The sequence below is a fragment of the Oncorhynchus mykiss genome, chromosome 10, assembly GCF_057628025.1.
Source record: "Oncorhynchus mykiss isolate SJ-2025 chromosome 10, ASM5762802v1, whole genome shotgun sequence".
In the NCBI taxonomy this organism is placed as follows: domain Eukaryota; kingdom Metazoa; phylum Chordata; class Actinopteri; order Salmoniformes; family Salmonidae; genus Oncorhynchus; species Oncorhynchus mykiss.
The window spans coordinates 38,234,572-38,375,181 of record NC_143031.1 but is presented as its reverse complement, the minus strand read 5'-3'; the positions used below and the strand labels follow the sequence as shown (position 1 = coordinate 38,375,181).

General features: G+C 42.4%; 3 protein-coding genes and 1 long non-coding RNA gene across 8 annotated transcripts; 2 read left to right on the top strand and 2 right to left on the bottom strand.

Moving 5' to 3' along the window:
- Positions 1–37,699: 37,699 nt before the first annotated feature.
- LOC110533836 (tumor necrosis factor receptor superfamily member 27) lies at positions 37,700–46,021 on the top strand. 2 transcript variants are annotated; one of them, XM_021618377.3, is made up of 10 exons: positions 37,700–37,861; positions 38,421–38,517; positions 41,260–41,438; positions 41,616–41,704; positions 42,063–42,227; positions 42,432–42,533; positions 43,547–43,692; positions 43,855–44,142; positions 44,516–44,564; positions 45,287–46,021. In XM_021618377.3, exons 2-10 carry the CDS (start codon positions 38,434–38,436, stop codon positions 45,595–45,597), a joined length of 1,413 nt encoding a protein of 470 aa, XP_021474052.3. In that variant the 5' UTR covers positions 37,700–37,861; positions 38,421–38,433; the 3' UTR covers positions 45,598–46,021. The 2 variants fall into 2 exon arrangements, with proteins under 2 accessions (XP_021474052.3, XP_021474051.3); XM_021618376.3 differs by having other exon boundaries at positions 43,547–44,142.
- Positions 46,022–53,727: 7,706 nt separating this feature from the next.
- Positions 53,728–56,768, bottom strand: LOC110533835 (uncharacterized). 2 transcript variants are annotated; one of them, XR_016483698.1, is made up of 2 exons: positions 56,624–56,768; positions 53,728–56,436 (listed from the first exon to the last, which is right to left on the bottom strand). It is a non-coding gene; the product is annotated as an uncharacterized LOC110533835 (long non-coding RNA). The 2 variants fall into 2 exon arrangements; XR_016483697.1 differs by having other exon boundaries at positions 53,728–56,279; positions 56,624–56,764.
- A 4,209-nt stretch (positions 56,769–60,977) lies between these two features.
- Positions 60,978–108,847, top strand: arhgap20b (Rho GTPase activating protein 20b). 3 transcript variants are annotated; one of them, XM_021618373.3, is made up of 15 exons: positions 61,041–61,492; positions 67,309–67,391; positions 84,528–84,692; positions 84,935–85,084; positions 85,182–85,223; positions 85,363–85,447; positions 85,642–85,716; positions 86,134–86,200; positions 87,538–87,723; positions 99,030–99,202; positions 99,387–99,548; positions 99,738–99,847; positions 103,445–103,634; positions 105,733–105,847; positions 105,953–108,847. In XM_021618373.3, exons 1-15 carry the CDS (start codon positions 61,418–61,420, stop codon positions 107,569–107,571), a joined length of 3,297 nt encoding a protein of 1,098 aa, XP_021474048.3. In that variant the 5' UTR covers positions 61,041–61,417; the 3' UTR covers positions 107,572–108,847. The 3 variants fall into 3 exon arrangements, with proteins under 3 accessions (XP_021474049.3, XP_021474048.3, XP_090042677.1); XM_021618374.3 differs by lacking the exon at positions 67,309–67,391 and having other exon boundaries at positions 60,978–61,492; XM_090186551.1 differs by lacking the exons at positions 61,041–61,492; positions 67,309–67,391; positions 84,528–84,692; ... (4 more) ...; positions 86,134–86,200; positions 87,538–87,723 and adding an exon at positions 98,427–98,544.
- A 2,375-nt stretch (positions 108,848–111,222) lies between these two features.
- Positions 111,223–114,509, bottom strand: fdx1b (ferredoxin 1b). Its single transcript, XM_036990217.2, has 4 exons — positions 114,259–114,509; positions 113,769–113,896; positions 113,482–113,611; positions 111,223–113,241 (listed from the first exon to the last, which is right to left on the bottom strand). Exons 1-4 carry the CDS (start codon positions 114,423–114,425, stop codon positions 113,136–113,138), a joined length of 531 nt encoding a protein of 176 aa, XP_036846112.1. The 5' UTR covers positions 114,426–114,509; the 3' UTR covers positions 111,223–113,135.
- Between the last annotated feature and the right edge of the window lie 26,101 nt (positions 114,510–140,610).

Sequence of the window (140,610 nt, the reverse complement as noted above, 5' to 3'; positions counted from 1 at the left end):
AGTGTAGGCCTAATAGATACAAAATTCAGCACCTCCAGGCAAGAGAGGATGGTTTGGGAGTAAATACTTATATTACGCCCATAGAACACAAATAATGATATACCACATTAGTCCATGGGCCAGCAGAAATATTTGGCCAAAATCAATTGAATGAAGTTGTAGAAAAATCTCAAGGATGATCAATGGAAACACGAGTCTCATAGAAAAGGGTCTGAATACCTTCATTTATACATTTGCAAACATTTCTAAAAACCTGTTTTCGTCATTATGGGGTAATGTCATACTTTGTGAATTTTTTCCAACAATTGTTAACAGACAGATTATTTCACTTAATCACAATTCCAGTGGGTCAGAAGTTTACATACACTAAGTTGACTGTGCCTTTAAACAGCTTAGAAAATACCAGAAATTATGTTATGGTTTAAGAAGACATGACTAATTAACATCATTTGAGTCAGTTGGAGGTGTACCTGTGGATGTATTTCAATGCCTACCTTCAAACTCAGTGCCTCTTTGCTTGACATAATGGAAAAATCAAATTAAATCAGCCAAAACCTCAGCAAAAAATTGGAGACCTCCACATGTCTGGTTCATCCTTGGGAGCAATTTCCAAACGCCTGAATATACCACATTCATCTGTACAAACAATAGTACAGAAGTATAAATACCATTGACCCAAGCAGCTGTCATACCACTCAGGAAGGGGATGCATTCTGTCTCCTAGAGATGAACGTACTTTGGTGCGAAAAGTGCTAATCAATCCCAGAACAACAACAAAGGACCTTGTGAAGATGCTGGAGGAAACAGGTACAAAAGTATCTATATCCACATTAAAACTAGTCACATATTGACATAACTGACATAACCGCTCAGCAAGGAAGAAGCCACTGCTCCAAAACAGCCATAAATTAGACAGATTACGGTTTGCAACTGCACATGAGGACAAAGATGGTACTTTTTGGAGAAATGTTCCCTGGTCTGATGAAACAAAAACAGAACTGTTTGATCATAATGACCATTGTTATGTATGGAGGAAAAAGGGGGATGCTTGCAAGCCGAAGAACACCTTCCCAACCGTGAAGCACGGGGGTGGCAGCATCATGTTGTGGGGTGCTTTGCCGCAGGAGGGACTGGTGCACTTCACAAAATAGATGGCATCATGAGGTAGGACAATGATGTGGATATATTGAAGCAACATCTCAAGACATCAGTCAGGAAGTTAAAGCTTGGTCGCAAATGGGTCTTCCATATGGACAATGACACCAAGCATACTTCCAAAGTTGTGGCAAAATGGCTTAAGGACAACAAAGTCAAGGTATTGGAGTGGCCATCACAAAGACCTCAATCATATAGAACATTTTTGGGCAGAACTGAAAAGGCGTGTGCGAGCAAGGAGGCCTACAAACCTGACTCAGTTACACTAGCTCTGTCAGGAGGAATGGGACAAAATTCCCCCAACTTATTGTTGGACGTTTGACCCAAGTTAAAGAATTTAAAGGCAATGCTACCAAATACTAATTGAGTGTATGCAAACTTCTTACCTACTGGGAATGTGATGAAAGAAATAAAAGCTGAAATAAATCATTCTCTCTACTATTAGTCTGACATTTCACATTCTTAAAATAAAGTGGTGATCCTAACTGACCTAAGACATTGTCACGGTTTTCTGTATGTGAAGGAGAGTCGGACCAAAATGCGGCGTGTAGATTGCGATCCATGTTTAATAAACAAACGTAAAACACGAATCGATACAAACACTACAAAACAAAGAACGTAATTAACGTAACAAAAACCTAAACAGCCCTATCTGGTGAAATCACAGAGACAGGAACAATCACCCACAAACACACAGTGAAACCCAGGCTACCTAAATATGGTTCCCAATCAGAGACAATGACTAACACATGCCTCTGATTGAGAACCATATCAGGCCAGACATAGAAATAGACAAACAAGACATCCAACATAGAATGCCCACCCAGCTCACGTCCTGACCAACACTAAAACAAGGAAAACACACACGAACGATGGTCAGAACGTGACAGACATGGAATTTTTACAGGGTTAGATGTCATTAATTGTGAAAAACTGAGTTTAAATGCATTTGGCTAAGGTGTATGTTAACCTCCAACTTTAATTGTATAACTGACATGCTTAGGCCATCATTTTGGGTTGGGTTTCCTTGTTGCAACACACATTTTAAGCCATTATCGGTCTTATTACACCCTTATTACACACTTATTATTTATTCAGTTATGGACATGCAAAATCAATGCAGTTCCTTCCCATTGAAATGAATGGTGGCTTGAAAATAGGCTGTTGGGACTGATTATTGACTAAATCTATGACGACTCTATATAGCTAAAAGTTCTAGGGTCTCCCAAATGGGTCTCCTTGTTCTGTAAAATTTGGTGTATTTAACAGGGTACCATGTGATAATAGAGCACATCCCAATACTGCCCACAATGGCGCAATATATCCCAAAATGCATGCACCTTTGACACCCCAAGGTGGGCCCATAGATGTCATTACCATTCCAGTTGTTTCATACCTTAATGTCTTGCATTATGAAGTTCTTAACTTATCAAATAGCCTTAGCTTGAGAAAAGCGGACAAGTATGTGAAATTTAGCCCTCTGGTTAGTGCACTACATTTACCAGCAAACGGAGCAAACTGAGTTCATTGTCTAAATTCTGAATATTTATACAAGTACTAAAATATGTAACATCATATTTATCAACTCCATTAACTTTCTATACAACATCACAACCCCACCCATCCATAGAAGCGGGAAGCAATTTTGGGGTAGGGGGAGGGGAGGGGTGGACAAATCTTTTTTCCCATGCTTCGCTGCAGATGGCTATATCGGTTCACTAATACAGGACTATTAAAGGCCCAGTATTATCTTTTTTGTTTTTTTTATTAATATTTGTTATTTATTTTCTGATTTTTCAGAGGGTGTTGCAGAACCCTCAGCACCCCTACTTCCTGCAGCTATGCACCCATCTATTCTAGGCTAGGTCAAAATCTCTAATGATCTTTCTGATTATTTGTCCTATGTATGTACTGTATAAGGTTAATGAAACCTTAAACTAACATATTTCTCAACATACTCACAACCTGCCATTGGATTCAAATTATATTTTAAAAAAATGGCATGTCAAGTTATAGACAAATACTCTATGGACAATTATATTTATTATCTACAATTCTTTCTTTTCAGCAATTCAAAAATAACCATTTTGAAATGTGTATCTTGTAGTTTTTGCTATTGGATTAAATGGAAGTTTAAATGCCTAAATGATGAGCCTATCATGAATATTGGGAGCTAAACTAAATGTTCTTATGGTGTTTCAAGGAAAATGTGGATTTTGCCTGAATGACTCTGGGGTGAAAGATGTTTGAATGCACAATCAAAAGATTCTGAACATGGACATTGCATGTGTTATCAGTTTAGAGTTTTGGACTTAGATTTTAGAAAATATATCATTTACATCTGAACATTTTGCAAACGTGATTGAAAGAATAACTGTCATTAGATAATATTGCTCCAGTTTATACCTAAACTGACTGTTCAAATATGTATGGTCCTCCACCATTTCTTGCCTGAGAGGTAAGAACAGGGAGTTCTATTATGTGCAAAATATAAAACATTCAGGCAATAACCCAACAGGGAGTACTGATTAAATCAGTGAATAAAGAAGAGCTTTCATCTATGAATTACAATTATATGATTGAAAAACTATTAAAATAATCATGTTTTGTTTCTCCAGCTGAGTCCATGGACAATCCAGACCACCCTGAAACATACACAACATAATCAGCTACAATGAATGCACTATAATTTGTAATTAATAATGTGATTGACTTCAAATAACTATATTTCATCATTTCTGCTGTATGATGTCCACAGCTTTGTCCCGACACCATATGTAGAATTTGTTTAATGAGATGTTCTGAATTTTGTGCCGGTACATGCACAATATTTTCTATTTAAAAGTCCTCTTTTCACAAAATACTGTGAATAATTCAAATCAACTGTGGTATTCTCACACAAGTCATTGATAAATACCATCCCACGCATAGTATACTAGCTCCTGTATCATTCCATGTATTATGTTCTAAAAGGCTATATACATGGTTGATGTTCTTTGTCAATTTAACCCAGTAAGTACACATGGATTATGGTATTGATTCTGGTAAGTATTGGTAAATATGGATAATAAAAAAAAAAAAAAATGGTATTTGATAGTGGAAGGCATCTCAAAATATAGCGCATCATGGTAATTGGTGAATAGAGTATAGCTAGCTATAATTCAAACGGTTCGGCTGATAATATGAAAAGAAGAGCAAAGGCTAAAGGAGAAATATTACCATATTTATTGTCTATAGGAAAGTCATTCATTTTGTTAGGACGAAGTGTCCAGGGAAAAAGAGTGAGATGGAAATACATTTAAAATGTTAAGAAATTAAAATGGTGTCATCATCCTAATCAAAATCAATTTAGATATTGAGGTGCAATCAATTAAAATATATCCTTAAGGAAGATTGTGGTATCCAAGATGGCGTAGCAGTCAGACGTCTTTGTCTTTGTCTTGTCTCGTCCTATGTGTATATATGTTCTTCTTCGCATTCTTTTTAATATTTTCCCTAAACCTCAACTTCAAAATACTCTCCTGCAACCCGCCTCACCCAATGTGGTATGGATCAGTTTTTTTCCCCGTAAATTATTTATATTTACCTCCGAACTGGAATACCTCAACTGAAGCTAGCTAGCTAACTAGCTACCAGTTATCAATCAGCTAACCACTGCTAGCGGTCATCGGCTAACCTTTAGCTCGGAAAGCTTTCGTCAGTTCAGTCAACGCACTTCAAAACATAGCATACCGGAGCTATTTTTCTCTCCATATCCCTGAATTCCTACCACAAAATCTGAACCTTTTCATCTGGATCATCACAGCTAGCTAACCGCAACCCGGTTTGACTACTCCTGGCTAACATTTCCATCCCGGAGCTAGCACCAACTAGCCTGGGGCTAGCCCATGCTAGACCCATCTCCCGGTTCACTCCTGGGCTACAATATCCGGACCCCTTCTACTGCCGGTACGGGCACGGAACCCCACCGATCCTCTATGACTGGAATACCGACATAATCTGCCCGAGGATTCCAATCGTCCCCTCAGGCGCGACGCCCGCTGAAGGTCCATTCTACTAACCTGCTAGGCCTGCTATCATTACTCAATTTCTAGGTTTACCTCCAATGTACTCACATCCTACCTGTACACTATGCCTTGAATCTATGCTATCGTGCCCAGAAACCTGCTCCTTTTACTCTCTGTTCTGAACATGCTAGACGGCCAGTTCTTATAGCATTTAGCCGTACCTTTATCCTACTTCTCCTCTGTTCCTCTGGTGAAGTAGAGGTTAATCCAGGTCCTGCAGTGCCTAGCTCCACTCCCACTCTCCAGGTGCTCTCATTTGTTGACTTCTGTAACCGTAAAAGCCTTGGTTTCATGAATGTTAACATTAGAAGCCTACTCCCTAAGTTTGTTTTACTCACTGCTTTAGCACACTCTGCTAACCCGGATGTCTTAGCCGTGTCTGAATCCTGGCTTAGGAAAACCACCAAAAACCCTGAAATCTCCATCGCTAACTATAACATTTTCCGCCAATATAGAACTGCCAAAGGGGGCATGTGTTGCAATCTACTGCAAAGATAGTAATACAGAACTCTGCAGGCTATCTAAGTCTGTACCCAAACAATTTGAGCTTCTACTTTCCAGAAACAAGTCTCTCACTGTTGCCGCTTGCTATAGACCGCCCTCTGCCCCCAGCTGTGCCCTCGATACCATATGTGAATTGATTGCCCCCCATCTATCTTCTGAGCTCGTGCTACTAGGTAACCTAAACTGGGACATGCTTAACACCCCGGCCATCCTACAATCCAAGCTTGATGCCCTCAATCTCACACAAATTATCAATGAACCTACCAAGTACAACTCCAAATCCATAAACACGGGCACCCTCACAGATGTCATCCTAACTAACTCGCCCTCCAAATAGACCTCTGCTGTTTTCAATCAAGATCTCAGCGATCACTGCCTCATTTCCTGCATCCGTAATGGGTCTGCGACCAAACGACCACCCCTCATCACTGTCAAACGCTCCCTAAAACATTTCTGCGAGCAGGCCTTTCTAATCGACCTGGCTGGGGTATCCTGGAATGACATTGACCTCATCCCATCAGTAGATGATGCCTGGCTATTCTTTAAAAGTGCCTTCCTCACCATCTTAAATAAGCATGCCCCATTCAAAAAATGTAGAACTAGGAATATATATAGTCCTTGGTTCACTCCAGACCTGTCTGCCCTTGACCAGCACAAAAACATCCTGTGGCGTTCTGCATTAGATGTACCAAGGCATCCACATTGCTAAGCATTTTGACATCAGTATAGCACCTTCCCAGTCAAAAGCAATAGCTGTTTTGTTGGAGAAGGGAATCCTGTCAGAGTGAGGCTGATGAAAAGGTTGCTACGGGCAGTGGGGTGAGTCCTGTAGACCTGCAAATGTGGGAGGGAAAACTAAATGCAAAATGATGACAGAAATTACAACTCAAACATAAGGAAAGAGTGTGGGGACAGATTGGAGCAACGGAAATTAGAGCTTGATCTGGCCATTAGTTTAATTTAAAACAGAAAAAATCAGAGGCACCAAAGCAGCACTAGAACTGGAAGCACTCCGGCCATGATGCACCCTCTACAAAGTTTGACCTTTTTCGAAAAGCCGGCTTGTACTGCCTTTCAATGAAAAGGAGGTGGACATGTATTTTGCTCTGTTTGAGCGGATAGCCACGACCCTAAAATTGCCGCAAAACTTTTCCTCCAAAGTGTTCTTGTGGGAAAAGCTCAGAAAGTGTATTCTGCTTTGTCTCATGATCAGAATTCAGATTATGACACTGTTAAAGCTGCTATCCTTTGGGTTTGGGCCCAGAGGGATACAGACAACAGTTCCACAAATTGTGAAAGAATCATAAAGCCATCTTGAATTCGCATGGGAGCAGCATGCCTATCGGGCAAACTCTGCGAGTTCATGCTTGAGGATGGCATTACACAACAAGGCAACAGTCCGTGGAGTTTGCCCCGTATATTAGTAACTATGCCAGATGGGTATTTGCATTTTGTTCTGATTTTCGCACACTTGATGCCGTTACTAAGTCAAACTTGTACCCTTTGCCCAGGGTCGACGATTGTGTGAGCCATGTTGGTGCTGATATGTTGGTGCTGCTAAATACATTAGCGAGTTCGATCTGCTGAAGGGATATTGGCAGGTCCCTCTGAGCACGCCAAAGAGCTGTCTGCTTTTGTCAGTCCTGACAGTTTGTATTCCTACCTTCGTCTTCTGTTCGGTTTACGAAATGCCAGATCCACATTTCAAAAGCTCATGCACATCATACTACATGGTCTACACGCGTATTTGGATGATGTGGTGGTATTTAGCTCCACTTGGCAAGGACATCTTCAGAACATTAGGAATCTGTTTGAACTATTTGCATCTTCCAACATGACAGTTAACCTGTCAATTAGTGAAATCGGCCAAGCAACATTGAAGCATCTCCGGAAAGTGCGGGGGCAAGGAAAAGTCAGACCGGTCCGGGCAAAAGTGGAGGCCATCAATAACCTTCTTGTGCCAACTTCTTGCCAGGAGCTGCACCGATTCTTTTGGATGGCCTCCAAAGGCAATTCACCCTACTAGGCATTTTGCAAAAACTTTGCCCAGGTTGTTGCCCTGCTTACATATTTGACCAGTCCCAAAATTATTTCCTTTGTAGCCCTGACTTTCAAGAGGCAGAAGACAAAGACTCTTAGTCTCCTCACCGGTGCATCAATTTCCATTGTCCGTTCTCTTTGTACAGTACACAGATGACATTGGACAGATGCCCAGGACAGTTGTTGCTCAATATGTGATAATGTGACTAGAATGACGTTGTAAACAGCCAATTTTCCGGGACATAGACATGTCTTATATGGGCAGAAAGCTTAACTTATTGTTGATCTAACTGCAGTGTCTAATTTACAGTAGCTATTACAGCGAAAAAATACCATGCTATTGTTTGAGGATAGTGCACAAAAACAAAACATCACGGCAACTGGTTTGATATATTCACATCTGAAGGTAAATAATGTACTTACTAATGATCTATCATGTATGACATTCCTGGGAGAGTGTAAACTTTAATGTTTTATTACCATAGCATTTTTGTATGTTCTTTATAGTTATGTACTTGAAAATGTATAAATTGACCAATTCGGCACATTTGACCAAACTCCGGGCAGATTTGATACAAAATATTGTGTAGTGATGTAATTCTTCACTGGATCAGTCTGAAACTTTGCACACACTGCCGCCATCTTGTGGACAACCTCTAAATTACACCTAGAATCCTACATCAATGTCTGGCCTTGCTCTTGCATATCAAAAATGATGCAAACATCCGTTTTGAGAAAACACTTTTTTGTTTGTGTCATCTTTTACCAGATCTAATGTGTTCTATTCGCCTACATTAATTTCACATTGGTGGTGGACTGTCTTTCAAGAGTGGGCAGTCAATAAGATATCTGTGTTCTGTGTTTCACCAGTGTGTAGACCTGGCGCACATTTTGTTTTGACTGCACGTTTTGCCATATTGGGATGTAAGAGATTTTCCCTCTGTTTTCAAAAATGCAGATTTTTAGGTGGCTACTTTATTTTCTAAATTATAAAATATATATATATTTTTTAAATTCTATGACAAAGAAAAATAGAAAAGAAGTGGCTGTTTGGACTTGTATGGTAGACAGCCAATAAACACCATGTTTTTATTGGGGTAGAGACGCATTTATGTTGATCATGTTGTAATGGGGGATTTGTTTACTTGTTATCCAACAAGGACATGGAATTTGTCACAATTTCACCTTACAGTGAAATGCTTACTTACAAGCCCTTAACCAACAATGCCGTTTTTAGAAAAATAAGTGTTAAGTACTTACTAAAATAAACTGAAAAAAATTAAAATGACAAATGTAAACAGAAAAATAACAAATCATTAAAGAGCAACAATAAAATAACAGTAGTGAGGCTATATACAGATATACAGAGGTTAGTGGAGGTAATATGTTTTATGTAGGTTGAGGTAAAGTGACAATGCATAGATAATAACAGAGTAGCAGCAGCGTAAAAGTGGGGGGTGCAAATAGTCCGGGTAGCCATTTGATTAGCTCTTCAGGAGTCTAATGGCTTGGGAGTAGAAGCTGTTAAGAACCCTTTTGGACCTAGACTTGGCGCTCTGGTACCGCTTGCAGTCTATGTCTAGGGTGGCTCCCTCTCTCTCTCGCTCGCTCTCTCGCACTCTCTCGCACTCGCTCTTTCTCTCGCAATCTCTCTCTCTTTCGCTCTCTCTCTCTCTTTCTCTTTCGCTCTCTCTCTGACTCTGTGTGTGTGTCTGCCTAACTGCGGTCTAGTTGGCAATAGCTCTTCTAAATCCTGTCCAGTTGGAACAGGTTAGCGTGAATACTGGTCTTTTGGTTTTGGGAGTAGAAGCTGTTAAGAACCCTTTTGGACCTAGACTTGGAGCTCCGGTACCGCTTGCAGTCTATGACTAGGGTGGCTGGAATCTATGAAAACAAAACCTTCTCTATTTCCGGTTACTGGCCTTTTTGGAGTGTTTTTGGAAGATTACCTAGTTTGATGGGAGACACTAGCCAGTTAGTTTATTGGCTCAGTATCTCTCTCGCACTCTCTCTCTCTCTTTCTCGCACCCTCTCTCTCACGCTCTCTCTCTCGCTCTCTCTCTCTCTCACACACACTCTCTCTCTCTCTCTCTCACGCTCTCTCTTTCGCTCTCTCTCTGACTCTGTGTGTCTGCCTAACTGCGGTCTAGTTGGCACCCGCTCTTCTAAATCCTGTCCAGTTGGAACAGGTTAGCGTGAATACTGGTATTTTGGTTTTGGGATTAGAAGGTTAAGAACCCTTATGGACCTAGACTTGGAGCTCCGGTACCGCTTGCAGTCTATGACTAGGGTGGCTGGAGACTTTGGCAATTTTTAGGGCCTTCCTTTGACACCGCCTGGTATTGAGTTCCTGAATGGCAAGAAGCTTGGCCCAGTGATGTACAGGGCCGAACATACTACCCTCTGTAGTGTCATGCGGTCAAAAGGATGGTAGTGCGTCAGGATGCTCTCGATGGTGTAGCTGTAGAACTGTAGAACTTGAGGATTTTAGGACCTATGCCAAATATTTTCAGTCTCCTGAGGGGGAATAGGCATTGTCATGCCCTCTTCACAACTGTCTTGGTGTATTTGGACTATGATAGTTTGTTGGTGATGTGGACATCAAGGAACTTGAAGCTCTCAACCTGCTTCACTACCGCCCATCGATCAGAATGGGGTCGTGCTCGGTCCTCCTTTTCCTGGAGTCCACAATCATCTCCTTTGTCTTCATCATCATGTTGAGGGAGAGGTTGCTATTCTGGCACCACACGGCCAGGTCTCTGACCTCGTCCCTATAGGCTGTCTCATCGTTGTCGGTGTTGTGTCGTCGATAAACTTAAGGATGGTGTTGGAGTCATGCTTGGCCACGCAGTCATGGGTGAACAGGGAGTACAGGAGGAGACTAAGCATGCACCCCTGAGGGGCCCCAGTGTTGAGGATCAGCGTGGCAAATGTGTTGTTGCCTACCCTTACCACCTGGGGGCGGCCCGTCAGGAAGTCCAGGATCCAGTTGCAGTAGGAGGTGTTTAGTCCCAGGGTCCTTAGCTTAGTGATGAGCTTTGTGGGCACTATGGTGTTGAACGCTGAGCTGTAGTCAATGAATAGCATTCTCACATAGGTGTTCCTTTTGTCCATGTGGGAAAGGGCAGTGTTGAGTGCAATAGAGATTGCATCATCTGTGGATCTGTTGGGGCAGTATGCAAATTGGAGTGGGTCTAGGGTTTCTGGGATAATGGTGTTGATTTGAGCCATGACTAGCCTTTCATTGCACTTCATGGCAACAGACGTGAGTGCTTCGGGTCGGTAGTCATTTAGGCAGGTTACCTTAGTGTTCTTGGGCACAGGGACTATGGTGGTCTGCTTGAAACATGTTGGCATCATGGGTCAGGGACAGGTTGAAAATGTCATTAAAGACACTTGCCAGTTGGTCATCGCATGCTCGGAGTACATGTCCATCCGTCTGGCACTGCGACCTTGTGAATGTTGACCTGTTTAAAGGTCTTGCTCACATCGGCTACGGAGAGCGGGACCTCACAGTCGTCCAGGAACAGATGATGTTCTCATGCATGCTTTAGTGTTGTTTGCCTCGAAGGGAGCATAGAAGTAATTTAGCTAGTCTGGTAGGCTTGAGTCACTGGGCAGCTCGTGGCTGTCCTTCATCTGTAGCCCCCATACTGCAGAACGAGCAATGTCGAAGTGTATCACGAGTGGGGTAAATGTCTCAAAACCAAGTGAAATTGCAAAAAAAAGTGTCTCTAGCATGACATTTAGATTTTTTAAATATAAATTGGTTAGAATCCCGCTCCTTGAAAGCGGTAGCTCTACTCTTTAGCTCAGTGTGGATGTTGCCTGTAATCCATGGCTTCTGATTGGGGTATGTACATACAGTCACTGTGGGGACGACGTCATCGATGCACTTATTGTTGAAGCCTGTGACTGTGGTGTACTCATCAATGCCATCGGGAGAATTTCAGTCTGTGTATTTCAGTCTGTGCTAGCAAAACAGTTCTGTAGCTTAGCATCTGCGTCATCTGACCACTTCCGTATTGAGCGAGTCACTGGTACTTCCTGCTTTAGTTTTTGTTTGTAAGCAGGAATCAGGAGGATAGAGTTGTGGTCAGATTTGCCAAATGGAGGGTGAGGGAAAGCTTTGTACTCATCTCGGTTTGTGGAGTAAAGGTGGTCTAGAGTTTTTCTTCTTCTGGTTGCACATATAACATGCTGGTAGAAATGAGGTAAAACGGATTTAAGTTTCCCTGCATTAAAGTCCCCGGCCACTAGGGGACTTTTCTTGTTTGCTTCTGGCAGTATACAACTCATTGAGTGTGTGCGGTCTTAGTGCCAGCAATGGTTTCTGGTGGAATGTAGACAGCTACAAAAATTATAGATAAACTCTTTTGGTAAATCGTGTGGTCTACAGCTTATCATGAGATACTCTACCTCAGGCGAGCAAAACCTTGAGACGTCCTTAATATTAGATTTCATGCACCAGTTGTTATTTACAAATAGACCCAGACTGCCACCCCTTGTTTTAGCGGAGGCAGCTGTATGTTATCCATGTTGTCGTTCAGCCAAGACTCCGTGAAACTTAAGATATTACCGTTTTTAACGTCCCGTTGGTAGGATAGTCTTGATCAGAGCTCCTCCATTTTATTATCCAATGATTGCACGTTTGCTCATTTGAATGATGGTAGAGGCGGATTATGCACTCGCTGAAGATGTACAAGCTCACCACAATCCATAGACATCCTTCTCTTTATAGCGTCTTTTGTGAGTACACATTGATTATCATGATATGAACATTTACATGTTGTCATTTAGTCAACATTTTTACTTTTACTAGAATTAGAAGATCATTATTTATGATTGGATTAGCCATCCATTCAAATTAATGGTGTTTAGCCAGGAAGTTGAGTTTCCAAATAAAATGAATGCAGTTGTGCTAGCTTGTATGATTATGAGTGTGCATTAATACAAATATGTGTTTACTTACCTCTGGTTGATTTTCATTCAATTCACTTCTCTCTGCCTTAATTGTGAAATGTTTCCACTTTAAGAAAAGTAGATTACTTTATTATATTGCACTGCAATAAACTTGAAAGTATTTGGTATTTACCTAGTAAAAGAAACAGCTTCATTTTACAGCCTTCATACCCATACCTACCCTATAAGTGTAATGGTGGCATCATGTACTCTGAACAAAAATATAAACACAACATGCAATAATTTCTAAGATTTTTCTGAGTTACAGTTCATTTAAGGAAATCAGTCTATTAAAATAAATTAATTTCTATCAATTTCACATGACTTGGTCACCGATACCTTTTTAAAAAGGTAGGGGTGTGGATCAGAAAACCAGTCCACCATTTGACCACCATTTGCCTCATGCAGAGAGACATCTCCTTCGCATAAAGTTAATCAGGCTGTTGATTGTTGCCTGTGGAAATGTGTCCCACTCCTCTTCAATGGCTGTGGGAAGTTGCTGGATATTGGCAGGAACTGGAACACTTTTGTACACGTCGATTCAGAGCTTCCCAAACTTGCTCAATGGGTGACATGTCTGGTGAGTATCCAGGCCATGGAAGAACTGGGTCATTTTCAGGAATTGTGTACAGATACTTGCGACATGGGGCTGTGCATTATCATGCTGAAACACGAGGTGATGGTGGCGGATGAATGACATGACAACGGTCCTCAAGATCTCGTCACAGTATCTCTGTCATTCAAATTGCCATCGATAAAATGCAATTGTAATTGTTGACCTTACCTTCTGCCTACCAATACCATAACCCACAACCACCATGGGGCACTCTGTTCACAATGTTGACATCAGCAAACTGCCATCTGCCCAGTACAGTTGAAACCACGATTAATCTGTGAAAATCACATTTCTCCAGCTTGCCAGTAGCCATCAAAGGTGAACATTTGCCCACTGAAGTCGGTTACGATGCCGATCTGCCGTCAGGTCAAAACCCTGGTGAGAATGACAAGCACACAGATGCGCTTCCCTGAGACGGTTTCTGACAGTTTGTGCAGAAATTCTTCAGTTGAGCAAACCCACTGTTTTATCAGATGTTTGAGTGGCTGGTCTCAGACCAGATGAAGAAGACAGATGTGGAGGTCCTGGGCTTGCGTGGTTACACGTGATCGTTGGTTGTGAGGCTGGTTGGACGTACTGCCAAATTCTCTAAGACGATATTGGTAGAGAAATTAACATTCAACTCTCTGCCAGCTCTGGTGGACATTCCTGCAGTCAGCATGCCAATTGCATGCTCCCTCAAAACTTGAGACATATCTGGCATTATGTTGTGTGACTTATCTGCACTTTTTAGAGTGGCCTTTTATTGTCCCCAGCACAAGGTGCACCTGTGTAATGATAATGCTTCATCAGCTTCTTGATATGCTACACCTGTCAGGTGGATGGATTATCTTTGGCAAAGGAGGGGATGTAAACACATTTGTGCACAAAATTTGAGCAAAATAAGCTTGCATTTCTGGGATCTTTTATTTTAGCTCATGAAACATGGGACCCACACTTTACAAGTTGCATTTATATTTGTGTTGCAAGCAACAAATGATGCAAGCAATGCTATCTGATATAATTACAATTCTACATATCTGCACATTCATTTCAAAGCTGCTCTATCCCCTACATTTCTTTTTTAAAGGACTGAAGATGTACTTTTTCAGGTGCTTTTCCCCTAGATGGATAACCCCAACTGTTCGAATGCCAAATGTTTGATGCACTTAAAGTCATAAATATATCAGATTGTCTGTGATCTCACATCGCAAGTCATTATATATTTTCTGCTCAACTTCAGATCAGTTCTGCACATAGAGTGAGCATCATTGGGAAACTCTTCTTACATCACTCTGACCATCATAGTTAAAGCATTGTTTCCTTTCTGTTACATTCAAAATGTAAGTCAAATTGACCCAGAACTTCAAATGTGTCACTTTAACTGTTTTCGTACAGGTTATATATACAGTGCATTCGGAAAGTATTCAGACCACTTGACTTTTCCCACATGTTGTTACATTACAGCCTTATTCAAAAATGTATTAAAATGTTTTTTCCCCCTTATCAATCTACACACAATACCCCAAAATGACAAAACAAAAACAGGTTTTAAGAAATTGCAAATGTATATAAATAACCCTGGAAATAGTACAGACCATTTACTCAGTACTTTGTTGACGCACCTTTGGCAAGGATTACAGCCACGAGTCTTCTTGGTTATGACGCTACAAACTTAGAGATTTTGGTGGTTCCAAACTTATTCCATTTAAGAATAATGGAGGTCACTGTGTTTTTTTGGGGACCTTCAATGCTGTAAAAAATTTTTGGTACCCTTCCTCAGATCTGTGCCTCGACAAAATTCTGTCTCAGAGCTCTACGGACAGTTCCTTTGACCTCATGGCTTGGTTTTTGCTTTGAAATGCACTGACAATCAATTTAATTTACCTCAGGTGGATTCCAATCAAGTTGTAGAAACACCTCAAGTATGGTCAATGAAAATGGGATACACCTGAGCTCAATTTCGAGTCTCATAGCAAAGGGTCTGAATATAAATAAGGTATTTCTGTTTTTTATTTTGAATACATTTGCAAAAATTTCCAAAAATATGTTTTTGCTTTGTCGTTATGTTTTGACTTGTTTAATACTTTTTGGATACTACATGTGTGTGTTACATACAGTGCCTTGCGAAAGTATTCTTTAAACAACACTTTTTATGGATATCTTTAAGAAATGGCTTTCTTCTTGCCACTCTTCCATAAAGGCCAGATTTGTGCAATATACGACTGATTGTTGTCCTATGGACAGAGTCTCCCACCTCAGCTGTAGATCTCTGCAGTTCATCCAGAGTGATCATGGGCCTCTTGGCTGCATCTCTGATCAGTCTTCTCCTTGTATGAGCTGAAAGTTTAGAGGGACGGCCAGGTCTTGGTAGATTTGCAGTGGTCTGATACTCCTTCCATTTCAATATTATCGCTTGCGCAGTGCTCCTTGGGATGTTTAAAGCTTGGGAAATCTTTTTTTATCCAAATCCGGCTTTAAACTTCTTCACAACAGTATCTCGGACCTGCCTGGTGTGTTCCTTGTTCTTCATGATGCTCTCTGCGCTTTTAACGGACCTCTGAGACTATCACAGTGCAGGTGCATTTATACGGAGACTTGATTACACACAGGTGGATTGTATTTATCATCATTAGTCATTTAGGTCAACATTGGATCATTCAGAGATCCTCACTGAACTTCTGGAGAGAGTTTGCTGCACTGAAAGTAAAGGGGCTGAATAATTTTGCACGCCCAATTATTCAGTTTTTGATTTGTTAAAAAAGTTTGAAATATCCAATAAATGTCGTTCCACTTCATGATTGTGTCCCACTTGTTGTTGATTCTTCACAAAAAAATACAGTTTTATATCTTTATGTTTGAAGCCTGAAATGTGGCAAAAGGTCGCAAAGTTCAAGGTGGCCGAATACTTTCGCAAGGCACTGTATGTGTTATTTCGTAGTTTTGACGTCTTCACTATTATTCTACAAAGTATAAAATAGTAAAAATAAAGAAAAACCCTTGAATGAGTAGGTATTTCCAAACTTTTGACTGGTATTGTGTATATACATTTGCAGTCCGAAGTTTACATACGCCTTAGCCAAATACATTTAAACTCAGTTTTTCACAATTCCTGACATTTAATCCTAGTAAAAATTCATTGTCTTAGGTTAGTTAGGATCACCACTTTATTTTAAGAATGTAAAATGTCGGAATAATAGTAGAGATAATGATGTATTTCAGCTATTTTTTTTTTCATCACATTCCCAGTGGGTCAGAAGTTTACATACACTCAATTAGTATTTGGTAGCATTGCCTTTAAATTGTTGAACTTGGATCAAACGTTTAGGGTAGCCTTCCACAAGCTTCCCTCAATAAGGTGGGTGCATTTTGGCCCATTCCTCCTGACAGAGTTGGTGTAACAGCCAGGTTTGTAGGCCTCCTTGCTCGCACACAAATTTTCAGTTCTGCCCACACATTTTCCATAGGATTGAGGTCAGGGCTTTGTGATGGCCAATCCAATACCTTGACTTTGTTGTCCTTAAGCCATTTTGCCACAACTTTGGAAGTATGCTTGGGGTCATTGTCCATTTTGAAGACCCATTTGCGACCAAGCTTTAACTTCCTGACTGATGTCTTGAGATGTTGCTTCAATATATCCACATAATTTCGCTACCTTATAATGGCATCTATTTTGTGATGTGCACCAGTCCCTCCTGCAGCAAAGCACCCCCACAACATGATGCTGCCACCTCCGTGCTTCACGGTTGGGATGGTGTTCTTCGGCTTGCAAGCCTCCCCCTTTTTTCCTCAAAACATAATGCTCATTATGGTCAAACATTTCTATTTTTGTTTCATCAGACCAGAGGACATTTCTCCAAAAAGTACAATATTTGTCCCCATGTGCAGTTGCAAACTGTAGTCTGTCTTTTTTATGGCGGTTTTTGAGCAGTGGCTTCTTCTTTGCCGAGTGGCCTTTCAGGTTTTGTCGATATAGGACTAGTTATACTTGCGTACTATTGTTTGTACAGATGAACGCATTACATTCAGGCGTTTGGAAATTGTTCCCAATGATAAACCGGACATGTGGAGGTCTACAAATGTTGGCTTATTTATTTTGATTTTCCTTCCTGAGTTTGAAGGTAGGCCTTGAAATACATCCACAGGTGCACCTCCAACTGACTCAAATTATGTTAATTAGCCTATCAGAAGCTTCTAGAGCCAAGACAATTTCTGGTATTTTTTAAGCTTTTTTAAGGCAGTCAACTTAGTGTATGTAAACTTCTGACCCACTGGATACAGTGTGAAACAGTATCAAATATCAAACTAAAATGGCAGGAATTTCACATGGTTGCAAAAGATGACACAAACCTACAAGGGATATTGAGGAAACACGTGGATGTGTTCAAAGGAGAACTTGGCAGTATGAAGGACATAACAGTTAAACAGAACAGTTAAACTGACCATGAAACCGCAAGCCAAAATGCTTCAAAGCTAGACCATAAAACGCCATAAAACCAAAAGTTGAAATGTAGCTAAACAGACTAGTCGAGAATGGAGTATTGGATCCAGTGAATGTTAGAGAATGGGCTACACCCATTGTTCCAGTCATAAAAAAAGATGTATCTGATGTACTCAGACTCTGTGGTGATTTCAAAGTCACCATTACCCAGTCTTGACTGCTGAAAAATATCCACTACCCCTCATTGCCAACCTTTTTTCTGGTTTAGCTGGAGTACAAACATTCAGTAAGATAGACTGATGTCAGGCCTATCTACAGATGCATGTGGACCAAGAGTCACAAGAACTGTTAACCATAGTGACTCACAAAGGACTGTACAGGTACTGGATGCTTCCTTTTGGAATCACCTCAGCTCCGGCCTTGTTTCAGAGAGCTATGGACCAGATACTGAGCCGGCTCACTGGGGTCCAATGTTACCTTGATGATCTACTCATCACCGGCAAAGACGTGCAGGAGCACCTGAGAAACCTGAACGCTACACTACAGAGATTGGAGGAGTACGGTCTGAGGGTCCGGAAGGACAAATGCAAGTTTTTCCGGCCCTCTGTTGAGTACCTGGGCCACGTCATCGACAGTTCGGGGCTCCACAAGGCGCCATCGAAGGTGAAGGCTGTTGCGGAAGCTCCATCCCCACAGAACGTGAGTCAGCTGAGATCATTCTTAGGACTACTGACATACTACGTAAAGTTTGTGCCAAATCTAGCTAACATGTTAAAGGCACTGCATGAACTTTTTAACAAAACCAAACAGTGGAAGTGGACAGACAGATGTAAGGAGGCCTTCAAGAAAGTGGAAACATCCTTAGCTCAGTCAGAAGCCCTAACCCACTTCAACCCCAACTTGCCATTACAGTTGGCATGTGATGCATTGCCTTATGGCGTTGGTGCAGTTGTCTCACACATCATGCCATCAGGTGAAGAAAGGCCAATGGCTTTCGCATCACAGACCTTAAGTAAAGCCAAGAGCAATTATGCACAGATAGAGCGTGAGGCACTCGCCATTGTGTTTGGAGTTAAGAAATGTAATCAGTTTCAGCCTACAACCTTAACTAGTGAGGAGAAATGAGCTCACAGTTCAGTTTGGATGCTTGCTATGGGGTTTTTGAGTCCATACCGCCGCCACTGAGAAGGCAGGTGCTTGAAGAACTCCATTCAGGGCACTGTGGCATGGTGCGAATGAAGGAGATTGCACGCAGCTACTTTTGGTGGCCAGGTCTGGAAGCAGCTATCGAAGACAAGGTCAAGTCATGTTCTGCATGTCAAAAGACGAGGAACATGCCTCAGCTAGCGCCACTACACCCATGGGACTTACCAGAGGAGCCTCGGCAGCGAGTCCACATAGACTATGCAGGCCCACTGGAGGATCGTATGTTCTCAGTCGTAATTGACGCACACAGCAAATGGCCTGAGGTCACAGTGATGAAGAGCACCTCAGCGGAGAGAACCATCGAAGAGCTACGGTCAATCTTCAGTTGCTTCGGCTTGCCAACGCAACTCATTAGTGATAATGGCCCCCAACTGGTGTCTGAAGAGTTCCGGTCATTCATGGAAGCAAATGGAATTCAGCACATCAAGTCAGCACCGTATCACCCTGCAACGAACGGACTCGTTGAAAGGTATGTCCAAACGATGAAGCAAGCTTTAAAATCATCACAAGGGAACGGCTCCCTCAATAGGCGTCTAACTAAACACCTTCCTGTTAACCAACAGAAACACTCCCCACGCTACAACCAAAGTGGCACCCGCGTCAGCCATGATGAAAAGACAGCTTTGCACGCGACTCAACCTCCTGAGACCTCCAAAGACGAAACAGATTGTACAGACACAACAGCGAGCACAGGTGGAGAGACGGAGCAAAGCAAAAGACAGAAGCTTCATGGCTGGAGAGAGAGTTCTTGCTCGGAACTACTGCAAATGTCCAAAGTGGATACCAGCCACAGTGGTTGCACAAACAGGGCCTGTGTCCTACACAGTTCACACACCGGAAAACATAATCTGGAAGAGACACGTGGATCAACTGTTGCCAGGAACCAACCTCAGAGATGACTTATGTCAAGTGACAAACCAAGATCAGCTACTGGAGACCTACCATGACTATGAGCCATCACCTGAACATCCACTGCAGCAACCTACAAATGTGGAAAGTGCTCCAGACTGATGCACCCCAGTCTGGGCATACACCATCACCACTCAGACTCAGAGATAATGTGAATGTAGACTCTGCAAGAGAAAGACGACCCCCTGACAGGTTGGCTATTTAGTTCAGACTAACCTCCGACATTGGGGCAGAACACACCCCAGGGTTAAGTCTGGGAACTGAGGCAGTCTACCCTCTTTCCCTAGTTTAGAAAAGGTTATTCTGAAAAGTTCATTTATTTACATTAAGAGAACTTATGTTAAAAAGAAAACAGTAGGCAAAACAGTGAATATTTACTTGTCCCTTATGAGTCATCAAAGGTAAAGGGGGAGGAATATGTTGTGTATTGATATTCTAGTTTTGTCCTGTAACCCCCCCTCCCCCCCTTGCTAACCTACGTTGAAATGCTTGGAATGTTCTTCCTGTGAAACGCATGAAACAATGCCCACGTTAATTTCTACTCCCTCCTCATGTCCTGTCCTTATATTAGTTGTATAGGTAATACAGTGTGCTATACAACACTGTCTTTCAAAGAGAATTTGTGAAAATCAAAATAACTTCACAAGTCTTCATTTTAAAGGGTTTAAACACTGTTTCCTGTGCTTGTTCAATGAACCATAAACAATTAATTAACATGCACCTATGGAACGGTCATTACAACACTAACAGCTTACAGACGGCAGGCAATTAAGGTCACAGTTATGAAAACTTAGGACACTAAAGAGGCTTTTCTACTGACTCTGAAAAACACCAAAAGAAGATGCCCAGGGTCCCTGCTCATCTGCGTGAATGTGCCTTAGGCATGCTGCAAGGAGGCATGAAGACTGCAGATTTGGCCAGGGCAATAAATTGCAATGTCCATACTGTGAGATGCCTAAGACTGCGCTACAGGGAGACAGGACGGACAGCTGATCGTCCTCGCAGTGGCAGACCACGTAGCAACACCGGCACAGGATCGGTACATCTGAACATCACACCTGCGGGACAGGTAGAGAATGGTAACAACAACTGCCCGAATTACACCAGGAACACACAATCCTTCCATCAGTGTTCAGACTATCTGCAATAGGCTGAGAGAGGCTAGACTGAGGGCTTGTAGACCTGCTGTATGGCAGATCTACACCAGACACTACCGGCAACAACGTCGCCTATGGGCACAAACCCACCATCGCTGGTCCAGACAGGACTGGCAAAAAGTGCTCTTCACTGACGAGTCACGGTTTTGTCTCACCAGGGGGGATGGTTGAAATCGTGTTCATCATTGAAGGAATGAGCGTTACACCGAGGCCTGTACTCTGGAGCGGGATCGATTTGGAGGTGGAGGGTACGTCATGGTCTGGGGCAGTGTGTCACAGCATCATCGGACTGAGCTTGTTGTCATTGCAGGCAATCTCAACGCTGTGCGTTACAGGGAAGACATCCTCCTCTCTCATGTGGTACCCTTCCTGCAGGCTCATCCTGACATGACCCTCCAGCATGACAATGCCACCAGCCATACTGCTCGTTCTGTGCGTGATTTCCTGCAAGACAGGAATGTCAGTGTTCTGCCATGGCCAGCGAAGAGACCTGATCTCAATCCCATTGAGCACGTCTGGGACCTGTTGGATCGGAGGGTCAGGGCTAGGGCCATTCCCCCCAGAAATGTCCGGGATCTTGCAGATGCCTTTGTGGAAGAGTGAAGTAACATCTCACAGCAAGTACTGGCAAATCTGGTGCAGTCCATGAGGAGGAGATGCACTGCAGTACTTAATGCATCTGGTGGCCACTTTATAGTCTTTTTATTTTATTGGTTTTTAGGCTACTTTCCTAAAACAATAATTGTCTACCTTACGCTGTCTGAGATTTGAGCTCTAAATGCATCAGGGAAAATCATGCATAGGCCTATAAGCTTACGTGTCTACTGTATGATTTTAATATTTAAAAAAATATATAGCCTATACAAAAGAAGAGAAGCTTAGGCCTAGCCCCAGAGAGGTAGAGAGAGAGTGAGATATGCTGGCAGCATGCTATGACACAACATGCATTTCTTTGTCAGATGGCTATTGCGTCTGCTACATTAATATAGATGTACTGGAGGCCAACTCGTACATTTTGTGTCAGAATATTTTGTGTCAAGATTAGCTTTATATTGTTAGATTATAGGAGTAACAATAGCCACGCCAAACCTTCTAAACGTTATTAGGGTAATACCAAAAGTATGTCAAACCATTGTTTATAGGGAAAATATGAGGCAAACACAGTATTACAGTTGGAACTGTCACGCCTGCTCCCGCTCCCCCTCTCTGGCGCTCGATGGTGCCAGGCTGCCCATCATTACGCACACTTGTCACCGTCGTTACACGCATCAGCGCTTCATTGGACTCACCTGGACTCCATCACTTAATTAATTGCCTCTATCTGTCCATTCCTCAGTTTGATCCCGGTGTTAGCATTTAATGTCATTTTGTTCCCCCTGTCCAGACGCTGTCCTTGTTTTGTTTCATGTCGTTTATTTATTAAATATTCACTCCCTGTACTTGTTTCTCCTCTCCTAGCGTCTGTCCTCACAGGAACTTAATTTGGCCAAAGAAAATGGCTCAACAGAATGAAACAAAGCAGTTATGAACTGGTTTAAACTTTCACAAAAGTTTTGTACAGGCTATATTGCAGCAATTACCACAAAGGCCTACCATACCCAACAAATGACAGAAATAGGCTAATGTTGTTTATTTTTTGACAGACCTACTTGTAACCTACAGTATCTTAAACTAAATAAGGTAGCCTGCATTCTTCTCATTTTAGTCCACTACAATATTAAAATGTATATTAAATTCCCCTTGCAGGCTTTTCACTATAGGCATACTCTTTTTCTCTAACTTTTGTTTTTCTTTAATGAAAAATGCCTCCATCATCGCAATCAACGGTAACCTTGGCCAAGGCTCCTCTGTTGCTCTTCTAAGCAGGCACACTTGCATGCAAGGCACACCTGCATGCAAGACTTGAGAGAATGGTTCTGAAGTGCAAATGTGGGGTGTGGGCTATGATAGACAGCCTTTCCTGGACAATTTGGCCCTCTACAATTTAATTTCACTGCTTTAAAAAAGATATCTGCCAAATACCCGGCAATTACCAGCTAGGGGCAACCATGGCACGTTTTCCCATCAGAGTCGTTTACATCAAATTGACTTGTAGCAGATAAAAGTCTGTGCATAAATACATTGTACACATAAAACTAACTTGAGGTCATTCCCATGTAATGAATAAAATAAACAAATTAAATGCGTTTCCATCACATTTTCAACTCTAGGCCTACTAATGGTTTTGTCACATTATTTTTTATTTGCATAGGTATAGCGAATATGCCCACTCTGGTATTGCCACGTGCTCTCTAGCCAACATCTTGCAGATACTACATGACAAGATTATTTTGGACAAAACTGCAAGAGTATTTTTATTTGTCAAATGGCAGCCTAGCATCGATCATCGTGTCACCAGAATTAGACCCTCGATATTGTTTGAAAGGAGCATCAACCTCATCACTGTGCACAACTTATTTCATCTGTAGCTGAATAAACTGCATGCTTTCCCATGATGTGGTGACATTTTTTATCAGACATGTAGGCTACTTTACTCTACTTTACAAAGGTTGGAGGGGAAACCTGGTTAATGTCAAGCCAATTTGAGGATGCTGGAATTATATTTTTGGAAGAATATTGCGCATTACTACAGGAGACTTTTGAAGTAGCCCAGTGCTTGACTTAGGCAGGAGATCACTGGAGCTGAGTACCTGCACCTCAAATCTTCTACTGCTTGAGCTCTTGTTCCTCTTATAGAATATTAGCTCAAAGGTATTGCGGAGCTCCTGTCCCTAAATATAAACTGTACTGGCACCCAAAATGAGTACCAAAACCTATATCAGTCCAGGTAAAGCACTGAAGTGGCCTAATCAGATTAAAATATTGTGACTGTGTTTATGCCACATATAAATAGTAATTAATTAGATAAATGATACATATTTAGGCTATATTGAAGCGTTCGATTCTAGGTGCCCGAGGAATCGCCGTTAGGATTGGAGAGGAGGCAGAGCATGTGTTAATCTTTCCTGAATAACTGGGCCTGTCAGGAGCATGTGGCTACATTATTATACCATGACTTGGGAGAATGATGATCTGCAACAGACAGCGTATTCAGTATCAGAGGCTACTGTGCCTTCCTAGGTCTTATAAACTGTCGAGAGTAGACCCACAACTGATCCAAATCGAATGAAACATTCAAATCACTGGGCTTTTGCCGCTGTTTTCACAGCAGCCTAGAGTAGAATGTTGTACTCATTTGAAAACAATAATGCAATTATTCATTGCATTGTGGTGTTGTAGGCTAGTCTATGTAGGATAATTGTATTGTCTCTAAACAACTGTTCTTATTTACGAGCAATTATGCTCCTGTCCCCTCTAATGCCTATCAGCAATTCCTATTTGTTCTTGTCAATTCATATAAAAAATGTACGCAGCTTTGAATGTTTTTGTGAGGTAGTTTGACAACCCTCCCCTATTTTACACAACCCTCCCCTATTTTGGACCACCTCTCTGACTACATCTCTATGGGGACAGTCCAGTTTCCTAGCAAATATGTGTGACTGAGGTCTGTGCTCATTCGGCTGCCAGTAGCTTGCTGGATAATAATTAGGTTTACTTTTAATTCTGTTTTTAAAAGGGATCCCTCTGGAGGCAACAACCTTCTTCCTCTTGTACCACACAGCTGAAGAGTGAATGGCTAAGATGTACAATCAAGAAGCAGGTGGCAAGACATTGGTTTGATATATCTGTAATTCTATCATTGCAGCACCAGAGCCACAAGTTCTGTTGCTAATCAAGCTATTTCTATTTATACTTAGTACACACTTAGAGCATTAGTACATTCGTGTTTACCAATTTAGAATAGGGAACAAAATGCCCAGATTTACACCAGGGCTGTTCCACGAATAGAGTGTCTTTTGTGTCCCTTTAAAATGTTAAGTTGAAATTGTGCACTAAATATCTCATTTTAAAAGCCTATTATATTAAAGGAAGTACCCTTTAATATAGACCACATGGAAAAGTCAATACAGCTGATGTTTAATATGAATTAAGACTCGATAAAGTGTTAGGGAGTGTTTTCCGACTTGTAGGAAGATTTTAAACATTAACCCAACAACTTCCTCAAGTTTTCACCATCATTGTAAAGCCCTAGTTACTTTGTTGCTTTGCAAAGTCATTTCTGAGGATTAGTGATTCATTTACATTTGTCTACCCTGTTACATGAACTGAAGTCTCGTTTTAATATGGTGAAACTATTCCTTTTTACATATTTTTTTCAAAAGGAACATTCAACATCTAATAGTCAAATTATAGGGTAAAAGCAGGTGAGCTACTTCTAATATATTTGGCCATTGTCTGGTGTTTTGTGGTGGAAAACTAAACGGGTCAAGCATAACACGTTAATCTTGTTACCAATAGATAGATAGGTCAGAAACGTTTTAACAATTAAAACATTTTGTGAAGCTTGCATTCAATCGCCCCTCACTGTTATACTCAACAAGCTTCCATTTAACCTTTTGAAATAGGAAAAGGTGTTATTTATGAAGTTGAATGTGCTCTTTATGACAAAATGTAAAAATTAAGTGAAATAAATATGAATTTATTTTTAACGAAATTACACTACCCAAAAGGCACTATCTTGATGGAATGGCCCACTAGCTACCTACTTGAAACTATTTTGACACCCACATTCACTTAAATTTTACTTTTCATTTTGACTTACTAATGAACACCTTTTATTTTCCTAAATATTCAGTCACTCTAACACCTATGGATGCCTTTTTCTGGAGGGAACTGTTATTTATTGCTCTTAACGGGAGACAAAGGTGTTCATGCATTTCTTGATTCACTTATAATAGGCTACTTTGCCACACATACTCACCCTTAAGTACCCAGATGAAACAGACCATTGAAGTTAAGTTAATATCAAATAAAATGTTATTTGTCACATGCTTCATAAATAACAGGTGTAGACTAACAATGAAATGCTTACTTTATGGTCATTTTCCAACAATGCAGAGTTAAAGATAAAGATGAAAAAAAACTAGAAATAGTTACACGAGGAATAAATACACAGTGAATAACGGACAACAAGTAAAAATAACATGGTTATATACAGGCGCACCGAGTCGGTATGCATGGGGTACGAGGTAATTGAGGAAGCTACAGTGACTGGACTTTTTCTACATTTTGTTATGTTACAGCCTGGATTACATTTAGACTGTTTTGTCACTGGCCTACACACAATACCCCATGATGTCAAAGTGGAATAATGTTTTTCAAAATGTTTACAAATGAATTCAAAATGAAAAGCTGAAATGTCTTGTGTCAATAAGTATTCAACCCGTTATTTTATGGCAAGCCTAAAAAAGTTCAGGAGTCAAAATTAGCTTAACAAGTCACATAATAAGTTGCATGGACTCACTCTGTGAACAATAATAGTGTTTAACATGATTTTATGACTTCCGCATCTATGCATCCCACACATAAAAATATCTGTAAGGTCCCTCAGTCGAGCAGTGAATTTGAAACAGATTCAACCACAAAGATAGGAGGTTTTCCAATGAGGTTTTCCAATGCCTTGCAAAGAAGGGCACATATTGGTAGACATTGAATATCCCTTTGAGCATTGTTGAAGTTATCAATTACACTTTGGATGGTGTATCAATACACCCAGTCAATACAGGGATTTCCCCATAAAGCCAATGGTGACTTTAAAACAGTTATAGAGTATAATGGCTGTGATAGGAGAAAGCTGAAGATGGCTCAACAATATTGTAGGTACTCCACAATACTAACTTAACTGACAGCGTGAAAAGAAGGAAGCTTGGACAGAATACAAATATTCCAAAGCATGCATCCTGTTTGCAACAAGGCACTAAAGTAATACTGCAAAAGATTTGGCAAAGCAGTTATGTTTTGTCCTGAATACAAAGTGTTGTGTTTGGGGCAAATCCAATACAACACATTACTAAGTACCACTCTCCATATTTTCAAGAATAGTGGTGTCTGCATCATGTTATGGTTATTTTGTCATCGTTAAGGGCTGTAGAGTTTTTCAAGATAAAAAATAAACGGAATAGAGCTAAGCACAGGAAAAATCCTAGAGGAAACCCTTGTTCAGTCTGCTTTCCACCAGACACTGGGGAGATTAATTCACCTTTCAGCAGGACAATAAACTAAAACACAAGGCCAAATCTACACTGGCTTTGTTTACCAGGAAGACAGTTAATGTTCCTGAGTGTCCGACTTACAGTTCTGACTTAAAACCTACTTGAAAATCTATGACAAAAACTGAAAATGGTTGTCTAGCAATAATCAACAACCAATTTGACAGAGTTTTTGGAAAATGTTGCACAATCCTGGTATGGAAGTCTCTTAGACAATTACCCAGAAAGACACTGTCAAAGGTGCTTGTACAAATAATTGACTCAGGGGTGTGAATACTTACACGACCGTTCAAAAGTTTGCGGTCACTTAGAAATGTCCTAGTTTTTGAAAGAAAAGTACATTTTGTCCATTAAAATAACATCAAATTGATCAGAAATACAGTGTAGACATCATTAATGTTGTAAATTACTATTGTAGCTGGAAACGGCTAATGTTTTATGGAATATCTACATAAGCGTATAGAGGCCCATTATCAGCAACCATCACTCCTGTGTTCCAATAGCACGTTGTGTTAGCTAATCCAAGTTTATCATTTTAAAAGGCTAATTGATCCTTAGAAAACCCTTTTGCAATTATGCTAGCACAGTTGAAAACTGTTGTCCTGATTAAAGAAGCAATATAACTGGCCTTCTTTAGACTAGTTGAGTATCTGGAGCATCAGCATTTGTGTGTTCAATTACAGGCTCAAAATGTCCAGAAACAAATAACTTTCTTCTGAAACTTGTCAGTCTATTCTTGTTGAAGGCTAAGGAAGGCTATTCCATGTGAGAAATTGCCAAGAAACTGAAGATTTCGTGCAACGCTGTGTACTACTTCCTTCACAGAACAGTGCAAACTGGCTCTAACCAGAATAGAAAGAGTGGGAGGCCCCAGTGCATAACTGAGCAAGAGGACAAGTACATTAGAGTGTCTAGTTTGAGAAACAGAGTTTATTTTGAACGGTAGTGTACGTAAATTACATATTTGAATTCAGGCTGTGACACAACAAAATGTGGAATAAGTCAAAGGGTAAGAATACTTTCTAAAGGCACTGTACAGTATGTACAGTACATACTGTATAGGTAGTGGTAAAGTGACTAGTTAACAGGATAGATAATAGTTAGTAGCACCGTATGTGGTGAGTTTGAAAGTGTTTGTGTGTGTGTGAGGGGGGGGGGGGACCTGAATGTGGTAATTCTGGCATCATAGTATTTAGGGACCTAAATGTGGTAATTCTGACATCATAGTATTTAGGGACATGAATGTGGTAATTCTGACATCATAGTATTTAGGGACCTGAATGTGGTAATTGCCATAAAGAAATCGCTGGTGCTTTTTACCTCATGAGACCATTTTCTCATTGGCAAAATAAATTTCTAGAAACACCGCTTCAGTGGTTGTTTTATATTTGAAACTATCCAAGTGGAACATGGGAACTATGGAGCACAATTCACACGTTGAAGATAAGGTGACAGCACTCTGGTTTCCTCCTTTCTAAAAATGCTCATTGAGACTGACCGCTTTTCTATTCCCCAATCCAAAATATGTTACTGTCTGTAGTAAAAAAGTGAATTTAAATTGCACTTTGTCTTGCTCCGCTGGCATTCTTATACACTGGTTAGAATGTCAGCTCCAGGGAAGTATCTAGATTTCTGTGGATCCCTACGGTAATAGGCTATAAAGACATTGTTATTCACACATTTAATCAAAAACAGTGTGTCAACGGAAATGCCTTCTCTCTGTACCCTTTAAATGTATTTATGGATTCATCTCACTTCTTTCAACTTAGCTCAGTATGATGTATCTGACAGGAAAAAGAGTAATGTATTTGCTCATGTAAGTCAGTGATTTTTGTTCTCCACTGTAAGGCTGGCCAGCTGAAACGGGGTGAAGGGAAAGGAGTGAATGTGTGGGAGCGGGAGAGAGGAAAAAGGCAAGGTTTCCAAGAGGAGAAATGCCAAGGCTAAAGCATTACGCTCTTTTTTTTATTTTCAAAATTCAAGGTTACAAACAGAGAACAGAGTAATACATTGTTTTTCCATACAGTCGTACCACTGAAATAGGTTTACTGGAAAATATCAGGGCTTCACTTATTATGAAATATCAAAGATAAAACAAACAGGCTTCAGTAAGTGACAGCTAGATATTCAGAGTTAACTGGAGTTATACTGTAATACATGTACAGCATTCCACATTACCCAACTTGATCCACAGAGGATGTTGGCCTAATGCCTGTAAGCTATTTAGACATAACCATTGAAAAAGTGGACAGAAGAAAGCTCACGTTAAATGTATTTTCTTCCCCTGTTTCTATTCTAATGTTCGTGAAAATTAAGACTATGAGGCTTCCATACTCTACTCCTTTTTAATAAGCTCCACCCAGTTTGGGATTTTCCAACTATGTGGTAGAATTTCCAAGCCAACATCTGTCTGTGATGCTGCTTTGTACATATTTGCAAAACGTCAACAAGCCACTGGTATGTTTGAATATGGATAAACATTTTAATCAATCTATTTTTAGTTAGAGATTACCAAGTATTTACACTTTATTAGCTGATGATATTGAGATACCTTACTCTTTTTTTCCCCCATAACTATTCACTTTACTTTCCATTACTCATTTCCTACTCAATTTCTGTTGTTTCTTTTCATAAACAAGTGCACATTTCTGGTGACTGCTATCATAAAGGTTTGTGATTGTATGTTGCATAACACCTGGCAGGTAGATTTTGGCAAAGGGACGTCTTGTTTTAGGACTCTTGAACCATAAGGGATTTGTTGTCTGATATCATTAAAAGCTTTGCTTCATAAACTTCTTACAAGATAAGCAGGATTCTGCTGAACGTCGACGATTTTGCTCAGTTCAGCCTGTTATAAGCAGGTACAGTGTAATTCCATTGTTTTAGACAAAATATACTCCACCAACCCATGATGGAGGCTACTGAGAACTCTTCAGTTTGGTTCTGGTATTGCAGGTCACCAGCGCAAGCAACAGAGGTAACTTGTGTTTGTGAAATGTTAAAGGGCAGTGCATTGAGCTATTAGTAACCAGTGGCTTACTGCCACCCTTCCTGTAAGCAGTGGTTTCCAAACATGGGGTCGCTTGAAATTGAAATGGGGACACCTGAGAAAATCTGTAATTTCATCAAACAAATCAATAACTTTTTTAAATCTTCAAATGGGTATAGAATACAACCTTTTAGTGTCAACTAAGGACCTCTTACACTATTAGAATGTGCTTTCATGACATTATTATGTGTCAAGACAGCCTGCAGGACCTAAACTTGACTGAATATGAACACACAACATTAACTAGGGAATATAATTTTTCCAAGTGGGGCACCCTGCATTTTCTGGTGTCAATCTGTGGATGTGTTGTGCCATACTCTGAGGCTACCCCCAGATTAAATATTAACATCATCAGTACAGTAGCCATCCACTCCTTTCAAAAGAGAAGAAGTCTGATATTCTACTGAACTTTTGACTATTCCTGCCAAGTCACATCAAACATGTCTGGTTTGTAAGAACTGTGGACCTTTTGTGTAAATACACTTGTGCCAATCATTGTCTGCAATAGGCCTATGAAAATAAAGGAGATGCAGTCAGATGGAACACTAGAATTGATCAACAGCTTCTGGTCAGTGTTCACTGTGCCAGTGGATGATCTACAGTCAGTCACATACAGTATCTCAGAGATTTGATGTGGTAGACATGAAGTAGACAATATTTTTAATGGATTTGTACAACATTAACCACTAACTCTGTAGTGACAGTTATGCTGCAACAAAGGAGTATAAATCCACCCAGGGGTAACGTTAAATTCCTGTATGTCTTGTTATAGTACATTTCAAAGACATTGGTGCCCTGTCTGCTGACAGTCCAGACACTAAAAGGACCTTCATTTGACCATAACAAAGACAACATAGGCATATTTTCTTTGTTAATTAAAGTAATAAGGATGGACAAGTACAGTACTGGTCAAAAGTTTGGACATACCTACTCATTCAAGGGATTTTGTTTACATTGTAGAATAATAGTGAAGTCACCAAACTATGAAATAAAACATATGGAATCATGTAGTAACCAAGAAAGTGTTAAACAAATCAAAATACACTGCTCAAAAAAACAAAGGGAACACTTAAACAACACAATGTAACTCCAAGTCAATCACACTTCTGTGAAATCAAACTGTCCACTTAGGAAGCAACACTGATTGACAATACATTTCACATGCTGTTGTGCAAATGGAATAGACAACAGGTGGAAATTATAGGCAATTAGCAAGGAGTGGTTCTGCAGGTGGGGACCACAGACCACTTCTCAGTTCCTATTCTTCCTGGCTGATGTTTTGGTAACTTTTGAATGCTGGCGGTGCTTTCACTCTAGTGGTAGCATGAGACGGAGTCTACAACCCACACAAGTGGCTCAGGTAGTGCAGCTCATCCAGGATGGCACATCAATGCGAGCTGTGGCAAGAAGGTTTGCTGTGTCTGTCAGCGTAGTGTCCAGAGCATGGAGGCACTACCAGAAGACAGGCCAGTACATCAGGAGACGTGGAGGAGGCCGTAGGAGGGCAACAACCCAGCAGCAGGACCGCTACCTCCGCCTTTGTGCAAGGAGGAGCAGGAGGAGCACTGCCAGAGCCCTGCAAAATGACCTCCAGCAGGCCACAAATGTGCATGTGTCTGTTCAAACGGTCAGAAACAGACTCCATGAGGGTGGTATGAGGGCCCGACGTCCACAGGTGGGGATTGTGCTTACAGTCCAACACCGTGCAGGACGTTTGGCATTTGCCAGAGAACACCAAGATTGGCAAATTCGCCACTGGCGCCCTGTGCTCTTCACAGATGAAAGCAGGTTCACACTGAGCACGTGACAGACGTGACAGAGAGTCTGAAGACGCCGTGGAGAACGTTCTGCTGCCTGCAACATCCTCCAGCATGACCGGTTTGGCGGTGGGTCAGTCATGGTGTGGGGTGGCATTTCTTTGGGCATTTCATGTGCTCGCCAGAGGTAGCCTGACTGCCATTAGGTACCGAGATGAGATCCTCAGACCCCTTGTGAGACCATATGCTGGTGCGGTTGGCCCTGGGTTCCTCCTAATGCAAGACAATGCTAGACCTCATGTGGCTGGAGTGTGTCAGCAGTTCCTGCAAGAGGAAGGCATTGATGCTATGGACTGGCCCGCCCGTTCCCCAGACCTGAATCCAATTGAGCACATCTGGGTCATCATGTCTCGCTCCATCCACCAAAGCCACGTTGCACCACAGACTGTCCAGGAGTTGGCGGATGCTTTTGTCCAGGTCTGGGAGGAGATCCCTCAGGAGACCATCCGCCACCTCATCAGGAGCATGCCCAGGCATTGTAGGGAGGTCATGCAGGCACGTGGAGGCCACACACACTACTGAGCCTCATTTTGACTTGTTTTAAGGACATTACATCAAAGTTGGATCAGCCTGTAGTGTGGTTTTCAACTTTAATTTTGAGTGTGACTTCAATCCAGACCTAAATTTGATTTCCATTGATAATTTTTGTGTGATTTTGTTGTCAGCACATTCAACTATGTAAAGAAAAAAGTATTTAATAAGAATATTTCATTCATTCAGATCTAGGATGTGTTATTTTAGTGTTCCCTTTATTTTTTTGAGTAGTGTATATTTTAGATTCTTCAAAGTAGCCACTATTTGCCTTGATGACAGCTTTGCACACTTGGCATTCTCTCAACCAGCTTCATCTGGAATGCATTTGCAACAGTCTTGAAGGAGTTCGCACATATGCTGAGCACTTGTTGGCTGCTTTTCCTTCACTCCGCGGTCGACCTCATCCCAAACCATCTCAATTAGGTTGAGGTCGGGTGATTGTGGAGGCAAGGTCATCTGATGCAGCACTCCATCACTTTCCTTCTTGATCAAATAGCCCTTACACAGCCTGGAGGTGTATTGGGTCATTGTCCTGTTGAAAAACAAATGATAGACCCACTAAGCGCAAACCAGATGGGATGGCGTATCGCTGCAGAATGCTGTGGTAGTCATACTGGTTAACTGTGCCTTGAATTCTAAATACATCAACAGTTTCACCAGCAAAACACCCCAAAACCATCACACCTCCTCCTCCATGCTTCATGGTGGGAACCACACATGCGGAGATCATCTGTTCACCTACTCTCACATAGACACGGCGTTTGGAAGCAAAAATCTCACATTTTGACTCGTCAGACCAAAGGACAGATTTCCACTGGTCTAGTGTCCATTGCTTGTGTTTCTTGGCCCAAGCAAGTCTCTTCTTATTATTGGTGTCCTTTAGTTGTGGTTTCTTTGCAGCAATTCGACCATGAAGGCCTGATTCACGCAGTGAACAGTTGATGTTGAGATGTGTTACTTGAACTCTGTGAAGCATTTATTTGGGCTGCAATTTCTGAGGCTGAGAACTCTAATGAACTTATCCTCTGCAGCAGAGGTAACTCTGGGTCTTCCTTTCTTGTGGCGGTCCTTACGAGAGGCAGTTTCATCATTGCGCTTGATGGATTTTGCGACTGCACCTGAAGAAACTTTCAAAGTTCTTGACATTTTCTGCATTGACTGACCTCCATGTCATAAAGTAATGATGGACTGTCTTTTCTCTTTGCTTATTTGAGCTGTTCTTGTTATAATATGGACTTGGTCTTTTATCAAATAGGGCTATCTTCTGTATACCACTCTTATCTTGTCACAACACAATTGATTGTCTCAGACTTATTAAGCAGGAAAGAAATTCCACAAATTAACTTTTAACAAGGCACAGCTGTTAATTGAAATGCATTCCAGGTGACTACTTCATGAAGCTCCCGAGTGCCACAGCGGTCTAAGGCACTGCATCTCAGTGCTTGAGGTGTCACTACAGACAACCTGGTTCGATTCCAGGCTGCATCACAACCGGCCGTGATTGGGAGTCCCATAGGGCGGCGCATAATTGGCCCAGCGTCGCCCGGGTTTGGCCTGTGTACGCCGTCATTGTAAATAAAAATTTGTTCTTAACTGACTGTGTCACGCCCTGACCTTTGTTTTCTTTATTATTTTGGTTAGGTCAGGGTGTGACAAGGGTGGTTGGTTTAGTTTTTGTATCGTCTAGGTGTTTTTGTCCTGTCTAGGGTTTTAGTATTTCTAGGTATATGTAGGTCTATGGTGGCCTGAATTGGTTCTCAATCAGAAGCAGCTGTTTAACGTTGTCTCTGATTGGGGATCCTATTTAGGTTGCCATTTTCCAATTTGGTTTTGTGGGTTATTATTCTATGTTTAGTTGCCTGTTTGTACTAGTCATATTGCGTCACAGTTCGTTTTGTTATTTTGTATAGTTTTGTTCAGTGTTGCATTCGTTTAATAAAATAGAATGTACGCTTATCACGCTGCGCCTTGATCTCCTCATTATGACGACTGTGACAGACTGGCTACTTTGAAGAATATCAAATATATTTTGATTTGTTTCACACTTTTTTGGTTACTACATGATTCCATATGTGTTATTTCGTAGTTTTGAAGTCTTCACCATTATTCTACTATGTAGAAAATAGTAAAATAAAGAAAAACCCTTGAATGAGTAGGTGTGTCCAAACTTTTGACTGATACTGTATATCAGACTATAGCACATCCTATCTTACTTGTATAAACTGCAATCATTTTGTGGGTAATTTTCTGAAAGATGTTTAGGCTTCGGAATATATGGGATGATTACTGTAATGATCTGTTTACACCCTTGAAACCACTTAAGACAAAACATGTTAGCAGGTTAAAATACTATCAGGACACTGGAAAATTCCCATTTCATGTCCCATATACCATCTGATTGGCTGATGTTCCTGTGGTGATGAGGAGCTGAGAATAAACCGGTGATAGTCTGTCACCTGGGGAGCCGGTGAGGTTACTTGGGCAAGCAACAAAATGTACTTAAAAAAAACATAGCTTTTTCCCCTTTGGCTGCAGATGTTAAATGTTTCAGTCAGGGTTCTTATCTTACACATTTCTGTGTCTGCCTGTCTGTGTTTGGCAGTCATTCATGGCCTTCGGAGGGCCAGCTCCCACTGGAACAAAAAACAGTTCTTAAAGTACACAGCACTAGGTGAAAGACCACTGGCTGCTTTCTGTCAGCACTCGAGATTCCTTCCCAAGTGGCTAAGACAACTTCATGATGCATCGTTAAAATGGCCACAATTGATTGATTGCTTATGTTTATGGTTGGATAGAGAAGCCTTGACTTGGAAAAATATGGCTACATGTTTGAATGATCCTTTGAAATCGACTTACTTATATATTCAAACATAATGCCTGTCCTTTGGCGGGAAACAAAGTAAAATAATCCATTCTTAACACATAAACTTGTTGGTGAGCACTGGGTGACAGTCTGGGTTGTAGAAATAATGTCTTAAATTATTTCCTGACACCAAAATAAAATTGTGTGTTTAAAAATGTTTTCCCCACTAAACTCTTGAGTCAAATTATTTAAAACATTGTCGAAGTTGGGAAGACAACTGCTTATTATTATTAACAACAGCAATATTTGAAAACCAAAATAAACTAATTAGCTACAAAATAACATTCCACACTATACAAAGTCTGCCACTCCATTTATTAGCTGGTCTGAATGCTTCTTCAGAGTAAGAGTAGCACAGTGAATGAGCCAGTCTCCCGGCTGGGTTAAAGGGAGACATTGCAGACACTCTGTATCCATAGTAGGATACAGTGGTAGAAAGTAACATCACTTACATAATCAAACTAGTTGCATACATTCACACACTAAATTGCAATCAGCATATGAGGAAAATGTATCATAATTTGTGTTTTGCATTCTTAAAGACTAAATGTTATGGTAGGAAAATGATGTTGCAATGCGCACGAAAGTGTAATATCAACATCACAACATTCACTGCAAATCGTTGAGATTATGAATGTGAGTGAATTCACTATCTTGCTGTCTATTAGAATAGAGAAGGCTGATCCAACTGTAACAATGACATCTAAGTCTGAGGTGGACTGTCTGTGCATGACTTCTGTTTCCTCGTCCAATGGAATTCTCTAGTTCTCACAAAACATAACAGCACCTGTCCAACAGCTAAAACATACATATTGGCAACAAACAAAACTTTGCTTCCCATAACTTTCTTGAACAGATATGTCTAACAACTAAAGATTATGCAAGGCATATTCAACAATCAGACATGTCTATGTCATCCATGTCAAACAATGGAATTTGGAGGCATTTCAGACAAACATTTTGTCATGTCTATTGAACCCAAACCCTATAGCAGCTGTGGTGTAACTGACCCGATATTTAAAAAAGGTTATCTACTTGACTTACATAATGTTGTGTTAGCTGACTGCTCTGTCTAGTTGCTGCTCTAAGGAGATTACGGGATTCTTCAGGTCTAAGGTAAAGATTACTCATTATACCAACACAGTTCACCTCCATTACCACTCTGACCTGCTCTGCTCCTCTCCACATTGCCCTACACAATTGATAAACATCAACTGGGCTACAGTATGTGATGTGAGTCACTTCAACATTTTCTGTCACCTTTAAAATAAAGGATTTAGTCTACAGGTAAAATGAGAGGGTTGAGCATTTTGATTTTCTCTTACAATAGGAGGATATTGATATATTCTCTGTAGCCCAAAGGTTAGTTTGAGGGATTTATGAAAACTGTGTGAAAGCTGATGTAATATGAATCAACCCACACTCTAATGTTTGATTACTCCCTGTCCTTTGTGATGATAAGTATGTAGACTGAACAGTGCTTTGCTTGGAAAAAGATAATATGTTACAAGCAGTAATCAGGTCAGCCTGGCACAGCATGGAAGAATGTAGTAGTAAACAATGGAGATGGCACAAATTGAAAGTACACTACTGAGAGAAGTATCAAACATTGACAGAGGTTTAGGCTACTCTGGATGAAGGTAAAACACTTTGTCCCAAATTGGCCTACATGCTGGTGTGTTTTGTTGTAAATGTATGAGGAAAGGGTATTATGTCACAACAGTTTTGATCCTACTGAAAGTACATCTTAAAAATTGTAGGTTTAGATTTCATACTGTGTCATCAAGATCTAAATCAAATGCTTAAAATGGCCATAATTCTCGAATAGAGATAAAATGGAAATTTATTAATTGTTGTCACAAAAAAACAATTTGATTTAATTATTTTTGATTATTTAAAATCACCGTAAACTAAAGTAGCAGGCGTAAAATAAGTGATTACACAGAGACAGCCTATTAAACTACTAGCCTACACAATCCATATCTATTACACATATTAGTATAGGCCTACTAGATTGCACTTTATTACATTGCTATTACACAGACAGGCATAACAGGCAGGCATAGACATGCAGGCTACACAGAAAGATAGGCTACTGTAGGCAGACAAACAATCAGTCTACTGCCATGTGTTTATTCTCTGTAATTAGCCAATATCCAGGACCACTATAACAAAAGTACAGGGCCATATTCCCTATCCGATAATTGCAAGCACAATTTCAGAAGTTACCTAATTAGTGCGCACTGATGCTGGTTTTGGCCACCAGACGCGCAGCCCGTGAGGCATGTCAGGGCATGTCCAGATCGGATGAAGTGGCACTGCATAGACTATCGATAGCGTGCACTAGTATAGACTCGTGAAAACGATAGAAAAAGGTGCCCTTAAGTATCTTCGCCAACCTTAATGGATCGAGGTAAAACATTTTTTTACTTTGAATCATTTGATGTGATACTCAGGGTGGGAAATGATTATTGGCTCGTAATGCGGTGCGCACAGCTGGTCATGAATCATCTTTCCAGTTGCTGATGTATGAGTTGTCCAACCGTAGTGTTTTTTTCCGCTTTGTGGTATTTCATAAAACAGTTGAGTAATTCTTCGTCAATATTAGTAGCAGTATTGTAAGTTTAAGTAGAGGACAAGTTATGCTACAACCTCTGCATGTATTTTTCCTCAATATTATTATTTCGGTTTTTACCCCTCAACACAACACATAGGCTCCATCCATCATCTCTATCTGATTTAAGATTTAGAAATCCTCTGCCTGTCACAGTATATCATCTTGTTGTGTTTTGTTGTCTACATGTTTTGTGTTCTTTAGTGACATCAAGCAATATATTTGATTCAATATTCAATGCAGTGGCTAAGAAACAGCACTCTATGCATTTTGTTTCCATTTTAATCACTTCATTATAAAGATTTAAAAATGGGCTAATTACTGAGCTATAAACTATTATACATATTTTTTATTTTAGTTACATTGCTGTCATGGATTGTTCTCAAACCCAGTACTACTTGAGTGGGGACTGCCACCCTTGTCTGCAATGTGGACCAGGACAAGAGCTGTCAGAGGTGGGTATTATAAAACTATACAGGAATATTGAAAGAGAAATTACTGGATTTTTACAAAGGTCAGAATGTAGATAGGCCTGGTGCTGGCTACACAGACACTGATTCATCTCCTCCTTTCCACTGCAGCCATCTGAGCACCCACATAAATTACTGCAGAACTGGGATTTGTAATTAACGTTACTATGAAACCACAAAGAGTTTGGTTTGTCTGTGGCAATCTCTCACTCTAAAAGAATCCCACTGGCAGAGAGAACTTTGTTCCAAGTTTACAAGTCCACTTGGCAGGCCTGCTAACCCAGCTACAAGATAACGTTCTGAGAACCATATGTTTCTTAGAGCTTGGTGAGAGAGTGGTTCTCCTATGTTTTTTTTTTGTATACAACCTTCCCACAACTTTCTGGAAATGGTGTAGGATAGTTGCTTGGCTTTGGAACATTCTCAGCACATTAAGAAATTTGACAACAAAACTATATTTACTTGGTATTTCATTACTTTAACAGAACGTTTCCTAAAAGTTCAAACATGGTTACATTTCATTTAAATTTTGCTAATTTTCTAGGAACGTTCTCCAATAGGTTTGACATTGGGAATGTTCTCATAGTTCAGAGAAAGTTACGAAACAATGTTCTTCTGTGGGAATTGCAGTACTTTAGCTAACATTTCTTACAGATTTCTGCACGGTTCCATTTAAAGTCATGTTCTCAAATTGTTTCAAGAACGTTAAGAAAACGTTCTATAAAAACCACAAGAAAAAGTTTAGCAATGTTCAAATTGTATTTTATTTGTCACATGCACCGAATACAACAGGTGTAGACTTTACCGCGAAATGCTTACTTACGAGCCCTTTCTCAATAATGCAGAGTTAAAAAGAAATAAAAGATTAGCAAAAATAATACAAAAAACAGTAATGCAAAAAACAGTAACACAATAAAACAACAAAAATGAGGCTATATACAAGGAGTAATCTTTTCAGCCTCCTGAGGGGGAAGAGGTGTTGTCGTGCCCTCTTCGCGGCTATGTTGTTGTGTTTGGACCATGATAGATCCTTAGTGATGTAGACACCGAGGAACTTGAAGCGCTCGACCTGCTACACTTCAGCTCTGTTGATGTGAATTAGGGCGTGCACAGCCCTCCGTTTTTGGTAGTCCACGATTAGCTCCTTTGTCTTGGTGACGTTGAGGGAGAAGTTTTTGTCCTGGCAGTGTGTGTCTGACCTCCTTCCTATAGGCTGTCTGATCATCGTAGGTGATAAGGCCTACCACCGTTGTGTCGTCGGCAAGCTTAATGATGGTGTTGGAGTCATGCGCGGTCACACAGTCGTGGGTGAACAGAGAGTACACGAGGGGACTAAGCACACAACACTGAGGGGCCCCTGTGTTGAGGGTCAGCGTGGCAGATGTATTGTTGCCTACCCTCCCCACCTGGGGGTGGCCCACCTGGAAGACCAGGATCTAGTTGCAGAGGGAGGTGTTTAGTCCCAGGGTCCTTAGTTTATTGATGAGCTTTGAGGGCGCTATGGCGTTGAACGCTGAGCTCTAGTCAAAGAAGAGCATTCTCACATAGGTGTTATTTTTGTCCAGGTGGGAAAGGGTAGTGTGGAGTGAAATAGAGGTTACGTCATTTGTGGATCTGTTGGGGCGTTATGCGAATTTGAGTGGGTCTAGTGTGTCTGGGATAATAGTGTTAATGTTAGCCATGACCAGCCTTTCAAAGCATTTCATGGCTACAGATGTGAGTGCTACAGGGCAATAGTAATTTAGACAGTTTACCTTGGTGTTCTTGGGCACAGGGACTATGGTGGTCTGCTTGAAACATATAGGTATTACAGACTGTTCAGAGAACATTCTAAGAATGTTATTTAAAAAAAATTACATTCCGTTCTCAGCATCAACAAAACTCTCTCTATCCTCTATTTTAAGATTGTAAAGGTGTGTTGGCCGCGCCCACAAATTGGCCACACCTGATCTTAATGAGTTCTTGTTTCCTCAGAAATGGGGTCTGTTTGAATAGACTCAAATTAACAGCTTTGTAAGGGTAAAAAAACATGGCTTGCTATCTCCATCCTGGTGTTGCTTAAGACTAATTCCATGGATAGAGAACAGAAGATTATAGGTTTGAATCACACTGATGCCTTGTCATAATAAAAAATAAATGTATTTGCATGATTAATGCCTAAAGAAATACATTTGCATGTGTCCCATCTGTGCTTACAATTTTAAAAAAGTGTACCCAAAATAAGATAGCAGTGTTATTAAAAGTTTTATTGAAACATTCAGTGAAAGTTAAGGATCATTTTTTTTAAAACTCAAAATAACCTAGAATTTCTGTTCTCAGAGCATTAATAAAATGTTCAAGGAACCAGAGTAAAACACTCTCAAAACGTCAAAATAAACATTCCCAGAACAGGCTACATGTTCACTTCTGTTCTCAGGGCGTTTAAAAACATTTAATTTTACCTCAACCAATGTGAAACTGAAAACATACGTTCCCACAACTTCCAAGGAACCAAATTTGCTAGCTGGGAATATCTTGCCAATGGAGGTTTACCCATGACCTAAAATAACCCCATGTGGTCATTGGAAGGGGAAACTGTCATGTACTTTGTAATCTAGACCTCTAATCATCATATTAATTTATATTTCTGTTTTGCAACTGTCTTCTTAACAAATTTACTTCAGTGAAATCCTTAGCTGTAAACAGGTCTAATGTGCACTGTATATTTTGATTCTTATTTCCCGCCAGGACTGTGGTTATGGAAGTGGATGGTCGGCTTCTTGCATCCCCTGTAGTGTCAAGACTCATAAAGAGGGCTGGGGTTACCACAACTGCAAATTCTGTCAGTCGTGTAAACGCATAAACAGGCACCAGAAGTCACTGTGCACCTCTAAGAGCAATGCTATCTGTGGGGAGTGCTTGCCAGGGTTTGTACCTGTACATGATCTAATTGCATTCTCACGTATAGTATCTACAGATCTTTACTTAAGACGTAGCTGTGCTTTTAAGTCATAAAAGCTCTCCATCCAGAACATGTGGACTTGTTTACTTGAAATACAACTATTTCCAACTTTTTTCCCTGCTTTAATTTGATCTAATTGCAGATTCTACAGTAAGACACGGATGGATGGCTTGCAGGAATTGGAGTGCATGCCGTGTGGTCCCTCCTCCACCACTGAGCAGCAGTGCAGCCGTAAGTCTCAGAAAAGCTTGGCCCAGGACTGAGAAAGAAAAAAACACTTCAGAACCGCTCATTATTGTATGAGTCAGTTGTCTAGCCTACTGTTATATTTGAACATTTCCTCCATGTACTGGAAACATATTTACCCATGTTTTTATTTTGAGATTTGTTGCCTTAGAGAATGCATTGTTTGGGTTATGAGATATTCAAGAATTACAACACTGTTGTAATATTCTATTAATAGAATAGTGTTACTGTCATTATTTGCCAATGGATCAAAGTCAGAATTGTAAAACATAAAATAAATGCTGTGTGTGTAAGCATGTGCTCAGCGTTAGGCAGCACCGACCTCAAACCTTCTATTTTGCAGGAAGCAGAAGAGTTGATGTGGGAAAAGTCTGGAGCCCAGAAGGCCCAGCCCAAAATGCTGCTGTCATCACCACCATTTCTTTCGCCCTGGTTACCATGACAATCTTCCTCTCCGCTGCCTTGTTTATATACTTCAGACATACCTTACTAAAGAAAATATTTAAAGGTATCTCATGATCTGCACACAAATATCTCCTTTAATGAAGTGTTTGTTGCATGAGATGTTCACACAACTACTGATGAAACTGCAATAATGTGGGTTCTGTCAATGTGTTTGTTAGAATCGCTTTTATAGTAACATGCAGGGTACAGGTAATCCTCCTCAAACTGTGCCTCGTCTAGCTCATGAATGATATTCTCTCTCTGAAAGGATGCCTGGCTCCTCAAAGCACAAGTCAGAGTGACATGGAGTGTGCAGCATCCCCAGTGAACGTGGTCACGCTGAATCTGGAGCAGCAAAGCCAGGACTCGGGTAACTATAAGAGTAGAACAGCACCCACCATGATGTATTGAACAGCACATTATTTACACTGAGTATACCAAACATTAGGAATACCTTCAGTTGTGTCAAGTTGGCTGGATGTCCTTTGGGTAGTGGACCATTCGTGATACACATGGGAAACTGTTGAGCAGACAAAACCCAGCAGCATAGCAGTTCTTGACCAAAACCGGTGCGCCTGGCACCTACTACCATACCCCGTTCGATCGCACTTCAATATTTTGTCTTGCCCAGGAGCCCTTTGAATGGCACACATAAACAATCCATGTTCCAATTGTCTCAAGGCTTAAAAATCCTTCTTCAACTTGTCTCCTCCCCTTCAGCTACATTGGTTAAAGTAGATTTAACAAGTGACATCAATAAGGGATCATAGCTTTCACCTGGTCAGTCTATTGTATGTCATGTAAAGAGCAGATGTTCTTAATATTTTGTGTATATCGTGTATATATTACTACAACAGACATAACACATGATGAATAAGGGCTTTAACCCTTTCCACTCACAGCCCCTGTCATCCCGTATATGTGTTGAATATGGCAGATTTTGTCATTGATAAGCGCCTAAATTGGAATGCAGTGGCTGTACAGTAACATGCTATACATGACGTCAGAGCTCAGGTTCTCCGCTTCACAGCGCTGTGTGGGTTCTTCTGTTCAAATCATTTCAATTTGCCTCTATGGGTCCCTTGTAGCTCAGTTGGTAGAGCATGGTGCTTGTAATGCCAAGGTAGTGGGTTTGATTCCGGGCAGTGGTGGAAAAAGTACCCAATTAGTAAAGTAAAACACAAATACCTAAAAAAAACGTTTTATTTTTACTTAAGTACTTTACACCACTGATTCTGGGGACCACCCATATGTAAAATGTATGCACGCATGACCTTAAACATTCCCTAATTGACTCATATTATAGTAAATTTGCAAATGCATGGTTCATTAGGGGTTTGTTAGGATACTAATGTAACCATCTGATGACGTGTCTTCTTACAGGTGCATGTGATAACTCTACCACCACTGCAGACATGTTGGCCAGACTGCAGTCCAATGTGGACATGACTGTCCCTCTGGGGTTCATTCTACTAAACCCTGACCTTAAAACTCAGGACCAAATCAACCTGCTGGAAACCCAGCCACTGGTGCGTAACTCCACCTGCAGTAACTGCTCCTCTGGGTTTGTCTCTCAGATATCCTCTGAGCCCTCCTCAATCAGCAGTGATGTCTCACTTACAATGGAGACCCCTGTGGGTCCAGTAAACAGTGGGGAGTCTGAGGCAGGGTCCTTTTTCCTGCCCCTGCAGAGCAGTGACGGTTACGATGCTTCTGAGCTGCAGGATAGCCCTCCCTATCAGCATGTACCAGTGGAATGCACTGAGCTAGACTTCCACAGCACTGCAGCCCTCCACAGTGCCACAGACCCAGATTGTAGCTCTGTGAGCCTGGGGATTACTGCGATATCCAAGATTAAGGATGGCCCTTCTGGAGACGGGTCAGGAGGAAGACAACTGAGGAGTCCGTCTGCCTGCCCAGAGGAGCAAACTGACAGCTGTTGGAGCAGCCATCATCAACCCTGCTACAGCAGTAATGCGGTAATTACCCGTAGGAAAGACAGGGCTGTGTCTCACCTGTTCCTCTCACACAGAGGACCTTTTATTCAGCAGTAGAGAGTCACTAGACCTAGCTGTCTTTTATGCTCATACAGAAAATGTTAAAAGCAAATGTCACCTTTGATTTGACTCTTTAAGGTGTGGCACGCACACGCACACAGATCTCATAAAATATGAGTTGTGATATCCTCTTAGTATAGGCAAGATACTGGATGCCTTTAAAGATATTTTTCACACTTGTCATTTCACACATAATTAGCTAGATGTGCCAAATTAAGTTTACAGCTTCACTCATTTAGTAGAGAATGTTTCCCTGAACAAAGCAACAATGTATTCATAATATTTCTATTTGTAGATGGAAGAAACACTGAGCCTGCTGAAGAAGTGTATCCGAATCATGCAAGGTGGGATATTCTTCAGTTGACTATCTAAAGCCTATTTTAATGCTGGAGCACATCCAACAGAAACAAAATGAAACATTGGGGATTGTCAAAAGACCACAATACACATATTTGTATTAGGTGAAGTTCTGTTGTTGTTGTTGTGGCTAAGGATTCAGTAGAGATACATATTCACAGAACCACAATTTTGTTCTGGATGGTTCCGGATTTTAAAGTTAATGTAGCCATTTCTAACAGGAGTAGTTTTTAAAAGTTGTTTTTCATTAAGTCTTGCTAGTTTAAAAAAAAAACATTTATTTGTCTTGGTCAAGAGGTATAGTCCAATATACATTGTCTTACTGTTCTACAGGCCACATGGAAAAATAGACAATCATTGTACAAAGACACTTAGCTGCATACTTGGCACCACTGGTAAAGTTTTCAAGAAGATAACATTTTTCCCTTTACAGCAGGGATTGACCCCTTTTGAAGGCTCTCAGATACCTTTGAATTAATTATTTTGGAACTCAGTCGGAGTCTCAACTACTGTTGCAAGTTAGAATAGTAGAATACATTTGCACACTGTCACTGTCCACGAGACATTCTCAAATCTTGAATGTAGAAACGGCATAATAGAATAGTTCACCTCTGGTGGGAGGTTAAACAGTTGTAGGTAGTGGGATCTGTACTGTGTCATAGCTCTGCTTTTTTAATGCCATAATTTCCCCATTGTATCTTCTGGCCAGGTGTCCATCTAGGCAGGCTGCCACAGGCCTTGGTGGATACTCTGGCTTTGAAGCTGGACCCAACATTCCCAGGAGTACAGAACTACCAGCAGGTGGCGCTGAAGATGGGCGTACCTCACGAGTTGCTCAAAGGCCTGTGCGGGTTTGATCACGTCTTTCGGTACCTTTCCTCCTGCACTCTACTAACAGTACCTGACCTGCTCCACACGTTCTACCTGCTGCAGCGGCTCGACACTCTGCTCCTGCTGTGTGAATACGCCATGCAGAGCCAGACTCAGAGCCAGGTCACAGGATGCACATTTTACTGTTAATACTGACAACGCTTCTGCCAATACAGCCCAGAGGGCTGACATAATCAGCATGCGTACTACTGAACTAGAACCTACCTGGGACAACGAAATTGCTCAAACTCTCGGGTGGGGATGTGTAAATATTTGTTTTTAATTCCGAATGGATTATATTTTATTTTTTACCTGGTTTCACATGTAGTGTGTGTGAATGTTAATGTGATATAAGCCACTCTATGTTACAATTATTTTGTCATGCAGCAAATGCTATGCAGGAGAATGATGCATTCATATTTGAAAAGTTTGTCAGAAGATACATTTTAAATGCATAAGTACTGTACAAATAGTGTTTGTACAGTACTGTATTTGTCTACTGAATGAATCAAGTTATATTAGTGTTACTTTTTATACATGTCTTGGACTTTTATAAACAAAATACAAATTACATTCAGATTCATGGTTATTTTGTTATGGTGTAGTTTGTCAGGAGCAGATGATTTCAGTAAGTAATCACATTTACTGTACATAATAAAGAATATGGTCATAGACACATTTCAACAAAAAACAGGGCCAGTTACTGTATTTCTGCAAGGCAAAATTGAAAAGCAGGACTAATGCCGCACTACTGACATTTCTACTAAGCTTCATTTTAGCAAGGTATCTACATTGTGTAACTATCAAATATTTTTGTTATGAAATGAAACATTGTTTTTTCCCAGCAATGTTAATTTACTTTCAAAACAAGTATAGCATACAAATTACAAGAAATTGATCGGAAGACATCACAATCCACAGTCAAAAATAAGAAAAAGTACAATAATTGTACATCTGAAGGAGACGGGATATTGATTTATTTTAAATTGAAATTATGTTTATGACAGTTACTATGCATTTCCTGTCTGGTCAAATATTATGGTCATAAACAAGCTGATGCAGCTCTCTGATGTTCTCCATTTGCATTACATTAAATATCATGTTTTCAGACACGTCAATGAAACAACCAATTTGTATTTGCAACCAAAATTATTATTTGTTTACCATGCTAATATTAATGGCTTATATTCAGTATCTTGTGTTTTTTGTTACAGTACAAATTGTAAACTACTACAATGCTGACTTCCAAGTAAGACCATCTCATTTGAGATTGAGAAACATGCTATATGATAAAAAATAAGGCTGTCTTAATTTGTGATATGACATTTCTAGTTGGTGCTCCAATGAAAATATTAAAATGAATTCTGTCTCTTTAACTCATAATATTGTAGCAAATTTTGGGGCTAACCCGACTGTCAAGACAACACCTTAACCATTACACCAAGAGGTCAGAACCTCTTGAGGAGGTTCTTGAGGAGGTTGCTTTAAGGTCACTACTCTTCGTTTGGGAGAATGTGCCCCAAGCTTTTTTGGGGGGGTTCCACTGACTGTCAAGCTAACACCTTAACCGTTACGCCAAGAGGTCCGAAAAACACACTCCAGCTATTTTTGAAGTTGAAACTTTTTGCTGTTGAAAACCAATATCTCAAGTATAAATACAGTAATGTACACACATTTAAGGGTAAAAAATGGAAGCAAAATGTTTAAAAGAGTTGGTCAAATGCTATTGGCTCTCCAGTGGCGCAGTGGTCTAAGGCACTGCATCTCAGTGATAGAGGTGTCACTGCAGACCCTGATTTGATTCCAGGCTGTATCACAACCGACTGTGATTGGGAGTCCCATAGGGCGGTGCACAATTGGCCCATTATTGTCTGGGTTAGGGTTTGGCTGGGGTAGGCTGTCATTGTAAATAAGAATTTGTTCTTAACTGGCTTGCCTAGTTAAATCAAAATAAATGGGCCTTGGCCCTTACTTGCGGGAACAAAAGAGGAAAAAAGAGCAAAGGTCCACCCCCCACACTTGTGTCATGTCATACCTACACCATCTATTGAGATGTGCCTTTTGTTAAGTAAATAAATGAGGTGAAAGGAGACTGGAGTAGGACTTAAGGTCCCAACCATGGTGAAAATATGATCAATTCAAATGTGAGGTAGTTCACAATATTATGCACCAGGTGGCATGAGTAAGATAAGTTTATCTCAGCTGCTTGAAAACATTTATTTGAACAATGTATATGTTTTAAACAGTGTAATGCAAACAGTAAATCCATTTTCTAAATGTAGTTGCCTTTTCAAAACAGCAAATACTATCAGCAAAACTATATGATACCCTCAAAACTGCAAATACATTCACATTCTGCCCTCTAAAAAATCCATAAAATCAGATTCTTTGCATTCACTTGATAACTATCCAAATAGTAATTACTATCCACATCAAAGAAAATATTTTTCTTGATCAAGTAACATGGGAAATAAGCACTTTTTTGTCAGGATTCATTCCTTTTACCATCATTACAAACCACTTCATAAAATGTACACTATTACTGTATTGTAGCCTACATAGGCTGGTCAGGTAGGTTTGTGCATATAGGCCTAGACCTTTCATCACCAATCAGAAAAACAACGTACGCCTACAATGTAGTAATTGTGTACGTTAAGACATGATGTGGTTTGTGATGATGTTAAAAAGAATGAACCACAGACCATAGAGAATCGCAAATGCACAGCAAGTATTTATCAATTATCGACAATTGACATGTGAGGTGAAAAGATATTACAGTTTTTTTTCTCAGTCAATTTGGTGCCATTTGGTGCCAAGTATGTGGTACATTTTCACAAATCTAAGCACAAAAGTCATCAATGTGTCTCATGTTTCAAAACTCTAAGCACATTTTCAATTGAGTACAACACTCTTAGCACTTTTTTCTATCTAGGGTTATTCGGAGGTAAAATGGTTATTCGGATGTCCCTTTGAAGAACCCTTTCTGGTTCCATGTCAAACCCTTTTAGTTCCAGGTAGAACCTTTTTGGGTTCCAAAAAGGGTGTTCCTATGGGGACAGTCGAAGAACCCTTTTTTCTAAGCGTGAACAAACAAATTCATAAAGTCACTTGTTCACTGCACCAAATCACACTTTCAATTTGGATACATATTCAAGCTAAGTAGCTTCTTTTCAAAATGCAATAGTCATTGCACTTTTGATATGATTGTCATTTTTTAACAATACAGTTAACTATCACTTGATCAAACTTCTCAAAATTGATCAATCAAATCAAACTTTCTTTGTCACATGCGCCGAATACAAGTGTCGACTTTAATGTGAAATGCTTACTTACAAGCCCTTAACCAACAGTGCAGTTCAAGAAGAAGAAAATATTTACCAAGTTGGCTAAAATAAAAAGTAATAATAAAAAGTAACACAATGAGAATAACAATAACAAGGCTATATACAGGACACACCGGTACTGAGTCAGTGTGCAGGGGTACAGGCCAGTTGAGGTAATCTGTACATGTAGGTGGGGGCGAAGTAACTATGCATAGGTAACAAACAAACAGCGAGTAGCACCAGTGTACAGGGGTGTGGGGGGTGTCAATGTAAATTGTCCGGTGGTGATATTTATGATTTGTTCAGCAGTCTAATGGCTTGGGGGTAGAAGCTGTTGAGGAGCCTTTTGGTACATGCGTCTTCCGATACACAACCCAACCAAGCCGCACTGCTTCTTAACACAGCACGCATCCAACCCGGAACCTGGCAACCTTGGTTAGCGCGCACTGCGCCCGGCCCAGGGAGTCGCTGGTGCGCGATGAGACAAGGATATCCCTACCGGCCAAACCCACCCGGACGACGCTAGGCCAATTGTGCGTCACCCCACGGACCTCCCGGTCGCAGCCGGTTACGACATAGCCTGGGCGCGAACCCAGAGTCTCTGGTGGCACAGCTGGCGCTGCAGGACAGCACCCTTAACCACTGTGCCACCCGGGAGGCCCAACTTGAAACTCTTGACCCTCTCCACTACAGCCCCGTTGATGAGAATGGGGGTGTGTTCGGCCTGCCTTTTCCTGTAGTCCACGATCAGCTCCTTTGTCTTGCTCACATTGAGGGAGAGGTTATTGTCCTGGCACCACACTGCCAGTTCTCTGACCTCCTCCCTAAAGGCCGTCTCATCGACACTGTGTGTGTCGTCAGCAAACTTAATGATGGTGTTTGAGTCTTGTTAGGCCATGCAGTTGTGGGTGAACAGGGAGTACAGGAGGGGACTAAGTACACACTCCTGAGGGGCCCCAGTCTTAAGGATCAGTGTGGCGACGTGTTGTTGCCTACTCTTACCACCTGTGGGCAGCTTATCAGGAAGTCCAGTATCCAGTTGCAGAGGGAGGTGTTCCCTCCCTCATGTGGTACCCTTCCTGCAGGCTCATCCTGACATGACCCTCCAGCATGACATTGCCACCAACCATACTGCTCATTTTCCTGCAAGACAGGAATGTCAGTGTTCTGCCATGGCCAGCCAAGATCCGGGAACTCAATTGCTTTTGAGCACATCTGGGACCTGTTGGATCGGAGGGTGAGGGCTAGGGCCATTCCCCCCAGAAATGAACTAGTAGGTGCCTTGGTGGAAGAGTGGGGTAACATCTCACAGCAAGAACTGGAAAATCTGGTGCAGTCCATGAGGAGGTGATGCACTGCAGTACTTAACGCAGCTGGTGGCCACACCAGATACTGACTATTATTTTGATTTTTTTATTTATTTCAGTTATAATGATTATTCTATCATGGATATCATTTAGTTATTTCAGAAATGTTAGAGTTTTCGGTATAGTTGCCTAATGTTGATTGGGCCTATTATTTTGGTTTAACGGTACTTCTGAATCAGTATGATATAATAGTTTGTTTTGAGTGTGTTTTTAACAAAGCTGAAATCTACTTTGAAGTCCATAGTGTATTAATACACGTGAAATCAGTCATCGAAAAATACATGATGGCGAAGCAGGAAGATAGGAATGCCGTTGTGAGTTCAAATCCCAGGAGGAAGGGAAGCCCTGCTAAAGTACACAATAGTTGATTTTGGTAGGTGAGGACATGCTGAATAATAATTACTGTATAAATAAACATACACAATGTGTATCCAATATGCAAGTTGAAAAAACAGTGTGTATCCTAATGTCAAATTTTTGTTTACAGGGCATCACCTGTGAAATCTCGAGAAAAATATTCACGTGAAAATTTGAATTTACATGGGAAAGTTTGTGATCACAAAATCCACATGTGAAATATTATCACGCGAAGTGTTCCAAAAACACATTGTAATCCCTACAGTACATGGAGCTATCACCCATCATTATCATTTGTCATCAACACTGAATATCATTGTAATCTACCGACATGGTAGTGATTTTCCATGTGAAAATCATGTGGCTCTTTTCTAAAGAAGAAAGTAAGTATGTACAGTAAGTTAGTTACTTGATGTCTGTCTAGGGCAAATGACACTAGGGACAGCACTGACAAATGAACAGAGCAGTTCTGCATGAATCGGCTGACATGACATATGGTCTTCCCAAAGTCCCATGTGCTTTTCACAAATCTGGCCTGAAAAACAGAACATATGTTACAGTAATATAAAACAATCTGAGTTTTCATAAAGTAAAGACTTCCTTATAAATATATAAAACAAGTGGTAGCCAACACTTACAATTATGCCAATTTGGATGATCATCCGATGAAAGAATTGTTCAAACTTGCATAATCAACAGTGCACAGACATACAGTGGGGAGAACAAGTATTTGATACACTGCCGATTTTGCAGGTTTTCCTACTTACAAAGCATGTAGAGGTCTGTAATTTTTATCATAGGTACACTTCAACTGTCAGAGACGGAATCTAAAACAAAAATCCAGAAAATCACATTGTATGATTTTTAAGTAATTCATTTGCATTTTATTGCATGACATAAGTATTTGATCACCTACCAACCAGTAAGAATTCCGGGTCTCACAGACCTGTTAGTTTTTCTTTAAGAAGCCCTCCGGTTCTCCACTCATTACCTGTATTATGATGATGTAAATATATCACTAGCCACTTTAAACAATGCTACCTTATATAATGTTACTTACCCTACCCTACATTATTCATCTCATATGCATACGTATATACTGTACTCTATATCATCGACTGTATCCTTATGTAATACATGTATCACTAGCCACTTTAAACTATGCCACTTTGTTTACATACTCATCTCATTTGTACATACTGTACTCGATACCATCTACTGTATCTTGCCTATGCTGCTCTGTACCATCACTCATTCATATATCCTTATGTACATATTCTTTATCCCCTTACACTGTGTACAAGACAGTAGTTTTGGAATTGTTAGTTAGATTACTTGTTGGTTATTACTGCATTGTCGGAACTAGAAGCACAAGCATTTCGCTACACTCGCATTAACATCTGCTAACCATGTGTATGTGACAAATAAAATTTGATTTGATTTGATTTGATTTGATTTGTATTAACTGCACCTGTTTGAACTCGTTACCTGTACAAAAGACACCTGTCCACACACTCAATCAAACAGACTCCAACCTCTCCACAATGGCCAAGACCAGAGAGCTGTGTAAGGACATCAGGGATAAAATTGTAGACCTGCACAAGGCTGGGATGGGCTACAGGACAATAGGCAAGCAGCTTGGTGAGAAGGCAACATCTGTTGGCACAATTATTAGAAAATGGGAGAAGTTCAAAATTACGTTCAATCACCCTCGGTCTGGGGCTCCATGCAAGATCTCACCTCATGGGGCATCAATGATCATGAGGAAGGTGAGGGATCAGCCCAGAACTACACGGCAGGACCTGGTCAATGACCTGAGGAGAGCTGGGACCAGTCTCAAAGAAAACCATTAGTAACACACTACGCCGTCATGGATTAAAATCCTGCAGCGCACGCAAGGTCCCCCTGCTCAAGCCAGCGCATGTCCAGGCCCGTCTGAAGTTTGCCAATGACCATCTGGATGATCCAGAGGAGGAATGGGAGAAGGTCATGTGGTCTGATGAGACCATGTTTGGAGGAAGAAGAAGGATGAGTACAACCCCTAGAACACCATCACAACTGTGAAGCATGGAGGTGGAAACATCATTCTTTGGGGATGCTTTTCTGCAAAGGGGACAGGACGACTGCACCGTATTGAGGGGAGGATGGATGGGGCCATGTATCGCGAGATCTTGGCCAACAACCTCCTTCCCTCAGTAAGAGCATTGAAGATGGGTCGTGGCTGGGTCTTCCAGCATGACAACGACCCGAAACACACAGCCAGGGCAACTAAGGAGTGGCTCCGTAAGAAGCATCTCAAGGTCCTGGAGTGGCCTAGCCAGTCTCCAGACCAGAACCCAATATAAAATCTTTGGAAGGAGCTGAAAGTCCGTGTTGCCCAGCGACAGCCCCGAAACCTGAAGGATCTGGAGAAGGTCTATATGGAGGAGTGGGCCAAAATCCCTGCTGCAGTGTGTGCAAACCTGGTCAAGAACTACAGGAAACGTATGATCTCTGTAATTGCAAACAAAGGTTTCTGTACCAAATATTAAATTTTGCTTTTCTGATGTATCAAATACTTATGTCATGCAATAAAATGCTAATTAATTACTTACAAATCATACAATGTGATTTTCTGGATTTTTTTTAAATTTTTTTTTTTTTTTTTACCTATGATAAAAATTACAGACCTCTACATGCTTTGTAAGTAGGAAACCTGCAAAATCGGCAGTGTCTCAAATACTTGTTCTCCCCACTGTATTTTAATAATAAGTCAATTAGATAATCTGGCCACAGTAGCCGTACACCCCCAGGGCACAGATGTCATGCTGATCATTATGCAGTTGATTTGCATTTAATCAAAGACTAATTCATCACCTCTATGAGAAAGATACAAGAGGTGATAGAGTTTAACAGGAGAGAGTGAAAGCTGTAAGGGGGACTGAACTGTATCCCCTACGGTGCAGTGATGAGTGCCTAACAGTCCACAAAAACCTGGAACTCTGGGAGGCAGTACAACATTCAAATACTGTACACCTGTTACAGTATTCCCCCTCTCTCAAGCACAAAAGTCCTCAAGCACAAAACCCTGCCTTTGAACCGGAGAACACTTCCCTGATGCCTGAGAAAGACAGGACAAATCCCAACTCTGTCACCAGTGTAACAGTAGAGAGTAAGAGCTGTAACAGGGACTCAAATTGAGAGCTGTAACAGGGACTTCTTGATGCTATATGTGTGAAGGAATTCTCCAGTGACAACGAAAATATTTTTATTTTAACTAGGCAAGTCAGTTAAGAACAAATTCTTATTTTCAATGACAGCCTAGGAACAGTGCGTTAACTGCCTGTTCAGGGGCAGAATGACAGATTTGTACCTTGTCAGCTCAGGGGGTTTGAACTTGCAACCTTCCGGTTACTACTCCAACGCTCTAACCAGGCGGCAGGCTACCCTGCCGCCCAGATAGGAACATATGAACAAGTTGAGATTCTAGGTCCTTGGTATTTTGGTAGGGTAAGACAGTTGTAGGTTACTAATCTTAATAAGGTCTTTATAAGTCAAAGCCTACTCTACAAAATCTAAATATATTTCATTATTTATAATTACAGAAAAATACAGACTGTGGCTTTAAAGACTGCACAGAAATGATGCACTTAAAAACAACTAACAGTCATAAACAGGTATAGCCCATATGTGACATTTTCTATTTAGCTGAGGTAATTTACCAGAATAAAAGGAGTGTTGAGTAGAGTAATCATTAAATCAGCAACTGACAAATTAATAATAAACAAACATGTGACAGAATGCATCTGCTTCTTTATCACAATGTGGCAAGCAACACTATTCCCATTAAAGTGAAATGATGACAATGACTGAATAAGCTATAATGAGTAAAGTCTTGGTTGTTGAATTTTGTGACTCAGTCCCATATTTGTTTTTGTTACATGTTTTGTCCTCTCATACAGCAGTAGTAAAGCCCTAGTTCACATAGGAGTCCTCAGAACAGCCTCAATTAGTCGGGGAATGGACTTTACAAGGTGTTGAAAGCGTTCCACAAGTTGGCATGATGTCCTTTGGGTGGTGGACCATTCTTGATACACATGGGAAACTGTTGGGTGTGAAAAACCCAGCAACATTACAGTTCTTGACATAATCCGGTGAGCCTGGAATCTACTACCATACCCTGCTCAAAGACACTTACATTTGTCTTGCCCATTCACCCTATGAATGGCACACATACACAATCCAAGTCTCAATTGTCTCAAGGCTTAAAAATCCTTTGTCAACCTGTTTCCTCCCCTTCATCTACACTGATTGAAGTGGATGTAAAAATTCACATCAATAGGGGATCATAGCATTCACCTGGATTCACTTGCATAATGTTTTGTACACCCAGTGTACAGTGTAGTGATACTGGGTTGTTTTGGTACCATGTCGGTAGATTACAATGATATTCAGTGTTGATGACAAATGATAATGATGGATGATAGATAGCTCCATGTACTGTAGGGATTACTATTTTTTATGTGTTATCTGCATTTTGTATATTCCATCTGGGACCACGTTGGAAACAAGTTAATTTTGCTTTAATGTGTTATCCCCTGGGTTGCATCTTTTTTCAAAATAAATCAGTCAATCGATCCATATTTATTGACTGCCGTTGCTATGCAGTATGTGAGTCAAACACTGCTATCTAATCACAAGATAGTACAGACATCCGCTCTTACTCAAGCGCATGTGGCTTTGTGAGCACAGGAAGGCATGTGGGTCTGACAGATAAAGGGTGGTATTTTACAGAAATATCCAAAGGCAGGTTATTGAACATAATAATAGGCCTTGTAAAAGCATAGATTGCAAGATAAATAATAATTTGGTGCGTGCTTATATTTGTCCTATTTCACACGTTAATAAGCATGTGTGAATTGTAAATGTGCATATACCATCTCTCCCTGAAACACCCTCAGAGTGTTGTCACAGCCAAGGTCTGCCATTATCAAAAGCAACCCTGGAGCATTTAGGGTTAAGTGCCTTGCTCAAGGGCACGTCGACAGATTTTTCACCTCGTTGGCTCAGGTCTAAGGCTCAAATCGCTAGGAAACCTGCCGCCCTATAAATAAGTTATATATCTCCAACTGCTCTATATCTCCCTTAATTTAAAGCAACATTTTGTTCAATATTAGAAGAAACTCTCCTTTAATTTCTTCCATGATAACCAATTTGTGCTGAGCATTGTAGAACAATGTGTCATCGCTCACCATACCAGTCTGTCACCCAGTGATTACTTGACATCGGTAGTGGGTCAGTCACCCTTATGTACTTAATTTAGGCCTACCAAAAGTGCTTAGAAACCTGATGAAAAGTTACCTATAGAAATGCAATCTCTATTCCATTTCTATGTATTTGTCTATACACATCGTCTTTACATATGCTAGGGACCTAAAGTTTACCCAGTACAGTATTTAATACAGGGACACACACATTTGTTACACAGTGTACCAAGTGTCATCATACAAACTTACACAAATACATGAGACATTAGTGACAGTGCAGGATCATGTACACTATCACAGTACATTTTCACACAATCAAATGTTTTGCCTGAGAAAGTCTAACGGGGTAACAGTGAAAGTCACTTGAAGGTTTATGAAGTGATCTTCTTTGAAGTCAGTCTGGTGGGAGATGCTCAGCAGACAAGTGACCCCTCACTTGGGGTATTTGACAAACTGACACCCTGTCATACTGAGTGTCCAACTCAGCTTGTCAAATACACTAAGTGGGGGGCCTTCTCTCACAGTTGCAGACGACGAGCCTGTAGTAAGGAAATAATGGACATTTGTGTAATGTTTAAACATTCAAATACTCCCTGACCAAACATTTACCTCCAGGCTCCAGGCTCCAGGTGATGTTTTGTCCTTTTTAGTTTTGGTGTACTTGACTGTAACCAGTGGAGTATCCAGGACCTCCCACTATCAAATGTTTGTTTAGGGTAGATAACATTTTTTGTGAAACCACAAATCCAATAGAAACAATAACCAAAGAGCCATTACATTTGGAAATATCAATACATTATACTATATAATGTATTCCAAAGTTGTACATATTTGTTATGTCAATTGAATGAAACAAAAACCATGAAACAATATCATGTCATACCTTTGTGACCGGACCTCTAGTTGAAAAGGTGGATGTTTAGTGCATGCCCCAATGATTTCTTCGTCGAGTTCTCTCCTTTGACCAAACAGGGACAGAGACGCTGATGATACTGTGCATCTGACAGCAAGTCTGATCGTTAATAACTAAGCCTTGACACAAAGAGGAAGCTAAAATGAGGAAGATAGCGGCAAGGCTAGCTAGCAGGAAATATCTGAAACCAAAGTGACAACATGTCATGGTTGTGAAATGCTTCAGTTGGCAGTTTGAAATTTAGTTAAGGCCAATTGCATAGTTTGACAAAGTATTCCATTATTTCAGTCACTTTGTCAATTCAGTTTCAGAGATCCATGCATATAGTGTGGAAAGCAAATTATCTCTTGATGAAAGTAAAAGCACACGGTTTATGTTTTTCATTCTCCTGTGTTCACAGTTCAGTCCACAGCTATTGTGACAAACAATAGATTGCTTATTTGTTTGCAGTCATTGAAGTACTATTTGTCAGTGCAATGCAATAACATTACAGGGACTCAATACCCTGGTGATAGTGTGGGTCGTGTTTGTGTCAATCAATATGTCAGATTCAACACAACACAAGTAATTTTCTTGGTACTTAATTATACTAAACACAAATATGAACACAACACGTAAGGTGTTGGTCCCATGTTTCATGAGCTGAAATTAAAGATCCCAGAAATGCTCCATACATTCAAGAAGCTTATTTCTCTCAAATTGTGTACAAAAATGTGTTTACATCCCCGTTAGTGAGCATTTCTCCTTTGCCAAGATAATCCCTCCACCTGACCTGGCATATCAAGAAGTTGATTGAACAGTGTGATCATTACACAGGTGCACCTTGTGCTGGGGAAAATAAAAGGCCACTCTAAAATGAGTTTTGCCACACAACACAATGCCACAGATGTCTTGAGGGAGCGTGCAATTGGCATGCTAACTGCAGGAATGTTAATTTCTCTACCATAAGCTGCCCCCAACGTGTTTTTAGAGAATTTGGCAGTACGCCCAACCGGCCTCACATCCGCAGGCCACATGTAACCACGGCAGCCCAGGACCTCCACGTGTGGCTTATTCACCTGTGGGATCATCTGAGGCAAGCCACCCAGACAGCTGATGAAACTGAGGAGTATTTCTCTGTAATAAGGCCTTTTGCACGGAAAAACAGATTCTGATCGGCTGGGCCTGGCTCCAAAGTGGGTGAGCCTGCCCTCCAAAGCTCAACCATGTCTGCGCCCCTGCCCAGTCATGGGAAAAAATCATCACAGTTGTTGCATGTTTCGTTTTATATTATTTGTGTTCAGTATACCGTATAGCAAGCCATGGCCACATGACTCGCTGTCTGTAGGAGTGAATGGGGTGGTGTACATAAGGAACTGGCCGCACCATGACATTCATGCAAGTAATATAATATACACTGAACAAAAATATAAGCACAACATGCAACATTTTAAAAGATTTGATTGAGTTACAGTTCATATAAGGAAGTCAGTCAATTGAAATACATTCAATAGGCTCTAATCTATGGATTTCACATGACTGGGAATACAGATATGCATCTGTTGTTCACAGATACCTTTAGGGGCGTGGTTCAGAAAACCAGTCCGTAACTGGTGTGACCACCATTGACTAAAGGGTCTGAATTTTATATTTAACCTTTATTTAACTAGGCAAGTCAATTAAGGACACATTTTTATTGACAATGACGGCCAACACCTGCCAAATCCGGACGATGCTGGGCCAATTGTGCGCCGTCCTATGGGACTCCCAATCACAGCCGGTTGTGATACAGCCTGGATTCAAACCAAGGTGTCTGCAGTCGCACCTCTAGCACTGCGATGCAGTGCCTTAGACTGCTGCGCCACTCGGGAGCCCCCTGAATACTTATGTACATGTAATATTTCAGATTTTATTTTTAATACATTTGCAAAAAAAGTCTAAAAACCTGTTTGTGCTTTGTAATTATGGGTTATTGTGTGTATTTTCTAAATCCATTTTAGAATAAAGGTGTAATGTAACAAAATGTGAAAATTACTTTCCGAATGCACTGTATATTGAACCATAGAAGGTCAAAATAGCTATAGAATTACCCTGCTTATTATCCTGGTGATTTTTTAAATCAATGATACCACAATCATACAACTGTCAAAATGAATGTGTAGTCAGGTACAGGTTAGCAGCTTCCACTGTGTTCATCTTTCAGTTGCCTGATTTTTAACTTATATAATTCCCTTATTTGAGGCGATACTACGAAATGGCAAAAATGAATGGCCAATGTTTTAAGCAGCTTCATCCATGACAACTGAACATTTGTAGGTTTTAATGTGTCAGAGACACATAAATAAACTCACAGCTTCATTTCACAGGGTGTGTGAGTGCGAACAGTCAGTTAACATCTAAAAGAAAAAACACTTCCTCAGAACATTCACTTCCCTCTCTTAAAACACTGTTTGGTTGAAGTAAATACTTAAAGGACAACGCCTCCACTTTTAACATTTGGGTTGTTATAAAGTATTTAGCGATGTCCTACACCATTTTAGTGTAATTTTTGGATTTCATGTCTATTGACTGCTTAGTGATGAGCAAAACCAGAAATTACTTCTCTGTGACATTTTCAAATAGAATCCCTGAGATGACTAGCAAGAAATTTGGACAGTCATTTACAGCTAACTATATAACCCGTCTGTAGTTTTCTGATCAACTCCCTGCTATATGTTTCTCTGGTTGTCTTTGTCTAATAACATCTGTAAATATTTTTAAACCCATGATATTTATAGTCAGCTTGCTCCAATATTTTTCTGTTGTTCAAGGCTCAAACTACCATGACTCCATTCGGCAAAACCACTCCCACCAGGGTTGCAGCTCCGGCAGCAATTGTGTCCTTTCCCAAATAGCCTATATTGTCATATTGAATTACTTGCAAATATCATGCTTTTTATTAGTTCCAATAGGCCTTCAATGTTGTTGGATGGTTGCTTGGACAGTCGCTAAGGCTGTATTTGTCTGGTATCATGAAAACACTTTATTTCAGATGCAGCAGGTTTAGCTAGCTAGCAATGCTAACGTGAGCACCAAAGCCAATTAAATAGGCTACTACAGGACTATTTTGCTAGCACAGACTGGAATATCTTACTGGATTCTTCCGATGGCATTTTCGGAGTACACCACATCAGTCACTGGCTTTATCAATAAGTGCATCGAGGACGTCCCCCCCACTGTGACTGTACATAAATACCCCAACCAGAAGCCATGGATTACAGACAACATTCGCACTGAGCTAAAGGGTAGAGCTACCGCTTTCAAGGAGCGGGACTCTAACCCGGAAGCTTATAAGAAATTTCATTATGCCCTTTGACAAATCATCAAACAGGCAATGCATCAATACAGGACTAAGATCGAATCGTACTACACCGGCTCCGACACTCGTCGGATATGGCAGGGCTTGCAAACTATTATAGACTACAAAGGGAAGCACAGCCGAGAGCTGCCCAGTGACGAGCCTACCAGATGAGCTAAATGACTTCTGTGCTCGCTTCAAGGCAAATAACACTGAAACAAGAATGAGAGCATCAGCTGTTCCGGACGACTGTGTGATCACGCTCTCCACAGCCGATGTGAGTAAGACCTTTAAAAAGGTCAACAGTCACAAGGCCGCTGGGCCAGACAGATTACCAGGACGTGTACTTTTTTTATTTATTTTATTTATTTATTTCACCTTTATTTAACCAGGTAGGCTAGTTGAGAACAAGTTCTCATTTGCAACTGCGACCTGGCCAAGATAAAGCGTAGCAATTCGACACATACAATAACAAAGAGTTACACATGGAATAAACAAAACATACAGTCAATAATACATAATAAAGATGTGTTTTGAAAATGAATCTCTTATTGGTTAGAGATGATAAAGTCACGGATTACTTTGTTTTGTACAACCACCCTCATTTTGACGTCACCACCACAAGCAACTTCAACAATGGCAGTCTGAGACTGAAATATATAAAGAACATAGAGCAGTGGAAGAATTCAGTTTGAGTCATCAGGCAATATCAATATACCCTCTCTCATTAGTACACAGAACACAGAATTGTATTCCAGCAAATTCACTAACTGATTCTCATCAGCTGTAACACGTGAAATTTCATGTGAAATTTGGTTTTTCTGTCAGGGATACCAAGCTACAATACATTTTCTATATTTCAATTGATGCATTGATGAAGGTCAAATGTAGGCCTAACGTTAGTACAATCACACGTCGTTTATGTGCCAACCAACCTTAATGGACTGTACTAGTGTAACACCATAAGCTGTACCTGTTGCATTAGGAACTTGAATCCTTTCCAACCTCAGTCAGACCACAGGAAGAGGTTGAGAGCACTGTGCAGCCTCAACTCACCACAACTCCCTCCTTAGTGCCCCCTGGGTGAAGGCTGGATAATAAAGTGTAACCCGAGAAGGTCCTCCTGACCGACTGTCTGCCCCATCCTCAGTGTGCTGCACACTGGCTACTGTGTGAGGAGACTGGGATGGGATATCCTTATTTAGTCAGTGAGGTGGAAAGAGGGAGGCCCAGCTCAGAAAGAAGTGAGATTTGGGAAAGGGCAGGAAAAGGGTGCCTCTTACGGTACCACTCTAAAGGGCTCTCAGTACAAGCAAATTATTTTGTCAAACAAAGTGTGACTATGATTTTTTGCTACCTTTAAAAACGTTCCTCTGTAGTGAACGGCAGCATCGAAGTGCACCGGGACATTACACTGACTGCGTTTGTGACCTGCTGGGCTTAAAAAGATGACCCCTCAACAAAGCATTGGCTCCCACTCCAAAGTAAACTGCAATGAGTCAAGGATTCCAGAGAAGGAGAAGGTAAGTTCTTCTTACTTAATTTTCTTTCACGTTCTACATTAGGTACTGTGCAATCTCAAATCATTGTTTGTGTGTGTGTATGTGTGTTAGGATGCACGTACATCGTCAAAGTTATTTGTCAAAGAGTTGATTCATGTTTAGAATGTAGAAGAATGTTTTGTATTAATTTCTGTAAACCAAGCTGAAAGCTGTATCAGGCTTTTATATAACATGTCCTACAATGTAGATGTACAGTGCCTTCACACCCCTTGACTTTTTACACATTTTGTGTTATTACAGCCTGAATTTAAAATGTATTCAATTGAGATTTTGTGTCACTGGCCTACACACAATACCCCAAAATGTGAAAGTGGAATTATATTTTTAGAAATGTTTACAAATGAATTAAAAATGTAAAGCTGAAATGTCTTGAGTCAATGAGTATTCAAGCCCTTTGTTATGGCAAGTCTAAGTTCAGGTGTAAAAATCAGCTTAACAAGTCACATAATAAGTAGCATGGACTCACTCCGTGTGCAATGACAGTGTTTAACTAATTTCTGTACTCCACACATACAATTATTTGTAAGGTCCCTCAGTTGAGCAGTGAATTTCAAACACAGATTCAACCACAAAGACCAGGGAGGTTTTCCAATGCTACGCAAAGAAAGTCAGCTATTGGTAGATGGGTAAAAAAAATAAAAGCTGACATTGACTATTCCACTTTGGATGGTGTACCTCTACACCTAGTCACTACAAAGATAGAGGTGTCCTTCCTAACTCAGTTGCCGGAGAAGAAGGAAACCTCTCAGGGTCTTCACCATGAAAGAGTTTAATGGCTGTGATAGGAGAAAAACGGAAGATGGATCAACAACATTGTAGTTACTCCGCAATACTAAACTATTTTTTTTTTTTTATATTCCAGAACACGCATCCTGTTTGCAATAAGGCATTAAAGTAAAACTGCAAAAAATGTGGCAAAGAAATTAATTTATGTCCTGAATACAAAGCGTTATGTTTGGGGAAAATCCAACACAACATCACTAAGTACCACTCTTCATATTTTCAAGCATGGTGGTGTCTGCATCATGTTATGGGTATGCATGTCATCGGCAAGAACTAGGGAGTGTTTTTTTAGGATAAAAATCAACTGAAAAGAACTAAGAACAGGCAAACTCCTAGAAGAAAACCTGGTTCAGTCTGCTTTCCACCAGACACTGGGAGACAAAGTTACCTTTCAGCAGGACAATAACCTAAAACACAAGGCCAGATATACACTGGAGTTGGTTACCAAGATGACATTGAATGTTCCTGAGTGGCCTAGTTACAGACTTAAATCAGCTTGAAAATCTATGGCAAGACTTGAAAATGGCTGTCTAGCAATGATCAACAACCAACTTGACAGAGCTTGAAGAATTTTTCAAAGAATAATGGGCAAATATTTTACAATCCAGGTGTGCAAAGCTCAGAGACTTACCCATAAATACTCACAGCTGCAATCACTGCCAAAGGTGATGCAAACATGTATTGACTCACGGGTGTGAATACTTATGTAAATCAGATATTCTGTATTTACATTTCCATAAATTTGCTAAAATTTCATCAACAACAAAAAAATCACGTTCTCATTATGGGGTATTGTGTGTAGATGGGTGAGAAATATCAATTTAATCCATTTTGAATTCAGGCTGTAACACAACAAAATGTGGAATAAGTCAAGGGGTATGAACACTTCCTGAAAGAACCATATCAACAATGGCAGTCTCAATGTATTATCCTCACTTATTTAACATGTTAATGGATTTGTATGTGGTAAGATTTTTAATTGTGAAACAAACAATAAATATTTTTTTTTTAAAACAGAACTTGAGCGTGCATAACTCTTCACCACCCCCAAAGTCAATACTTTGTAGAGACACCTTTTGCAGCAATTACAACTGCAAGTCTCTTGGGGTATGTCTCTATAAGCTTGGCACATCTAGCCACTGGGATTTTTGCCCATTCTTCAAGGCGAAACTGCTCCAGCTCCTTCAAGTTGGATGGGTTCTGCTGGTGTACAGCAATCTTTAAGTCATACCACAGATTCTCAGTTGGATTGAGGTATGGGGTTTGACTAGGCCATTCCAAGACATTTCAATGTTTCCCCTTAAACCACTCAAGTGTTGCTTTAACAGTATGCTTAGGGTCATTGTCCTGCTGGAACATGAACCTCCGTCCCATTCTAAAATTTCTGGAAGATTGAAACAGGTTTCCCTCATCATACCTTCAATTCTGACCAGTTTCCCAGTCTCTGCCGTTGAAAAACATCCCCATAGCATGATACTGCCACCACCATGCTTCACTATGGGGATGGTGTGCTCGGGATGATGAGAGGTGTTGGGTTTGGGCCAGACATAGCGTTTTCCTTGATGGCCAAAAAGCTACATTTTAGTCTCATCTGACCAGAGTACCTGCTTCCATATGTTTGGGGAGTCTCCCATATGCCTTTTGGCGAACACCAAACGTGTTTGCTTATTTTATCTTTAAGCAATGGCTTTTTTCTGTCCACTCTTCCGTAAAGCCCAGCTCTGTGGAGTTTATGGCTTAAAGTGGTCCTATGGACGGATACTCCAATCTCCGCTGTGGAGCTTCGCAGCTCCTTCAGAGTTATCTTTGGTCTCTTTGTTGCCTCTCTGATTAATGCCCTCCTTGCCTGGACCGTGGGTTTTGGTGGTCGGCCCTCTCTTGGCAGGTTTGTTGTGGTGCCATTTTCTTTCCATTTTTTAATAACGGATTTAATGGTGTTCTGTGGGATGTTCAAAGTTTCTGATATTTTTTTTATAACCCAACCCTGATCTGTACTTCTCCACAACTTTGTCCCTGGCCTGTTCGGAAAGCTCCTTGGTCTTCATGGTGCCGTTTGCTTGGTGGTGCCCCTTACTGGTGTTGCAGACTCTGGGGCCTTTCAGAACAAGTGTACATATACTGGAGATCATGTGATACTTAGATTGCACACAGGTGGACTTTATTGAACTCATTTTGTGACTTCTGAAGGTTATTGGTTGCACCAGATCTTATTCATGTTCAAAGGGGGCGAATACATACGCACGCACCACTTTTCCGTTTTTTATTATGTATAATCTTTTTGAAACAAGCTATTTTTTGCAATTCACTTCACCAATTTGGACTTTTGTGCATGTCCATTACATTGAAATCCAAGAACAAATCCATTTAAATTACAGGTTGTAATGCAACAAAATAGGAAAACACCATTCAGAAAATATTAATATATATTTTTCTCACATTTACACAGGTATTCAGACGCTTTATTATGCGACTCGAAATTGAGCTTAGGTGCATACTGTTTCCATTGATCATCCTTGAGATGTATCTACAACTTGATTGGAGTCCACCTGTGGTATATTCAATTGATTGGTCATGACTTGGAAAGGCACCAACCTGTCTATATAAAGGTCCCACAGTTGACAATGCATGTCAGAGCTAAACCAAGACATGAGGTCAAAGTAATTGTCCGTAGAGCACCGAGACGACAGTATTGTGTCACAGATCTGGGGAAGGGTACCAAAACATTTCTGCAGCATTGAAGGTTCCTTCATCATTCTTAAATGTAAGAAGTTTGGAGTCTTACTAGAGCTGGCCGCTCGACCAAACTGAGCAATCAGGGGAGAAGGGCCTTGGTCAGGGAGGTGACCAAGAATCCGATGGTCACTCTGACAGCTCCAGAGTTCCTCTGTGGAGATGGGAGAACCTTTCAGAATGATAACCATCTCTGCAGCACTCCACCAATCATTCCTTTATGGTAGAGTGGCCAGACGGAAGCCACTCCTCAGTAAAAGGCCCGCTTGAGGTTTGCCAAAAGGCACCTAAAGGACTCTCAGACCATGAGAAACAATATTCTCTGGTCTGATGAAACCAAGATTCAACTCTTTGCCCTGAATGCCAAGCATCACGTCTGGAGGAAACCTGGCACCATACCTACTGTAAAGCATGGTGGTGGAAGCATCATGCTTTGGGGATGCTTTTCATCGTCAGGGACTGGGAGACTAATCAGAATTGAGGGAAAGATGAACGGAGCAAACTACAGAGAGATCATTGATGAAAACCTGCCCTAGAGTGCTCGGGACCTCAGACAGGGGCAATGACCCTAAGCACACAGCCAAGACAACGCAGGAGTGGCTTCGGGACAAGTTTCTGAATGTTCTTGAGTGGCCCAGCCAGAGCCCGGACTTGAACCCGTTCTAACATCTCTGGAGAGACCTGAAAACAGCTGTGCACTCTCCATCCAAACTGACAGAAGTTGAGAGGATCTGCAGAGAAGAATGGGAGAAACTCCCCAAATACACAGGTGCCAAGCTTGTAGCGTCATACCCAAGAAGACTCAAGACTGTAATCGCTGCCAAAGGTGTGTTAACAAAGTACACAGTAAAGGGTCTGAATACCTATGTAAATTAAATATTTAAATGTTTTTTTTATTTTTTATACATTTGCAATAAATTATAAAAACCTTTTTTTGCTTTGTCATTATGAGGTATTGTGTGTAGACTGATGAGAAAACAAATGTATTTGATCAATTTTAGAATTAGGCTGTAATGTAACAAAATGTGGAAAAAGTAAAGTGGTCTGAATACTTTCCCGAATGCACTGTATATATAAAAGGTTGGAGAAGAAACTATGAAAACCCTACACAAACTTACCCAATGAATTCTTCTATGTAACAATCCATGTGCACTTATACTGCATAATAGCTGGATTGTAAAGTAGGAAAGGTTTAAATTGCACATGGTAATCATGCAGATGGATGAACCAACAGAGGAAACTTTCATTTAAGAATAGAACCACTTTCATTTAAGAATAGAAAAAGAAAATGAAGGTGAATAAATCAAATGTAAATAGATTTGCAATACCATAGAAAATACTTGCACAGCACTTAACACAATATCTCAACCACACAGATTCAATATTGAGGAGTTTAGAACCTCCCTGCAGCATTGTGTAGCTCTACCCCAAAGGCTAATAATACTGATATGGTGGAGAGGGCTTCCTTCACCCCACAGCTGCTTAGCAGAGGCAGGAAACAGATGCAACTATACCACATTCTGCTTTCCATCACTTATGTAAAAAACATGTTAATTTTTTTATTTATGCAGTGCTGCAATTATATTGTATTGTATTTTATGAGATGCAGTAGCCTACATGGATGATGAGAAAAATATATGACTAACCATGTACCGAGTAGGCCTACAGATATCAATTCCTGGTACTAACTATTTTACAAGAGCTCAACCCAGTGGGCAAAATTGGTTGAAAAGACATCAGGCTTACCATGACTGCTGGACTTCACTACAAATTCCATCAGTACGATGTCTCATGCATAGATTTTCTCAATTATGGCCAGGAGAGAATGTAGTCTGCAGATCATATTTCTTTACTTCTCCGCCACTGACTGCAAACTTATTTTCCTGCTGCGTTGTTATAAATTACAGTACATGGTCAAATCAAGGCTCTCCTTGGTAAAATTAGATAGATGAAGGTCATTGCAAACCAAGTCATTATGAAACACAATCCAATGCTTTGAAGGTTGGTCATGTGTAATGAAATAATAACAAAATGCACTAACTGTAAATCGCTCTGGATAAGAGCATCTGCTAAATGACTAAATTGTAAATGTAAACAGTCTCTCCTAAATGTAAACAGTCTCTCCATAGACTACGTTCACGGTAGGGAATCATCTGTTGTTGTTAATTTGGAGGAACTACCCCTTTACCAAGCCACTTTTGGCTCCATGAATGAATGATCTGTTTATTTCATCCCTGATTGGAAAATCTATGTTTTTCTCACAGAAAATGAGGACATCACTTCAGCGAAGACATTCTGGCCAATCAGCCATCACAAAGGCATTCAGCAAACCAAAGGGCCACAGGAGGTCAGCCATATGAATAATGCCAAACCATATGTCTGTCTGTCTGCACACTTGTTTTCCCTTTTTACTCATGCTACACTACATGACCAAACGTATGTGGACACCTGCTTGTTGAACATCTCATTCCAAAATCATGGGCATTAATCTGGAGTTGGTCCCCCCTTTGCTGCCATAACAGCCTCCTCTCTTCTGGGAAGGCTTACTACTAGATGTTGGAACATTGCTGCAGGGACTTGCTTCCATTCAGCCACAAGAGCATTAGGGAGGTAAGGCACTGATGTTGGGCGATTAGGCCTGGCTCGCAGTCGGCGTTACAATTCATCCCAAAGTTGTTCGATGGGGTAGAGGTGAGGGCTTTGTGCAGGCCAGTCAAGTTCTTCCACACCGATCTCGACAAACCATTTCTGTATGGACCTCGCTTTGTGCACGGGGGCGTTGTCATACTGAAACAGGAAAGGGCCTTCCCCAAACAGTTACCACAAAATTGGAAGCATAGAATCGTCGTTGTATGCTGTAGCGTTAAAATGTCCCTTCACTGGAACTAACGGGCCTAGCCTGAACCATGAAAACACCCCCAGACCATTTGGGGCAGGTAGCATTCTCCTGGCATCCGCCAAACACAGATTCATCCATCAGACTGCCAGATGGTGAATCGTTGGTTCATCACTCCAGAGTCCAGTGGCGGTGAGCTTTACACCACTCCAGCTGACACTTGGCATTGTGCATGGGGATCTTAGGTTTTTGTGAGGCTGCTCGGCCATGGAAACCCATTTCATGAACCTCCCGATGAACAGTTATTTTGCTGACATTTCTCCAGAGGCAGTTTGGAACTCGGTAGTGAGTCTTGCAACCGAGGACAGATGATTTTTACACGCTGCGCACTTCAGCACTCGGCGGTCCCATACTGTGAGCTGTTGTTTCTCCTAGATGTTTCCACTTCACAATAACAGCACTTACAGTTGACCGTGGCAGCTCTAGCAAGGCAGACATTTTACCAACTGACTTGTTGGAAATGTGGCCTCCTATGACTGTGCCACGTTAAAAGTCACTGAGCTCTTCAGTAAGGACATTTTACTGCCAATATTTGTCTATTGAGATTGCATTTCTGTGTGCTCGATTTTATACACCTGTCAGCGGGTGTGGCTGAAATAGCCGAATCCACTAATTTGAAGGGGTGTCCACATACTTTTGTATATATTATGTATTTGTTTTGATAGCTCCATTTTTTCTCATGTCAGTGACTGATTGTGTTTACTCATGGTTCAGCCATAATAACTGTCTCATCTGACAGGAAAATGTAAATTTTTCCAGCCATTGTAATTGTTCAGTGATACAATATTTGTATTACTGGCAGCTTTGCACAGGCCCTGTCGCTGCATTTACCAAGAAAGCAAACTAGAAGCAGACTGGTGACAGGCTTATGTTGTCATGAGTTATTGAACGACATTATGCCATACTGGATATGATATGGTACAGTATATTTTGTTAGTGTACAGCATAAGAATACATATGCTCCATATGACCATAGCCACGGGAAGTAGGGGTGCTGAGAGTGCTGCAGTACCCCCTAAAACATGCAATTTGGAGTGCACTGGGCCTTTACTAGTCCTGTATGAGTGGACTGATATAAATGTCTGTAGCACCGGCAAACATTTTTTTAATCCCCCCCCCCCCCCCCCCCCCCCACCACACAACTCTTTCCTGCAGCTATACGACCTATGGATAGCCTATGGATGTGGTTTACTATTCTCTCATTTTAATCTATTTAGTTTTTCCAATGACGTTTGTACTGCTCTTGAGCTGTGGAAGGGATAGCATTTTGTTTCCATGTTTGAACCTCTCTTCTCCAAGCCCTGCTCTAGCTCACTGTCTCAGTGACGCATAACTCACACAGCACTCCACAGTCCCAAGGTCTTTAGCGCTGCCATCTGCAAAGAATTCCTGCCTTTATTTGGTCTCAGAGCTTCTCTATCATGGTAACAGCAGCTAAATAGAGAGGAGTAACAAAAACAACCCCTGTGAAATACGGCCTGTGGGGCTCTTGCCATCTCGGATTAGCTCCTACAAAAGAAATGAAGATAATTTAGTCTCCATCTACCTTTTGGTTGGCTTTGTTTACAAAAGATCACTATTAATCGACACTTAATTCTGTAGAATTCTGTACATTTAGATTCCCTCCCTCACTGTGCCCTTTTTTGTCTCATAGTCATGAACACCGTAGTACATGCTTCTGTATTTGCAGCAACGATCATAGAGATTTCAACATTGATACTAACTCAATCATTGTCATTTGACACCTTTGTGAGTGCTGGTAGTCCCAGGTGGTACTGGTAGCTCCGTTGTAGTCACTGGCATAGGACACACCCGGCACAAGCTTTAGGGGGCCCAGATAGCATATGAACACGTCATAAACCATGAAAGAATGTTTAGAATGACAGGAAATTAGCTTAGGGATTCTTTAAAGTCTGGACAATCCTTGTCCAGCAGGATAACTTTATTTGTAGAATTGAAAAAATATTTTGTTGCATTATTTGAGCTTAATATTTTATAGGGAAAAGATTTGTTTTGGGAATTTTCAAAATTCTTTCAAGATTATTCATTTCCTTGTCAGCTTTATGCTTGGAATTACCCTTGTCCGGAGCAAAGGATCCACATTTCAAACTCTTCAAAAAAGTGTTAAAGTGTTTTTTCTTTCAATAGCCCTCTGTGACTTTAAAGACAATTTATCAACCCATGGAGGTCTGGATTTGGAGTCACACTCAAAATTAAAGTGGAAAACCACACTACAGGCTGATCCAACTTTGATGTAATGTCCTTAAAACAAGTCAAAATGAGGCTCAGTAGTGTGTGTGGCCTCCACGTGCCTGTATGACCTCCCTACAATGCCTGGGCATGCTCCTGATGAAGTGGCGGATGGTCTCCTGAGGGATCTCCTCCCAGACCTGGACTAAAGCATCCGCCAACTCCTGGACAGTCTGTGGTGCAACGTGGAGTTGGTGGATGGAGCGAGACATGATGTCCCAGATGTGCTCAATTGGATTCAGGTCTGGGGAACGGGCGGGCCAGTCCATAGCATCAATGCCTTCCTCTTGCAGGAACTGCTGACACACTCCAGCCACATGAGGTCTAGCATTGTCTTGCATTAGGAGGAACCCAGGGCCAACCGCACCAGCATATGGTCTCACAAGGGGTCTGAGGATCTCATCTTGGTACCTAATGGCAGTCAGGCTACCTCTGGCGAGCACATGGAGGGTTGTGCGGCCCCCCAAAGAAATGCCACCCCACACCATGACTGACCCACTGCCAAACCGGTCATGCTGGAGGATGTTGCAGGCAGCAGAACGTTCTCCACGGCGTCTCCAGACTGTCACGTCTGTCACATGTGCTCAGTGTGAACCTGCTTTCATCTGTGAAGAGCACAGGGCGCCAGTGGGGAATTTGCCAATCTTGGTGTTCTCTGGCAAATGCCAAACGTCCTGCACGGTGTTGGGCTGTAAGCACAACCCCCACCTATGGACGTTGGGCCCTCATACCACCCTCATGGAGTCTGTTTCTGACCGTTTGAGCAGACACATGCACATTTGTGGCCTGCTGGAGGTCATTTTGCAGGGCTCTGGCAGTGCTCCTCCTGCTCCTCCTTGCACAAAGGCGGAGGTAGCGGTCCTGCTGCTGGGTTGTTGCCCTCCTACGGCCTCCTCCACGTCTCCTGATGTACTGGCCTGTCTTCTGGTAGTGCCTCCATGCTCTGGACACTACGCTGACAGACACAGCAAACCTTCTTGCCACAGCTCGCATTGATGTGCCATCCTGGATGAGCTGCACTACCTGAGCCACTTGTGTGGGTTGTAGACTCCGTCTCATGCTACCACTAGAGTGAAAGCACCGCCAGCATTCAAAAGTTACCAAAACATCAGCCAGGAAGCATAGGAGCTGAGAAGTGGTCTGTGGTCCCCACCTGCAGAACCACTCCTTTATTGGGGGTGTCTTGCTAATTGCCTATAATTTCCACCTGTTGTCTATTCCATTTGCACAACAGCATGTGAAATGTATTGTCAATCAGTGTTGCTTCCTAAGTGGACAGTTTGATTTCACAGAAGTGTGATTGACTTGGAGTTACATTGTGTTGTGTAAGTGTTCCCTTTATTTTTTTGAGCAGTGTATTAATAATTTACCAGTATATGCATTGATTTTTATCTGACTCAATTGATATCAAAACCCACATCGCTAAATGTGAAAAATCCTGTTAACTCTTCATTGATTGATTGAATTCTTACTAATAACCCCCATAAATATGTGTCTCGTGGACTATTTGCATATGATCTCAGTGATCATTGTCCCATTGTATGTATTAGAGATACAAAACAGCCAAATACTAATCATCATTTAATTAAGAAGATACAGTGCCTTGCGAAAGTATTCGGCCCCCTTGAACTTTGCGACCTTTTGCCACATTTCAGGCTTCAAACATGAAGATATAAAACTGTATTTTTTTGTGAAGAATCGACAACAAGTGGGACACAATCATGAAGTGGAACGACATTTATTGGATATTTCAAACTTTTTTAACAAATCAAAAACTGAATAATTGGGCGTGCAAAATTATTCAGCCCCTTTACTTTCAGTGCAGCAAACTCTCTCCAGAAGTTCAGTGAGGATCTCTGAATGATCCAATGTTGACCTAAATGACTAATGATGATAAATACAATCCACCTGTGTGTAATCAAGTCTCCGTATAAATGCACCTGCACTGTGATAGTCTCAGAGGTCCGTTAAAAGCGCAGAGAGCATCATGAAGAACAAGGAACACACCTGACAGGTCCGAGATACTGTTGTGAAGAAGTTTAAAGCCGGATTTGGATACAAAAAGATTTCCCAAGCTTTAAACATCACAAGGAGCACTGTGCAAGCGATAATATTGAAATGGAAGGAGTATCAGACCACTGCAAATCTACCAAGACCTGGCCGTCCCTCTAAACTTTCAGCTCATACAAGGAGAAGACTGATCAGAGATGCAGCCAAGAGGCCCATGATCACTCTGGATGAACTGCAGAGATCTACAGCTGAGGTGGGAGACTCTGTCCATAGGACAACAATCAGTCGTATATTGCACAAATCTGGCCTTTATGGAAGAGTGGCAAGAAGAAAGCCATTTCTTAAAGATATCCATAAAAAGTGTCATTTAAAGTTTGCCACAAGCCACCTGGGAGACACACCAAACATGTGGAAGAAGGTGCTCTGGTCAGATGAAACCAAAATGGAACTTTTTGGCAACAATGCAAAACGTTATGTTTGGCGTAAAAGCAACACAGCTGAACACACCATCCCCACTGTCAAACATGGTGGTGGCAGCATCATGGTTTGGACCTGCTTTTCTTCAGCACGGACAGGGAAGATGGTTAAAATTGATGGGAAGATAGATGGAGCCAAATACAGGACCATTCTGGAAGAAAACCTGATGGAGTCTGCAAAAGACCTGAGACTGGGACGGAGATTTGTCTTCCAACAAGACAATAATCCAAAACATAAAGCAAAATCTACAATGGAATGGTTCAAAAATAAACATATCCAGGTGTTAGAATGGCCAAGTCAAAGTCCAGACCTGAATCCAATCGAGAATCTGTGGAAAGAACTGAAAACTGCTGTTCACAAATGCTCTCCATCCAACCTCACTAAGCTCAAGCTGTTTTGCAAGGAGGAATGGGAAAAAATGTCAGTCTCTCGATGTGCAAAACTGATAGAGACATACCCCAAGCGACTTACAGCTGTAATCGCAGCAAAAGGTGGCGCTACAAAGTATTAACTTAAGGGGGCTGAATAATTTTGCACGCCCAATTTTTCAGTTTTTGATTTGTTAAAAAAGTTTGAAATATCCAATAAATGTCGTTCCACTTCATGATTGTGTCCCACTTGTTGTTGATTCTTCACAAAAAAATACAGTTTTATATCTTTATGTTTGAAGCCTGAAATGTGGCAAAAGGTCGTAAAGTTCAAGGGGGCCGAATACTTTCGCAAGGCATTGTATAAATTAAAAAGTTTGTTGAACTGATTTAGCCACTATTTCCTGTATTCCTGACCCTGAGTTGGCTTTATAAAATGTATATTTATTTTATTTATTCATCTGGCAGATAAACACGCCCCTTTGAACAATTCAGAGTCAAAGATAATTCAGAAGAAAACCAAGGGTTCGATCTATCTGAGCTCATTCAAAGGAGAACCTGGGCCATAGCAAGAGAAACTGACTGTAGTGGACTGGCAATCTTTCAGACAATTGAGAAAGGGAAAGGGGAATACCTAGTCAGTTGTACAACTGAATGCCTTCAACTGAAATGCGTCTTCCGCCTGAATCGACATCCACGTCTTCGGCGCCCGTGGAACAGTAGTTTAACTGCCTTGCTCAGGGGCAGAACGGCTGATTTTTACCTTGTCAGCTCTGGGATTCGATCCAGCAACCTTTCGGTTACAGGCCCAACACTCTAAACAGATGTTAAAAATTTGGGAAAACAGTAAATGTACTTTAATGTCCAAATTCTTCTTCTTCCCTGCCTAAGCAAGTTCTGTCTGACTCTGGCATCATAACTGAGAAGAATGGGATAAGTGTTGCTTTTAATCATTGTTTTATCTCGGCAGGCTTTTTATTTTGTCAATCAATCGACTGCTCTTCCCTCTGCCAGCCTCTAGCTGACTCGATGGTTAACCTGTCAACTTATAGCGAATCTCTGTTTTTATTTCAACAATTTACTATCTGTGATATGCTAGATGTGGGAGCTGATATGCTTGACCCATTTGTTCTGTAGCTCTCTGCCTCCCTTATTGCTGAATCATTAACCCATATTTTTAACCTGACGATTATATCTGGTACTATCGCCAAGGTTTGGAAGGTGGCCCTGTACTCCCCATTCACAAAGAAAAGGTGGTGATCTGTCATGGCTGTCGAAAGAAGCGGACGAAGGTGCAGCGTGGTGAGCGTACATTTTCCTTTTATTATAAAAAGGACGCCAACAAAACAACAAACGAAAACAACCGCGAAGCTTACAGGGCACAATGCCTCAAACAAAGTTAACTACCCACAAACACAGGTGGGAAAAAGGGCTGCCTAAGTATGGTTCCCAATCAGAGACAACGATTAACAGCTGTCCCTGATTGAGAACCAGGGGCCTGGCTCTGGGAGCAGTCACAGGACGCACCAGGCTGGGGAGACACAAAACCTGAACCTATAGGGGAGGGTCTGGGTGGGCATCTATCGGCGGTGGCGGCTCAGGTGCGGGACGCAGACCCCGCTCCACCGCTGTCTCACCCCACTTTGGTGGCACCTCTGGTGCGGGGACCCTCGTCGCCGACCCCAGACTGGGCGCCCTCGCTGCAGGCCCCGGACTGGCGCCCTCGCTGCGGGCCCCGGACAGGGCGCCCTCGCTGCGGGCCCGGACTGGGCGCCCTCGCTGCGGGCCCCGGGCTGGGCGCCCTCGCTGCGGGCCCCGGACTGGGCGCCCTCGCTGCGGGCCCCGGACTGGGCGCCCTCACTGCGGGCCCCGGACTGGAGGCCGTCGCTGGGGGCCCCGGACTGGGGGCCGTCGCTGCGGGCCCCGGACTGGGCGCCCTCACTGCGGGCCCCGGACTGGAGGCCGTCTCTGGGGGCCCCGGACTGGAGGCCGTCGCTGGGGGCTCCGGACTGGAGGCCGTCGCTGGGGGCTCCGGACTGGAGACCGTCGCTGGAGGCTTCGTGCCATGGATCCTCACTGGAGGCTTCTTGCCATGGAAAAAAAAAAAACTCCCTAGAAAGGCCAAAACCTAGGAAGAAACCTAGAGAGGAACCAGGCTATGTGGGGTGGCCAGTCCTCTTCTGGCTGTGCCGGGTGGAGATTATAACAGAACATGGCCAAGATGTTCAAATGTTCATAAATGACCAGTATGGTCGAATAATAATAAGGCAGAACAGTTGAAACTGGAGCAACAGCACGGTCAGGTGGACTGGGGACAGCAAGGAGTCATCATGTCAGGTAGTCCTGGGGCATGGTCCTAGGGCTCAGGTCAGTTGAAACTGGAGCAGTAGCACGGCCAGGTGGACTGGGGACAGCAAGGAGTCATCATGTCAGGTAGTCCTGGGGCATGGTCCTAGGGCTCAGGTCCTCCGAGGGAGAGAAAGAAAGAGAGAAGGAGAGAATTAGAGAATGCACACTTAGATTCACACAGAACACCGAATAGGACAGGAGAAGTACTCCAGATATAACAAACTGACCCCAGCCCCCCGACACAAACTACTGCAGCATAAATACTGGAGGCTGAGACAGGAGGGGTCAGGAGACACTGTGGCCCCATCCGAGGACACCCCAGGACAGGGCCAAACAGGAAGGATATAACCCCATCCACTTTGCCAAAGCACAGCCCCCACACCACTAGAGGGATATCTTCAACCACCAACTTACCATCCTGAGACAAGGCTGAGTATAGCCCACAAAGACCTCCGCCACGGCACAACCCAAGGGGGGGGGGGGGCGCCAACCCAGACAGGATGACCACATCAGTGAATCAACCCACTCAGGTGACGCACCCCCTCCAGGGACGGCATGAGAGAGCCCCAATATCCCTATCTCTGTTGCATCCTTAGTTATTGTCACATGGAATGATGCTGGAGAGACGAAGCAGGTACGGGTAGTCAAACATTTAATAAATAACGGACATGGAACGAGACAGGAACAGCATCAGCGAACAAGTAACACAAACAAAAGACAATCAATGCAGAAGCGGGGAACAGAGCTGGGGAACTGACAAATATAGGGGAGGTAATAACAGCTGATGGGGGGGGGGAATGTGGGAGCAGATGTGACAGTAACCCCCCCCCCCCCTCTTGGGGCGCAACCAGGAGTCCCACCTGGGCGAACCGACTGAGACCTGGGCGCAGAGCAAGCCAGTTGGGGCATGGGAGCCCAACGAACCGTCTGAGGCAAGACGCCTGTCGATCCCGCTGCAGAGGGAGCCCGAAGATCCGGTGGAGTGTGACGTGGGATGGGAAGCCGCCAAGCCAACTGAGGTAAAGAGATCTCTCGAGACAGCCGGGGCGTGAAAGCTCGACGGGCAGGCTTAGGCACCCCTGGTTCCATTGGCAGCGGAATCCACCCCGACGTCACCAACAAACAAAAAAAACTCCTGGACCGGCTGGACGAACAAGTACTGACTATCCGGCTGAGGCCCAACGTGGGATGGGCGCCATCCGAGCCAACCGGGGAAAGGAAACCTCTCGAGCCAGCTAGGGCGTGGAAGCCCGGCGAGCTAGCTAGGCATCCCCGGTTCCATCGGTGGCGACCCAGAGCCGATGACACCATACCAACCGGAACGTCAGTACTCTCCGATGCTTTGTGTGTTGGCTTCTGCATTCTGTCACATGGAATGACGCTGGAGAGACGAAGCGGGCACGGGGAGTCAAACATTTAATAAATAACGGACATGGAACGAGACAGGAACAGCGTCAGCAAACAAGTAACACAAACAAAAGACAATCAATGCAGAGCTGGGGAATTGACAAATATAGGGGAGGTAATAATAGGTGATGAGTGAGTCCAGGTGAGTCCAATATCACTGATGCGCGTGACGAGGGAAGGCAGGTGTGCGTAATGGATGATAAGAGTGCGTGATGCAGGGCAACTTGGTGCGTGATGCAGGGCAACTTGGCGCCCTCTGCCCAATCTGAAGTCCTGAGTGCTCTGGAGCAGATTTTCATCAAGGATCTCTCTGTACTTTGCTCCGTTCATCTTTCCCTCGATCCTGACTAGTATTTGAGTCTCTGCCGCTGAAAAACATCCCCACAGCATGATGCTGCCACCACCATGCTTCAAGGTAAGGATGGTTCCAGGTTACCTCCAGACGTGACGCTTGGCATTCAGGCAAAATAGTTTAATCTTGGTTTCATCAGACCAGAGTGACCATCGGGAACTCTGGAGCTCTGTCAAAATGACCATTGGGTTCTTCTCCCCCGATTGCTCAGTTTAGCCAGGCAGCCAGCTCTAGGAAGAGTCTTGGTGGTTCGAAACTTCTTCCATTTAAGAATGATGGAGGCCACTGTGTTCTTGGGGACCTTCAATGCTGAAGAAATGTTTTGGTACCCTTCCCCAGATCTGTGCCTCGACACAATCTTGTCTCGGAGCTCTACTGACAATTCCTTTTGCTCTGACATGCCCTGTCAACTGTGGGACCTTATATACACAGATCTGTGCCTTTCCAAATCATGTCCAATCAATTGAATTTACCACAGGTGGACTCCAGTCAAGTTGTAGAAACATCTCAAGAATGATTCATGGAAACAGGATGCACCTGAGTAGTACCCCCCCCCCCCCCCTTGTCGTGCGGCTCCAGCGGCGCACCGACACCGGCCTCGGGGACGACCCGGGGGGGCGAGGTGCAGGGCGATCCGGCCGGTGATGGTGAAACTCCCGCAGCAGTTCGGGGTCCAAAACATCTGCAACCGGGACCCAGCACCTCTCCTCCGGACCGTACGCATCCCACTCCACAAGTTACTAAAGGCCCCCTGCCCGGAGTACGCTGGGGCCCCTCGATGTCCAGAGGGGGCGGAGGGACCTCCCGCACCTCAACTTCCTGGAGCGGACCAGCCACCACCGGCCTGAGGAGAGACACATGGAACAAGGGGTTAATACGGTAATCAGAGGGAACTGTAATCTGTAATACACCTCGTTCACCCTCCTCGGGACTTTGAATGGCCCCACAAACCGCGAACCCAGCTTCCGGCAGGGCAGGCGGAGGGGCAGGTTTCGGGTCGAGAGCCAGATCCGGTCCCCCGGTGCGAACACCGGGGTCACACTGTGGCGACGGTCCGCGCTTGTCTTTTGGCGAAGCACGGCTCGCTGGAGGTGCACATGGGCGGCCTCACATGTCTCCTCCGCACGCCTGAACCAGTCGTCCACCACAGGAGCCTCGATCTGGCTCTGATGCTACAGCACCAGGACCGGCTGGTACCCTAATACGCACTGAAAAGGGGAGAGGTTAGTGGAGGAGTGGCGAAGCGAGTTCTGTGCCATCTCGGCCCAGGGCGCGAACACCGCCCACTCCCATGGCCGGTCCTGGCAATAGGACCGCAGAAACCTGCCCACATCCTGGTTGACTCTCTCTACCTGCCCGTTACTATCGGGGTAAAAACCCGAGGTAAGGCTGATCGAGACCCCCAGACGTTCCCTGAACGCCTTCCAGACTCGCAACGTGAACTGGGACCTTAATCAGACACTATATCCTCAGGCACCCCATGGCGTCGGAAGACGTGAGTAAACAGGGCTTCCGCAGTCTGTAGGGCCGTAGGAAGACCGGGCAGAGGGAAGAGATGACAGGACTTAGAGAAACGATCCACAACGACCAGGATCGTAGTGTTTCCCTGTGAAAGAGGTAGTTTGGTTAAAAAAATTAACAGACTGGTGTGACCAAGGTCGTTGTGGAACGGGTAAGGGGTGTAGCTTACCTTTGGGCAGGTGTCTCGGAGCCTTACACTAGGCACACACCGAGCAGGAGGAAGCATAAACCGTCACGTCCTTAGCCAAGGTGGGCCACCAGTACTTCCCAGTCAGACAGCGCACCGTCCGACTGATCCCTGGATGACCAGAGGAGGGTGAGGACAGGGTAAACACAAAACGGGTAAAGAACATGGCCCACCTTGCCTGACGAGGATTCAGTCTCCTCGCTGCCCGGAAGTACTCCAGGTTGCGGTGGTCAGTCCAGATGAGGAAAGGGTGTTTAGCCCCCTCAAGCCAATGTCTCCATGCCTTCAACGCTTTTACCACAGCCAACAGCTCCCGTGTGGGACCAATAGATCAACTGGTCACGGACAGCAGACCGAACGCGTCCAGCTCCCACATGACCGGCGCTACCAGTATGAGGAGTATGGGAGTCTGATCCATGGGTCGCTCCTCTGTGTCATAAAGCCGGGACAGTACGTCTGCCTTCGTATTCTGGGAACCTGGTCTGTAGGACAGGGTAAACACAAAATGGGTAAAGAACATGGCCCACCTTGCCTGACGAGGATTCAGTCTCTTCGCTGCCCGGAAGTACTCCAGGTTGCGGTGGTCAGTCCAGATGAGGAAAGGGTGTTTAGCCCCCTCAAGCCAATGTCTCCATGCCTTCAATGCTTTAACCACAGCCAACAGCTCCCGGTCCCCCACATCATAGTTACGCTCCACTGGGCTGAGCTTCGAGAAGAAAGCACAGGGGCGGAGTTTTGGTGGCGTACCCGAGCGCTGTGAGAGCACGGCTCCTATCCCAGCCTCGGACACGTCCACCCCCACGTCCACCAAAGAGGGATACAGATGGGCCAGCACGGGAGCCGAAGTAAAGCCCTGTCCGCCTCAACCGACCACTGCAACCATACGGGACCCCCCCTTCAGCAGTGAGATAATGGGAGCAGCCACCTGGCCAAAACCCCAGATAAATCTCCGGTAATAATTGGGAAACCCTAAAAATCGCTGCACCTCCTTTACCATGGTGGGAGTCGGCCAATTACGCACGGCTGCAATGCGGTCACTCTATATCTCCACCCCTGATGTGGAAATGCGATACCCTAGGAAGGAGACGACCTGCTGAAAGAATAGGCATTTCTCGCCCTTGACGTACAGGTCATGCTCCAACAGTCGTCCAAGTACCTTGCGTACCAAGGACGCATGCTCGGTGCGTGTAGTGGAGTATATCAGAATATCATCGATATACACCACTACACCCTGCCGATATACACCACTACACCCTGCCCGTGCAGGTCCCTGAAAATCTTGTCTACAAAGGATGAAAAACTGATGTAGCAATCATCAACCCGTACGGCATGACTAAGTACTCATAATGCCCTGAGGTGGTACTAAACGCTGTCTTCCACTCATCTCCCTCCCAGATATGCACCAGGTTATACGCACTCCTGAGATCCAGTTTCATGAAGAAGTGCGCCCCATGCATTGACTCAATTGCCATGGCGATAAGAGGTAGGGGGTAACTGTACCGCACCATGGTTTGATTGAGACCTCTATAGTCAATGCACGGGCGTAGACCTCCATCCTTCTTCTTCACAAAAAATAAACTCGAGGAGGCGGGTGAAGTGGAGGACCGAATGTACCCCTGACGCAGGGATTCAATGTTTCCATAGCTGCCGTCTCCGTTTGCGACAGGGGATACACGTTGCGCTTCCCAGGAGTCACGTCTGCCAGGAGATTTATCGCACAATCCCCCGTCGATGAGGTGGTAATTGAGTCGTCTTCTTTTTACAGAAGGCGAGAGCCAAATCGGCATATTCTGGGGGGATGCGCATGGTGGAGACCTGGTCTGGACTTTCCACCATGGTAGCACCAATGGAAACCCCTACACACCTCCCCGAGCACTCTCGTGACCACCCCGTGAGAGCCCTCTGTTGCCAGGAAATAGTGGGGTTATGATGAGCTAACCAGCGAAGGCCTAGTACCACGGGAAACGCAGGACAGTCAATGAGGAAGAGACTGATGTTCTGCTTGTGACCGCCCTGTGTCTCCATGGCCAGGGAGATGGTGGCTTCCCTGATTAGCCCGGACCCTAATGGTCGACTATCCAGAGCGTGAACTGGGAAAGGTCTAACTACAGGAATAATGGGGACTAAGGGCCAACTAAACTAAGGGCCAGCGCTCTGTCGATAAAATTCCCAGCTGCGCCTGAATCGACGAGCGCCTTGTGCTGGGAATGCGGGGGAAAATCAGGGAAACAAACAGGCGGTCAACAGAGGACTCTGGATGAGTGTGGTGCAGACTTACCTGGGGTGACGCCAGAGTGCCCTGCCTTTTGCCTCGACTCCCAGAGGAACCAACATGGCACTGACCGGCAGATGGTGCACGTGATGGCTCCTCCTCCAGTCTCCCTATGTGCAGCCCCTCCCAACTCCATGGGCACCGGAGCTGGGGTGCTGGAAGATGGCACCAACAGAGCCCCCTCTGGACGTCCGCAGGTGACCAGCAGGTTATCCAACCGGATGCACAAATCCACCAGTTGGTCAAAGGAGATGGTCGCATCCCTGCAGGCCAGCTCACGTCGGACGTCCTCGCGCAGGCTGCACTGATAGTGGTCGATGAGGGCCCTGTTGTTCCAGCCTGCTCCGGTGGTCAAGGTCCAGAATTCCAGGGCGAATTCCTGGGCGCTCCTCGTTCCCTGCCTCAAATGGAAAAGTCGTTCCCCCGGAGACTTCCTGTCTCTCCCAGAGGTCCATAGTCTGGACAATGCGATCCATCATGGCTCCAAGATGATGTAACATAGCAGAATGTTCCTGGACGAGCTCCTTGACTCCTCTAACCGGGGTACCTCCTCCTGCTGACTCCATGGTTGGGTGTGTAATTCTGTTAGGAGTGTGTACGGGAGGTGAAGTCAGGTGCAGGAGAGCAAAGTGTAGTAAACAGGCACACTTTAATTCCGGTCCAAAAATGACAGCACATAAAAACAAACGTGCTAAAAACACGGAACATAACAAAAGTATGGCGCCTGACAATATCCACATAACAATAAACAATTACACACAAAGACATGGAGTGGAACAGAGGACTAAATACATGCATTGATTATGGAATGAAAACCAGGTGTGTATGGAACAAGACAAAGCAAATGGATATATGAGAAATGGAGCGGCGATGGCTAGGAAGCCTGTGACGTCAATCGCCGAATGCCGCCCGAACAAGGAGAGGAGCCGATTTCGGCGTGACAGTAATTTATGTAATTCAGGGCTCATCTGTAAAAGAGACCTTAGTCTCAGTATGACTCCCTGATAAAAATAAAGGTTAAATTAAAATAAAAACATTTAATATTTTAAAAAGCTAATTTGTCCTATTTAGCTAGCTTGCTGTTGCTAGCTTGCCTTAATCAATATTAATGTCTTTGGCACCCGGGGAACAGTGGGTTAACTACCTTGCTCCTGGGGCAGAAAGACAGATTTTTACCTTGTCAGCTAGGCAACATTCCGGTTACTGGCCCAACGCTCTAACCACTAGGCTTCCTGCTACCTGAGGAAGCTCTAACCACTAGGCTACTTGCAGAGCGTTCTAAGCCACAAATAAAAGCAAAGGATTTAAATATAAAAATCAATACAAAAATAAGACTCATAAATATCAAAAATAAGAAATAAAAGACAAATAGAAACAAATTGTAGTATATAAACACAAATAAAAAAGATAATCAACTTATTAAACTATTACCCTATTGCTAACAAAAAACACACAAATAAAACTAAATTGCACAAATCCTATATCACTCAAATAGACAAATAGAATAAAGCACTTATAAAGAAGAGAACCTGATTATTCCACTATTCCACTATTCCACAGAAACACACAAACTAAATTGCACAACTAATTGCATTGGTAGTGTACAAAGTTAGAGGTGCGCTATTTGATAGATTCCCCCGCTCCGCCTTCCTCGGGCTTCCAGTGGAGAGACCTGAGGTCAACCTACCCCCACCCCCCACCCCATCTCATACTTCTGAGTGGGAGACCTTCCCAGACAGTAGCCTAACTAGCTCACAATCTAGAATCAGGGTACCCACTCCGACAAGGTTAATTGACCCACAGTCCCACACGGTGACATGAAATCATTGACGTGATGTGCAAATGAGCGATAGAAAACTGATCGCGCAAATGTCACCATTACGAATATTACAATTATTGTAATTGTTTATTGTAGGTGCAATGTTTGAATCAGCATGTTAGACCGCTGCGCCACTCGGGATCCTGAGTGTAGTGCACATGTGACAAACTCTTTCCATGCAGGTTTTTAGCTCCTTCCATGTACTTGATTGATAAAAGGTCACTAATCAGTAAAGAACTCCCCTCATCTACAAAGTAAAATGCATTCATACCCCTTGACTTTTTCAAAATGTTGCTGTGCTACAGACTGAATTTAAAATTACATTGAGATTTTGTGATTTTGTTTTTTTTTAAATGCAGACATTAAATATCCATTTGAGCATTGTGAAAATTATTAATTAAACTTTGGATAGTATAACTAACTCACTTGCCGGGGAGGAAGGAAACCGCTCAAGGATTTCACCATGAGGTCAATGGTGACTTTAAAACAGTTACATAGTTGAATGGCTGTGATAGGAGAAAACTGAGGATGGATTAACAGCATACTCCCCAATACAGAGTGAAAAGAATGACAGAGTGAAAAGAAGGAAGCCTGTACAGAATCAAAAATATTCCAAAACCTGCATCCTGTGTGCAATAAGGCACTTAAGTAAAACTGCAAAAAATGTGTGTCCTTTATGTCCCGAATACAAATCCAACACAACACATCATTGAGTACCACTTCATATTTTCAAGCATTGTGGTGGCTACATCATGTTATGGGTATGCTTGTCATTGACAAGGACTAGGGAGTTTTTAAAAATAAATTAATGGAGAATAGCGCTAAGCACAGCCAAAATTTTGGAGGAAAACCTAGTTAGTCCGATTTTCAACCGACACTGGGAGACAAATTCACCTTTCAGCAGGACAATAACCTAAAACACAAGGCCAAATATACACTGAAGTTGATTACCAAGACGACATTGAATGTTTCTGAGTTGCCTAGTTGCAATTTTGACTTAAATGGACTTGAAAATCTATGGTAAGACTTGAAAATGTCTGCCTATCAATGATCGACAAACAACATGACAGATTATTTTTTTAAGAATACTGTGCAAGTATTGTACAATCCATGTGTGCAAAGCTTACGCAGAAAGACTCACAGCTGTAACCGCTGCCAAAGGTGATTCTAACATGTATTGACTCAGGGATGTGAATACTTATGTAAATGAGATATTTCTGTATTTCATTTTCAATAAATGTTCAAACATTTGTAAAATGATGTTTTCACTTTGTCATTATGGGGTATTGTGTGTCGACGGGTGAGAAAAAAAAAATATTTCATCCCTTTTGAATTCAGGCTGTACTGTAACACAACAAAATGTGGAAAATGGGAAGGGGTCTGAATACTTTCCGAATGCACTGCAAGTCAAGGGGTATGAATACTTTCTGAAGGCACTGTATGTAACCCCTGTGTATTTTTTGTGTGATGTGATGAACGTATTGTAAATGCCTGTTTGATGGGAAACAATGTCCAGTATCATGTCTCATTGCCAGAGACAAGATACCGCCTTTACAGAGTGTTTTTTGTCTTTAGGGATGCCGTCCCAGTCCCATCACCAAGAGCAGCGCTGATCCAGAACCTAACATCCCAGAGTGCAGAGTTTGTGATGGAAGAGCACGTGCAGCTCAGCACTGGACTGCAGACCCAGGAGAGACACTTGTTCCTCTTCAGTGACACACTCATTATCGCTAAATCAAAGTTAGTCCTCAGCATATAAAAATAATGTTCAATTACTGAACAAGATGAATAGAATAGATGAGAACTAACAATGACTTAATAGAAGTTATCATTTTCTCCATTATGTAAATTGTACAGATGTATCTTAGGACGAGAGGGGCACTTCAACAAAATGAAAATATAAAGTGGAATTGATGATTGCAATTACTGTTGCATTTGTCCTGATAGATTGCTGATATCGTTGTATCGTTGTTGTCTTGCAGGTCTTCCACAAGCCGCAAACGGAAGGTGAGAGTGAGGCTGTGTGAGATATGGTTGGCTTCCTGCATGGAAGAGGTTGCAGAGAGAAAACTGTGCTCAAAGAACTCCTTTGTCATTGGCTGGCCTACCACCAATTACGTGGTAACTCTCAGGTAGGCTACACCAATCTAATCATTTTTGTTTAGTACTTGACATTTAATTAAGTTCCTATTTTGGGGAAATAAAGATGGCATTTGTTTTCCCTATCAGTTCATCAGAGTCAAAGGAGAAGTGGTTTTCCACTTTACAATGGTAAGGAAATACTTACAAAACCCAGATGTACAATATAGAAAATGACTTCTGATATTAAATGTATAGGATTATGTACTGTACCTATCTGATGCCTATCTGATGCATGCACATTAGCACTAATATATGCAATTTGGCACAGGCACATCACCAAATCCAAGGAAGTGGAATATCTCAGTAATCTCACCATGAAGGTTGTTCTCGTGGACATTGGAAATAGTGCAATGGTAAGAGAATTCACTCATCTACAACTACTGCTAATTCTCAGATGCTTATTATTTTCCCCAAATGTTCACATTCTAAATTAAATATGATTACATGTATGACTATTTCTAGTTAACATAACATTTATTCAAGTAACCTCAGAAAATATTTTCCAATTCTATAAGATTATGAAGGAATTATTTGTGTTTTAATCTAGACGACTGTGAATGTGGACAATACATGTGATGTTGACAAAGTCATCAGGATCCTCACCCAACAATGTAAACTCACTGTGAGTTGTTGCCACCAATTTCTGTATTAATTATGTCTTTGTTCTATTATTAGAAGTAATCCAACTGTTCTGTTTAGAATGTGTATGGACAAACATTTTACTATAATTATAGAGTAATATATCATTATTATTATTGCTTTTAACAAGCTCTGCAATATTACAACTGTTGTAAATCATTTGTTTTGTTTTTTTAAGGTTTACTCTTTAGAATTTAGATCAAATTCTGCTACTACTAGCCTACATGTTTACTCATAGATCTTTAGAAAAGACAGAAAGAGCATCAGAAAAGGAACACAAGGATCATTGACAACATTTTATGCTTTACAATGTAATTTCCTGTCTCTGACCGTGCCTAGGCTTATAGATTACTCTGATGTTCCTTTCTTCATCCTAAACATAATTTTTCTACTCCCATAGGGCAGACCCACTGACTACCGCCTCTGGGTAGTCTCGGGGAGAGAGGAAGCCCTATATCCTCTTATCGGTGAGGAAATGTGATAGTACTATCACTATGCACTGAAACACGCCTCCAAAAACAGTCAGGATGAAGGCACACTTGGCTTGGATTTTAGACCATAGTAGACCATAGTTTCTGTCCCGTCAAAGGATTACCCAAACCAATATTTCAGTCAGGCAGGTTCTGTCTGTACTCATCTTAGTGTGTTCACATGGAGTGTTTGTGACTTGAAACTGTAATCTTTGCGACCTGGCTACAGGAGCCTCTCACAAAGCCAAGGCATATTAGGAATCCTGGGGATCGGAAGAGGGATTCATGAGGGCCTTTGTGTGTCTGGAATTAATGTCTCATACAACCGAATGCTATTCTGTCTAAAGGGCAGATACCTATTTTTCTCAAGTTAATGCTGGTAGAAAAATATATAATTTAGTCAATGCTCATTAGTATATTATAGCAGACACTCTTATCCAGAGTGACTTACAGTAGTGAGTGTATAAAACTTCATACTGGTGCCCTGTGGGAATCAAACCCAAAACCCTGGCGTTGCAAGCACCATGCTCTACCAACTGAGATACACTGGACTACATTTAAATCAGTAGCAACAAAATAGACTCTGGGAAATGATGAGGTGGTCTCAGTTTGAAAAAAAATAGCTAAGGACTGGTACTACAAGCATTTTTATATAACATTTGCTTTTTCTTTAAGCCCATGTAATTATAAGGGGGTTGTGATTCATCATGCATCTCCCATATAATTGAATCACTCCTTTCGATTTTTGTCTTCTTGCCTCTTGACTCCTTTCGATTTTTGTCTTCTTGCCTCTTGACTCCTTTCGATTTTTTGGTTTTATTTGAACAGATAGTAAGCTAATGATAGATTACCAGGAAAGATAAAATGGGTCACAGAGCAGTATAGGCCGGATTCAGTCCTACTGTGACAGCGGTATGTACGTGTACCAGGAGCAGCAGCACTAAACACTTGACTATCCAGGTCACATCATCATTCATTCATGATTATAAACTGGGTGATTCAAGCCCTGAATGCTGATTGGCTGACATTCCCGTGTACCACAGGTATGACATTTATTTTTACTGCTCTAATTACGTTAGTAACCAGTTTATAATGGCAATAAGGCACCTCGAGGGTTTGTGGTATATGGCCAATATACCACGGCTATGGGCTGTATCCAGGCACTCTGCGTTGCGTCGTGCCTAAGAACAACCCTTAGTTGTGGTATATTGGCCATTACCACATCCCTTTGTGCCTTATTCCTTAAAACAGAAATGGTAGCAGCAGGGAGTGAATGCATTTTCCAATTCTATACAAAAAAACCTGATCTGATCTACACGTGTCGTGTCTGACAGGTCATGAGCATCCCTTCAGTATTATTCTGAACTCCTTGAGGGAAATGGACCGCCAAGCCTTGACAGTCACCAACAACATTCTGACTGTAGATGGGAGCCTCTACCTTGATCACCTTCTTAAAGACGCTTCCGGCCCTCGCTTCATCCTTAGGCTAAAGGCTGAGGGGGGAGGACATGGTCGAGCAGGTGAATCATTCATTAACTTTCACAGAGAGAGAGAGAGAGAAAGAGATGCTGGCATGTATTGATTTTTAAGTTCCACCGATATACACCACAGGGCTAAACAATGTAATTTTCTTTAGTGCATTTTGTTTCTACAAGTCAATTATCTAGCCCTCTTTACAGAAGTGGTTTATTCATAATGGAGATAGTAAATAACTTCCTGTCACGCTAGCACATGTAGTTCTACAGATGTTATCAGAATATCCTTCCTGTAATTAGAATAATTACAGTGTTCTAAATGTTCCATTGCTTGTTGGAGGCATAGCATACTGTCTCTGTCATAGCATACTGTCTCTCTGTCATAGCATACTGTCTCTCTTTCATGGCATAAAATTGTGAGAAAAAAAAATTACAAATGATTTTATAGCTGACCTTTTTGCTGCTCTTTATAACGAATCATGTATTCTCAAATGCCAACTGAATTGTTTTGCACAGTCATTTCTATGCACAAATGTGGAAAGTATATCTGAAAAACCATGCATGGCGATTTCTCTGCATGATGCCTTATTAAGGGTGTTTTCAGCAGCTGTCTTGTAATGTCAACATTTTCTACTGAACAATTTATGGCAAGAAACATGTATTTAACTTTTTCCACCATACATCAGTGCTCACGTCCCAGGAAAGATCAAATTATAATGGTCACAGAGCAGTATATGCCGGATTCAGTCCTACTGTGACAGCAGTATGTACGTGTACCAGGAGCAGCAGCACTAACCACTTGACCATCCAGGTCACATCATCATTCATTCATGATTATAAACTGGGTGATTCAAGCCCTGAATGCTGATTGGCCAACATTCCAGTATACCACAGGTATGGCAAAACATGTATTTTTACTGCTCTAGTTACGTTAGTAATCAGTTTATAATGGCAATAAGGCACCTCAAGAGTTTGTGGTATATGGCCAATATACCACGTCTAAGGGCTGTATCCACACATCAGTTCCTCACATCCCTGTCTTTTCATGTATGCCTTTGTGTCTGTATTCTCCCTGTCTGTGTCTGGACTTAGAAAACAAGATTCTTCAAGAGTTATTTGGTAAGGGTGATGGTTCTATGTGCAACCATAATGACTCTTTAAGTGGTAATTTAGCTGTGCGACCTGGAGTTTCATTTTGGGAGCACCAGTGGGAAAAAAACACTCTTCTCTACACTGCTCAAACAAGACAGGATGTCTCCCGCCGTCGCTTGCTTTATGCTCCTAGGCCACACACAGCAAGCACCCTCTGTCACTCATGCAGGTAGCACACAATTCCTCCAGAGAAGGGTGCAATTGTGAACGGAAATTCAGGGCATTACTGCTCTTTATACTTATATTGGTAGACGTTTTATTTAGGACAGACATAGGCAGGGGCACTCCAGTAGAGTAGGTGGCATAATGCACAATAACTTTGGATTCCAGTTGCCGATAAACCCCACAGAAGAAGGGGCGGGGGCGACAACGTTAGCTAGCTAGCCATATACCCGTGGACAGTGGTTGCTGTCCAAACATTTAAAATACACACCCTCGTCCACTTACCCTTGCCTTATGCCCTTGGAAGAATCCCCGTCGCCATCTTGAAGGGTGGTCCAAATTATTAGCCAAGCAAGGGAAGTTTGCAACGTAAGCCCATCAGCCCTTGTATTTAGTCGTCTTTGCTAGTGTACAACTATGGGCCTGAAACTCCCCATAATTAAATTCACGACGATTGTACATCCGCTAAGAAAAGTCAGCAAAAACTTTAAAATCCAATTTCCATTTTAAAATCATTCCTTCCGCCCTGCAAGTGTATACCGATCAGACGTCATGATACGTCATCAGAAGTATCCACTTAATTTGACAGTGTCCTTCTCCCCTGCCTATCGGGCACTGTTTTCCCACAGTTCTGTTAACAATGACGAGGGCAGGTGTTTGTCAGGCTGGAGTGACAGACACACTGATTGCTTAGCTAGCTAGTACTAAGGAGGACTATGGTACACAGTAGGTGGGAGGCTAACTAGCAAGCTAGCACACCGTGTTGCTAACGATCAAGCTAGCTAGCACACTGTGTCAATAACTATCAAGCTAGCTAGTACACGTGTCGCCCTAGCCTTCCGTCTGCTGTGCTATCGAGAGGTGGGGATGACCGGTAGACAGTGTCATTTGCCCTTACCTGTCAGGCACAGTTTTCTCCGGTACACAACAGGCGGGAGGCTCGAGCAACACTGTGCTAGTAAACAGTGTTTGCACATGGTGTCGGTAACTAGCGAACTTCGTGATAAGAGTCACTGACTCAAAGCCACAAGAGGGTAGAACATTTCAAACATTACATGTTAGGGGAGGTAGTTTCAGAAACGTTGGAATGGTTTAGTTCAATTCCTCAATAGTTGGTCCAGATGATCCACTGCCTCCAATGCTAGCGGGGAGACCGGTAGACAGCGTCCTTCGACCCCACTGTTTTCCAGCAGCTCTGTTAACGAGGGTGAGAGCAGGTGTTCAGCAGGCAGAGAGCGAAGAACGCTGTTTATCGGTGTCATTCCTGCTAGCGAATTATTTCCCTTTTGACCAACATTCAAGTGTCACACAAGCATGATGATGTCTTGCTCTCAGCATTCTGTAAATTCATACAAATGTTCATGCTACAGTATATACTGTATATACTGTAGCATGAACATATGCATGAATTCACAGAATGCTGAGAGCAAGACATCTTCATGGTTGTGTGTATATGTATATATATATAAAACAATGCTGCTTTCCACTGATTTTAAATATGAATCCACATGTTTTCTCTATTATACTATTAGTTTGTGTATCTTGCCCTCTGTAAAACTTGATTTAGGAAGCTGGAAGCTGGCAAACACGTTTGGTGTTTGCTAAAAAGGCATGTGGGAGACTCCCCAAACATATGGAAGAAGGTACTCTTGTCAGATGAGACTAAAATGTTGCTTTATGGCCATCAAGGAAAACGCTATGTCTGACCCAAACCCAACACCTCTCAAATTCTTGAGGGGAGACCTGTTTCAGTCTTCCAGAAATTCGAGACTGGGACAGAGGTTCACTTTCCAGCAGGACAATGACCCTAAGCATACTGCTAAAGCAACACTTGAGTGGTTTAAGGAGAAACATTTAAATGTCTTGGAATGGCCTAGTCAAAGACCAGACCTCAATCCAATTGAGAATCTGTGGTATGACTTAATGATTGCTGTACACCAGCGGAACCCATCCAACTTGAAGGAGCTGGAGCAGTTTTGCCTTGAAGAACGGGCAAAAATACCAGTGGCTAGATGTGCCAAGCTTATAGAGACATACCCCTAGAGACTTGCAGGTGTAATTGCTGCAAAAGGTGTCTCTACAAAGTGTTGACTTTGGGGGGGGGTGAAGAGTTATGCACGCTCAAGTTTTCAAGTTTTTTGTCTTATTTTTTGTTTGTTTCACAATTAAAAATATTTTGCATCTCCAAAGTGGTAGGCATGTTGTGTAAATCAAATTATACAAACCCCCCAAAAACTATTTTAATTCCAGGTTGTAAGGCAACAAAATAGGAAAAATGCCGGGGGGGGGGGGGGGGGGTGAATACTTTCGCAAGCCACTGTACTGATGCTTTGCTTGTTTGATGGGCGTAGCGGGATTTCTTGTAGCGTCGGGTTAGTGTCCCGTTCCTTGAAAGAGGCAGTTCTAGCCTTTAGCTCAGTTGCCTGTAACCCATGGCTTATGGTTGGGATATGTATGTACATATGGTAACTTGGGGGGTGACGTGGTCGATGCACTGATTAACAAAGCCAGTGACTGATGTGGTAAACTCCTCAAACTCATCAGATGAGTTCCGAGAACATTTTTCAGTCCTTTAGCTTGGCATCCACTTCATCAGACCATTTCCGTATTGAGCTCGTCACTGGTACTCCCTGTTTTGAGTTTTTGCTTGTAATCATTAATTAAGAGGATAGAGTTATGGTCAGATTTGCCAAAAGGAGTGCAGAGTAAAAGTGATCTAGAGTTTTTTCACCTCTAGCTGCACAGGTGACACGCTGGTAGAAATTTGGTAAGACGGATTTCAGTTTTCCTGCATTAAAATGACCGGCCACTAGGAGCACCACCTCTGGATGGACTTATGGCCTCATACAGCTTGTTCAATGCGATCTTAGTGCCAGCATCGCTTTGTGCTGGTAACTAGACAGCTACCAACAATGTAGATGAGAACTCTTAGTATGGTGTACAGCTTCTCATGAGGTATTCTAACTCAGGCGAGCAGAACATCAAGTCTTCCTTAATATTAGAGCTTGCGTACCAGATGATGTTAACAAAGAGACACATACCACCCCCCATGAGCATACCCGACGCTGCCGTTCTGTGCTGCCGATGCACAGAAAAAAAGCTATTATCCATGTCCTTGTTCAGCTAAGTTTCAGAGAAACTGTAGGATATTAAAGTTCTTCAAAACCTCTCCTCAGCGACAGCCTGCTATTCCATGTATTTGATCTATTCCAGTGCTAGCACACCTGATTCAACTTGTCAACCAACACAAAAATAACATCTATGGATTTTTTATTCAACACAAAACAATATTATATGGCAGAAACCTTTGAAATTGAGAATAGTTCTTTAGAGAACCTTAATAAGAAAGTGTACACCATGCAAATTACAAATACATTTTGTAGTACCAGAGTAGGGTTGTAACAACAGAACAACAAAAATGTAAACACAACATGCAACAATTTAAAATATTTTACTGAATTACAGTTCATTTAAGGACATCAGTCAATTGAAATATATAAACATATTACTCACTAATCTATGAATTTCACATAACTGGGAATGCAGATATTAATCTCTTGCTCCCAAATACCTTTAAAAAAAAGGTAGGGTCGTGGATCAGACAACCAGTCAGTATCTGGTGTGAACACTATTTGCCTCATGCAGCGAGACACATCTCCTTTGCATGGAGTTGATCAGGCTGTTGATTGTGGTCTGTACAATGTTGTCCCACTCCTCTTCAATGGCTGTGGGAAGTTGCTGGATATTGGTGGGAACTGGAACTCGCTGTCGTACACGTCGATCCAGGGCAATCAAAAACATGCTCAATGGGTGACATGTCTGGCGAGTATGCAGGCCATGGAAGAACTGGGACATTTAGCTTCCAGGAATTGTGTTCAGGTCCTTGTGACAGTGTATTAACATTCTGAAACATGAGGTGATGGAAGCGGATGAAAGGCATGACAATGGGATTCTCATCATGGTATCCCTGTGCATTCAAATTGCCGTCGTTAAAATGCTATTGTATTCGTTGTCTTTAGCCCACCGCCACATGGGGCACTCTGTTCACTACGTTGATGTCAGCAAACCGCTCGCCCACATCATGCATGCTTTCTGCCATCTGCCCTGTACAGTTGAAACCGGGATTCATCTGTGAAAAACACACTTCTCCAGCATGCCAATGGCCATCGAAGGTGGGCGTTTGCCCACTGATGTTGGTTACGATGCTGAACTGCAGTCAGGTCCAAACCCTGGTGAGGATGACGAGCACGCAGATGAGCTTCCCTGAGACAGTTTCTGACAATTTGTACAGAAATTCTTTGGTTGTGCACACCCACAGTTTCATCAGCTGTCCGGGTGGCTGGTCCCAGATGATCCCGCAGGTGAAGAAGCCGGATGTGGAGGTCCTGGACTGGCGTGGTTACACGTGGTCTGTGGTTGTGAGGCCGGTTGGACGTACTATCAAATTCTCTAACACGACGTTGGAGGCGGCTTATGGTAGAGAAATTAACATTCAATTCTCTGGCAAAAGCTCTGTTAGAGATTAATGCTGTAAGCATGCCAACTGCACACTCCCTCAAAACTTTAGACATCTGTGGCGTTGTGTTGTGTGACAAAACTGCATATTTTAGAGTGGCCTTTTATTGTCCCCAGCACAAGGTGCACCTGCGTAATGTTCATGCTGTTAAATCAGCTTCTTGATATGCCACATGTCAGGTGGATGGATTATCTATTAACTAATTTGTGCGTTAAACTTGAGAGAAATAAGTTTTGGTGCATATGGAACATTTCTGGGATGTTTTATATCAGCTTGTGGAACATGGGACCAACACCTTAATATTTTTGTTCAGTATAGAAACTTTTGGTAATGGTTATTTATAGAACCTTAGGAAAGAGTTCTTTACATCACAAAACAAGGTTAAATATAGAACCTTATGATCATGGTTCTTTTCAGAATCTTTGAAAAGGGTTCTACAGTATATACTGTAGCACCAAAAAGAGTTCCGCTATCGTTACGAGCCAAATAACCCTTATTTGGCATTATATATAATTGTTTTTGTGTGTTCTCCTCTGGGAATTGCGCTGATTTTGTCACGAATCCCGCCGAAGATGGTGCCTCTTCCTGTTCGGGCGGCGCTCGACGGTCGTCGTCGCCGGCCTACTAGCTGATCCCCTTTTCTGTTTCATTTAGTTGTGTCTGATTTGTTGCAATGTTTTGTGTTTAGGGTTGGTTGTGGGCTATTTAAACCCAGTAGGCCCAGTTGTATTTCTGTTTTTTGGTGTTTGATTATTCTTGTGGTTTCTTTTTTCCGATCAGTTTCGTCCTGTTTGTTTGGATTGGGACTTTACGCGCCCTTGTGTGTGTGGCGTGACCGTCTCTCTGTTTTTTTTAAAATATTAAAGATCCATATCTTTTGAACTACCCTGCTCTTTGCGCCTGACTCCTGCACTCACTATTTATTGAAGCCGTGACAGAAGCCCGCACCACTATGGAGTCAGCAGGAGCAGCAACCACCCCTTTTCCATCGATGGAGGAGCGCGTCCTCCATCACACAGCCGTCCTCCATCGGATCGGTTCGGCGATGGACCTGATGATGGAGAGGATGGAGCAATGGGAGAGGAGTGGTCTCCCGACATCCACCCCAGCTCCCCCACAGATGACACAACCCACTCCTCCAATGTCATCGTCTGGTTCCGGCACGTTGCGTCTCGCGCCCCCGAGGGAGTACGATGGAGCGGCGGCTGGGCGCCAGGGGTTTTTGCTCCAGCTTGAGCTCTACCTGGCTACCGTTCGTCCAACTCCCTTGGGTGAGGAGAGTGTGAGCCTCCTCGTCTCCTGTTTGACGGGTAGAGCCCTGGAATGGGCCAACGCTGTCTGGAACGGCCTAGACTCGGCTCGGGACCACTACCCGGAGTTCACCCGCCGTTTTCGGGCCGTGTTTGACCACCCTCCGGAGGGCCGAGCGGTGGGTGAACGACTGTCAGACAGGAGACGAGGAGCGCGCAGGACTTCGCCTTGGCTGCTGGTGCGGGGTGGAATGACAGGGCCCTGATGGACCACCACCAATGCAGCCTCCGGGAGGACGTCCGCAGGGAGCTAGCTTGTCGGGACACCACACTCTCCCTCGACGAGCTTATAGACATGTCGATCCGACTGGACAACCTGCTAGCTGCCCGCGGGCGTTCAGAGGGGGACTTGTCAGTTCCACCACCCAGCCCTCCCGCTCCAACTCCGATGGAGTTGGGAGGAGCTGCATGTAGGGGGGCTGGAGGAGGAGGCTCCTCCTGCACCTAAACACAATCTTCAATAGAAATGGAATAAAGGAGAAGGTGGAGAAAGGTTCAGGAAAGAGGTACGTCATTTCACACCACAGACTGCAGAGGGACACTTCGGTGCTGGAGGAGTGCGTTGGGGAGTCGAGATGGCAGGCGGAACACTTCTCGGCCACCCCAAGTAAGTAGGCACCAAACTCACCCAGAGCTCCCTGTTGGTCACATGTTTTTATGCATTTTTTCCCCTGCGTTTTTTCCCTCTCTCCAGCATAAGGGGCTAGTCGATTCAGGCGCAGCTGGGAGTTTTATGAATTGCGGACTCGCCCTTAAGTTGGGTATTCCGTTGGTGCAGATAGACCCACCTTTCCCGTGCACTCCTTAGTTAGTCGACCGTTAGGGTCAGGGCTGGTCGGGGAGGCCACGATTCCGCTGGACATGGTAACGCAGGGGGATCATAGGGAGCGGATCAGTTTCTACCTTATTGATTCACCTGCGTTTCCAGTGGTGTTGGGGGTTCCCTGGCTAGCTATTCACAATCCGCTCATTTCCTGGAGACAGGGGGCTCTTCAGGGGTGGTCAGAGGAGTGTTCAGGTAGGTGTATAGGAGTTTCCATCAGTGCCACGTCGGTGGAGAGTCCAGACCAGGTTTCCACTGTGCGCATTCCCCCAGAATATACCGATTTGGCTATCGTTTTTGTAAAAAGAAGGTGAACAAATTACCACCCCATCGACGCTGCACTTCCCAGGAGTCACGTGTACCCATTGTCTCAGGAGGAGACGTTGGCTATGGAGACATATGTCAAGGAATCTCTGAGACAGCGGTACATTCGGCCCTCCATGTCACCTGTCTCCTCAAGTTTATTTTTTGTGAAGAAAAAGGAGGGAGGACTGCGTTTGTGCATTGATTATCGAGGTCTAAATTCGATCACAATGGGATTTAGTTATCCGCTACCTCTCATCGCTACGGCGGTGGAATCATTCCACGGAGCTTTTTTTTTTAACGAAAGAGCGCGTATAATCTGGTGCGTATTCGGGAGGGAGACGAGTGGAAAACAGTGTTTAGTACCACATCAGGCCACTATGAGTACCTCGTCATGCCGTATGGGTTAAAGAATGCTCCAGCCGTCTTTCAAACCTTTGTAGATGAGATTCTCAGGGACCTGCACGGGCAGGGTGTGGTGGTATACATTGATGACATCTTGATCTATTCTGCCACACGCGCCGCGCCGCGCATGTCTCCCTGGTGCGCAAGGTACTTGGGCGACTGCTGGAGCATGACCTATACATCAAGGCTGAGAAATGTGTGTTCTCCAAACGAGACGTTTCCTTCCTGGGTTATCGCATTTCCACCTCGGGGGTGGTGATGGAGTGTGACCGCGTTAACGCCGTGCGTCATAGGCCAACTCCAACCACTGTAAAGGAGGTGCAGCGGTTTTTAGGGTTTGCCAACCACTACCGGAGATTTATCCGGGGTTTTGGCCAAATGGTGGCGCCTATTACCTCACTGCTGAAGGGGGGGGGCGGTGCGTTTAGGGTGGTCGGCCGAGGCAGATGGAGCTTTCAATCAGTTGAAGGCGCTGTTTACTGACGCGCCCGTATTGGTGCATCCGGACCCTTCGTTAGCATTCATAGTTGAGGTGGATGCGTCCGAGGCTGGGGTTGGAGCCGTGCTGTCACAGCGCTCGGGCACGCCACCGAAGCTCCGCCCCTGCGCTTTCTTTTCTAAGAAGCTGGGTCCGGCGGAGCGGAACTATGATGTGGGGGACCGGGAGTTGCTAGCTGTGGTAAAAGCCCTGAAGGTGTGGAGACACTGGCTTGAGGGGGCTAAACACCCTTTCCTCATCTGGACTGACCACCGCAATCTGGAGTATATTCGGGCGGCGAGGAGACTGAATCCGCTTCAGGCTAGGTGGGCCATGTTCTTTACCCAATTTAGATTTACCATCTCTTATAGACAGGGTTCCCTCAACACTAAGGCCGATGCGCTGTCCCGTCTCTATGACACTGAGGACTGGTCCATCGTTCCTACTCCCATCCTTCCAGCTGCTAGGCTGCTGGCTCCGGGGGAATGGGGGGTGGACGCGGACATCGAGCGGGCGTTGCGGTTGAAACCTGCGCCTCCACAGTGTCCGACCGGTCTCAGGTACGTGCCGCTTGGTGTCCGTGATCAATTGATTCGGTGGGCTCACACACTACCTTCTTCAGGTCATCCGGGGATTGCGAGGACAGTTTGGGGTCTTTGGGGGAAATGGCCCACCTTGGCCAAGGACGTGAGGCTCTATGTCTCCTCCTGTTTGGTGTGCGCTCAGAGTAAGGCTCCTAGGCACCTGCCTAGAGGGAAGTTACAGCCCCTCCTGGTTCCACAATGGCCCTGGTCTCATCTATCGGTGGACTTTCTTACTGATCTTCCCCCATCTCAGGGGAACACTACCATTCTGGTCGTTGTGGATCGGTTCTCTAAGTCCTGCCGTCTCCTCCCATTGCCTGGTCTCCCTACGGCCCTACAGACTGCGGAGGCTCTATTTACCCACGTCTTCTGGCACTACGGGGTGCCAGAGGACATAGTATCTGATCGAGGTCCCCAGTTCACGTCCCGTGTTTGGAGGGCGTTTATGGTGTCTGGGGGTCTCGGTCATCCTGACCTCTGGTTATCACCCCGAGAGTAATGGGCAGGTGGAAAGAGTGAACCAGGAAGTAGGTAGGTTTCTGCGGTCGTATTGCCAGAACCGGCCAGGAGAATGGGCGAGGTACGTCCCATGAGCGGAGTTGGCCCATAACTCACTCCGTCACTCCTCCACGAACATGTCGCCATTCCAATGCGTGCTAGGCTACCAGTCGGTCCTGGCTCCGTGGCATCAAAGTCAGACCGAAGCTCCTGTGGTGGAGGAGTGGGTACAGCGCTCTAGGGAGACCTGGCGGGCAGTCCAGGACTCTCTTGAGCAGGCCGGTGGACGGCAGAAGAAGAGCGCTGACCGCCACCGCAGTGAGGCCCCTGTGTTCGCACCAGGGGACAGGGTCTGGCTCTCGACCCGAAACCTGCCCCTCCGCCTGCCCTGCCGGAAGCTGGGGCCGCAGTGTGTGGGGCCATTTAAAGTCCTGAGGAGGATAAACGAGGTGTGTTATAGATTGCAACTTCCCTCTTACTATTGCATTAACCCCTTGTTTCATGTGTCTCTCCTCAGGCCGGTGGTAGCTGGTCCCCTACAAGAAGGTGAGGTGCCGGAGGTCCCTCCACCCCCTCTGGACATCGAGGGGTCCCCGGCGTACACTGTACGAGCTATTCTGGACTCGAGACGCCGGGTGAGGGGCCTGCAGTACCTCTTGGACTGGGAGGGTCTACTAGCTGCCACCGATCCCCTTTTCTGTTTCATTTAGTTGTGTCTGATTTGCACCTGTTTCGTGTTTAGGTTTGGTTGTGGGCTATTTAAACCCAGTAGGCCCGCCGGCTTTTGTGCGGGCTTGTTTTTCTGTTTATGGTGTTTGATTATTCTTGTGGTTTCTTTTTTCCGATCAGTTTTGTCCTGTTTGTTTGGACTGGGACTTTACGCGCCCTTTTGTGTGTGGCGTGACCGTCTCTCAGTTTTTTTTTGAATAGTTAAGATCCACATCACTACCCTTCTCTCTGCGCCTGACTCCTGCACTCATTACTTATTGAAGCCGTGACAGATTTGTTACTCAAAATTACATTTTAATATTTTTGTTTGGCTTAAAGCAGGTCTGATTGAATGACCACATATCTGTCACTGAGAGTTTCTAAAGAATGCGCTGTTCATAATTTCCAACAGATTCCTTTCAGAAACACATAAAGAGAAAGAAGTCTCTGTTAGACTGGGCTCTGAGAAGAGGACATGGCAGCCAAGGAGGTGGATATCCTGAATCCCCCACAACTCCTCACAAGCTCTTTGGTCTTTCATTGTCCTCCATCTGTCATCATGGAAATCTACCCAGACCCATCATGGTGAGTTCTGATCCCATCAAATATGAAACATTATAAATTATTCATCTCTACTGCTGGGAAAGCAGTGAGGATAATTCCAATCATGATGGGAAAATTAGGATAATATCAGTCATGGTGGGCAAATTATTCACAGCTTGTAATTGCGCCTGCAAACTACTACATGTCTGGTCTATTCTCCATACAGGACATGCTGTATCTGTTGTATCATGAGGGCCCCACCACCACAGGGATCTTCCGGCGCTCAGCCAATGCTAAGACATGCCGGGAACTTAAGGAAAGACTGAACTCTGGCAACAGTGTTCAGCTGGAGGGGGAGTCTGTGTTTGTTGCTGCATCAGTCATCACTGTAATTGCTTTCTGAAGTCTCACTTGTGTTTTAGATTATTTACTAGACTGCATTGGATTTTAAACTGAAATATTATGGCCAGCAGTAACAGTAACATGTTAAAATGGAGGACCAAAAGTTTTTTTTAAAACTATTTTCATACTGTACTGTATAAATTTTGATTGCTAGGACTTATATTTGAATGAACAGGACTTTCTGCGCAACATCCCTGGCAGTGTGCTAAATACTGGTCTGTATGAGAAGTGGATGGAGGTCATGGCGGCTGATGATATTGAAGACAAGATTGAGTTGATAAAAGGGTGAGATTCATACATCTGTTTATTTGTTTACCAACAATAGATTAGTGGCTAAAATAAAGGAATTGTCATATGGTCCTTGATGAACTGAGACAATTGTATTAGAGCAGGGATGAAACAAAAGACTCCACCCTCTGCACCCACCTCTGATATAATGGATCTGCTTACAATTGTTTTATTAAGATTTTCCCGCTTGAATGATTGTCCGGAAGCTACCTATTCTTTGAGATTTGGAGCCTCTTGAGTGGCGCAGTGGTCTAAGGGACTGTATCGCAGTGCCACTAGAGATTCAGCTGTGCCACTAGAGATTCTGGGTTCCAGTCCAGGCTCTGTCGCAGCCGGCTGCAACCGGGAGATCCATGGGGTGGTGCACAATTGGCCCAGTGTCGTCCGGGTTAGGGGAGGGTTTGGCCAGCAGGGTTGTCCTGGTCCCATCGCGCACTAGAGACTCCTGTGGCGGGCCGGGCGCAGTGCATGCTGACACGGTCGCCAGGTGCACAGTGTTTCCTCCGACACCCGACTGGCTTCCGGGTTAAGTGGGCACTGTATCAAGAAGCAGTGTGGCTTGGTTGTGGTTCGGAGAACGCACGGCTCTCAACCTTCGCAACTCCAGAGGAGTTGCAGCGATGAGACAAGACTGTAACTACCAATTGGATACCATGAAATTGGGAAGAAAACAGGGTAAAAAATACATGTAAAAATAGATAGAAAACATTTGGGTAACGCTGAGCCATAGATGTGAGCAGAAACAGAACAATATTGTACAACAGAATGCACACAATAATTCAAATATTGAAACCTGTGACTGGCAGAAAATTGAAAAAAAGGACATATCAAAGAATAGTCTTAAATAGAGGCTAAATGCACAATTTGTATACAAGCAAACACTTGTACAAATATAATTCAGCTAACACACAAAATAGCTGTAAAAAATGTAAATACATGAGATGGAATATTATCCAAACTGAGTTCCAAATACTGTCAAGCGATTGCATGGTGTTCACATTTTCCTGATTCTAACTTTTATCGTTAAAGAAGAATTACAACATAAATCGCATTGAGTTTGAAGAAAAAATATTATGTTGTTTTTGAAAAGTTCAGTGCCATTTTGCATGTGTCAAATGGAGCACCTTATGTACACTGTGTGTGTATATTGTCAAGCCCTGACCTTAGTTATCTTTGTTTTCTTTATTATTTTGGTTAGGTCAGGGTGTGACGAGGGTGGTTTGTTTAGTTTTTGTATTGTCTAGGGTTTTTTGTAAGTCTAGGGGTTTATATGTCTATGGTTGCCTAGATTGGTTCTCAATCAGAGGTAGCTGTTTATCATTGTCTCTGATTGGGGACCATATTTAGGTAGCCATATTCCTTGGGTATTTTGTGGGTTCTTATTCTATGTTTAGTTGCCTGTCTGCACTAGCCATATTAGCTTCACGGTTCGTTTTGTTGTTTTGTATAGTTTCTTCAGTATTCTTTCTTTGATTAAAGAAGTATGTACGCTTCCCACGCTGCACCTTGGTCTCCTCCTCCATATGACAACCGTGACATATATATATATATACACACACACACACAGTGTACATAAGGTGTTCCATATATATAGATAGATAGATGCATTGATACAGTGCTTTCGGAAAGTATTCAGAACACTTGACTTTTCCACGTATTGTTATGTTACAGCCTTATTTTAAAATGGATTAAATTTGTATTTTATTCTCATCAATCTACACAAAATACCCCATAATGACAATGCAAAAATAGTTTAGACATTTTTGCAAATGCATTAAAAATAAAAACAGAAACACCTTATTTACATAAGTATTCAGACCCTTTGCTATGAGACTCGAAATTGAGCTCAGGTGCATCCTGTTTCCATTAATTATCTTTGAGCTGTTTCTTCAACTTGGTTGTGGTAAATTCAATTGATTGGACATGATTTGGAAAGGTAGACCTTTGTCTATATAAGGTGCAACAGTTGACCGTGCATATCAAAGCCAAACCAAGACATGAGGTCGAAGGAATTGTTCGTAGGGCTCCGAAACAGGATTGTGTCTAGGCACAGATCTGGGGAACGGTACCAAGAAATGTCTTCAGCATTGAATCATTCTTAAATGGAATAAGTTTGGAACTACCAAGACTCTTCCTAGAGCTGGCCGCCCAGCCAATGTCCTTGAGTAGCCCAGCCAGGGCCCGGACTTGAACCCGATCTAACATCTCTGCAGAGAGTTGAAAACAGCTGTATAGCGACACTCCCCATCCAACCTAACAGAGCTTGAAAGGATCTGCAGAGAAGAATGGGAGAAACTCTCCAAATACAGTGGTGCCAAGTTTGAGGCGTCATTTCCCTGAAGACTCAAGGCTGTAATCGCTGCCAAAGGTGCTTCAACAAAGTACTGAGTAAAGCGTCGGAATACTTATGTAAATATGATATTTCAGTTTTTATCTGTTATGCATTTGCAAAGAATTCTAAAAATATGTTTTTGCTTAGTCATTATGAGGTATTGTGTAAAGATTGAGGGGGGGGGGGATTATTTAATAAATTTTAGAATACAGCTGTAACGTCACAAAATGTGGAAAAGGTCAAGGGGTCTGAGTACTTTCCGAATGCACTGTATAACAGTCTTAAACACATACAGTACTAACTAGGACCCTGTGTTTTGTGCAATCATGTGACATGCCTGGATTTTAAACTTTATTTATAACGCATGTATAACGCATGTATACTGCACCACTTTAATCATTGTCTGTTTTTATGCATGTTTTATCCTAGAACACTAAGAACAGCAACTGTTAACAAGAATCCAATATGGCGTGAACCTTCATATCACTGTGTAACAATCAGGGGAATAATTGCTCTTTTCAGATCTTGTAGCAACTGATAATGAAATAACTGCCAATAATGTAGCAACTTAGAATGAAATAACTGCCAATAATGTAATAGCGGTTCATAATTTTTACATTTATAATGCTGATAATGTAATAAATTGCCAATAAATAGATAGGAAACATTCGGGTAACGCTGAGCCATAGATGTGAGCAGAAACAGAACAATATTGTACAACAGAATGCACACAATAATTCAAATCTCGAAACCTGTGACTGGCAGAAAAGTGAAAAAAAAGGACATATCAAAGAATAGTCTTTAATAGAGGTTAAATGCCCTCAATAGAATAGAAGAGCAGTGGTTTGCAATTCAGCTAAAAGTCATTAAATCGTTTGTGCATCTAGAAAAACACAGAACTGTATTGCTTGTTTTTTAATTCCAATAACCTTCTCAGCACTTCATGTCCTGTTTCAAAGTCATTCAATATCTGTTTTTTTATCTTAATATCTTTGAACAACACACATTCGGCACATTAGAGCAACTTCAACAACATGAAGAGATATATTTATTGATGTGTTCTTCCCCAAGTAAATTTACTGTATGTACTGTGCAGAAGTGGAATTTACTAAAGACAGAGACAGACTAAAGAATGGTATATGAACAGGACAGAACACATTCACTAGGGTGTTTGCATCAGCCACTCACCCATTCCTCTCTACATTACTGGCCTCAATTAGCCACTAGGGTATTAATGACACTGCATTGTCTGTCCCCTTCAGGCTATTGAGCCAGCTTCCAGAGGATAATGTTACCTTGCTCCGCTACCTGTTCGCCCTTCTCTATCACATCCAGGAGAGCTCGCAGGAGAACCAGATGAACGCTTTGAACCTGGCTCTCTGTATCGCTCCCAACATGCTGTGGCTGCCCGTGCCCAAAGGGCCAGAGGAGGAGAGTCAGTCCACTAAAAAGGTAGATCTACTTAGGGATCCCCTGCCCAACAACAATAGTACCCTACTGACATTTTATAAGCACCATAAATAATCTTCAATAATTACTGTATTCTATTATTTCTCTGTATTTCTTACACAGATAAATAAATGAATTATTGAAGATTATTTATTGTGTGCAGACCATCTCTATTGCTATGGACTAAGAGAATCTAGCACCCGACAACTTCTGAAAAATAATATGAGAGTGAGCATGTTATCTATTAATCTATTTTATAAATATAGTCAAATATATAATATTTTATTAAGGCTTCAATTAAACACACAAATGCAGTAATAAATCCCTAGTGAATTGCTGAGTTTATGTATTAATGCAAAATATAATGATTATGCAAAATATACAATTCAATGTATACAGTATATGCTGAAATTGTCAGTTCCCACTGGGCACAGATATCAATTCAACATTTATTCCATGTTGGTTCAATGTCATTTTATTGAAATGAAATGAAAACAACTTTGATTCAACCAGTATCTGTCCAGTGGTTTCGTATTCGGTACAGCTTTTGGAAAAGGCATCATCACATTTTGGAATAGGCATCATCTCTTTAGTAGCTTATTGCTAAAATAATCATTTTAAAAGGCAACATGATGTCAAGGTTAAGAAATCAATGAAGTTTAATTTGCAGAGGATCAAAACATTTCTACCTGGTACATTTTTGTCTTGCGACACAATTTGGCCAATGCGATTCTTATGCCAATTAAACATCAGAACATTGATTGACTGTTTGACGTTTGTGTTGCTGTGAAACATCACAAAGATAAAAACAGTTCTCAAGAGTTCTTTAAACATCAAAGTGTAAGTTATAAGCTACAGTGAGCTCCAAAAGTATTGGGACAGTGACCATTTTGTTGTTGTTTTGGCTCTGTACTCCAACACTTTGGATATGAGGACTATGAGGTTAAAGTGCAGACTGTCAGCTTGAATTTTCATCCATATCGGGTGAACCGTTTAGAAATTACATAACTTTTTGTACATAGTCCCCCATTTTAGGGGACCAAAAGTATTGGGAGAAATTCACTTGTGTATATTAAAGTAGTATAAAGTTAAGTATTTGGTCCCATATTCCTAGTACGCAATGATTGCATTAAGCATTGAGCTTGTGACTGTACAAACGTGTTGGATGCATTTGCTGTTTGATTTGGTTGTGTTTCATATTATTTTGTGCCCAATAGAAATGAATGGTAAATAATGTATTGTGTCATTTTGGAGTCACTTTTCCGTAAATAAGAATATAATGTTTCTCAACACTTCTACACTAATGTGGATGCTACCATGATTACGGATAATCCTGAATGAATCGTGAACAATTATGAGTGGGAAAGTTACAGATGCACAAATATCACATGATATTTATGCCTCAGCAACTTTTCTCACTCATCATTCACCATTCATTCAGGATTATCCGTAATCATGGTAGCATCCACATTAGTGTAGAAGTGTTGAGAAACATTATATTCTTATTTACGGAAAAGTGACTCCAAAATGACACAATACATTATTTACCATTCATTTCTATTGGGCACAAAATAATATGAAACACAACCAAATCAAACAGCAAATGCATCCAACACGTTTGTACAGTCATAAGTTGATGTAGTCATTGCGTGCTATGAATATGGGACCAAATACGTAACATTTTACTACTTTAATAATGCACATAATGTAGATATGTCCCAATACTTTTGGTCCACTAAAATGGGGGGGACTATCTACAAAAAGTGCTCTAATTTCTAAACGGTTCACCCAATATGGATTAAAATACACTCAAATTAAAGCTGACAGTCTGCACTTTAACCTCATAATCAATGAATCATTTCAAATCTGAAGCCAAAACAACAACAAATATTTGTTGTCCAATACTTTTGGAGCTCACTGTATAAGTTGTTCATTTTCTGTGTAAATTGGAATAATACACTGAATTGAAAGTCATTTTCATTGGACCCCATTAATGACTCTGGTGTTGTAGTTAGCATGAGCAGATAGTGTATGTTCATCTCCTGTATCCCCTATTTGTTAACGCTTTCTGCCTCAATGTGTTTTCATGTCTCCATTGCAGGTTGCAGCTCTCATCCAACTACTCATTGAAAACACCCCGGACATTTTTGGTAAAGATGTTGAGTGCATTTTTACTGAGACAAATTGTGAACAAGGAACTGTAGACGATGTCATGGGTGAGATCTTTGTTAGATCACATATGGTTGATTTTCTTTTCTTTTTTTGCATTTTCACTGTAACCATGTGGTCTCGCTTTGATCCTCTCCTGTTTTTTCTTTCAGTGGAGTCTTACCAGCAGCTCTATGTGTCTGATGATTGGGACTGGGAGAAGCAAGGAGGACTTCACTCTCCTAACAGGGAACCTTTATTCCTGTCTCCAGGGAAACTGGTCTTGAAAGAGGAGAAAGAGATTTTGGGCCTTCTGAATGAGGTTGACTCCTTGAAAAAGCAATATGTGAGTGAGGAAAGTGCTTATAGCTGTGGAAATCTAGACTTTATGTCTTCACTGTCCAGTGGGTCTATATGCTCCCTGATGGGGACCCAGAGTCTTCGCTCAGCCCGCTGCTCCTCAGAACCCAGTGTGTCTCTGGCTTCTCCCCAGTCAGGGTCCCAAAGCCAGATCCACACTCCTGTTGCCCGTCAGTCCAGCTGCGATGCGGCAGTGATGTGTGGCTGTGCAGACCACTCCCAACACACACACAAACCCCACGCTAAGGGGCTACTAAAGGGGGACAGCAGCCCCAGGGTAGGTGGCAGCAGATCTAGGTATGCCTTCTGGAGGTCCCCTCAGGTAGCTTCTAGGTTCTGGCACCCTGCCCAGAGGCTGGCCATGTCCAACAGATCCAGTTTCTCCAGCCTGTCCTCCGCAGCCACCTCACCGTCTGCCTCCTCTCTGAGCTCCATAGACAGTGCCTTTTCCTTCTGCTCTGACTCTGTGTCCTCTCCCAACGAGCCCAGCTCCCTACCCTTCCTGTTCGGCACGTCGGCACGGTTACGCCCTCTCACCCCAGACACTCCGAAGAAATTCCCAAAAGACTGGAGCATGACATTCCCAGTGGCAGTGGCTCAGGCACCCGAGGTTTTGGACTTGTATAATAAGTATGATGAGAGAGAAGAAGACAAGGAGCATTACCGTTCTAATAGCATTCTGAATAGAGAAGACTACCAGTTGCGTACGCAAAGCCTCTATAGTTTAAAAGGTGAGAATAGTCAAAGCCCTGTCTCTCAACCAGATGACAGTGAGAATTTTATCTCTGATTGGAGTGGGGAGCAGGTGCATCAGAGCCAGAAGGATAAAGTGTTTGAGACATCAGAGTCAAAAGGCCAGACCAAAGAAATATCCATTACACACATACAGCTGAGAAAAACAAACAACCAGGCTGTCAACAAAGAAGAGGTGAAGAGGACAAAAATGACATTTTACACCTCCTCTAACAGAATGCTGGTGAAGAAACAGTCTGATCAATCTGTGGAAGAGTGTGGCGTCTCTCTGGTGTCTGACACAGGGAGAGAACATAACGAAAACGAGGAACTTCTCGGTCAGAGTGTGCAGGTCCACATACCCCAGACAGTGTTCTATGGTCAAAACACTCCACTGGTCCTTCAGTCTGTGTCAATCAGACAATCTGTCAACAACAAGGAGAAAGGAGCAAAGACTAAAACAGAGATTGACTGTGGTGAGGTGGTCCCTGAACAGTTGGGTGGAGGATGCACCCATCTCTCCCAGACATCATATAAAACCAATGCCAAAACTGCAAGCACAATCAGCCACACTGTAAGAATAAAACTGCCAGCAACTGTCAGAAACACTGTGAGAGAATACTTCAGCTCAGGTGACAACAAGAATGGCAACTCGGATGCAAAAGCAATTGAAAAAAAACGTGTAAGTAAACTCCAGTAGCAAAGTAAAATGGCTGAACCAACAGAAAATGCCACAAAGCTATCACATGGTGAGGAATCAATTGTCTGATTGTACAAATGCTCATCACTTGGTGTTTTATAGTGGGTTATCAGAATGTAGATAATCAAGGATTACTTTACCTCCCTCTGTGTGTAAATATCTATGTATTTCTTGCTAAATTCTATATTAAGAATGGTGCAGATTAAATGCAGGAATTAGGATTAGTGATGAATGCAGATAAATGTATGATGAATGTGTAATGAAAGTTAAGCAAGGAAGTAAGACCGTGTCAGATGGTAAAGACTAAATGGGTTAGTACTTGCGTCAAACTAGTCAGCTTGATAAACAATTTCAACAGTCTGTGCAATGTCCTGTGGGTTGTTGCTTAGAGGAAATGAATGGTATTTATGCAAACCACTCAGACAGAGCACCTCCTCCAACTGAATGGGGATGCTTAATGCTTTTGTATAGCAAATGGCTGAAGCTATGAATAAGGACCAGACATCTTGCCTTCAATGTCATGTGTGTGTTTACTGGAGGGACTGTGACATGTTCAAGAAGATGATAGGGATAATATGTCAGGGAAAAAATAAAAATGTGAGGCAAATTAGGTATAACATGCACAATTTGTATACGAGCAAACACTTATACAAATATAGTTCAGATAACACACAAAATAGCTGTAAAAAATGTAAATACATGAGATGGAATATTATCCAAACTGAGTTCCAAATACTGTCAAGCGATTGCATGGTGTTCACATTTTCCTGATTCTAACTTTTATCGTTAAAGAAGAATTACAACATGAATCGCAATGAGTAAAAAAAAAAAAAAATGGTGTTGTTTTTGAAAAGTTCAGTGTCATTTTGCATGTGTCAAATGGAGCATCTTATGTACACTGTGTGTGTATATTGTCAAGCCCTGACCTTAGTTATCTTTGTTTTCTTTATTATTTGGGTTAGGTCAGGGTGTGACGAGGGTGGTTTGTTTAGTTTTTGTATTGTCTAGGTTTTTTTTGTATGTCTAGTGGTTTTTGTAAGTTTAGGTGTTTATATGTCTATGGTTGCCTAGATTGGTTCTCAATTAGAGGCAGCTGTTTATCGTTGTCCCTGATTGGGGACCAAATTTAGGTAGCCATATTCCTTGGGTATTTTGTGGGTTCTTATTCTATGTTTAGTTGCCTGTCTGCACTAGCCATATTAGCTTCACAGTTCGTTTTGTTGTTTTGTATAGTTTCTTCAGTATTCTTTCTTTGATTAAAGAAGTATGTACGCTTCCCACGCTGCACCTTGGTCTCCTCCTCCATATGACAACCGTGACATATATATATATATATACACACACACACAGTGTACATAAGGTGTTCCATATATATAGATAGATAGATGCATTGATACAGTGCTTTCGGAAAGTATTCAGAACACTTGACTTTTCCACGTATTGTTATGTTACAGCCTTATTTTAAAATTGATTAAATTTGTATTTTATTCTCATCAATCTACACAAAATACCCCATAATGACAAAGCAAAAATAGTTTAGACATTTTTGCAAATGTATTAAAAATAAAAACAGAAATACCTTATTTACATAAGTATTCAGACCCTTTGCTATGAGACGCGAAATTGAACTCAGGTGCATCCTGTTTCCATTAATTATCTTTGAGCTGTTTCTTAAACTTGGTTGTGGTAAATTCAATTGATTGGACATGATTTGGAAAGGTAGACCTTTGTCTATATAAGGTGCAACAGTTGACCGTGCATGTCAGAGCCAAACCAAGACATGAGGTCGAAGGAATTGTTCGTAGGGCTCCGAAACAGGATTGTGTCTAGGCACAGATCTGGGGAACGGTACCAAGAAATGTCTTCAGCATTGAATCATTCTTAAATGGAATAAGTTTGGAACTACCAAGACTCTTCCTAGAGCTGGCCGCCCAGCCAATGTCCTTGAGTAGCCCAGCCAGGGCCCGGACTTGAACCCGGTCTAACATCTCTGGAGAGACCTGAAAACAGCTGTACAGCAACACTCCCCATCCAACCTACCAGAGCTTGAGAGGATCTGCAGAGAAGAATGGGAGAAACTCTCCAAATACAGTGGTGCCAAGTTTGAGGCGTCATTTCCCTGAAGACTCAAGGCTGTAATCGCTGCCAAAGGTGCTTCAACAAAGTACTGAGTAAAGCGTCGGAATACTTATGTAAATATGATATTTAAGTTTTTTATCTGTTATGCATTTGCAAAGAATTCTAAAAATATGTTTTTGCTTAGTCATTATGAGGTATTGTGTAAAGATTGAGGGGGGGGGGGATTATTTAATAAATTTTAGAATACAGCTGTAACGTCACAAAATGTGGAAAAAGTCAAGGGGTCTGAGTATTTAACGAATGTACTGTATAACAGTCTTAAACACATACAGTAATAACTAGGACTCTGTGTTTTGTGCAATCATGTGACATGCCTGGATTTTAACCTTTATCTATAACGCATGTATAACGCATGTATACTGCACTCACGCATGTATACTGCATGTATACTGCACCACTTTCATTATTGTCTGTTTTTATGCATGTTTTATCCTAGAACACTAAGAACAGCAACTGTTAACAATAATCCAACATGGCGAGAACCTTCATATCACTGTGTAACAATCAGGGGGGGAAATAATTGCTCTTTTCAGATCTTGTAGCAACTGATAATGTAATAAATTGCCAATAAACTAATAAATATGCAGAACGCATAACGTAATAACGTTTTTGCACGTAATGTAATCATTATTATTGATTATTACAATATAAAGTGTGTAAAAAAAATCTATATTGTAATAACTTAATACAATACTGTAATAACATCCTAAAATCACTCTCTTATTTTAACGGAATGCATATTCGGTGTCACACACTTAAGGAACTGTTTGTATTTGCATCCATTGCCACAAAAGGGAGGGTGTAACTATTGCACTTCCATTCTGACCTTATAAACATCCAATGTCTTCAGAGAGAAAAAACAACTACACTCCTCAATTTGAAGACAAACCTTGCAGTCATGTGATTAGCAAAATTCTAATGATCACAAAACTATTCAACAGGAGTTTCACTCCTCCTTATCCCAGGATTGACCAGGCTACTTTGCCTTTCAGAGTAGAGATGGAACCAGACTCATGTCAGACAGACAGACAAACTCACTGATTCACTCACAGACAGACTGACTGACTGACTGGCTGACTGACTGACTGATTCACTCACTCACTCACTCACTCACTCACTCACTGACTCACTCACTCACTCACACATAACCCATTGGACCAAGGCCAAAATCTGTGTTTTTTTGCACTACTTTAATGTATTTACCTTTACAGTCCCCTTATGAGCCACATATGGAAGTGTTACACATTTTTCTTTTTCAGGTCAACCAGTACAAGAAATGTTTTAATACAAAGTTACTCTCACAGCTTCATTTTACATGTTCTGGTAGATATGACATCATTTTGGGACTGTATTATCTGCAATATCTAAGTGTGTCATGATTTAAATACCACAATCTGCCCGTTTGTTTATGTCTGTTGAGAAACATGAATATGAGCTCTCCAACATTAGCCCACTGGTTACATTCCCTTAGTAATATCAAATAACGACTCAGGAATGTGGTTTGGTGTGTAGTCAGCTATTACATGACACTTGATATGCGTGAAAAAGAGTGAATATAGATTTAGTATTTATTTTTAAAGTTGTTATTACATTATTGGTTAAAGTTATTACACTATTAATGAAAAAGCTTTTACCCACTCCATAATGTATTCATCAATGCATAATGTAACAAAAGCTTTTTAGATATATAACGTTATTAGGTTATTGGTAATTTTTTACATTATGAATGCAAAATGTATTACATTATGGGCAGCTGTTACATTATTGGCAGTTATTACATTATCCGTTGCTACAAACCTGTATATGCCTATGTTTGTTGCACCACCTATAATAAATCATGTTTGCCCTCAAAACTCTCTGCATGTGTTTTTCCATGCCTTCTCAGTCCCAACTTTCTAGACATCCTATTTAAAATATGCAGGGTTATTAATTGCAACAACTTATTGTTTTGCACAAAGATTAGTGGGTCAAATTTCACACAATGTAGTTGGATGAAAACACAGTTGATTTAATTACTTAAAGGGAATTTTATGTGGTTTAGAAAGTGCCTTCAGAAAGTATTCATTCCCCTGGACTTAGTCCACATTTTGTTGTGTTACAGCCTAAATTAAAAAGGAATTAAAAATAATAATAATTCTCACCCATCTACACACAATACACCATAATAACAAAGTGAAAGCATGTTTTAATTTTTGAACATTTATTGACGATGAAGTACAGAAATATCACATTTACCTAATTGCTTTGCCACATGTTTTACAGTATTACTTTAGAATTTGTCGCAAACAGAATGCATATTTTGGATATTTTTTATTCTGTACAAGCTTACTTCCTTTCTGTTTGTCAATTAGGTTAGTTTTGTTGAGTAACTAGAATGTTATTCATCCATCCTCAGTTTTCTCCTATCACAGCCATTAAACTCTCTAATTGTTTTAAAGTCACAATTGACCCCATGGTGAAATCCCTGAGCAGTTTCCTTCCTCTCCGGCAACTGAGTTAGGAATGACGTGTGTTTCTTTGTAGCAACCGGGTGTATTGATACACCAGTGTAATTAATAACTTCACCATACTCAAAGGGATATTCAATGTCTGTTTTTTGTTTTTTTTTACCCATCTACTAATAGAATGCTAGGCATTCAAAAACCTCCCTGTTTTTTTTGGTTGAATCTGTGTTTGAAATTCACTGCTCGACTGAGGGACCTTATAGATTTTTTGTATGTGTGGGGTACAAAGATGAGGTAGTGATTCAAAAATCATGTTAAACACTATTATTGAACACAGAGTGAGTCCATGCTACTTATTATGTGACTTGGTAAGCAAATGTTTACTCCTGAACTTATTTAGGCTTGACATAACAAAGGATTTGAAGAACATATTGACTCATTTCACTTTTTAAAAATGTATTAATTTGTATAAATTTAAATTTAAAAAACATAATGCCACTTTGACATTCTGGGGAATTGGGTGTAGGCCAGTGACATAACATCTCAATTTAATCCATTTTAAATTCAGGCTGTAACACAACACATTTAGGAGAAAGTCAAGGAGTGTGAATACTTTCTGAAGGCACTTTGCAGAGAACTGCTGAATAAAGATGGTCCACTTTAATGTGCTTCCATATTTCCAATGGTTTCCTTTTATAAAGCCAGCATGCTAGGTGACATGTCATTGAACTACAGGCAATGTTTGTAACATTTAATAACTTACTATTTATAATGCATGCCACTTTAGGTCATTTTGTATGCTAAGTACAGGTAATATGGAATTGCTACAACCGATTCTCCAACAGAAGCTAGTTGATTGGTAGGGCAAAGGGTAAATACATGTCAGAGTGGTCCTGAGTGATATGTTTCTGGAGATGTTTGATTATGATGATGATTAGACTTGGTACAGTAGGTGAGAGGTGTAGCAGGTTGCATGAAGGATCACTGGTTGCCTTTAGATCCCACAGCATCCCTCACCTCTTGGGGCACTTGGACAGTCATACCATCCATCCACTTCTGCACTGTCACCTGGCAACCAAGACGGGACCTGTCAATCAGAAGCAGATTAGAGGCAGACAGATGATGAATTACCGAATTTCCTGCACTTTGTTGTGTCTATGTCAGTTCAGCAGTGAGGCCCTACCACTTGTTTCTGTTTTGACCGGATTAAATCAACATTTATTGTGTGTGCCTGTTTTGATTGAGCTGTGATTGCGTATGTAAATCATACCATTTCCACAAGCAAAGGACAGCGAGGGACACTTTATCATTTCAAAATGAAACTCACGTCTTGGTAAGCCCGTAAGCTAGATCTAGCATATCCATCTCCTCATCCACCGTTGGTTCCATCTTCTCATAAAATGTCTTGTCAAAAATGAGATGACAGGTGGAGCATGCTAATGTCCCCTCACATGCACCTGAAGAACAACAGAGGAGACAATAAAGGGGCATATGTGAAAATCCTTAAAGACACCTGGATAGTAGATGGATTTTATACTGTAAATGCAACATACAGTGATACATATTTGCTAAAGATATTCATATTTTACTTGTCTATGTTTCCTGTTTACGTACCAAAACCACTTATGTCCAAGTTTTTGTTTACAACAACATCCAACAGGGTCTGTCCTTCAGTAACAGCAGTGGTGGTTCTGATGCCATCTTGGTTAATAAAGTGTATTATGACTTTTTCCTCTGACAAGCTGTAAAAATCAGAGCTTGTTAAAAGCCATGACTTTCCAGATGAAGAGTACATATCATTTATCTTAATCAATATGTTTGAAAAGGTCGAACATTTAGCGGTCTTTCTGGATGTATTGTATCAAAGCCTATTAAAAGATTTTAATCTTAAGCCAACTGAATTAACATTTATCAGCAGTTATTATATTATCACCCATTGTAGAGGTACTCACTATAATATGGCTCTGGGTAAGAACAGAGAAAGAACAGTATGAATACATAATTAAAATGTACAGCAGATTATAAAATATATGGTTTCAAGAGACCTATAAACTAACCTTAGCAGATAATGTTATGGTCCTACAAGCAATTTCAAATCACCTACCTGTTATTTTCAGAGTCGGAGTGTATGGCCGAGTGGATGGTGATGGCTTTGCCTTGGCTGTGTGGGGTCCAGGTTTTAATGAGGCAAGTTTTGACTCTCATTGAGATACGGGGTGTATTGACTATCTTAGTGAAAAGGAAGGAGCCGAGATACAAACACCTTGCCATGTTGGCCTGTGGCGTGTCGATTGTGGACTGAGTGGTAAAGGGGGCCTCTGGTGAATACCATCAGCCTTGAGTAGAACTCAGCCCACAAGAAGGGCCAAGGCCTAGCATAGATAACCTAACCTCAGCTCTGCAGATGGCAGAGAATGATTTAGCTAACATCTATAAGAATTACACATCTCATCAACCCTAAGGTCATCGTAGATCTTCAAGTATGCATCCTCAATGGCTTCCTACACTGTTTAAACACAATTAGCCCATTTTGACCTCTGATGAGAGCTATTTGTTCCTCATAAGAATATGGTGTTGTTTTTCATTGAAAAAATACTGCAATCTCTGTCCAGAAAAATTTGTTATAAAACTCATTTAATTGCATTTGGAGCAGCCACCTGTTATGTGACTTTATGGATAACCTATAAGACTGTATTACCTACAAGATGTTGAACATCTGTCTCAACTACTGTCTGAATGATGATGTGTGGCCATTTAAACCTGCTTTAAGTTTTAGAATGTCTTACAAAAATGTAACATCTACTCTTGTTGCTGGGGGGAACACATTTTTACAGGAGCTCACAGAAAACTGGCCCACATATCATCCTCTAGGTATGTATATACAAGTACATTATGTGCACATTAGGTTGTACAATGGTCAGGTTTAGCTCTTAATGTTTGTTAAGGCTAGACAATATACACACATCCACACAAAGGTTGGAGCAGGGTCAGCCATAGGGTCAACCACAGTGCAGCACCCCTGGAGGAGTTTAGGGGTTAAGTGCCTTGAGCAAGGACACAGTGGCAGGACAGGCAACTAGAATCTCAAACAACTAAACAAATTACCTTATTATTCTTTAACTTACCAGGTCAAGAACATTTTTATTATGTTCCTCATACTGAGGGTGTCTCTGACCTTTACGAGCTCACAGCAAATCTGACCACATAATTTTAGAAAATGCATATCTAACAACAAGTTATTCCACTAAGCCAACTGCTTTGTGAATGGATGAACATGTCATGCTCAATGTGAGAGAAGTATTGTATCAATACATTTTGTCTAAGGACAGGTTTGCATGGCAACCAATGATGTATACAAACCCTGAATTGCTGATGTTATGTTTTGGCCATGGAGAGGCTTTGAAACCACCGGTCGGCCATATTGGTACTCCCCGGAGCGGTCCTCCATAGGAATGAATGGAATTCTACAGTTCTACAGGACAAAATGACATATATTTAAGTATTTTTTGTTGTCACGGGGACAGTAACATTAGTACTTTGAAAACATACTTTAAGGAAAATATTTTTAAATATATGACATTTTTTATTGGTATGTTTAGTATATCATTTTAAAGTATGCATTAAGGTGCCTGTAATAGAATAAACGTGTCAAAAACAAATGTAGCCATTAATAAATTAATTTCTATAATATTATTTACAATAGTGGGGGAGTGCCAAGATGGAGGTGCAGTGGCTTCAAAACCTTAAACCCTAACAGTCATCTAGTATATACAGTACCAGTCAAAAGTTTGGACACATTTATTCAATCAAGGGTTTTTCTTTATTTTTACTATTTTCTACATTGTAGAATAATAGTCATGACATTAAAACTATGAAATAACACATAGATTCATGTAGTAACCAAAAATGTGTTAAACAAATCAAAATATATTTGAGATTTGAGATTCTTCAAAGTAGCCACTCTTTGTCTTGATGACAGCTTTGCACACTCTTGGCATTCTCTCAACTAGCTTCACCTGGAATAATTTTCCAACAGTCTTGAAGGAGTTCCCACATATGTTGAGCATTTCTTGGCTGCTTTTCCTTCCCTCTACGGTCCAACTCATCCCAAACCATCTCAATTGGGTTGAGGTCAGATGATTGTGGAGGCCAGGTCATCTGATGCAGCACTCCATCACTCTTCTTCTTGGTCTCCTTATTGGTCAAATAGCCCTGTTTTGGGTCATTGTCCTGTTGAAAAACAAATGATACTCCCACTAAGCGCAAACCAGATGGGATGACGTATCACTGCAGAATGCTGAGGTAGTCATGCTGGTTAAGTGGGCCTTGAATTCTAAATAAATCACAGAGGGTGTCACCAGCAAAGCACCCCCACACCATCACACCTCCTCCTCCATGCTTCACGGGGGGAACCACACATGTAGAGATCCTCTGTTCACCTACAAAGACACTGCAGTGGAACCAAAAATCTCAAATTTGGACTCATTAGACCAAACAACAGATTTCCACTGGTCTAATGTCCATTGCTTATATTTCTTGGCCCAAGCAAGTTTTTTTAAATTATTGGTGTCCTTTAGTCGTGGTTTCTCTTCAGCAATTCGACCTTGAAGGCCTGATTCATGCAGTCTCCTCCATCATGCAGGTGATGTTGAGATGTGTCTGTTACTTGAACTCAAAGCATTTATTTGGGCTGCAATTTCTGAGGCTGGTAACTCTAATGAACTTATCCTCTGCTGCAGAGGTAACTCTGGGTCTTCCTTTCCTGTGGCGGTCCACGTGAGAGCCAGTTTCATCATAGCGCTAGTTTTTGTGACTGCTCTTGAAGAAACTTTCAAAGTTCTTGAAATGTTCCAGATTGACTGACATTCATATCTTAAAGTAATGATGGACTGTCATTTCTCTTTGCTTATTTGAGCTGTTCTTGCCATGATATGGACTTGGTCTTTTACCAAATAGGGTTATCTTCTGTATATCACCCCTACCTTGTCACAACACAACTGATTGGCTCAAACGCATTAAAAAGGAAAGAAATTCCACAAATTAACTTTGAACAAGGCACAGCTGTTAATTGAAATGCCTTCCAGTTAACTATCCCATGAAGCTGGTTGAGAGAATGTCAAGAGTGTGCAAAGCTGTCATCAAGGCAAAGGGTGGCTACTAAAAGTAATATATTTGAATTTGTTTAACACTTTTTTGGTTACTACATGATTCCATATGTTATTTCATAGTTGTAATGTCTTCACTATTATTCTACAATGTAGAAAATAGTCAAAATAAGGAAAATCCCTTGAATGTGTAGGTGTGTCCAAACTTTTGACTGGTACTGTACATAAATCATTGATGGCAACTGGTGTCCTTGTTACCATGCAACCCTGTCCTTCATGACCAAGGTCTCTGTAGTTCTCAGTATCCCTGACAAACTTGCTCAATGATAACAACATCCTAACAAAACATTGATTTTACACTTCATTAGGCAATTATAGTTGAGTACAGTCTTTATATTTGACTTTGCGGGACTGTAGGCGGTGATTTTAATACATTGGCATAGCATGAACCTTTAATAGAAGTATGTTTATGTTTTTCACCTCTCATAAATAGGAGACTCATTACAGCAGGTTTTGCTAAAGGTTAACAACACGAGGCAGCATAAGCAAAACCTAATTTACTTACAAATTACAGCTGTGTCTATGTGATGCACAATGACGTGTGGAAATATGCACATGCTACTATATATGCTCAATGACATTTGTGGGGGGGAACAGGCTGTGATGCAGGATATTGAATGCAATAACCTTCAAAGACAGACATCAGATAACACAGCCCTGTATTTCAGCTTGTTGAAAAATTATCTCCAGTTATGTTTTTCCATTCAACTACAGGAGAGTATCTTTCTGGGTGCAGATCTTATGCACACATCTTATGCACCCATATACCAGTGTCTGTAACACTGGATCAACTACTCTCATCCTACCAGGTAAAAATGCATGATTGAATCAACATTCTCTATGTGTCATATTTAATTTCCCCCCCAACATACTGATATTTACCATCCATTAAAGAAGTAGTAAACGTACATAGTTTGTGTTGTTATGTTGCTTTGATGATAACACTTTATATGAAGGGTATCCATAAGTTATTCACAACATTTTTATAAAACCAGTCATGATACCTTTATGAATGTTGCAGTATCATTCATGCAACATTCATAACACATACAGTGCCTTGCGAAAGTATTCGGCCCCCTTGAACTTTGCGACCTTTTGCCACATTTCAAGGTTCAAACATAAAGGTATAAAACTGTATTTTTTTGTGAAGAATCAACAACAAGTGGAACACAATCATGAAGTGAAACGACATTTATTGGATATTTGAAACTTTTTTAACAAATCAAAAACTGAAAAATTGGCCGTGCAAAATTATTCAGCCACTTTACTTTCAGTGCAGCAAACTCTATCCAGAAGTTCAGTGAGGATCTCTGAATGATCTAATGTGGACCTAAATGACTAATGATGATAAATACAATCCACCTGTGTGTAATCAAGTCTCTGTATAAATGCACCTGCACTGTGATAGTCTCAGAGGTCAGTTAAAAGCGCAGAGAGCATCATGAAGAACAAGGAACACACCAGGCAGATCCGAGATACTGTTGTGAAGAAGTTTAAAGCCGGATTTGGATACAAAAAGATTTCCCAAGCTTTAAACATCACAAGGAGCACTGTGCAAGCGATAATATTGAAATGGAAGGAGTATCAGACCACTGCAAATCTACCAAGACCTGGCCGTCCCTCTAAACTTTCAGCTCATACAAGGAGAAGACTGATCAGAGATGCAGCCAAGAGGCCCATGATCACTCTGGATGAACAGCAGAGATCTACAGCTGAGGTGGGAGACTCTGTCCATAGGACAACAATCAGTCGTATATTGCACAAATCTGGCTTTTATGGAAGAGTGGCAAGAAGAAAGCCATTTCTTAAAGATATCCATAAAAAGTGTCGTTTAAAGTTTGCCACAAGCCACCTGGGAGACACACCAAACATGTGGAAGAAGGTGCTCTGGTCAGATGAAACCAAAATGGAACTTTTTGGCAACAATGCAAGACGTTATGTTTAGCGTAAAAGCAACACAGCTCATCACCCTGGACACGCCATCCCCACTGTCAAACATGGTGGTGGCAGCATCATGGTTTGGGCCTGCTTTTCTTCAGCAGGGAAAGGGAAGATGGTTAAAATTGATGGGAAGATGGATGGAGCCAAATACAGGACCATTCTGGAAGAAAACCTGATGGAGTCTGCAAAAGACCTGAGACTGGGACGGAGATTTGTCTTCCAACAAGACAATGATCCAAAACATAAAGCAAAATCTACAATGGAATGGTTCAAAAATAAACATATCCAGGTGTTAGAATGGCCAAGTCAAAGTCCAGACCTGAATCCAATCGAGAATCTGTGGAAAGAACTGAAAACTGCTGTTCACAAATGCTCTCCATCCAACCTCACTGAGCTCGAGCTGTTTTGCAAGGAGGAATGGGAAAACATTTCAGTCTCTCGATGTGCAAAACTGATAGAGACATACCCCAAGCGACTTACAGCTGTAATCGCAGCAAAAGGTGGCGCTACAAAGTATTTACGCCCAATTTTTCAGTTTTTGATTTGTTAAAAAAGTTTGAAATATCCAATAAATGTCGTTCCACTTCATGATTGTGTCCCACTTGTTGTTGATTCTTCACAAAAAAATACAGTTTTATATCTTTATGTTTGAAGCCTGAAATGTGGCAAAAGGTCGCAAAGTTCAAGGGGGCCGAATACTTTCGCAAGGCACTGTATATTCAACATAATTCACAAGCAGTCTTTAAAATAAAAGTCCCTTTTCATTATAGTACAACAACAAAAAACCTGGTTGATGGTGGTACAGGAGATGGTTGCTAGGTTACTGACTAGGTGGGTTCAAGCTCAGGTCTTCTGCGTACCACAAGACTGTGTTAGCCGGCTGACCTAGGGGCTAGGCATTCGTTTGTGGAGCTAGTGTATGTCTTCAGGTCTCAGCTAAGGTTGTATACTACCACAATACAATGGCAAATAATTGCTCTGTTGCCACCCAGACCTTGGTTCAAATAGTACTTGAAATCTTTCAAATACTTTTAGCTTTTGCTTGAGCCTGCCTGGATTGCCAGATGGGCGGGTGGGGTTTGCACTTTCGGGACTTATCAATTGATCCATTGTGCCAAGCAAGCTCAATCAAGCCCAGCTAGCTAATGTGTGTAAAAGATCTACACCCAGGGCTGGTGCCATTCCATAACACCCTTGTGGCCTTGAGCAAGGCATTTCACACCTACAAGGTTATGCTATGAGGCCTACCCTGTGCTTCTCCCAGCCTGTTGAGTTAATAGTGTGTTAGGAGGTTGGGTACTGTGACAGGAAATATACACATTTGTGTTGTACAAAGGATTAATACAATTTATATTCAAGGGAACTTAAACATAAAAAAATATGAATGATGTATAAATGAGTTGTGATGGTTGTTACGATTGATACTGCAACATTCATAAAAGTGGTATGACTGGTATCATAAAGGTGTTATGTACTATATTCCCCCTTCATATAAAGTGTTACCGATTTTATATTTTGTAAAGATTTTGCCTGGTGAGATCTCTTTATGCTGCAGAAAATAGTGTCCTAAATATATGTTGCCCTATTTGGTTAGATGTGAGAATACTTTAGATGCATGATGTACATGGCCACTCCTGGAAGAAAAGGAGGTCGCACTTAAGTAATACAAATCAATATATTGAGCTGAACCATAAGTCAACAAGTCATCTGTCCAAGTGTTAAAACAGGATTTGATTTAGGGGTTTAACATATTCTGGTAGCTTACATGCAAACAAGAGAAGATTTTTCTGAGATTCCACAGCGTGCTGAGAATTAAACACTTTCTGAAGTTTTGAATACAATTCTTGGTCAACCAAGGACCTCTAGTGTCCCTGCAGGATGTTGCATTCCTTGAAGTATATTGCATCTACCCTGAACAAAAATATAAATTGAACATGTAAAGTGTTGGTCCCATGTTTCATGAGCTGAAATAAAAGATGTCATAAATGTTCCATAAGCACAAAAAGCTATTTCTCTCAAATGTTGAGTACAAATTTGTTTTCATCCTTGTTAGTGAACATTTCTCCTTTGCCAAGATAATCCATCCACCTGACATGTGTGGCATATCAAGAAGCTGATTAAACCGTATGATCATTACACAGGTGCACCTTGTGCTGGGGGGAATAAAAGGCCACGCTTAAATGTGCAGTTTTGTCACACAAAACAATGCCACAGATGTCTCAAATTTTGAGGGAGCGTGCAAATTGGTATGCTGACTGCAGCAATGTCCACCAGAGCTGTTGCCAGATTATTTAATTTCTCTACCATAAACTGTCTCTAATTTTGTTTTCGAGAATTTGACAATACATCCAACCAGCCTCACAACTGCAGACCACGTGTATGGTGTTGTGTGGACGAGCGGTTTGCTGATGTCAAAGTTGTGAACAGAGAGCCCCATGGTGACAGTGGGGTTATGGTATGGCATAAGCTACGGACAACGAACACAATTGCATTTTATCGATGGCAATTTTAATGCACAAAAATATCGCAATGAGATCCTGAGGCCCATTGTGAGGTCATTTTTTTAAGGTATCTGTGACCATCAGATACACATCTGTATTCCCAGTCATGTGAAATCCATAGATTAAGGCCTAATTAATTTACTTAAATTGACAGATTTCCTCATATGAACAGTAATTCAGTAAAATCTTTGAAATTGTTGCATTGAGTTTATATTTTTGTTCAGTTTATTCCAAGGGCATTCTTACATGCAGGCCAAAATGAAAGCAGATAGGAACGGACTGGGACCAGAAATCGGTCCAAACACTTCTAAGGGCATTTTCACACATAGTTCAGAGCTATAATTCAAATTAGAGTTTGATAATATGTTACATTGTATTGGTTTCACATTGCCATTGATTCAACCAAAACCCCAATTCCATGCTACTTAAACACACAGGTAGTAATGCTACTGACACATAACAAAGGATTAATACAATTTATATTCAAGGGAACTTAAACATAAAAAAATATGAATGATGTATAAATGAGTTGTGATGGTTGTTACGATTGATACTGCAACATTCATAAAAGTGGTATGACTGGTATCATAAAGGTGTTATGTACTATATTCCCCCTTCATATAAAGTGTTACCGATTTTATATTTTGTAAAGATTTTGCCTGGTGAGATCTCTTTATGCTGCAGAAAATAGTGTCCTAAATATATGTTGCCCTATTTGGTTAGATGTGAGAATACTTTAGATGCATGATGTATATGGCCACTCCTGGAAGAAAAGGAGGTCGTACTTAAGTAATACAAATCAATATATTGAGCTGAACCATAAGTCAACAAGTCATCTGTCCAAGTGTTAAAACAGGATTTGATTTAGGGGTTTAACATATTCTGGTAGCTTACATGCAAACAAGAGAAGATTTTTCTGAGATTCCACAGTGTGCTGAGAATTAAACACTTTCTGAAGTTTTGAATACAATTCTTGGTCAACCAAGGACCTCTAGTGTCCCTGCAGGATGTTGCATTCCTTGAAGTATATTGCATCTACCCTGAACAAAAATATAAATTGAACATGTAAAGTGTTGGTCCCATGTTTCATGAGCTGAAATAAAAGATGTCATAAATGTTCCATAAGCACAAAAAGCTATTTCTCTCAAATGTTGAGTACAAATTTGTTTTCATCCTTGTTAGTGAACATTTCTCCTTTGCCAAGATAATCCATCCACCTGACATGTGTGGCATATCAAGAAGCTGATTAAACCGTATGATCATTACACAGGTGCACCTTGTGCTGGGGGGAATAAAAGGCCACGCTTAAATGTGCAGTTTTGTCACACAAAACAATGCCACAGATGTCTCAAATTTTGAGGGAGCGTGCAAATTGGTATGCTGACTGCAGCAATGTCCACCAGAGCTGTTGCCAGATTATTTAATTTCTCTACCATAAACTGTCTCTAATTTTGTTTTCGAGAATTTGACAATACATCCAACCAGCCTCACAACTGCAGACCACGTGTATGGTGTTGTGTGGACGAGCGGTTTGCTGATGTCAAAGTTGTGAACAGAGAGCCCCATGGTGACAGTGGGGTTATGGTATGGCATAAGCTACGGACAACGAACACAATTGCATTTTATCGATGGCAATTTTAATGCACAAAAATACCGCAATGAGATCCTGAGGCCCATTGTGAGGTCATTTTTTTAAGGTATCTGTGACCATCAGATACACATCTGTATTCCCAGTCATGTGAAATCCATAGATTAAGGCCTAATTAATTTACTTAAATTGACAGATTTCCTCATATGAACAGTAATTCAGTAAAATCTTTGAAATTGTTGCATTGAGTTTATATTTTTGTTCAGTTTATTCCAAGGGCATTCTTACATGCAGGCCAAAATGAAAGCAGATAGGAACGGACTGGGACCAGAAATCGGTCCAAACACTTCTAAGGGCATTTTCACACATAGTTCAGAGCTATAATTCAAATTAGAGTTTGATAATATGTTACATTGTATTGGTTTCACATTGCCATTGATTCAACCAAAACCCCAATTCCATGCTACTTAAACACACAGGTAGTAATGCTACTGACACATAACATAGGCAGTACACTATAGTACAGCGTTTATCAACTTTTACTGTACCAGGGACCGGTGAAACATAGTCCTCCTCCTTTTTTAACCACTTATTTTTGACCAGCTCCTGTTTTAAGACAAATACAACAGAGATACAACTCACAACTATAACTGTGTCTCTGTTGCCTCCCTGTAGTGTAGTCTGTCTCTGCATCTTCTCTGCAGTCACTCTGTCTCTATGTGCTTCTCCTTGTGCTCTTCTGTTGTCACTCTTTGGCACTGTGTCATACTGTCTGTCTCACTCTGTCTGTCACTCCTAAGTGTTCATTGCTATTACATATAGAGCCAACATTTTAAGGAACTAGCAGTACATCTGTGTCTATGTTTTTTCCTACACTCTTAGAAAAAAAGGGTTTAAAAAAGGTTATTCAGTTGTCTCCATAGGATAACTTGTTTTTTGGTTCCAGATAGAACCCTCCATGGAAAGATTCTACATGGAACCCAAAAGAGTTCTACCTGGAACCAAAAATGGTTCTTCAAAGGGTTATCCTATGGGGACAGCCAAATAACCCTTTTAGGTTCTAGATAGTACCTTACTTTCTAAGAGTGTGGCCACACTGCACTCATCTCTGAGCTAAGCCTAACATATTTTCCCACAGAACTGGTGCCAGAAGACCAGGGGCCACAAGGTGTCGAAAGCGTTCCACAGGGATGCTGGTCCGTTTTCACTCCATGTCTCCAGTTGTGTCAAGTTGGCCAGATGTTTATTTGGTGGTGGACCGTTCTTGATACACACGGGAAACTGTTGATCGTGAAAAACCCAGCAACGTTGCAGTTCTTGACACAAACCGGTGGCACCTACTACCATACCCAGTTGAAAGGCACTCAAATCTTTTGTCTTGTCCATTCACCCTCTGAATGGTGCACATGCACAATCCATGTCTCAGTTGTCTCGAGGCTTAAAAATCATCAATAAGGGATCATAGCGTTCACCTGGACTCACCTGGTCAGTCTGTCATGGAATGAGCAGGCGTCCTTAATGTTTTGTATACTCAGTGTGTATTTTCCTTAAACAGCATGTGTTGTGTGCTTATTCTTTTACGAGGTACTGCAGGAATGGCTACCAATGGCATGCCCATCTTTTTGTGAGAAATTACACTGGTCAATCAAAACATTTATAAAATATAAAAAGCACTCACTTTAGATTAGGGACTGCAAAAATACTTTACTAATCATTAGTAAATGGTTTATTAATGTGGGAGTAATAATTCATAAATGATGAACACACAATTTATAAATGCCTTATGAATGGTTTATAACGTAGCCTTAAAATAAAGTATTACCCATCCTAGTATAAAATATTACCAATCCTAATATAAACTATTACCCATCCGAGTTGTGAATGAATAAACACATAGAAGAAAGCAGAAAATCACTGAATAAATGACTAATAGATTATTACTTGTCGTGTGTATGTACTGAATGTGTAACTGATAGATGCACACACATGCATTTAAAAACATTAACATGTAGTGTATGTAAATTGTAAAGTATTTTGTCTGTATTGTATTTTTCGTTATGTCGGACCCCAGTAAGACTAGCTGTCGCCATTGGAGTCGGCTAATCAGGGTCCTAATAAATAAAAAATATATTAAAATCACCGGCCACTTACAGCGCATTTGGAAATTATTCAGACCCCTTGACTTTTTCCACATTTGTTACGTTACAGTCTTATTCTAAAATTGATCAAATAATTGTTTTCCATCATGAATCTCCACACAGTACAACATAATGACAAAGTGAAACAGGTTTTTAGAAATGTTGACACATTTATTCAAAATACAAAACAGAAATACCTTATTTACGTAAGTATTCAGACCCTTTGCTATGAGACTCGAAATAGAGATCAGGTGCCTCCTGTTTCCATGAATCATCCTTGAGGTGTTTCTACAACTTAATTGCAGTTCACCTGTGGTAAGTTCAATTGATTGGACATGATTTGGAAAGGCACACACCTGTCTATATAAGGCCCCACAGTTGACACTGCATGTCAGAGCAAAAACCAAGTCATGAGGTCGAAGGAATTGTTTGTAGAGCTCCGAGACAGGATTGTGATTGGGAAGAGTACCTAAAAAAATATCTGCAACATTGAAGGTCCGCAAGAACACAGTGGCCTCCATCATTCTTAAATGGAAGAAGTTTGGAACCACCAAGACTCTTCCTAGAGTTGCCCGCAGGCCAAAATGAGGAATCTGAGGACAAGGGCCTTAGTCAGGGAGGTGACCAGTAACCCAATGGTCACTCTGACAGAGCTCCGGAGTTCTTCTGAGGAGATGGGAGAGCCTTCCAGAAGGACACCCATTTCTGCAGCACTCCACCTATCAGGCCTTATGCTAGAGTGGCCAAACAGAAGCCACTCCTCAGTAAAAGGCACATGACAGCCCACTTGGAGTTTTCCAAAAGGCACCTAAAGGACTCTCAGACCATTTAAAAAAAAAAAAAAAATATTTCACCTTTATTTAACCAGGTAGGCAAGTTGAGAACAAGTTCTCATTTACAATTGCGACCTGGCCAAGATAAAGCAAAGCAGTTCGACACATACAACGACACAGAGTTACACATGGAGTAAAACAAACATACAGTCAATAATACAGTATAAACAAGTCTATATACGATGTGAGCAAATGAGGTGAGATAAGGGAGGTAAAGGCAAAAAGGTCATGGTGGCAAAGTAAATACAATATAGCAAGTAAAACACTGGAATGGTAGATTTGCAATGGGAGAATGTGCAAAGTAGAAATAAAAAATAATGGGGTGCAAAGGAGCAAAATAAATAAATAAATAAAATACAGTAGGGAAAGAGGTAGTTGTTTGGGCTAAATTATAGGTGGGCTATGTACAGGTGCAGTAATCTGTGAGCTGCTCTGACAGTTGGTGCTTAAAGCTAGTGAGGGAGATAAGTGTTTCCAATTTCAGAGATTTTTGTAGTTCGTTCCAGTCATTGGCAGCAGAGAACTGGAAGGAGAGGCGGCCAAAGAAAGAATTGGTTTTGGGGGGGACTAGAGAGATATACCTGCTGGAGCGTGTGCTACAGGTGGGAGATGCAATGGTGACCAGCGAGCTGAGATAAGGGGGGACTTTACCTAGCAGGGTCTTGTAGATGACATGGAGCCAGTGGGTTTGGCGACGAGTATGAAGCGAGGGCCAGCCAACGAGAGCGTACAGGTCGCAATGGTGGGTAGTATATGGGGCTTTGGTGACAAAACGGATTGCACTGTGATAGACTGCATCCAATTTGTTGAGTAGGGTATTGGAGGCTATTTTGTAAATGACATCGCCAAAGTCGAGGATTGGTAGGATGGTCAGTTTTACAAGGGTATGTTTGGCAGCATGAGTGAAGGATGCTTTGTTGCGAAATAGGAAGCCAATTCTAGATTTAACTTTGGATTGGAGATGTTTGATATGGGTCTGGAAGGAGAGTTTACAGTCTAACCAGACACCTAAGTATTTGTAGTTGTCCACGTATTCTAAGTCAGAGCCGTCCAGAGTAGTAATGTTGGACAGGCGGGTAGGTACAGGTAGCGATCGGTTGAAGAGCATGCATTTAGTTTTACTTGTATTTAAGAGCAATTGGAGGCCACGGAAGGAGAGTTGTATGGCATTGAAGCTTGCCTGGAGGGTTGTTAACACAGTGTCCAAAGAAGGGCCGGAAGTATACAGAATGGTGTCGTCTGCGTAGAGGTGGATCAGAGACTCACCAGCAGCAAGAGCGACCTCATTGATGTATACAGAGAAGAGAGTCGGTCCAAGAATTGAACCCTGTGGCACCCCCATAGAGACTGCCAGAGGTCCGGACAGCAGACCCTCCCATTTGACACACTGAACTCTATCAGAGAAGTAGTTGGTGAACCAGGCGAGGCAATCACTTGATAAACCAAGGCTATCGAGTCTGCCGATGAGGATGTGGTGATTGACAGAGTCGAAAGCCTTGGCCAGATCAATGAATACGGCTGCACAGTAATGTTTCTTATCGATGGCGGTTAAGATATCATTTAGGACCTTGAGCGTGGCTGAGGTGCACCCATGACCAGCTCTGAAACCAGATTGCATAGCAGAGAAGGTATGGTGAGATTCGAAATGGTCGGTAATCTGTTTGTTGACTTGGCTTTCGAAGACCTTAGAAAGGCATGGTAGGATAGATATAGGTCTGTAGCAGTTTGGGTCAAGAGTGTCACCCCCTTTGAAGAGGGGGATGACCGCAGCTGCTTTCCAATCTTTGGGAATCTCAGACGACACGAAAGAGAGGTTGAACAGGCTAGTAATAGGGGTGACAATTTTGGCAGATAATTTTAGAAAGAAAGGGTCCAGATTGTCTAGCCCGGCTGATTTGTAGAGGTCCAGATTTTGCAGCTCATTCAGAACATCAGCTGAGCAGATTTGGGAGAAGGAGAAATGGGGAAGGCTTGGGCGAGTTGTTGTGGGGGGTGCAGTGCTGTTGACCGGGGTAGGAGTAGCCAGGTGGAAAGCATGGCCAGCCGTAGAAAAATGCTTATTGAAATTCTCAATTATGGTGGATTTATCAGTGGTGACAGTGTTTCCTATCTTCAGTGCAGTGGGCAGCTGGGAGGAGGTGTTCTTATTCTCCATGGACTTTACAGTGTCCCAGAACTTTTTTGAGTTAGTGTTGCAGGAAGCAAATTTCTGCTTGAAAAAGCTAGCCTTGGCTTTTCTAACTGCCTGTGTATAATGGTTTCTAGCTTCCCTGAACAGCTGCATATCACGGGGGCTGTTCGATGCTAATGCAGAACGCCATAGGATGTTTTTGTGTTGGTTAAGGGCAGTCAGGTCTGGGGCTATATCTGTTCCTGGTTCTAAATTTCTTGAATGGGGCATGTTTATTTAAGATGGTTAGGAAGGCATTTTTTTAAATATCCAGGCATCCTCTACTGACGGGATGAGATCAATATCCTTCCAGGATACCCCGGCCAGGTCGATTAGAAAGGCCTGCTCGCTGAAGTGTTTCAGGGAGCGTTTTACAGTGATGAGTGGAGGTCGTTTGACCGCTGACCCATTACGGATGCAGGCAATGAGGCAGTGATCGCTGAGATCTTGGTTGAAAACAGCAGAGGTGTATTTAGAGGGCAAGTTGGTTAGGATGATATCTATGAGGGTGCCCGTGTTTAAGGCTTTGGGGAGGTACCTGGTAGGTTCATTGATAATTTGTGTGAGGTTGAGGGCATCCAGTTTAGATTGTAGGATGGCTGGGGTGTTAAGCATGTTCCAGTTTAGGTCGCCTAGCAGCACAAGCTCTGAAGATAGATGGGGGGCAATCAGTTCACATATGGTGTCCAGAGCACAGCTGGGGGCAGAGGGTGGTCTATAGCAGGCGGCAACGGTGAGAGACTTGTTTTTAGAGAGGTGGATTTTTAAAAGTAGAAGTTCAAATTGTTTGGGTACAGACCTGGATAGTAGGACAGAACTCTGCAGGCTATCTTTGCAGTAGATTGCAACACCGCCCCCTTTGGCAGTTCTATCTTGTCTGAAAATGTTGTAGTTTGGAATTAAAATGTCTGAATTTTTGGTGGTCTTCCTAAGCCAGGATTCAGACACAGCTAGAACATCCGGATTGGCAGAGTGTGCTAAAGCAGTGAATAGAACAAACTTAGGGAGGAGGCTTCTAATGTTAACATGCATGAAACCAAGGCTATTACTGTTACGGTGAGTGAATGAGGACCCAAAAGCGAACTAACTTAAACAGAGCTTCTTTAATAACCAAACATAGGTAGGCTCAGATAGACCGGCAGATTCCGACAGGACAGGACAAGGTTACAGCAAACATGACGATAGTCTGGCTCAGGCATGAAACACAACAAACAAGAATCCGACCAAGGACAGGAACAAAAACAGAGAGAGATATAGGGGACTAATCAGAGGGAAAAGGGGAACAGGTGGGAGAAGGGGTGACGAGGTAGTCAAGAGGAGACAAGGAACAGCTGGGGGAAAGCGGGGGAGAAAAGGTAACCTAATACGACCAGCAGAGGGAGACAGGGTGAAAGGAAAGGACAGAAAGACACAACATGACAATACATGACAGTACCCCCCCACTCACCGAGCGCCTCCTGGCGCACTCGAGGAGGAAACCTGGCGGCAACGGAGGAAATCCTCGATCAGCGCACGGTCCAGCACGTCCCGAGAGGGAACCCAACTCCTCTCCTCAGGACCGTACCCCTCCCAATCAACGAGGTACTGGTGACCACGGCCCCGAGGACGCATGTCCAAAATCCTGCGGACCCTGTAGATGGGTGCGCCCTCGACAAGGATGGGGGGGGGGGGGGAAGACGAGCGGGGGCGCGAAGAACGGGCTTAATACAGGAGACATGGAAGACCGGGTGGACGCGACGAAGGTATCGCGGAAGAAGAAGTCGAACTGCGACAGGATTAATGACCTGAGAAATACGGAACGGACCAATGAACCGCGGGGTCAACTTGCGAGAAGCCGTCTTAAGGGGAAGGTTCTGAGTGGAGAGCCAAACTCTCTGACCGCGACAATATCTAGGACTCTTAGTTCTACGCTTATTAGCAGCCCTCACAGTCTGCGTCCTATAACGGCAAAGTGCAGACCTGACCCTCTTCCAGGTGCGCTCGCAACGTTGGACAAAAGCCTGAGCGGAGGGGACGCTGGACTCGGCGAACTGAGATGAGAACAGCGGAGGCTGGTACCCGAGGCTACTCTGAAAAGGAGATAGCCCGGTCGCAGACGAAGGAAGCGAGTTGTGGGCGTATTCTGCCCAGGGGAGCTGTTCTGACCAAGACGCAGGGTTGCGAAAAGAAAGACTGCGTAAGATGCGACCAATAGTCTGATTGGCCCGTTCTGCTTGACCGTTAGACTGGGGGTGAAAGCCGGAAGAGAGACTGACGGAAGCCCCAATCAAACGGCAAAACTCCCTCCAAAATTGAGACGTGAATTGCGGACCTCTGTCCGAAACGACGTCTGACGGAAGGCCATGAATTCTGAAAACATTCTCGATGATGATTTGTGCCGTCTCTTTAGCAGAAGGAAGCTTAGCAAGGGGAATGAAATGAGCCGCCTTAGAGAACCTATCGACAACCGTAAGAATAACAGTCTTCCCCGCTGACGAAGGCAGTCCGGTGACAAAATCTAAGGCGATGTGAGACCACGGTCGAGAGGGAATGGGAAGCGGCCTGAGACGGCCGGCAGGAGGGGAGTTACCGGACTTAGTCTGCGCGCAGACCGAACAAGCAGCCACGAAACGACGCGTGTCATGCTCCCGGGTGGGCCACCAAAAACGCTGGCGAATGGAAGCAAGCGTACCCCGAACGCCAGGGTGGCCGGCTAACTTGGCAGAGTGAGCCCACTGAAGAACGGCCAGACGAGTAGGAACGGGAACGAAACGAAGGTTCCTAGGACAAGCGCGCGGCGACGGAGTGTGAGTGAGCGCTTGCTTTACCTGCCTCTCAATTCCCCAGACAGTCAACCCGACAACACGCCCCTCAGGGAGAATCCCCTCGGGGTCAGTGGAGGCTACTGAAGAACTGAAGAGACGAGATAAAGCATCAGGCTTGGTGTTCTTAGAGCCCGGACGATAAGAAATCACGAACTCGAAACGAGCGAAAAACAGCGCCCAACGCGCCTGACGCGCATTAAGTCGTTTGGCAGAACGGATGTACTCAAGGTTCCTATGGTCAGTCCAAACGACAAAAGGAACGGTCGCCCCCTCCAACCACTGTCGCCATTCGCCTAGGGCTAACCGGATGGCGAGCAGTTCGCGGTTTCCCACATCATAGTTACGTTCCGACGGCGACAGGCGATGAGAAAAATACGCGCATGGGTGGACCTTGTCGTCAGAGAGGGAGCGCTGAGAAAGAATGGCTCCCACGCCCACCTCTGACGCGTCAACCTCGACAACGAACTGTCTAGAGACGTCAGGTGTAACAAGGATAGGAGCGGATGTAAAACGATTCTTGAGGAGATCAAAAGCTCCCTGGGCGGAAACGGACCACTTAAAGCACGTCTTGACAGAAGTAAGGGCTGTGAGAGGAGCTGCCACCTGACCGAAATTACGGATGAAACGACGATAGAAGTTCGCGAAGCCGAGAAAGCGCTGCAGCTCGACGCGTGACTTAGGGGCGGGCCAATCAATGACAGCTTGGACCTTAGCGGGATCCATCTTAATGCCTTCAGCGGAAATAACAGAACCGAGAAATGTGACGGAGGAGGCATGAAAAGTGCACTTCTCAGCCTTCACAAAAAGACAATTCTCTAAAAGGCGCTGGAGGACACGTCGAACGTGCTGAAGATGAATCTGGAGTGACGGTGAAAAAATCAGGATATCGTCAAGGTAAACGAAAACAAAGATGTTCAGCATGTCTCTCAGGACATCATTGACTAATGCCTGAAAGACAGCTGGAGCGTTAGCGAGGCCGAAAGGAAGAACCCGGTATTCAAAGTGCCCTAACGGAGTGTTAAACGCCGTCTTCCACTCGTCCCCCTCCCTGATGCGCACGAGATGGTAAGCGTTACGAAGGTCCAACTTAGTGAAAAACCTGGCTCCCTGCAGGATCTCGAAGGCTGAAGACATAAGAGGAAGCGGATAACGATTCTTAACTGTTATGTCATTCAGCCCTCGATAATCTATGCAGGGGCGCAGAGACCCGTCCTTCTTCTTGACAAAAAAAAAACCCCGCTCCGGCGGGAGAGGAGGAGGGGACTATGGTACCGGCGTCAAGAGCTACAGACAAATAATCCTCGAGAGCCTTACGTTCGGGAGCCGACAGAGAGTATAGCCTACCCCGGGGGGGAGTGGTTCCCGGAAGGAGATCAATACTACAATCATACGACCGGTGTGGAGGAAGAGAGGTGGCCCTGGACCGACTGAACACCGTGCGCAGATCGTGATATTCCTCCGGCACCCCTGTCAAATCACCAGGCTCCTCCTGTGAAGAAGAGACAGAGGAAACAGGAGGGATAGCAGACATTAAACATTTCACATGACAAGAGACGTTCCAGGAGAGGATAGAATTACTAGACCAATTAATGGAAGGATTATGACAAACTAGCCAGGGATGGCCCAAAACAACAGGTGTAAAAGGTGAACGAAAAATCAAAAAAGAAATGGTTTCGCTATGATTACCAGAAACAGTGAGGGTTAAAGGTAGCGTCTCACGCTGAATCCTGGGGAGAGGACTACCATCCAGGGCGAACAAGGCCGTGGACTCCCTTAACTGTCTGAGAGGAATGTCATGTTCCCGAGCCCAGGTCTCGTCCATAAAACAGCCCTCCGCCCCAGAGTCTATTAAGGCACTGCAGGAAGCTGACGAACCGGTCCAGCGTAGATGGACCGACAAGGTAGTGCAGGATCTTGAGGGAGAGACAGGAGTAGTAGCGCTCACCAGTAGCCCTCCGCTTACTGATGAGCTCTGGCTTTTACTGGACATGAAGTGACAAAATGACCAGCAGAACCGCAATAGAGACAGAGGCGGTTGGTGATTCTCCGTTCCCTCTCCTTAGTCGAGATGCGGATACCTCCCAGCTGCATAGGCTCAGCTCCCGAGCCGGCAGAGGAAGATGGTAGTGATGCGGAGAGGGGGGCAACGGAGAACGCGAGCTCCTTTCCACGAGCTCGGTGACGAAGATCAACCCGTCGCTCAATGCGAATAGCGAGTTCAATCAGGGAATCCACGCTGGAAGGGACCTCCCGGGAGAGAATCTCATTCTTTACCTCTGCGCGGAGACCCTCCAGAAAACGAGCGAGCAAGGCCGGCTCGTTCCAGCCACTGGAGGCAGCAAGAGTGCGAAACTCAATAGAGTAGTCTGTTATGGATCGATTACCTTGACATAGGGAAGACAGGGCCCTGGAAGCCTCCTCCCCAAAAACAGATCGATCAAAAACCCGTATCATCTCCTCCTTAAAGTCCTGATACTGGTTAGTACACTCAGCCCTTGCCTCCCAGATTGCCGTGCCCCACTCACGAGCCCGTCCAATAAGGAGAGATATGACGTAGGCGACACGAGCAGTGCTCCTGGAGTAAGTGTTGGGCTGGAGAGAAAACACAATATCACACTGGGTTATTGATTCTGGGCTCCGGAGATTCGAAAGCCCTGGAAGTGGCCGGTGGATCGAGGCGGAGATGGTGAACCTGTTCTGTGAGGTTGGAGACTTGGGTGGCCAGGGTCTCAACGGCATGTCGAGCAGCAGACAATTCCTGCTCGTGTCTGCCTAGCATCGCTCCCTGGATCTCGACGGCTGAGTGGAGAGGATTCGAAGTCGCTGGGTCCATTCTTGGTCGGATTCTTCTGTTACGGTGAGTGAATGAGGACCCAAAAGCGAACTAACTTAAACAGAGCTTCTTTAATAACCAAACATAGGTAGGCTCAGATAGACCGGCAGATTCCGACAGGACAGGACAAGGTTACAGCAAACATGACGATAGTCTGGCTCAGGCATGAAACACAACAAACAAGAATCCGACCAAGGACAGGAACAAAAACAGAGAGAGATATAGGGGACTAATCAGAGGGAAAAGGGGAACAGGTGGGAGAAGGGGTGACGAGGTAGTCAAGAGGAGACAAGGAACAGCTGGGGGAAAGCGGGGGAGAAAAGGTAACCTAATACGACCAGCAGAGGGAGACAGGGTGAAAGGAAAGGACAGAAAGACACAACATGACAATACATGACAATTACGGTTACAGAAGTCGTCAAAAGAGAGCGCCTGGGAAATAGGAGTGGAGCTAGGCACTGCAGGGCCTGGATTCACCTCTACATCGCCAGAGGAACAGAGTAGGAGTAGAATAAGAGTGCGGCTAAAAGCAATAAGAATTGGTCGTTTAGAACGTCTGGAACAGAGAGTAAAAGGAGGTTTCTGGGGGCGATAAAATAGCATCAAGGTATAATGTACAGACAAAGGTAAGGTAGGATGTGAATACAGTGGAGGTAAACCTAGGTATTGAGTGATGAAGAGAGAGAGATTGTCTCTAGAAACATCATTGAAACCAGGAGATGTCATTGCATGTGTGGGTGGTGGAACTAATAGGTTGGATAAGGTATAATGAGCAGGACTAGAGGCTCTACAGTGAAATAAGCCAATAAACACTAACCAGAACAGCAATGGACAAGGCATATTGACATTAAGGAGAGGCATGCTCAGTCGAGTGATCAAAAGGGTCCAGTGAGTGGAGAGGTTGGTTGGGGGTCACGGCGATTTAGACAGCTAAATCGGTAGCAAGCTAGCATAGGAGCAAGCTAGCATAGAATGGAGGTCTGTTATTAGCCAACTCTTGCGTTCCGTCAGTAGATCAGTGGGTTTCCGTGTGGTAGAGGGGACTAATCCAAATCACACAACAACAACAAAAATAAAAACAATAGACACAGTTATAGAGGCCCAAGAAGGAAAATAAATAAATAAATAAAAAATAAAATAAAAATTGTCCGATTGTCTATTCAGATAGCAGCCGATAAGATAGCCAACGGCTAGCAGGCCGCAGATGGGCGCCCAGGCAACGTTTCGCCGGAGGAGCCAGCCGGACAATTCCCTCGGGTAGACAACGTCGGCAGTCCAACTGTGAAGGCCCGGTGGGGCTCCGCGTAGGCAGCAAAACGGGTCCGGATAGGTGACTGCAGCCCAGGAGCGATTGATGGAACTCTTCAGCTGGCTAGCTCCGGAACAATTGATGTTAGCTCCGGAATCGACGAAAGCCGATAGTCACACGGATAGCAGCTAGCTAGCTGTGAGATCCAGGTATGGATGTCCAGAGCCAGCGGCCGAAATCCGGTATGTTCCGTTCCGAGCCGCGCTGCGCTGCACCGCGCCGTACAAAACTGGCGATAGATTCTCGAGCCAAAGGACAGCCGATGACCACAAACCGTGGTTAGCTGAGTACTAACGATTAGCCAGTAAATAAGCTAACTAGCTTCTGAACCAGCTTCAGAGTAGCTTCTGGACCAGCTTCTGGCTAGCTCCCGGCTAGCTTCTGGCTAATTTCTGGCTAGCCTCTCGGAGGATTACAGATCTGAGGTAAATAATACTTTTTTATATAAATATAAATTGGTGAAGCGGATTGCAGGAGAGTGTTCTCCTTAAAAATGTATGTGAAAAAAAAGTTGTAAATATATCTATATATTTATATACACGACAGGACGAGGACAAAAATACGTCTGAACTGCTATGCCATCTTGGGGGGAAAAAAAAAAAAAAAAAAAAAAAAAAAAATGAGAAACATGAGAAACAACATTCTCTGGTCTGATGAAACCAAGAATGAACTATTTGACCTGAATGCCAAGCGTCACGTCTGGAGGAAACCTGGCACCATCCCTACGGTGATGCATGAGGGAGGCAGCATCATGCTGTGGGAATGTTTTTCAGTGGCAGAGACTGGGAGACTAGACAGGATCGAGGGAAAGATGAATGGAGCAAAGTACAGAGAGATCCTTGATGAAAACCTGCACCAGAGCGCTCAGGACCTCAGACTGGGGCGAGGGTTCACCTTCCAACAGGACAACGACCCAAAGCACATAGCCAAGACAACACAGGAGAGGCTTTGGGACAAGTCTCTAAATATACTTGAGTGGCCAGCCAGAGCCCGGACTTGAACCCAATCGAACATCAACTGGAGAGACCTGAAAATAACTGTGCAGTGACGCTCCCCATCCAACCTGACAGAGCTTGAGAGGATCTGCAGAGAAAAATGGGAGAAACTCCCTAAATACAGGTGTGCCAAGCTTGTAGCGTCATACCCAAGAAGACTCGAGGCTGTAATTGCTGCCAAAGGTGCTTCAACAAAGTACTGAAAAAAGGGTCTGATACTTATGTAAATGTGATATTTCAGTCTTTTATTTTTAATACATTTGCTAAAATTCCTAAAAAGCTGATTTTGCTTTGTCATTATGGAGCATTGTGTGTAGATTGATGAGAGAAAAAAAACGGTTTAATACACTTTAGAATAATGCTGTAACGTAACAAAATGTGGAAAAATCAAGGAGTCTGAATACTTTCCGAATGCACTGTACTTCCATGGCATAAGGGAATTATGAGCGGATAAGAGGCTATCCGCAATTTCAATTAAGACATTAATCAGCGAGCTAGGAAGGACGTAGGCAATATAACTATTTGTGTAGCCCTTTTGAAATGTACAGCGAAAGAATTCAGAACATGGGCTGTTCTTACAGTATTCTCCATCTACACCAAGTCAGAACCGTAGGATAAATAAAAGAGTCATGTAAGCAGACAATAAAAGCTCCCAATGATTACATTTCTCTGAAACAGGCTATAGACTACATGTGCACCACCAAGTCAGAACAGTAGGCCAAGGTAAGAGGGGGAAAGGGAACAAATGATTAGCACATGGGCTACTAACAGCTTACTACACAACATACACTTAGTATTACTTTCTTAGCTAATGTATACATATCTCCCTGGCATATTACATAATTTATGCAGCAGAATACAATATATTTTTGGACTCACCTTGTTGTGCTGTGCTCACTTGAATAGGAAGGTGGTGCGGCAGTCCTTTGTGCACAAACTTTTTCTTCAAAGTCTGACATTCTCAAGATTTATGGTGCTTTCAAGACAACTGGGAACTATGAAAAAACAAGGTCAAATCATGACGTCAGTGATCTTCAGGTCTGAGCTCTAGAAAGAGGCCCAAGTTCACGACTTGGAATTCTAAGCTGGATGACAGTTCAAAATATATTTTCCCAGTTGTCTTGAGCTAACTGAAGTCAGAGATTTCGCAGTTCCGAATTTTCAGTTGTTTTGAACGCTGCACAAGTCATCCTGGATTGACAGCATGCCCAATGTATTCAACTTTTTCTGACCCAAGGCGTTGCATGGGAATGTTAATCCTTTTAAGCTTGGAAACTCAGACTTGGACCACACACCCACTCCACTGAATAGCAGGCTAGTGATTGCTTTGCCCCGCTTGCAGTTAGCCACTGATTCCTTCCAAACCACTCATTGCTGAATTTGCGATTTCCAACTTGTTGTGTAATGTTTATGTCCAATGGCCAATGAGCACTGATACATTTTATCTGTACTTTCTCGTCATATGACAAGGATTGAAAAGGATTTGACAGTAGATTGTCAATTTGATTCATGATAATGACTGCTAGCTTGCTAGCTAAGATTTTGAAAGTATGATGTTGACATAATCAGTCCAATCAAAGCTACGGTAGATGTAACGTGATTTGACGTCATTTTATCTGTGGCCAATGACCTTGAGCCTTCTTGTATGGGAATTTCTAATGTAAATCTATGGCAGCACCCAAGGGAGGAGAATTTTTTACCTATCCCCGTAAATGCAGTGTCCCCATGAGTGACAGAACACTGACCTAATCACGGCACAACTAGAGAACATTACCAACCCTTACGCTCCGTATTTTCCACGGACTGCCCCACCACCACAGAAAGCACTGAGCTAGGCTGAAACACCTGCATTTCGGAGCTGCTTTACTCAAGAAAGCAAAAAAGAGACGATGTTTGTATTCGGCTTTATTAACATTTTTTTTTAACATTGTTTGCAAACTGATATGTGAAATGTATGAATGCCAAAATAACATGCAAAACAGGCAACAACAAAAAACAGGCCCTGTCCTGAATGATGGGTTGCCACTGCTTGTATTTAATAAAAAGCAGTAGCACCGTATATAATGTATAAAAGATGGCTATTGGCTTATGTGTTATAAAAGTATATCTAACAACTTTTTACGCTATTGCAAGTTAGTGTCTGTCATATGTGTTCTCCCAAATCCCCCATTCCCTAATTAGGCCTACGTGTTAATTAGCATACTATTTCATACAATATACAGCAAAAATATCAACTGGCAGCAGTAGGCTTAATCTGTGTCAGTGTGTGTCTTTCTGTTTTTTCCCTACCTAGCATAATTTCTCAGCACAGACACAGTCACAGCACTTGGACCAGCAGAATCTTTTGATACGGTAGACCATTCCATTCTTGTGGGCCGGCTAACGAGTATTGGTGTCTCTGAGGGGTCTTTGGCCTGAATTGCTAACAATCTCTCTCAAAGAGTGCAGTGTATAAAGTCAGAACATCTACTGTCTCAGCCACTGCCTGCACCAAGGGAGTACCCGAAGACTCGATCCTAGGCACCACACTCTTCTCAATTTACATCAACAAAACAGCTCAGGCAATAGGAAGCTCTCTAATCCATTTATATGCAGTTGATACAGTCTTATACTCAGCTGGCCCCTCCCCAGATTTTGTGTTTAACGCTCTACAGCAAATCTTTCTTAGTGTCCAACAAGCTTTCTCTGCCCTTAACCTTGTTCTGAACACCTCCAAAACAAAGATCATATGGTTTGGTAAGAATAATCCCCCTCTCCCAACCAGTGTGATTAAAACCTCTGAGGGTTTAGAGATTGAGGTAGTCACCTCATACAAGTACTTGGGAATGTGGCTAGATTCTCTCAGCATATATATCAAAGCTGCAGGCTAAAGGTTAAATCTAGACTTGGTTTCCTCTATCTTAATCGCTCCTCTTTCACCCCAGCTGCCAAACTAACCCTGATTCAGATGACCATCCTACCCATGTTAGATTACGGAGATGTAATTTATAGATCGGCAGGTAAGGATGCTCTCGAGGGCTAGATGTTCTTTACCATTCTGCCATCAGATTTGCCACCAATGCTCCTTGTAGGACACATCACAAACTGGTCATAGGTGGTCTTACGCCTCTCTTTATGTAATGTTGTGGTGTCTCTCTTATCGTGATGTGTGTTTTGTCCTAGTTTTATTTATTTTTTATCCCCCGTCCCCGCAGGGGGCCTTTTGGTAGGACATCGTTGTAAATAAGAAGTTGTTAACTGACTTGCCTAGTTAAATAATGATTAAATAAAAAATATAAGAACTTTTAGAAAATATAAATGTCACATATTTAGCAGCGTCGGCCTCAAGAAAATGCACCACATTTCCGTGTTTCATGATCCATTATCTGAGCTGATGCACGTTTGACTATGAATGTGAATTTTTTGTGCATCCTCAGCTCAGCCAATAGGAAAACCGAACCGGCCCATCTGACCAGGCAAATGTTCAAAATATATATATATATATTGTGACAGAGAAAACCAAGCAAATATCATTTAAAAAAAATACCTTTTTGTTTTATGTCCATTTTTTATTTTATTTGACCTGCCCACCAAACAAAAAGATGGTCCATCTTGGATTTGCCAGATAGCCAATCCGCCCATGCAGTAGTCTATATCCCCAGTATAGCCCCCATCTCCCCTAATCTACATCAGATGTACTCATATATGCCCTGCTTTTTACAGTCTATGGCTGCTACTCACTGAATGTTTCAGTGCAGGCAGAGGCAAGAGTGACTTTGAAATTGAACGTCTATCCATGTCCCCAGGACTTCGGGAAATACCTTCAAAACCGGTCACTAGGGGCAACTGTGAGCTCTATTACCATCAAGTAGGCTTGACTCTGGATCTGAAGGTTGTGTGTTTTATCCCACAGGTTGACACTTTATTTTTTTTACCCTATCCAAAACCTTAACCCATAACCTTTTAAATTTGATGGTTGGAGCAACTAAAAAAAATTTGGGGGGAGAAATGGAATGATACTGAGCAGGAGTCAACCCACGGTGTCAAAAATACGTTGAAATTCGACATTTGGAGCAACCTCGAAATTTGACATACAAACCATTTTTCTTTTCATTGAGGCCCCAATTATCAGCCAAATAATGATACATCTGCACAAAAACACATATTTGGACATTCCCACCTGGCTAAAGATGGACCAGC

What these genes read in the sequence shown, in the direction of transcription:
- LOC110533836 (XM_021618376.3), top strand. Translation starts at nt 38,434, where the DNA reads ATGGATTGTTCTCAAACCCAGTACTACTTGAGTGGGGACTGCCACCCT. An exon ending in CCTGCTACAGCAGTAATGCG is followed by an intron (nt 44,143 to 44,515) that starts GTAATTACCCGT and finishes TTCTATTTGTAG; the next exon opens with ATGGAAGAAACACTGAGCCT. An exon ending in GTGTATCCGAATCATGCAAG is followed by an intron (nt 44,565 to 45,286) that starts GTGGGATATTCT and finishes TCTTCTGGCCAG; the next exon opens with GTGTCCATCTAGGCAGGCTG.
- arhgap20b (XM_021618373.3), top strand. Translation starts at nt 61,418, where the DNA reads ATGACCCCTCAACAAAGCATTGGCTCCCACTCCAAAGTAAACTGCAAT. An exon ending in ATCTACCCAGACCCATCATG is followed by an intron (nt 99,203 to 99,386) that starts GTGAGTTCTGAT and finishes TTCTCCATACAG; the next exon opens with GACATGCTGTATCTGTTGTA. An exon ending in AACTGTAGACGATGTCATGG is followed by an intron (nt 105,848 to 105,952) that starts GTGAGATCTTTG and finishes TTTTTCTTTCAG; the next exon opens with TGGAGTCTTACCAGCAGCTC.
- fdx1b (XM_036990217.2), bottom strand. Translation starts at nt 114,425, where the DNA reads ATGGCAAGGTGTTTGTATCTCGGCTCCTTCCTTTTCACTAAGATAGTC. An exon ending in CTTGGACATAAGTGGTTTTG is followed by an intron (nt 113,612 to 113,768) that starts GTACGTAAACAG and finishes GTTGTTCTTCAG; the next exon opens with GTGCATGTGAGGGGACATTA. An exon ending in GCTTACGGGCTTACCAAGAC is followed by an intron (nt 113,242 to 113,481) that starts GTGAGTTTCATT and finishes TCTGATTGACAG; the next exon opens with GTCCCGTCTTGGTTGCCAGG.